Genomic DNA, 144,179 nt, shown 5'->3' on the forward strand with positions numbered 1-144,179 from the left:
GCTTCCCAGGGAGGTTGTGGCATCTCCTTCTCTGGAGACATTCAAAACCCACCTGGATGAGTTCCTCTGTCACCTACTCTAGGTGGCCCTGCCTTGGCAGGCCAGCTGGACTGGATGATCTCCAGAGGTTCCTTCAACCCCTAAAAATTCTATGATTCTGTGAGTTTCTTAGCCAGTGATTGCAATATTGACTGTAGCTCTTCCTTTGACACATTACTCATGATCTCCAAACATTTTAAAACAAATTATGCATGTTTCAGTGGGCTATTTTGTTTCATTCCACTCTATTGGGAAAACTGAGATATCAAGTCTGAGCCAGCTGAAACTCTGAATGTCACTGAGAACATTATACTTGCATTTCATTAGCCATATAAAGATTTTGTGTCTTATAATTTGCAGAGGGCAATGCATCTCTTCTCCATCAGCCTGACTCTGTGAAGCACTGTCCTTCTTCTAACTCTACGCAGGTTCCTTACAGGATCTATCTGTTTGTGTCATAATGGCATAAATTAAGGCCTGTTGTCCACACATGAATCTTCTCTATGCTCACAGACGCCTTTTATTAGCATAGGCTATCCAGCACCGATTTCTATTGTGAAGAACCGCATCACCCAATTAAACTGACGACCTTCACATGACTGGTGAATGTTCATATATAACCACAAAAATAGCAAACAATGAATCCGCAGGCAGAACCAATAAACTAAGTCTCTTTCCAAGCAGAATCCAAGTACTCCCAGTGATTTTAATGAGATTACATTCTGTAAACACAAATAATGTCGAATTGTTTCATAATGGTAAAAGTCACGAACAGCAACAGAGGAGTATTTATTTCTGATTGATGTAATTTAACTGAAACACTTAGAACTCACATTACAAGAAAAGAAAATGAAAAAACAAACAACTTTTTTCAACAATATTTCAAATCAATTCTTGCCACACAAATTTATAGCTTGCTAACTTCAGCTGCTTAAGCCACTTGCAGGCCAAAAGTGAAAATTTACGTCAAACATTACTGGTTTATTTTCACTGAGTTATAGGACAACTATTTAGTCATTACACATTGCCAGGAATATTGTCCAAATCAGATCTTGAAGAAGTTCAACATGTTCTTTTGTGTGCAGCTTCAAAAGTAAGGAAAAATTACAGGATAAAAATGACAGAAAAAGGCTTGAGCACAGACAAAACAGTGAAAAAAAAATATACTTCAATTTCTAGAAATGCAAAGCAGGGGAAACTGAGCTTTTCAAGACTGTTGTCAGGGAGCAAGATTACTAACATTTATCAGCAGCTAAATGCTCTGAAGTGTCACTCTCTGATGCCTAACATTTTGTCCTGGGTGCTGAGCAGACTAATCCAAAAGCCCATACAACATCCATTTGCATGTCAAGTGGAACATTTTGAGTCAAAATATGTCTTACCTAGATGGATAGTTAAAACAACTGATAAAATACATTGTGTAGTATCATAAGCTCACTGAAAGAAACCTGTTTTTCACATTGGAAAAGTGGGTCATGGATGCAAGTACAAATCAATAATAGGTGAATGGATGCATGAGAAGTAGCAACTTTTTATAATTCTTTTTCAGCAACAGAAAAGGTGTTAGGAAAAAAAATTATTTAATTTTGCACTTGACAGCACCTTGTCAGGTTAGCTTAATTATTTATTATTTCCAATTAGGTGCTCTCTTTCCTGTCTTTATTCAGTGAGTCTCTGAACACAGAATCATACAGGGTGGAAGAAGCCTCCAGAGATCTTAAGTCAAACCTCCTTTGTGAAGCAGGCCCAGCTGGAGTAGGTTGCTCAGGATCCTGCCCAGATATGTTCTTAATGTTTGTTGTTTTGATTATCTATTTTGAATATTCGTTTGATGCAGCAAAAATAGGTCCAGGTTATAAAACCAGAGAATTGGCAGCAAACCTGAGTGGCGCATCCAATACCTGTATCAGCTGGAACTTTACAAAATAAGTAAGCATATGTCTAGACTTCCAGCTGTCCTTGGCCATTTTGCCTGAACAAACTGTAAAAAATTCTATTCTCAGGGGAGATTTCCTAGAACAAGAACTTACATTATTTTTTTTCAGTGTGGAGCAAAACACTCATTTCTCTTTTCCAGCCAAGTAAATTTCTTGCAAGAATATTGTGTTTTTTCATGTTTTATAAGAGTACAGAAAACCAGATGTTATAGTTGAATGTAATTGTGTTTCGTCCTAGAACAATAGCTTGAAAAATGTAACTGCCATTCATAAAAGTGATTGTGAGCTCCACTTCTGGTAAGAGGTATAGCACAAATATTGTTAAAGTCTCAGCTAGGAATTCTCTAGTTTAAAATTCCTGTTGGAGTACAGCCAGGCTTGTCACTTCCCCCCCTTAGCCCCCCCCCCCAAATTGCTTTTTTAGGCTGAGTGTACTTAAACGGACATTATCTTTTCAGATGTCCTGGCGATATTGAAACTGACCCTAGTGACTAAATTCCCTTCAGTTCAACACAGGCAAGATTTCAGCATATATGTTTATAAAACATTTCTTCACAGTACACTCAAAAAATTCCAACCTTTTCCACCTGCCTCTTGAGCCTACCATAATTTATTACTGTACAACTAATCCTTCATGACACACCTTATAAACCTTCACAGCCACATTCAAAAGCCTTTCAGGATTATTAAAACTTTTTGTTAGTTCCCTAGGAAAACAAGGTTTATACAGCCATGCTGCCTGTTCTTCTGTGTGCTCATCCCATTGTCTTTGAACACGTTTTTCAGTTTCAGCCAAATCTGATGGAAACTACAGTTCTCACAGGCATTGCATCCACTCGAGGTAATACCCTTGAAGTACAAACACACAGTCCAGTGCTGCTTCCCCCTGGGGCTTTAAACTTAATGGTTCTCTTCATGTGGCTTGACAATCTTGTACTCGGACTGAAAAAAGGCACGGTGTGTTCTGTGCCTTACAAGGGTAGTTAAATGGCATGTGACAGGGTGGCACTCTGGGCGTCGTACCTGGGCACAGATGATTTGGGGAAGAGCTGCTGTAGGTTCCACGGACTCTGTTTCTGACAAGGTGGCAGCTTGCTATGACAAGAAAAGAATTGTGTTGATGACAGGTGTTTTGGGGCTGTCTGTGCACTCCCACACAGGAACAAAACGTCCCTGTGGAGCTTAAGGGGCTGAGGAGTTCCACACAGCGTGGATCTCGAGGATGTGACTCAAGGATGAGCGCTGGCCACACTTGTCGGTGCGGAAACACCATGGCTCTAAAACCTTCCAGTGTGGGATTTCAGCCACAGGGTTTCCAGCTTTGAAGCTCCTGCAGAGCCGTGTGGGAAGTGCAGCCAGGAGCTGGCCACAGGCAACCAGGGACAGGACGAGAGGACAGAGCCTCAAGCTGCACCAGGGGAGATTTCGGTTGGACACCAGGAGGAATTTCTCCACAGAAAGGATGACTAGACTTTGGAATGGGCTGCCCAGGTAGGTGGTGGAGTCAAGACCCCTGAAGGTGTTTAAGGAGCTGGACGTGGCAGTTAGTGCCATGTTCTAGTTGACAAGGTGGTGCTCGGTCACAGGTTGGACTCGGTGATCCCAGAGGTCTTTTCCAACCCAACTGATTCTGTGATTCCGTGGGTTCACGCTGCCCTCTCTGCGAGAGGAGCGGAGCGGAGCCGTTTGGCCCGGCCGGGCCGCCGTCGGGGGCGGGCCCGCGCCGCAGTCATGGCGGCGCCCGTGGTGCCGGAGAGCGACAGGTACCGGCGCTGCGGTTCCCCCGGGCCGCGCTGTGGTTCCCCTGGGCCGCGCTGTCCCGGGCCGGGCGGGACAGGGCGGGGTAGGGCAGGGCAGGGCAGGGCAGGGCGGGGCAGGTCCCGCCGCGGTGCCGGGGCGCGCCGGGGACAGGGCCCCTCTGACCGCCCCCTGTCCTTCCGCGCAGCATCCGCAGGGCCGTGTCGCTGCTCAACGCCGTGGACTCCGGCCGATTCCCGCGGCTGCTCTCCCGCCTTCTCCAGAAGCTGCACCTGAAGGTTGGCGGGGCGCAGGGGGCCTGCGGGGCCGTGTCCCGCCGGGAGGGGCGGGAGCGGGGCCGGGCCCGGCGGCGCTGGGGCCGCGCGGCTGCGGGCGGAGCCTGATATTTCCTCGATTAGAGGATTTTAGGTCTTGATTTCATTCATCACTAATTTTTCAGAGCTATTTCAGATGGATTAAGTAAGAGCCGGTAACTACTGGCAGAAGGTGAATGGCGTGAGGGCGAGTGGTGCTCGTTAATAACCCGAGGCCTCCTGGCGCCGGTGCCTCAGGGCGCTGTCAGGACACGCGAATTCCTTGGCCTTTGGCACAAACCACGCTCCTGCCCTCGCGAGTGTTGTCCACAAAAATCGGATTCGTTACCGAGTATGCAGCAAGCCAACAATTGCACACTCGAGAGAGACATTGATTGTTTATTTCAGAGTTGTGCAAGGCTGGGTGCCTGGTGGAATTTCACAAATCAAGCACACCAACTACCAAAACTTTATTACTATTTATACATTTTAGCAAACAAAGGAATTAGTGTTCCTTTGCTGCAAGTTACATAGTAGTCTTATTACTTCGTATGGTGTCTTCTATTGGTTAATGATTCCATCGTTTCTCATGCTAATTAGTCCACATGCTCAGTTTCTCTCTTTTGGAGCGGTGGGTCACTTGGGTCTGTGGCTGTGAGTCCGTGGTTGCGCTCTCCCGTTGCCAGAATTACCTTTTACCCAGTTGAGTGGATTCAGCACAGTTGCTGAGTTGGCTTTGTTAGTTTCCTCCTTATCTTTGGAGTTCTGCCAAATGTCCTTGTGGACCCTAAATTCTGCATTCTTTGTTCTTTCCAAGCTTCCCAAGCTTTGTTAACCTCCCCCTAGGTCTGAGATCCCTGAAGCATTTGAACCCTAAACCTTAAAAACGCAAGTAATTTGTTTTTCTAACACCTGGACATCACTTAGAGCTTGTTAGCTGCTCTCTGTTTTGCGGATTAAATCTTCTTTCTTAATGTTTAGGCTTCAAAATATACGAAGATCAAACATCAAAGAACATCCTTTCTAAGGAAAATTTTACATATACCACATTGTATATCACGAGGGAAACACTAAATGCATATTTTTGTTTATTTTTCTACATTTCTGTATATCCGTCAACCAAAGCCACCTGTGAAACTGAGGTTAAAAATAAAGCCCAGAACTTTTAGTGAATATTTTTGTCACCTTTACAGAAGATATTTGTAATTGCACAATAAATAAAAAAATAATAAAATAAATCAGTAGTAAGTTTCATTGTACAGTGCCAAAATGTCAAATGGAGACTAGGTCTAAACTTTGCACTAAATATTGCAGGAGAAACTGTAAGATAAATCTTACACCAGAAATATATTTTGTCAGTTTTGTTGTCTTTCAGTGTTAGATTTTGTTTATTCCCTTGTTTTGTGTCCAGAAAAAGTAGAATAAGAAATATAGAATTTGTTTTCTGTACACATGCTGCAAACTAAATGTTAAAATATTACAGGTTAGGAGCAACATGGAAAAAAATGTGAATGTATTAAAGGTTATAATTCTGAGGCTATAAGGATTCATTTGATTCAATTGCTGAGGTTTTTTTCCTATCAAAATTACTAGCTTGGATGTTGCTGTTATTGCAGAGTTTTATCGGTTGTTTTGCATGGATACTAACTCATCGGTAACTGCGAACTGCCACTAACTTCTTTTTTTTTGTTTTGATTGGTTTGTTCTTTTTTACTACTCCATAGCATTTTAGTAGCTCTTCACAGTTTTAATCAACATTTACATGAGAGACGTGGTCTTTGTAATTTAAGCAACTCAATCTCCTGAGTAGTTCAGCTGACCTTTCTAAAGTATTGAAGTATTTAGAGCCGGTTAAATTGCTGGAAACTTTAAATGAACTCACTTTCCTTAACAAAGCAGACACTGTGTTTCCCTCGAACAGCTAATGATTCAAATAATGTATCCATTGTGATACTCTTGTTATGTATGTTGCAATCATTGAAATTTGTAATTGCCTCATTTTTTTATTCTGACAGCTGAATTGATTTTCTTGTTTTCTTTGCAGTTTTGCATTACTAAGCGATCTAAATATGGTGTTTTGTTGTCTCTATTATAGATTTGTTAGTAATTACATTTTAAAAGAAGGCAATATCTGCATTTAAATTACTGTTTAATTTTATCTCGTATAATAAGTACAACTGCTGTATTTTAAAAGTACAGTACATTCTTAATAGTCTCCAGTAATAGAGTAGTTTGTAGACTCAAATCTGACTTAAAAAATAAATATGCATTAGGCCTTTCTTTCCTTTATAACAGCATGGGTGGTTTGTAGAAGGATATCTAGAGTGGAAGAAACATACACAACTAACTTCATTGCAGTTTTGCCTTCTGTTTTCTCTGGGGTCTGACTTAGGTAATGGACTTAGTACTTGTCTTATTTTTATTTATGAAAGGTGGTTGAATCTGATAATTGAAAGAAAAATATTTCTTTAGTGTCTCTCAGGTGCAAAGAGAAAGCATTTTCTTCTGCTATATTTCAAGTAATCCTGTGGTACTGTTGGCTTTTAATTTTGATTTTCAGTGAGAGGAATCGCTTGTATGTTTCTGTTGGAAAAGAACTTTACTTTGCTATTTCCATTTAGAAACAACTGGACAGCCACTATGTTTTTATTTAAACAAGTAAGTTCTTGGTCCTAAAATGAAATATTGTGACTAAACGTTTTTGTGCTTCAGGCTGAAAGTACCTTCAGTGAAGAGGAGGAAGAAAAACTTCAAATAGCTTTTTCATTGGAAAAGCAGGATCTTCATCTGGTTCTTGAAACTATATCCTTCATTTTAGAACAGGTATTTGGTTTTCATCCTTGTGCATTGATAAATGTATTTTTCTATCCCACAATAGATTTTGAAAATATAAAAGTCAAGTTAAAAATTAATTAGTGGAAACATATACCTGTAGTATATTATATATGTGTTGGGTTCATGATTTTACTGCTTTTGTTTTCATGCTGTCCTGATTTGGATGGGACTAATTGCCTTTGTGGATTGATTTTCCAGCTAATGTAGATGTTATTGGTAGAAGGGAGGTCTTGCATGACTCCAAGAGAAGTGATGGTAATTATGAGATATAGTTTTCCCTCTTATTCACTGTAAATAAGTCAGCCATTTTCTTGTAAGGAAAATACTACATAACATTACTGATCACTGCTTAAGTTGCCTTAAGATTCAGTTATGGAAAACTTTGATGCCCAGAAGCAGGCCAGTACTGAGGTGAACAGGCACACCTCATGCAGCTCGAGCGTTTGGAGGAGTGGATGACTGCATGATGTAGGGCTAAATACCTTGTAAACAGGGAAGGTTTTCTAATTCTGCAGTCTACCTCTACTAAGGTTGGGAAGCCATTGTATTATGTGATAAATATGTTAACTGTCTTAAAAATTGTCACACCCATGATGTTTTCCATCCATTTCCTGTAATTATAGAAACTATAGTCTGTGCCAGGGGAGCACATAGGGATGGTCTGTTGTGGGATTTGAATCTGGTCCTTTCTTACACATGTCAGTTTATGATCACTACACTTAGTTGACACATTCCACTGCTTTAGAAGGAAAGCAAACAGTCCTCCCTATGGCTCCTACTGACTAAAAAAGTGAAAATGAAACCTGAGATCACCTCCAGACTAAAATTTTGAATTTTCGTCTCAGCCAAACATCAGACTTGTCTGTTTATTGCCTAGTCATTATTTCATCAGACTGCTTAATTTATATTATAATCATTGAAGATGAACAGAAAAAGCAGTTATTCTCCTCTAGGACTTGCTTCTTTTTCATTTAAAAAAAAAAGGAGTCCCAGATGGACTGCATGTATGCGAACATATGTATGTGTTCTTGCTGATAGCTGTGCTTTTAGAGCTACTTGTTCTGTCAGGGCATAACTTTTTTAGCAGCCCTTTGGTCTATGGACACATTAGAGATAAAAGGACTTCTGTATGGTCTTTGCCACATGTGTTGTTTCTTTTTTTTCCCTGACCTGGTGGTGACAGAGTCCTGTTTTGAAAGGGGAGACCAGCATACTATGCACCGTGCGAAACACAAAAAAATGATGCTAATAGAGAGGTAATATCTGACTCCTTCAGTTTTGGCGAACTCTTCTTATCTTTTCGTAGTTCAGGCTTACTTGAATAGTGTGAATTTGGAAAAGTTATCCTTTTTTCTTGGTCACAATTGGCTTCAAAGCCCAGGTTTTTTTCAGTGATCACTGCTTTGGTATTATGCACAGTAGAAATCTGTACAAATACTCAGATTTTGCTTGTATGTGTGTTTTTTCATAGTTTGTCTGTCTTGAGAAGAGTTATTTGTAATGTTGCATTTTAAGATAGTTATGCTTTTCTGCCTTCTCAGTTAGAGGGTTAAGAACAACAGGATGCTTGTAGTCCCCCAGTAGAGTTGCTGGTAAAAATCTTGTGTGAACATGGTGGCCATCCATGGTAGAACATATCTGGAGTGACTTGTAGACCAGTGCTCAACAACAGCAGTTATTTTTCCTCTTAACAGGCAGTCTATCATAATTTGAAGCCTGCGTCATTGCAACAGCAGCTACAGAGCATTCACCTGGATCAAGACAAAGCTGAAGCATTTGCTACTGCATGGGCGGCGGCAGGTCAAGATACGATTGAAAAGTTCAGGCAGAGGGTTTTGACCCCTCAGAAGGTAATGTTTTTGTTTGTTTGTTTTGGTGGTGTGTTTTTTTTTTGTTTGTTTTGTTTTGTTTGTTTTTCCTGAGAGAGAATAAAATTGTATTGGTTTGGTTTTAAGCAAGGAGTTTAAACTAAGATACAAAGTTTGTGAGAAGCCAGCATACTTATTAGCAATGCAAAGTAGTGCAACCAACTCACCCTTTGGAGGTGTTTGTGAACAGGCCTTCAATAGGGCAAGGGTAAAATGCAGTCATGAACACTTGTGGTGGTTTAGCTCATCAGCCTGTTGATTCTCATTACTTGCATCTGAGCACCCGCCATCTTTAATTTTGTGAGCTTGTTGGATGGTGAATTTTGTGAGATACTTCTTACAATTTTGAGATACTTTTCTATGGTGGCATGATAATCTTGCTTCCTGTGTGCCTATTACCAGTTAAAACTTGCTACATGCTATGAAGTCTCATTGTATCTTTAGCATAGATGTCTACATCTATGAGAGGGTATAATAACATCCTTTTGTTGATTCATAATAAGCCTTCAAATGCATAAGGAATTGTGTATAGAACACATAAGTGGCAGCCAAGATCAAATATTTGGAAAGAATTGTGGAACACTGACTCGCTTTTTCTTTATTTATTTTTATCATTGCTATATATGTTGTTGGGATAAGATTAATTTTGTTAGTTTATGATTTTGTTAGTAACATAGAAAAGGAATAGTTGTTCAATCATCTTGCCAAAGACTGAGGTGAGGCTGACTGACCTTTAGTTCCTGGGGTCTTACTTCTTACCCTTGAAGGTAGGAATGACATTTGCTTTCCTTAGGAAACTTGAAGATTGATGCGTGGTAGGGATGTTTGAATTTCTTTTACTTGTTTGCATGGTTTTTTTAAGACTGATTTATTCATGCTCTGTGGATGGTTGATATTGGATTCATAATGAGGCTTTTTTTGGTCAAATGTACCTTGTAGTTTGGTATGTGATTCAGATTCCAGGAATATGGGAGTTATGGAACTGGATCAGAAAATCTATTTGATGGATGCCCTGTCTTCAGCACCTTAGATGAAAGCATAGGGGTGGAATCCTCCAGTTAACCTCTTTGATGGAAATTTATGCCTCACATTATGACTTAGAAGCTGTCTTGCACCCTCAAAGATGATTGTTTCTCAGCCTTACTTACTGAACCTGGAGGTTTCAGTCCATGTACTTGCCTGATTTCTGATTTTCTACCAGTTGAGGGAAAACTGATGTTTTTTAAAACCGGTATATCCATTATCTTTTGATTTTAATGTGTATCTCTTTTGTCATTGTGAGAAATACTAAACAAGAGTGTGTTTTTTATTTCAAACAACATAGTGTGAGATTTCTCACTCTCATTCCATGGAAGTTCCCTCCTTCTAATCCTTCACGTTATCTGTCTCTGACGTACTTCTGCTGTATTTTGGAAGAAAATAATGTGAATAGGGTATGAAATAGACTTATTGGAATATTAATACTTTTTGTGGTGACTTCATAATAAACGTCTCCTTCAGAGAGAGGGACCAACATGACTTAAGGTCATGTTGAGACTAGTGAGACTGTGTCACTGGCCACAGTACTGTGGATCACATCAAGTTAAATGGTGAAGTTGGTAAGGTAGAGGGAAGGGGTGTCATCCAAAGGGACCTTGAGAAGCTTGAGGGGAGGGCCCGTGTAAACTTCATGAGGTTCTTAATGCCAAGTGCAAGGTCCTGCTCCCGGGTCAGAGCATCCCCTGGTATCAACACAGACTGGGGAGATGAATGTATTGAGAGCAGCCCTGCAGAAAAACAACTTGGAGGTGCTGGTGGATGAAAATTCTGATGTGAGCCAACTATGTGGACTTGCAGCCCAGAAATCCAACTGTATCCTGGGCTGTATAAAAAGAAATGTGGCCAGCAGGTTGAGGGAGGTGATTCTGCCTCTCTGCTCCTCTCACCTGGAGTGTTAAATCCAGCTGTGGGGCCTCCAGCAGAAGATAGAGATGGACATCTTGGAACAGGTCCACAGGAGGGCCATTAAAGTCATACAAGGGCAGGAACACCTTTGCTATGAAGACAGACTGAGAGAGTTGGGATTGTTCAGCTTGGAGAAGAGAAGGCTCCAGAGAGACATTATTGTAGCCATTCAGTACTCTAAAGGGGCTACAAGAATCAAAAGGGGGCTTACAGGAGAGATGGAGAGAGACTTTTTACTGGGGCATGTAGTGACAGGACAAGGGGCAGCAGTTTTAAACTGAAGGAGGATGGATTTAGACTGGATATAAGGAAGGGGGTGATGGGGGTGAGACAATGGAGCAGGCTGCTCAGAGAGGTTGCCCCATCATTGGAAGTGTTCAAAGTCAGGTTGGATGGAGCATTGATCAATGTGGTCTACTAAAAGATGTTCCAGCCCATGACAGGGAAGTTGGACTAGATACATTTCAAAGGTCCTTTCTAATCCAAACCATTCTACGAGTCTATGAATACTGGTTGTTGGGGTTTTTTTCACTTTCATATTCTTTTAAAAATACATACAGGCTTTCTGGTTATCACTAGCATATTTGGTAGGGACTTTTACTGACCTGTTCAGGTGGTGCGGAGAACTACATATGAATTTAGAACTCAGTTTATGTGATTCTTTGGTACTTTCTCTTACCATGTGCTTCTCTGTACACTTAGCAACTATGAATTTTCTTTTAAGCAGCTTTAATGGATGTGTCCATGGGATTGCTCATGTGGGTCCAAGTGTAGAATAAAGGTCATGATTAGTGTTACTGAGGTCTTCATAGTTCTGTTCCAACATGTGAGGATGTGCAGGGAAACTGTGTACAAGACAGAGCTTATGAAGTAACTAAGAAAGATCTTGGAATTTTCTCATGTGGCAAAATAAAATCCATGTGGCAAAATAATCCTGAGTCTCTTCTGACACCTGGTACTTACAAGTTGTCCATTTTGAAAGTATTGAAATGCTGGCACTAAGCCTATTTTCTGTAGTGTACAGAAGAAGGACCAGGCAGTAACCTTTCTGTTTTAAGATAATAAAAAATGGCAGACAGTTTTTTTTTTATCAGGGGTATGGTTTACACACTGAGCAAACATTGGAACCTGTGCTCAGGTTTGGACTCAAGACCACTAGTTATTATGAGAAGTGATTTCTTACAGATAATTTGCCTGTATGGATATGTTATTTCTCTTAAACCAGATTCTTTTTTTGCCTATATAGTAAAGGTTGTTAAAAACCAGTATTCTGAGTTCGGGGTATGTCAGTTCTGTGCAAGGGATGTAGGTGGTAATGTGCTGGTTGATCCCTTCATTAGGATGGCAAATCAAATTGAGTTTGTTGGACCAACAGAACAGGTATTTCCTAGAGTCCTGATTAGTTGAAGTTTTCTGTGGCATGTTGGACACTAATTGTTTGAGAAAAACTGTTCTTTTTTGAATGTAGGTCTTTTTTGTGCACACTGCTTAATAAATAGGGATATTTTTTACTCGAAGATTGAATAAAAACTGTAGAGTTAACCAAAAATTCAACAGTTTAATACTATTAGTTTTCTCACTTCATCTTTTCATTTTTCTTCACTGAGCTATTGGCAGTCTTCAGCTGCACAGGGTTATTAATTATGTATATTCTGCTGTGTTAATTGGTTCATTGAATCCTTATTCATATGGCAGTCCCTGTATGATATTATTTCTACTGTATAATGCAGTGCCAGTCAATCAGAATGACGGAATTTTTATTATTTTTTTCCTTTGAACACGTTCTTAATTTGGCCTCTATAATGACAGGCAAGTGATAATAGTCCAATATCAATCTGATTGAGTTTTTAAGTAATATATCAGTTTAGAAATGAGAACACATTGATCAGATTGCAATGTATTTTCTCCTCTCTGCATAGAAGAGATTGACTTTTAGTAGGGTTCACTCTGAATTCTTACGGCAATTTTTCATCAATTCTGTTGTTTTTCTCCACTTCCCCCTCCCCTTATATTATGTTCTCTGTATGTTTTTTTTGTATTCTGTGCAAATCTCTGTTTTAAAGGCAAATCCAACTAAATGCCTCATACCTTTCTTGTTTTGGGAAACTATTCAGGGTATCCTTAAAATATGTGTCATGAAAAAGATGAAAGTCTTATGTTGCCAAGCAGGAGAAGCTTTTAATAGCTTTCAGACAGCATTTCTTAATATAATGATGCGTGGGAATGCAACTAGTGAAATTATGTACCTAAAATTCTTGACAGAGCTGTCAATTCTGTATCTTGAGTGCCTGTTTGAAGCCATATGGGAAAAACTCTGAAAGTGGTTTTCTCAGAAACTGGCCTTCTTGCTAATGGGTGTATATGTAATGTTAATATGCTAAATTCCCTTTGGTAAAGGCTGGCAAATCTACAGAAATAGTCTGAAACACTTGCATACTGTGGTGGTTATAACAAAGAGAACTGATGTATTCTGTGTGTGCATGTTGTGGCAGAAAATGCTTTCAGATATCAGAATAATGCAAAATAGGAGGAATACAGCTCAAACAGAAAGAATCTTGGTTTCCTTGTTGTGTCTGATCAACACTGTCATTCTTACAGTGACAAGCAGAGGTCACAAATAGTGTTGTACCTATGGGCGTTGTCACAATGAATTGTGAACCCACTTACATTATATGATGCCATCACAAAGACAATGCAAATGATGAAATATGTACTAAAGACACAGCTTTGTACCTGCTAAGATTTATTTTAGTAGCCAGCTACAGCACAACTGAGTCTTATTCTTTCACTCAGCTTTGTAAGTAGGAATTTTAATTGTTTACAGTTTTTAGGTACTACTTGAGGAATTTTTAATGAGTTTCTTCCTCTCCTTGCCCTTTTCTGTCTTTTGAAAAAGGCTGAAATAAGTTTTTGAGAATGTTTTAAAACATCTGAAACTTTTGTTCTGTTCCTACATGCAAAATAGCATCTTTGAAAGTTGCAAAAGAGTACCATGCTTGTCTTGTGTAACTTTCTGTGTAATATAAAGCATAATTTTACCTCAGTATGTAAAAGAGCTTTTGGAACAGGGGTCTGGTTGTGATTTCAAGGCTTGAAATGACAGGTAATTTCTGGGATCTTTTTTATGTTTGATGAAAATGTCTGCCTTATCTCTAATTGAAATCTGTCTAACCTTCCCACCTTGCTATATATTCTTCTGCTATGACTTGATTAAAGTGGTCATAGTGTGCATTTTTACCGCAGCTCTGTGCCAACACATTTCCCAGAGACGGAGTGCACCACCACATTTACCTTTCCACAAAGGGAATCCTGAAATACTGGGGTTGAGGAAACTTGAAGGCTGTTTGTAATGTTTGTTATACAGTCTCTTTCTACTTGCTTTCAAAGTAGCTGCTTATCAGTAAAAATCCATTTAAGATGAAAACTTGCAGTAACTTCACTGAGGGAAAATTCTTTTGAAGTTGCTGTGTAGCACTAGTCTTGCTCTACCAATTTCATGTCATATTATTTCTTTTGTTTCCTCCCTTTTGAAGTACATTGGTACTTTTTGGTGTCTGTCTTTTTCTTTTTTTAAACCCAAAGATTAAGAGATGAGTGGTTTTGCTTTGAATATTGAGCAAAGATGTCTGAAAATATCACTTTTCTTGGCATAAGTGCTAAGTAAGGTTTGCTCAAGGGAAAAGGATTTTATCCTTGAAGACAAAAATGGGAATTCAGAGGAAATTACCCCTCCAGGAGAGAGGTGATCTTGGATGAAGCATCTAGTTGGCTTTACGTATTCATCAATTAAGGTGGATTTAGGTACCTAATTAGTGCATGTTTTCCTTGTAGATTAAAATCTCACTCTTTTTTTTAATTATTTTTAATATGCTCTTAATATCTTCTCTGAGAGGTAACTGTGGTACTTGCTCTTTGGCTTGCTCCTGTTGCCTTTTCTAGCACTAAGTGTAAGCTGAAAATCCCAGTTTACAAAGTTAAAATGCTTACTGCTCTTAATTTTAATTTTTTATTTCCTGCCTCCTAAAATTACTGATATCACTAGGAAAAGTTGTGCTGAGAAATCCGAGGGTTTCACAGCAAACATAATGTGTATCTTCACATTAGTGAAGATTTCTTCACATTCAGTGCCTCTATCCCTATTACTTGGTTTAATCACTCAATTAAGTCTTTGGCCCAACCTACCTTCAGTCCCTTGATCTTAACAGTGCTTCTTTTGAGGCTGAGATGCAAAGCTACATCAATAGTTCTTTTTTCTTTTTCTTTTTTTTTTTAAACTTTCAGATTTTATTTTTTCCCCCCTTGGGAATTATGTTCTATTTGATCAGTGTTTTTACAGGATTCTGTAAATTCACTGTCTGTCTGCCTAACCCAATCCAACCCTTTCCTTGCCTTTATGTTACAACTTGCTCTATTTCTAGTTATTCTTGTTTACTGGTGAAAAATATAGTTCTCAGTTGCTTTTTTGTTTTGTTTGCCTGTTTGCTGATGGTCTTGCAGTATCTGCAAGATTAGTGCAGAACCTGATTTGACACTGCATTCCAATAGTTTGTTCAGATAGATAAGATCCATCCAGTGATAAGATCCATCCAGGGATTCTTATTTTCTTATGACTATCATTAAAATTTCAAAGTCCAGTCTTAAAATGTAGTAGGAGTCACTGTAGCTGAAACTTGGCTGCGCGTGTTTTCTGACTGTCTTTAACTACAGACTTGTAGTTAAAAACCCCAGTCTGTTATCCTGAATTTGTTCTATGAATGAGTGGTTGTGTGTAAGGTTTTATTGATAGTTACATACCATTTTTGTGGTGCCTGCTCCAAGTAATTTGAAGATTTGCCTACTATTTTCAGCTGAAGATGCTGGTCCTTCAATTTGTGATTCATATCTACAGATAAGATATGAGTCTTATGAGGATTTTAAACGTACCATTGAAAAGTACTTTTCACTGAAACTACAAAATGTCTTGGTAATCCATTATGAAAAGGGGATACTGAATTGTATTGAAGTTGAATATGTTTGTGCAGTAGAGGAGCAGATTTTTAACTGCTGTATACCATCACGTTTTTCAATTGCTAATAAGAAAACGGTAAAGGACTGTAGTCAGAGATTTTATGCAACCAATGTGAAAATCCAGCTGTTTTTCTGCAGACCTCCTCACCCATGGATCAGTTGTTACAGTGAGACCTACTAGAAAGAAGCTACAACATCCAGAACTTCCTTCAAAGATATTCAGACTGCCTTAGTTCAACTGAATTTGGTAGCAACAACAGAGAATAGGAATCAATGTGTTTATGCAGTCATCTCCCATGTCCTCAGTGCTTGAGTTTCCCATGGTGTTTGATCTGGGGCTTATTTTAAAGGAAACATTCTTCTTCTGATTACAGATTATTTCTGTGGTGAAGACCCTAGCTGTGATGATTGGCAAATTGTGCCTGTCAATCATTGCTGTCTCTTAAAAATTTGCCCCTTTTTTTCTGTTTTAATATTTATTTTCTATATTGAGTACACTTTTGGCTTCATCCTGCTGCTGTGTCCTCTGAGAAATGTTCTTTTTTTAAGTAACTGGGGAGAGTTTTTGAAGGAGTTCAAATCCAGGAATGTTTTGTCATCCATCTTAAATTATTCCTAAATTATTTTCATTATCACAGCAGGCAAAATTGACATTTTCATATCTAATTTTGATTTTTGATTCTGGAGTGCTGAGTGTGCTGATAAAAAGCAGAAATGGCATCTTTGGCTGAAAATTTTAGAAAGCAGAGTTAATAGTTTCCTCTAGTTTTATGCTGGCGTGATAACACAGGTGTGAAGTTAGAGTAGTGCATTGTAGGCTAGTTTTTTTTTAAAGTATAATGCACATTTAGTCCTTTCCCATTCATACAAAACTGACAGTTAATATTTTAAAAGCAAATATACATGTTGCAATACTTTCTTTAAATGAAAAGTATTCACGTATTCAACTTCAGCTTAGTACATTTTGTCTAATTAATTATTGAAAGATGGAGAAGATCCCCAAACTTCAAATGTGAGTATTCTGATCTTCTTTTTCTACAATGAATTGAGGAATACTTTGCCTTCAGTGGAGGAACTATGGCAGTTACTCTTTCAAGAATTAAACTGAGTGAAAGGGTGTCCATACTAATTTTCCTCTATGTTATTTGTTAGAAAACTGAAATAAATGTATTGTAAGTGAAAGAGCTGCACTAGAAAATTTCTTATGTTATAGATTATTCATTTCCTCCAAATATTTTGTTGGTTGGAAAACATTCTTAAATGTTTTGTGTCAGTGTGTTATATACTACTCCAGTAATATGAGACAAAGATTTCCTGAAGATGTCTTTCATATACTCTTATCTCCTACTTCACTGTTCATAACAGTTTCAATGATGATAGTATGGATGTCTTAAATTACATAAACAGCTCTTTCAATTATTACAGTAAATATTTAATCTTTATAAAGTTGAACTATCCCTCTCAAATTAGAGGGAAAAATAACTGAAATTAATTGAGTTAATATCCCAGATAAAAAGACAAAATTCTGATTTCATTTGTTAGAATTGGATTTAATTTCTCTCTGTAATTGTCTTTGGGGACACCAAAGGTATCTTGCTTAAGTACATATGGGCAGAGACACTGAATTGTTAAGTTTCCCCATTACTGCAAGCAGGTACCTCATAGAGTGCCCTTTTTGAGTTTGTCAGGCTTCATTTTTAAAGCATCTGATAGTTTTGGCTCACACTGGAGCTATTAAAGTGTAGTTCCTTATTCCTCCAGCAATCATAAATCTACTTCTTCAAGAATGGACTGAAGGCTGGGTTTTCATCCCTCTGTTATGCAGTCTCCCACTGTGTTAGTTACTCAGTCTTCACACTAAAATAGTAGTTTAGACTTTGCAATCTTAAATTGTCAATATTGACTTCAGACCGTGAATTAAAGTGGCCTTTTAATTAGGGAGCACTCCAGCACTGATGTAGTCGTGAAGCTGAATTTAATTCCATGAGTAGTGGCTGTGTGTAAGCTGATCCATGCTCTTACAAATACACCATATTTGGTAGAAATAGATAGAAAAAGCTTTATTGATAAGCATGTCAGTTTTTTTCAGGCTATGAAAAGCATAATCTCATGTGCATATAATGTGATAACATTGAAGTTATAACAAATATCAGATAATTTTGAAATAAATGGCCTCTCAAAATAAGGATTAAATTATTTGAAAATCAAATGGGTGGCTCTATATACCAGTGGAGCATGAAACTAATTTCTGTATTGCTGTAACTGTCCTACTTTATCTGAAATAGTTTATTAGGCTTCTGCCTAATGGAAGACTGTTTTCTGTGGTACCTGTAAAAAATGAGTCAGTAAGAAGTTATTGGCGATCTGTTTCCTTTATGCAGTTTTTAAAAATCTCACAAAATTTAAGTCAATTACACTGCTTCAGTGTGTCCTTAAATTAATCAAACTGTTTGGGAAGGAAAGTAACTATAGATGCACTTAAATTACCCTGGAGTGAGTCTTTGAGTGTGGACCTAAAGTCAGGAGACCTGGATGTCAGTTCTTAGCTATGCAAGTCTAAACCAGCATTCTGTGCCATAGGAAGCTACTGACAATCAAGAACAGGGGTGTCCATGTTAATCAAGTCCTTCAGCACCACCAGTACCAGGAGGGGTCCACCCCATAAGGGGTCTGCCTACAAGAGAGCTGGAGAACTTTTTACAAGGACACGTAGTGATAGAACAAAGGGTAGTGACTTTAAACAGAGTAGGTTTAGATTAGATATTATGTAGAAATTCTTTATTTTGAGGGTGGTGAGGCACTGAAACAGTTTGCCCAGAGAAGCTGTGGATGCCTCATGCCTGGAAGTGTTCAAGGCCTGGCCAGATTGTGGCTCTGAGTTACCTGGTCTAGTGAAAGGTATCAATACCCATGGCAGGGGCGTTGAAACTGGACGATCTTTAAGGTTCCTTCCAACCCAAACCATTTTATGATTAGAAGCACTCTATTTTGTACCAAGATTTGAATTTTCAGAAGGGATTTTAGGATTTATTTTCAGTTGTGCTCACATTAGTGATGTCACTGGAGTCTGATTTGACTGAACTGATGCGAGTGTTATGAACTAGATGAATAAGATTTAGTATCATACCATACTTTTATAAGCACACGGTCGTCTTCTCAATATTCACAACATGTGACCTAGTTATTCTAAAGATTACTGTTACTGGCTTTTAGTTCTGTGGGCCACAAGTTCAGTTTGCTTTAAAATTCTCCTCAGTCATGTTGGAAAACTTCAGCAGCCCCTTAGCAACTTCAGAGTAATGAAAATATTTTGCTACTTAAAAAGGCACATGTTGGAGAGTTTTGTTGCTTTAAAAAAAAAGTCCAAACAGACAAATTAAACTATAGCCCATTGACAAATACCCAATTGAAATAATACTGTTGAAAATCTGTATTATTGTATTGCTGATTTTCAAATATTAACAAATATATAGTAATGTTACCACTTTTATTTACCAATTATGTTTTGGCAATACTGAAAACATTTTTTGTTGTAGTAGTAGTAGACTTCTACAAATTGGATATGTTAGTTTGCTTATGCTATGTGTTCCTTTCCAATCCAGAGGTTTCATAAGTTTTTTTTCTCTCATAAGCATAAAACTACAGAAAACACTGCTGCCAGTTTAGAATTGCTTCTGCATTCTCTGCCCATCAGGCTTGTTAATAAGTTCAGCCCAGTAGTGTGCTTTTCTTACTTTTTGGACTTCAAGATGAAACTCTAGTTTTGAGATTTTTTTTCTTTCTGTTTGCTAAATGTTAATCAGCATTTATATTTCTCCCTGTACAAATGCTAACGGTAATTTCCTTTTCAGAGAGGCTAATAATGGATATGCCAGGGTCTTCATAATCTTTTCTGTTGCCAGTTTGTCTGTAGTGGCTTGTTAAGTAGTATTTAACCCATAATGCTGGTTAGTTGCCCACATTTTCTGAAGCATATATGTTTTCTGAATATAATGTCATTATTCTCACATTAACTGAAGACTATGATTTTATGGTTTAGGATTACACAGACCTGAAGTATACAATATTTTGTTCTATTTAGTGAAAGATGTGTGTTCTGAAAGCAGAAAATTTTGCCAAGAGAATGGAGTGCAGGAACCTGAACTGAGTAATTAGATCTTCATAATGAGTTAAATTAGAACTATAAAGTAATTGGCTGTTTCATAACTGTGTAAATGTCTGGTGGTTATAAAAACTGCAGTCATGTTGATTTTATGTGTCCAAGCAGTATTTCTGTACCATAATTCTTGCAGGTTCAGTGCTTTGTTTACTCATTGTTGCTCCTGCTTTCTCTGAGCTAATACTTAAAGCACTTTCTAAAGGGTAAATAGGTGCCAAATCACAGATTAGCTGTGGGGGGGAAATTTGCATGGTATTATGGCACCATGCTTGCATTGTGGTAAGAAGTAAGCTGTGCTGTATCAATCAGTTCTGAGAGCTGTAATACTAGTCTTCTCTAGTTTCCATAATGATTTGTTAAGACATTAGATGACCTTCTGAAAGCTCCACCTTCTGGAAGCAGGTAATTTGTAGGAAAACTCCAGTTTTCTAGTGTTCCTAGGTATAGCAATAGACAGGAGGTGTGATCTCATTATATCAAACAAGACCAAAACTAAAAAATATCCCCTTTCCCTGCTCCGGTACTGACTGAGCATTTAAACCTTTTTCTCCTGTCTTCCTTTAGAAGTACTGCACCCTGCTCCAGATATTTTGAATGGCTGAAATTGGAAGTATTAGGGAAGACATTTTAGGTGCTTGCATATTTTCTGAAATTCTGTTCCCACTCTTAGTTTTCCATATTTCACAATATTTCCACTTATTTTCTTTCCTCAAATTGGGTTCTTACCAACATCTTTTTCAATGTGAGCTTCTCAGTCACTTTAGCTCTGTTCTTGGTCCTTCCAACTTGAAGGATGACTGTTCTGGACGTTCAGTCTACTTTACTTCTCAAAGTCGTAGTCCTTTATTTCTGAGTCTGATAGCCTGGTTCTTATATAGTTAAGATGATTGTGTTTAGCCTGAATTTCTTTGCCAAAGAACATTTATTGGATTTCTCATTAATGAGTATATATTTATGTAGTTAAGAGAACTTTTTTTTTTTTGACAACTAATATAGAAACTTGTTATGTTTATCAGATTCCTTGAATTTCTTCCCAGTTTGGGTTTAATTTTTAGTAAAGTTTATGGGCAGATTAAAAGTGAAAGTAAGTAACTATGGTAAAAATATGCCAGCAAGAGACAAGAGAATATATAAAAACATAATGGGCCGTAAATGATGAGGGAAATGGTGGATTCTGTGGATGTTAATTTTGGCTATGTGAAATCCTTGATTTGTTTGGGGATCATGCTTGAAGTTTATATTAGATAAGCTGTGAAAGCTGTCTTGACATTTAGTGCACATGGGCTTTTTGCAGAGACTGACTTTGACCCAGGTGTTTTACCATAGTTATGCTAGATTGCTGGTGATCCTGTCTTATTATGTAAAATACTACATTCTGCTATCTAGCATGGAAAATAGTGTGGTGGACAGGACAGTGGGCATGAGTTGGAAGATCCCATGTTTTACACTGGAGGAAAATGACTGTGGCTATCATAGAGTTCATAATAGAACAGAGATGATATATTTATGTACCTGTAAAGGTGCCGCTCATCTACAGTTGAAGGGTCAGATCCTCTTTTAATAGGAGAACTAACTGCTTTCTAATGTGGATCTGACCTGGGACAGTTGTGGGTGGTCACTGAGAAGCACTGTGTCTGTAGGTACACAACTGGTTTAGCAGGTATAACGCCTTATCTCTTCTACAGCTAGTACTGAGTGAGTGCTGGAAGGGGGAAGTGTGTAAGTTCTTCCATCTCAGTCCTGGGTGTCATGACATCCTCTTCGGAAGCCTGAGTGAAACAAAATGGACACAGGAACTGAGGATTTACAGGGGTTGTCAAAAACTTCTGTGTAACTTTGTTGCCATGAATCATTTGCCACGGGGTTCATGGAGCAGATCTGAAGCATTTTTGTACATGTTTACTACTATTGGTTTTATTTAGTATCTATAGTTTTTTCCTTGTTTTCCAGCTTGCACCTGTTGTTTTTCGTTTTCTAAACATAACCCTGAGGTTAAGTAAGTGCCAGAGATACCAGTGAGAAGTTACAGCACTAAATAGTACATTTCCCACAGTGCTTATTGTTGCAGTAACAAGGTAGCCAGCACATTTCTAAACTGCTGATAAGAAATTGTAAAAAGAAGCTAAAGGTCTATAGTAGCTAAAAACATGGCTTTGTTTTCATGCTAGTTATGGAGAAATACTTCTGCCCCTCCCCAGTAAATGCTTTTCAGTTAATATGTCACAGATTCTGGCACCATATAGTTTCTTCCATCATTCTGTTTTCACTTCTGTTATAAGACTTCTTGTAGAAAATAATTTTGTAGTCCTTTCATATTTGAAAAAAAATTGGCTCTAAAATGTATGCCACTTTGTGGCTAACAAATACTGTGCCTTGACACAAATGCCATGCAAAGACATGTCACCACTCTCAAAAGGTTAATTGACATTTCAGGCTGTTGAATGTCTTCTAAGTAAACATAACCATAACCAAATACGTGTGACATTTTTCTTTCAAGAAAATAGACCATTTTTAAGCCTTAGGCAGTATGTAATTTATTAATCAAAACTTGTCCTCATACAACTGTGTTTAAAACAGAAAAGAGACATGAATTGTACAGGAAAACAAGTAATTTTAAAGTAAAGCAATATAAAACAAGAGCTATGGCTGCTGTTCAGCTATAAACTCAGGCCGCTGTGCTGCCATGTAGATTGTATTTGTTCTGAGCCCTCTATGATGTTCTGGGATAGATGTGTATTAAAAGTGAAAAAGAAGACACAAATTTTTATTTATTTATTTTTGATGGTTTGTTCTTCATGCTACAACATTAAGAACATGCTACATAGAGTACACTATTTAACAACTTCAGAAAAGTCTTAGAAGTCAGACTTTCTGGGATATTTTTTTTGTCTCTAGTGGCATTGTTTTATAATGCAGAAAAAGCTGCTAACCTGTCTAAGGCTTGGTTTCCATACTGCTGTAATGAACTGTTGAAGCAGCTGATAGGAAGTCCTTTCTAAATAGAGGAGCACAGGGCTGGAACTTGAGAGACTGCAGGACTAAGAGCCTGAGCTTGCTTGCTGTCCCTGTGTTTGACCCTACTGCCCAGGTGTTCTATCAATAGGTGGTACTGTTCCTGGTTGCCTGCTTTGGGCTGCTCCCATCATAAGTCAGGACTTGAGTCCTTTTCTGTTGACTGTTACCAATTTCTTTAACTGAACTAAACTTTTTCTCTCGATAAAAAAACGAGAGTAAGGTAGTATCTTCATGCTCCTGAGAGAACCGGAGTTAATTTCTTTACTAAATTTTATTGAAGTTTGTGGAGAGAAAGATGTTTCTAGCTGTATCATTCTGGTATAATTATCTGGAAAATATTGACCAGCACAGGGGCTTAGCAGAGTTGTCCATTAGTGTCATTGACTTGAACATGTACACAGAATCTACTTTGTAGTGTTTTTTACTTTTGCGTGAGAAGGGCAATGTGCTGGTATTTTTACCAACCAAGATGTAATCAAGTTAGAGGAAATCAAAGCAGAATTATGATTAAAAATTCATCTGCTTTTATAATTTATAAAACTTTTCTTTAAAGCCTCTAATTCATAGGCTGTGGGCATACTGTTACTAAAGCTATGCCTACCACAAAATGAGCTAGACCAGACTTAACGCATCTTCACCAAGTCTCTTTGTGTTGTCTGCATGCTTTCATTGATTTGATTAAAATGTAAACTTACTTATTTTTATCACAGATTGAAGCCCTAATCGATTGCAGAGCAGCTGACATACTGCAGGCTGACCTGCTGAAGTTCTTCCTACTGTCCTGTTTCTGTACTTAAAGTCAGTCTGACACTGCCTCTTTCCCTTAACTTTGGCCTTGGCTAAACTCCATAGCCCTCTTGGACTGGCAGTGTCATGATAATTTTCCTTTTGTTTTGCTTAGTCATGTGGCTTTCAGTGTTTGTTACATAGTTATGATGACATAGTTATAGTATTGATGTAGCATACAAAGAAATGTAATATAACACACATTAATGTGTAAATGTAAATGGTATAGCTGCAATAAATTTTGGATGTTCTGTCTTGAAGCCGTGCCCATGGAAGATGTTTTTGCCACCCTTTGTTATCTTTCATCTAGAGATTACTGTCACTGTAGGATCCAGGGCAGGTATTGCTGTTCACAGTACAGGGCCTTTGGCATGGCTTTATTCTGTTAGTGATTTTATCTGGACTGGTGTGAGATTAACTGAGATGTGCCACATTTCTGCTTTTACCAAGTCAGCCACAATATTTACTAGTGGATGGGAGACTCTAGATTAAAAAGAACTTGTGTGTACATTATCTTTCCAGATGGTAAATCTTTGTATTTTCACTTCTCTTTACTCAGGAAGGCCAGATAGGCCATTTAGTGAAAGTCTTGTAGTTCTGTTCTTGTGTGCTCCATTTATGTGTGAGGTATATCTTGATAATGTTTGAATATAATTTTTTATTGATGATTAAAAAGCAATTTAAAATGTGGTTTTCTATAACTTTCTATTAAAAATTCTGTTGCTCACATGCTTAGCTGGTTTTTGGCATTTCAGCAGTAGTGATTCAAAAAGCAGAACAGAATTATTTTTGTCATTAACATCTGTATATGGTACAACACACATGAGTAGATTTGTTGATTAAGAAATTACCATTTTTAACTGGTTTACTATTTATTGGTTATTTTTTTCTTTTTCCTAAAAGAAAAATAAATATGAAACTAAATTAAATCTGCAACTTCTCTGATAAACTTCCACAAGGGGAGGAAACGACCTTATTCTGGATCCTTAGTTGTGTTCTATGAATTGGTTCCATCAGATCTGAGGCATAGGAGAGTGCTTTATATCGAGTAGTCATAGGCAGTTTGAATGGTAACTTTGACAAGAAAGAAGCAAATCTGTCTTGGAGCCCAGGAGAATCTGTGGAATATGCATAGTATACAAGTACTTAACATTTGTAAAGCCTGACACAGTGTTCACTGACACATACCACTGGCAGTGTTGCAAATTGACTTCAGTGCTTCTGTGCCATTTGATTGTAGTCTAAATTTTTGTTTTATAGCTTGAGACAATTGGATGGCAGCTTAATCTTCAAATGGCAGAGTCCAAGCAAGCAAAGCTGAAGTCTCCTCAAGCTGTGCTAGAGCTGGGAGTGAGCAATGAAGATTCAAAGGTAAGAAATACCTTGGACAGAGGTGGAATGAGTTGTGGTGATGGCTTTATGTTAAAGTTCTGAAGCATCTGTTGGAACTCTTGATTGTTATTAGTTTTGCTGATGTTTTCAGTTTTACATTTCATGAAGGTTATAGTAAACACTTGAAATTGTGAAGTACTGGTATAATAGCATACATATTCAGCAGACTGAGAGCCATGTTACCAGCACCTTGGGCTGTAACAGGAGAAATACCATGGAATATGGTTATTTTAGGTCTTTACAATATCTTTGTAGATAATTTATTTTTATCACATAGCATGTGATTGGTACTTCTTGCTTTTAATACCTAGCAGCTTGCAGCCTTCTGCCATGTGTGTAGTTATGTAAGACATTACTCATCACTTGCAACCTTTCTGTGCTAATTATGTATTATATGAATGATTACTTTGTATGTGAGGCCACAGAAGGCCAGTATTTGGTGGTTTTAAGGTAGAGTCTTAAGTTCAAGAATTTTAGCAGCTGGAGGTGTTTCAGTGCCAAACTCTTTAATAATTTTTTATTCACAAAGTTGGTTTCATTTGTTAGCCAGAATGTTTCAAATTAGACACGGTTTGCTTTTAACCGTATCTTGCTAATGGAAATTGGAGTCTTTTCTTCCGTAGTGTCTGTCAGAATGCTTATCTATGGAAAATTCAGCACAAGAAGTTTGAGGGGAGAAATCAGAACTCAGTTCTGCTTTCCGATTTGTGGTGAAATAGAAGGAGAATACACAGCTTATGTTTGTGCTTCTCAACAAGACTTGCAACAGTTGTATTTTTTTTCAGCATTTGCAATCTGTATTTTTGAAATGTGCATACAGGAACCAGACAAAGTTTACGCCCAAGCTGCATTGGGCAGCATCGCATACAGATTCGGTTCTTGTGGCAGAACAATTAAAAAAAATAAAAAGGAAAAAATGTCACTTTTATATGACACAGAAAGTTCTTCTGTTTCCTGTACAAGAAGAATTCAGAAAGTGGATTTTTTTGATTGTTTCTTCTCTTTTTCTCTTTGTGGGTATGTTTAGATTTCAAGATCGGAATTACTTTGCAATAATTACAAGCCTGGAATAGATTTGTGACTGGCATTTAGGTAGAACGGTGCAATAAGAAAACAGTATAGACACTAAAATTTAAAAATCTGATGTGAAGATAACTACAGGGTTTTTTCTGAATAATTATATCCTAGTAAATAAGATTGACTAATATCTATTTATATACTAACAGAAGTGTGGGAACATAATTTTTCTGTTGTACATTGCATCTTCATGATCTCTTGGTGCGCTAAGTATTGTTACCTGAAAATCATCACTGCTAGGTACTTTTTTTTTCTCCTCAAAATTATGGTGTACCTTTTGCACAGAGATGTGATGTGAATTTAATTTATATGTTCTTAATGGCTGTCTTAATTTGTTGCTTTTTTTTTTTCATAACTCATGGACATAATGAAGTTATCTTAGGAAAGACAAAAAATGCTGTTACAGAGGAGCTTTTGTGGGCTGGCTCATTAGGGGGCAGTAGTGCTCTTTATCACGCTGGTTCTTTGCCTTTTTGAGATAATAATCAATTCTGAAGTCAGTCGTTGTGGGAAGTGTTAAGTGTTTACATTTCTAATCTGTATATGACAATAGAAGTTTCTCTTGCTCATCTACAAAACTAAAGCCTATTAATAAAAAAACATACTGAGCACGGTAAATGAAATCAGCCATTATTTTCACTTTTACTAACTAAATTTAATTATGCATTAATGTTTACTACAACTCACACCACTTAAAGAACATTTAAATGGCTCTTATTCAGAAGCTGACATTTAAAATTAGTATTTAAATTATCTTTCCAGGAGATGTAATCAGAAAATCTTTGGCTATATGGATATTATTTGTACTTTGTGAAATAAAAAGAAATCTGCTATATGCTAAATAAATATTTATAGAGTATATTTTGTCAGCTTAGATGAAATGCAGAGTCCCAGAGGTATAAGTCCATCGAAGCTCAGAAATAAGGTGTTCTTTGGTTCTTTTAGGTGATTCAAGCTGCTAGTGACATTTGCATTACCCAGAGAATATGCTGCTTGTGGCTAAGTAATAATTATGATCAGATCCCATGATTTTTGAGTTTTGCTGGTTTTTGTCACAGATTTGATGTTTGCTTATACTCAGACCTTGAATTATGCTGGAGTTAGCTTCGTGTGGGGGTGGATCGGGTGGGCTGCCAGACCCTGCCTTACAGCCCAACTTGTCCTGTGATCGAGGCTGCTTTGCAGCTTGCTTGCTTCTGATGTTTTGTATGAGGAAGAGAAAAAAGGAGCTTTCAATAAAAAATCCAATTAACAGTGGTTTCTTACAATGATTCATAATTTGAAATGTTTAATTGCACTTCTAATTCCGAGGGAAGTGAAATGTCTGTGAACTGGGCGCACAAACAAGCTGGTATAATAGGAAACATATTTTTAAACTGCAAAGTCCTTTTGCTTCTGTTATGACATTTTGATGAGTTTAGGTGACATTTAGAATTAATGTCTGCTGTGTATGAGGTTTGTTTTTAATAATATAATTTGGTTTCAGATTTTTGGACTGTTGATTTGCAACACAACAATCTGGAGATTTTGAACAAACTATCATTATTTTTATGGTTATAGGGTCAATTAACTAGTAGAGGGAGCAGAAATTAATAATCCTGATAATCTGTGCTGCTAATTATGATTTTGATTCGCAAACAAAGACTGTTCACAAAAAGTACTGTGTTTATTTAATATCTGTTTTCTTCAGTAATTCCTTTGATAGCTATCTACATAGACACACATTCTCATATTCCTTCCCACTGTTAATAGCAGTAATTCCTTAGATCACCTAGTCCAGACCTTTTTAAACAACTGTGATAATTTTGTATAACCATAGGAGCCATATAAATGAATAAATAAATTTTAGTAAAGAGGGTAGAAAAGGTCAGAGGGCTTCAGAAATGTCGCATCATTGGCGCTGAATATCTTCACAGCGGAATGTGAGGAGCAGGAGTGTGCTCTTGGAGAGTTGCTGCTGTACCTCATCATTGGGAGGATCCAGTAAGGCACATTACTATATGAGATATTTATTATTGCGTATTTTCACATGCATAGTAACCATTTATGCTTGAAAATCATTAGGATAAATAAATTATTCTTGCCAAGTATTGTCTTTTGATGGTTTTCCAATTTTTTTCTGTAAATTCATTCTATAGATTTCATTCGATTCACTTATCTAATTGCAGTGGAACAAGCTCCACAGAGAAGTGGTCACAGCACTAAGCCTGTCAGAGCTCATGAAGGTTTGGACAACACTCTCAGGCACATGGTGTTTTTCTTGGGGCTTCTTCAAGCTCAGGATATTCTGTGATTCTATGGAAATCAAAATGGGGTCTGATTACATATGTAACTGAGGTAGTACACATTCATCATTCTACAGAGTAAATAGAAGTCTGGAAATCTGAAATTATTATCTTTCACTTGTTAAAATAACAGGACATGGTTTTCTTTTTTTTCCTCCTAGTTTTTATAGACTTTCTATAAATTTCTGGACTGTGAACAAAATCTAAGCCTTTTTGCTCTGTTTACTTCAATAAGTATGCAATTCTGCTTTTTAGGTTTGCCATTGTGATTACTTTTCTCATCTTTAACATCATAGCAAAGTAGATGAGAAACAAGTCTTCTAGCAGAGATAGATCTTAATTCAGGCTGTAGATTCTGTTCGGCCTGTATGCCATGCAGGCAGGACCTGCACTTGGATTGGTATATAAGGAAATACAGTGGTGCTTCCCCTTCCACCTCAGTTTAGCCCTTTGTTTCTCTTTGAAAAGAATTTGTGTTTGTTGAGTGGGATAACAAAGAGAGTTGGTGGATGCTAGTGATATGATCCCACTTCTGGGAGGTAGGAGGTGGCAGAAATGAGCATGTACTTCTTTCATTTGCCTTCTCAGTCCTCAGCTTTTGGGATGATGCATTTAGTTGCCTTGAGAGTAATTTGTATCTGTAGGGCCTTGGAAAAAAAGTACACTTAACAGTAATGATGCTGAAAGAACTGTGATGAAGTCCAAGCAACCGTGAATTATGTCTCACGTTCCTCAGCTACCTCTTAACCACTCTCTTTTCTGATGAGGACATCACCCTTTTCTTTCTCAGAACACAAATAAGCTTGGTTGTACACCTATGAACTGAGTTTAGTTTTCTCATCAAGCTTATTTCTAAGTCTCTAGCAATTGCAAAAGAAAAGTAGGACAGGCCTTAGATGAATGCAAAATGTTTAAGGATGAGATTGAGAGAAGTCCTATTTGGAGGACTTAATAGGAGGCCTGGATAGCATCAAGCATCAGAGACCTGACTCAAGGTTTTTCTGTACTTCTGAATAAGCAAGGTTCCTGCTTTTGACAAGGCACATCATGAAATTAGTTTTGTTGTGAGAATTAAAATCTCATAACTGCTGCTGCTAAGAAAGCAGAAACTTCCCTAAGAGCAGGTTTCAGAATATTGAGAAAGCTCATCATATTTGTAGGAGCTGTAGTAAGAATGTATAATCTTGAATGTGTGGAACAACTCAGAAAAATGAGCCTGAAATTTATAACTTGCTTACAGCAGTCACATTGCTACAGAAAGATGACAGAAATTTAATTGCTCTGCCATGAGAGCCAGAAATTCTGGACTTACAGTGCACAGCAATTCTTGCATTAGACTGTTTGGTTTTGATCTATCATAGCTATTACCTCTGATTAAATCCATTTAATTAGAGGAAAAAATGAAGCTGCAGTCCAGAATTTTTAAGATGCTGAGAGGGCTTTTTTTGTTCTCTTACCAACGTAGAAAGGGATCGCAGAGTAACCCATGTTCTGTAAGCTGTGAGTAGTTTGACATTTTACTTAGGAACCATTTACCAGATGGCGTGTCTCCAGGAGTATGCACTCACCTCTGGCAATTCTGCTGCAGGGTGTACTTAATTATCTGACTCCATTTGTGATTTTACATTATTTAATTATCCAGCTTATAGTGAGGATCTTTTTACAGTGTACTTACATTTCACCTGGCTATATGCTCAGTTTATGAATACAGTCTATATCACATAAATTTACAAACCCTGTAACTGGTTACAGCCTCTGCATATGCTCTGTTCCTACAGAAACATTCTTAGGACTTTGTGTTTTTGTGTCATGGAACTAAAGAAGAAAATGGTCCTAGTTGACTGTGTTCAGTTGGTTGCAGCCTTGGGCTACTTTAGCTTACAGTTAGTAATGAAACTCTTGTACGGGAGTAAACTGAATTGTCTCTAATGTGTGACTGTACCATTGTCAGTCCAAATAAACAGCAGAACAGAAGCTGAAATACTTAACTTTCAAGTTTAAACTTGGTGACCCATTTCACTGCTAGGCAGAGTTAAACTTTAAAGCCTCGAGGGAATTTGAAAAACAGAAAGATCTGGTGAGTTTTTCTCATTTAATGCAGTTGTTCATGCCATATTTTTTCTTAGAAAATTTGTTTCCTGTTCACCTGAAGCTGGTTTTATAGGCCAGGTCCTTCAGTCTTTTCAGAGAAAGAAAACACATTCATGGGATTCATTGCAAATTCTCATAACTGTGCAGCTATAATTGTACAGTGCCATGAGTACTCTTGTGAGTATGAAGTTTAACAAGGGTGAGATTCAACTTCAGAATGAGCACCTGACAGTATTTTACTTTCAGACTTCCTTTGTAAAGCTTTCAAGAGTAGGGCTAACCACAGAAACCAAAAATGAACTTTTTGAAACGTTTGCACACAGTGTCTTTTTTGTAATACTAAAAAGTGAGGACATTGCATGTGAAGCTGCTTAATTTGGGTTAAAAAATTACAGAATCTATTTAATGTGCAGCCCAAAAGAGAGAAACTGATTCAAGTCAGAGAAATACATCTTGCCAGAGTCAGGTCCCACAGCTTATTTTGGGACCATTTCAGGGCTGTGCATGCTGCACCCAGTCACATTTCCTTCCCTCCCCATTTTCTTTATCCACAATGTGTCATGTGTCTTGTGGAAAGACATGTGCATACCTTTTCTTTCTAACAGTGTCAACACTTTTATCAGAAGAGGCTGTTTTAGGGGTGAAAGAGTTGCAAGGAGCAGCTGCCAGACCAATTCACATACCTTGCTTTTGGCTCATGTACCTTTAGAAAACATTATGGTGAGAAGAATCGTATCCAATTACTCTGTTGGTTCATAACTTGCCAGCAGTTCTGTATTGCTTAGACTATTACAAACTAATTACGTGTTTAATGTGACAAGCATGTCACCAGGTGTGCTCATAGTGCAGGAGTCCGCACTTTTTCATTTGCATTCAGTTCACATTTGTGTTCATCATTATGATTCTCCCCTGTTCTCTACTTTTCCTTTGTCAGTTCTTTAAATTCACTGTTTTGTGACTTTGGGTACAAAATGGTACTGTCAAGGAAAAGTAATCTTCTTATGATTAGGAGTTTCCAACCAAGCATCTTTGTGGATTAATAGCATGGTTTTGAATTAAAAGCAATGGGATTGTCCACATTACAGAATTACTGGACTTGTTTTCCTGGTACTTTTGCTAATTTTTTTGTCAGTTTGCAAGTAATGTCATTGCCAGATCTGACTTACTGGAGAAGTAGAATGTGTGTTCTTAAAAGAGTAGAAAGTTAGCATCTCCCACATCACTAACATCTGTCCTGCTTGAGGCAATAAATACACAGTACATGCTGTCAAACAATATCAGCATTGAACATTTGACATTGTACAGGTGTCTAACAGTGCTGTGACATCCTTTCTAGTCCCTCCTCAGGTGGAAGAAGGTAGGTCATCACCTCAATTATATGCAGAGGAGGCAGTTTTCACTCATCCTGTTTCCTGTTGTTTACAAATGACAGGAGTCTGGTATCTGGAACTGTGTGATATCTCAATTTGTGCCATTTGGTTTTGTCTGAGTATTTAGCAAACTTTAAAAGCTGCTATGACAAGTGACCTTTTTTACTGGTTAAAATACATGAAATATGACCTCTTTCACAGGAAAACCACAACCCACAGCATGGCCTCTGAGCAAATCTTGTTCAGTATGATGGTATAAAATCACTACTAGTGAAATAACAAATTCATATTTCTAGGGCTGTGTGCTCACTGGCAAGGCAGTAATAGAAAGAAATTTCAAGGGGAAAAGGAAAAAACCCTTTTTTCCTTATCAAGACAGATTCTGTTACTAAAAATACATTTTGAAGCTTTGGAATAATGAGAGGGCAGTACAAAACCCAGAAGAGAACCAAAGCTAATGAAAATGCTTGTCTCTCTTTTTCAGTAATGCCTGATTTGAGGCTTTTTGGATTTCTTCTCGTGCATACAGTCAGGCAGCAGAGTTTTAAGAATGCTAAAAATGCTAGATTATTTCTCTATCCTCCTTTGGAATGTCTACAGAAACAAGGAGCTGGGAGATGCTTATGCTTGGGAATAAGTTATGTTATGAGTCTGGAAATTCTACAGCAAAACAAGTTGCCAAGGGCCAGATTTGTAGGCAGCTCTGGTTGGTGTATATTTCTTTGATTAGGTACTTCAGTACTTAAGGGTGCACTTGTCTCCTTCATGAGTTGGAGAAACGTATTGTAAGGTTGGAAAAGACCTTCAAGATCATTGAGTCCAACTTTTAACACTACTGTGTTCAGCACTGAACCATATCCCTAAGTGCCACATCCACATGCTGTTTGAATGCCTCCGGGGATGACGATTCCACCATTTCCCTGGGCAGCCTATTCCAGTGCCTGAGCACCCTTTCAGTAAAGAAATTTTGTCTGATATCTAATCTAAACCACAGTGTCAGCATAAGAGAACCGCAGGCTTAAGATTTCTGGAGAAGGAATGACCTCTATGAGGCTACCTGCTCGTGACTTAGGTGTGCTGTCATACTTGGTAGTCCTGGAGGGTTTGCAGCCTGGACCTGAGTATAGGATTCAGTAACTGTACAGAGGAGTTCAAATTCGTGTTGTCTTTACTCCTCTATTCAGAATCCTAAATAAAGGAATTTCAAAATCTAACCATACACACTTGAAAACAAATACCTCTCTTTGTTCAAGAAGAAGTGCATGAATATTACGAACACTGCCTGAAAATACCTGAAGTCATTACTAGAAAGGAAGTGCCTTTTAGTAGGAAATCTTAAGAATGCTCATGAGGAGAAGGTTCATTTGAAGGTGCAGTTTAGAGGCAGGAAGGAAGTTATCTGTAGATTCATGGAAAATCCTTGTTACAGCAGAGAAACAAAATTCCTGAGCTGGCTTTTTTCTTGTTGTCATTTCAAGATCACTTTGCCTCTTCATGTTCCCATTCCTTCTTCCTTTCTTTCATGTCATCTTCATAGGAACAGGTATATTGTACTTCTATCAAAGGAATTCAAGATTCCAAAATATCTTTGAAATTCCTCAAAAATCAGAGTTGCCACTGAAGTGGGACAGAATTCCTGAGGATACTGCTATGTCTAAGAAGTTCTGATGCAAGCTTTCAAGTGCTGCTACTATAACTAGCAACTTCTTTTTTTTTTATTGGTTGTTTCTGTTTATTTTCTTTTTGAATAATAGTTGATTAAGTAATAGATCACTACAATACTTTATTAGGTGGGTTTCCTTTATTGTTCAGGCCTTAAAGCCCTTCTTGTGCTGTAGGGTATCTTCTGTTCCCAAGGAATGTGAAGCACAGTGTTTAGGCAGGTTTTGGACAGTTTCAGAGTTCCTGGGTGGCAGTATATTCCTATCTATACTTTTGAATGCTAAAATATAACAAGTTCTTAAATGAGCATTTTAGTTTTCTCTTTCAGAATTTGTATCACATTTAGTGAAAATGAAAGTCCTTCAGGTGAGGACCAAAATAGGTTGTAGATAATATCGATGTGATGAAGAATAACCAGTTTCAGGTATTGAAATTGGAATTATTTGATTTCTTACCAAATGCAGATGTGTTGGAGACAACATACCAGAGGAAATGTTTTAGTGGTAAACCTTTTCAGGAGAACTACTTTGCTGCAGCAGCAAGGAGCTGCTCAGTTGGAATGCATTAATTTGCCAAGGGTACTGTAGCCAGGCAGACTCCGGTAAGCTGGCACAGAGATGTTTGAAAATGGTGTAAGACAGAGCAGAAATGCATGAAAGAGATATGAGGAAGTAGAGGCAGTAAGGGCAATGAACAACACAGAGAAGCGAGGAATTGTTGTTTATTGAGAGCTGCCTGAAGTTGAGTTGAACCTGTAAAAGTTTTTTTGGGTAAAAATGAGAATGATTATCATACAGGGAAATGATGCACTGTAAGAAGGGTTATGTCACATGATACAGTGCTTTGTTCTCAACCTGGTATCTGAAAAGTCATTCTGAAAAGCTCTTGAAAATTCAAGTGTATCATAATTTGAATTCATTTTTTTAGTGGAGTTGCTTTAAAATTCATATTACCGTTTCAAACTGCAATTGTATGCTTCTGTGGCCTTGAGAGAGTCACAAAGCACTTGGAGCCATCCTTGACTTTGACATTGAGGCCTGCGGTGCTTATCTAGGACAGAGTATACCTGCTGTGTCTACTGCTTTCTGAAAAGCAGAACCTGACATTTTATTTAGGTTTATCAGGGTGTGCCTTCCAAGGGTGATCCACAGACCAATAGCAGATCTTGCAAAGATGTGTGGGAATAGTAAGGCAGAGGAAGGATATAACAACAAAAAACTTCAAAATCCAAAAAAAATTACTCCCAGAAGGCATCTAGTACATCTTTTCTTTATAGACAGACAGATGAAACATATTTTTCAGCACGGAGCATGTGAGGTGCAGTGCTGTAAGTTAAGCACCGCGCTGAGACATTAGGTTGTGGGTATTTGTTCAAAACCCCTTTCTTCCCTTCTTGGCAATAAACCAAGAAGAATGTTGTTTTCAAAACATTCCAATCCAACATAAGCCAGCTTTGAATTTATTTGAAGTAACTTGAATGTTTTTGTTAATGTGAGTATTTTTAAAATGCTCAAAACTTGTAAACTTGAGAGACTACTGGCTTTTTATGCCAATGTGGTTTCAGACATTGGAAAAAAATTGGTATTCTGCTCTTCCCACTGTTTTATGAAACCCTTCAGTAATGTGCTTTCAGCATTAGCCTATTTCTTTTTCCTATCTTTTTTTTTTTAACTAAAAAAGGAAATAAAAATTCTGGACCAAACATGAGTCAGCCTATGAAACTTCAGAAAGAACTTTGCAGCTCAACCCCCAAATCCTATTATTTTAATATGTGTCTTTTTACGAAGATAAGCGCTTCCCATTTTCAGTGTTATAGGGAATTGGCATGTGTTTAATTTTGTCACAAGAAAGCTGCAGGGGTAGGGAGAGTGTGAATGCTATGAAGACTGCAGGTTATCATTGCCGCTGGAAACAACATCCAGTACTGTGTTGTGCTACGTACAGGTCTGGAACAGGTGCAAAAGTAATCTGCAATTATGTATGTACAACATGTGTTAATATCTTCATATTACCTCAGAGCTTGAAAAATTAAATTATTCTTTGGCTTTGTGGAAATAAAGTTCTTTTAAAAACGTATCTAGTTACATGAAATCACTTTCCTTATTTGCATCTAATTCTGAAACTTCCAGTAAAATACTCTTTTCAGGGGTGACTTTTTAATTTTTTTTCTTTTCTCTTAAAGAATACTATCATCTTTACTAAATGCAAAAGAGTTTGCAATATGTTGAGAAGAAAGGCTTTGGGGCTAGAAAAGTGCCTTGTAGTTTGTCCCACAAAATCTCTTTCAAGTTTAATTGACTTAAATTGTGTAAAAATTACTATTTCATTTTTGCTGATTGTTTCTCTTAGAAGTCCTTGATCTTTGCCCAAACACTAATTGATTATGAGCATTCTGATTTAAGGTCAGGCTCTGCTATCATTAAACACCAAGCAGGTAACACTCTTGGGCACTCTGGAGTGTGTAGTCTGGGTGCTGAAGTAATGGACCCTGGAGAAGGAGAGAGCTTGGCTGGGCTTCCTTCCTGCCTTGAATCAGGGAATCAGCTGTGTTTTCTCCACTTTCTGAAGGTGGCATATAAAATTATGTAGGAGATGGTGACTGATCTTCCCACAGGTAGATGAATACTCTACAGAAAATAAAAGCCCCCCAACATTTCCAGAGAGTATGAAATAGAACACACTCATTTACTAGCAAAAAGATGGATGAGGTGACCAAAAGGATTTTCCTCATAATTGTTTTTGGTTGCTATAAACAATATCTTAATAAAATGTAATATGTATATAAATAGTAAGGGACTGCAGATGTGCAGTAAAATGACAGTGAAAGTGACAGTAAAATCTGCTTTGCTTTCAATTCCCCTACTCTGTCTATAGTCTGCATGCAGCCTGGAAACCAGTTTGAAATGGGGCAGGAGATCCTTGACCAAGGAGGAGAAGATTATCACTGAAACCAGCATCAAGTGGAATAGCCCAACATGGGATTCAGTGTCCTTGGCAATTCTTGTTAGAACATTGGACATGTTTTTAATCCTTAACATTGCTTAACTTAAGTGGGATTTTTTTGCATGTGAAAGTAGATACCTTTGTCAACAGTTGTCAGGTATACTTCAAGGCAAGCACAAAGCAGTAGAACAAACTGTGACTGTAGATAGGAACCTTGGAAATAAAAACAAACCAAACCCTGTTCTCCTGCTGGCAGTTGAGAAGTGTGTTGATTCCCCCTCTAAATACATTGAAACCCAAAGTGTGTGTTTTCTTATGTAGAAGGTGAAGGAGAGGCTGGTGAATGAAGTTCACCAGTCTCAGAGTTGTACCTCTATGTTTGTAACACTGAACTGCAAAATGGAGCCCTGAAATGAATTAGAAAATGAAAGAAAACCAGTGTCCTGGAGGTTTCTGGACATCATGAGTCCTCATGCTTCCGGTGGGATCTACAAAATAATTGTACTGATGCAGAAGGAAATGGACTGTGATTTGTAGGTGATTGTGAGTTGTTAACATGGGTAAAGGTGTGACATAGCAACGAAAATGTGACTTTAAGCCATACCCTGTTTTTAACTGTTAACACTTCTTTTTCATGGTTGCTGGAATCATGCTTTCAAAAATAGTAGTCATCTACTAGTCCCAGATTTTAGCAGACATCTTAAGACTAGCATTCTGTTTTACAGATGTAGATAAAAGTGAGACTGTTCAATCTGTCATCATCATCATGGCTGGGCTTCGCGAACGAAGATTTGGGAAGGGCTCTACCCACGTTTGTTACAAGCACGTTGGTGGCTAAAAAGGCCAATACGAGACAGACATGTCTGATTGCAAAAGGCACAGCAGAAAGACTCCTTAGGAGGTATATTCTGCAAGGCATGATTCTTTCTGCATTGTCTTTTCTCCTCAAGGGTGATCCTGCGTGCTTTCTCTAAAGCATCAGCAGCGTTATAGATGGTGTGTCTCCAGACCTCCAGATTGGAGGCCAGAGTAGACCAGTTATGTTGATCAGTATGGCCAAGGCTGAGATGTTGTTTCAGGGAGTCCTTGTATCTTCTCTTCAGGGCTCCTCTGTTGCCTATGTTTGTGCCTTTAGTATTACTACTAATCGTGCTTGTAACAAATGTGGATAGAGCCTTCCTAAATCTTCATTCGTGAAGCCTAGCCATGATTACTACTAATACAAAGATCAGGATGATTTTTGGTAAGCTTGTAAAACTTAATGGTTTCAGAGGCAGGAAAGAGAAATTACTTGCATGGAATTTATTAAGGTTGCTACATTTACATCTCTTTTTAATGAAATCAGTGAGATGGAGAGACAAGTAAATATTTTAAAAATTCCTACAAATTCAAAAAGCATTTTATGGTGTGGGGTTTTTTTTGGTTTTTTTGTAATCATGTTTGTACTTGTTTGTCTGAAGTGCTATTTGATTCGATTATTTTTCAGTTATAAGTAGTGTCATAATTACATAATTACATAATTTTTACCCAAAGCAATTCACAGTTTCAAAGTATTGTGTGTATAAGGTTCATATATAAAGTTTTAGAGATAGTGAGCCTATCTTATGCTACTATGGCTGTTTTAAAATAATTTTCCATATTGTCCAAACATAAACCAAAGAATACAAGAAGAATTTGATATGTAAGTGAAGTACATATAACTAAGAGGTACAGGTATGAAATAGCAATGATAAGAAAGTTACGTGGTTGTAATCAGCATGTATTATGAAAGAGGAGGGGCAGAAGAGTGGGAATTATGGAAATGTCAGCATGGAACACGTTTAGAGTAGATACTGGGCACATAAGTAATAGATAAGATAAATTGCCAAAATAGTTTTGGTGGAGGGATCAAGACTGACATGGAATGTATGGAATTAATTGAGGCAGGAAATGAATGACTGAGAATCAAAACCCTCTTTGAGCTGCAGGAGTTAGCCTACCACTTTGTTTTCTCAACTAATAATTGATGTGTAGCTAGCTAAGGAAATCGCAGAAGTAAAGGATGTTGCTTGTAGTGTGTGCAGGGATAAAAATAGTAAATAAAAAATTATAAAAGTGTTAAAGAAAAGATAAAGAGAGTACAGTGACTGGGGCATTTAATCTGCTCTGTTTTCTTTGAACAAGAAAAGTGAGCAAGAGTGACTGGTTTCCAGAGAAGGTCAAAAATGAGAACACCCTTTTAGAGGAGGAAAGCAACGGGGACATTAAAAGCACAAATCAAAGAGTCTCTGTCCTGGTCAGAATTGAACTTAGCTTTTGTGAAAGGTTCCTAATTTGTTTTGACTCTTTCTAAAAACCCTACTGTACTAGTCAGTTTGTCACATTTTCTGTTTTGAGTATTATGTTAAGATGTCCAACTGAATTTCCATTAGAAATGCTGCTTAATGGGATATGTACAAAAAACCTGTAGCATTGCAGATGAATTCTTCAGTGAAATTGATTCTTATTAAAAATCACTAAGTCTTTACTAGATGGTGGAAAATAACAAGTAACTCATAACCTGGTAGAGGTGGAATCTATGTCAAACATTAATCAGTGTTACTACAGTTAATATAGTCCAGCATTATATTAATTATGTGAAACATGCACGATAAGGGGCTGTTTCAACAGGAATGAAAGCATCAAAATGAGGTAAAAGCAATTTACAGGATTAAGAACTGAAGGCAATAGTTGTTCTGTGCCTGGAGTGCAAATTTTGAGGTATTCCATATTTAATGTTATATAAAAATAGCATTTGGGTATATATTTGTGGTTGCAGTTACTGTGGGCAGAGCTCATAGTTCAGGAAACAAACAGTCTGAGACCTGTATTCTGATCTCTTGCCACTCTTTATGATTATTGTCTTAGTTTATTTTTACTGGAGTAATACTGTAACAAACGTCGGTAGAGCCCTTCCCCAAATCTTCGTTTGTGAAGCCCGGCCATGATGATGATGATGGAATACTAATGATTTAAGCCTGTTTAGTACCAATAAGCAGAGTAGCATTTCAGGGAAACTTTTTTCTATTTCTGTTTCTTTTATGACTGACATCAAATTTTCAATATTATTTCTATTTGTAAATTGTTAAAAGCTTTACAACAATAACAGCAGCAAAACTTGAATTCTTTAATCTGAAATAGACTAATGCTCACAGAGGTAAAATATTAGCAAAAGGTCATGGTGTGCCTTTGTGGTAAGTTCAGGAATAGATCCCAAACACTGTCTACTGGGAAGCAGGATGTCTTAATTCTGGTTCTTGTGAATAGAGGGGAACAAGGATATTTTGATATGTATGTTGTGACAGTTAATGCACTCTCAGCTATTCTTACACTGTCAGATACTCTGAAGTAGTAAGTATGTCTGAGATACAGCTGCTCAAAATAAGAAATCCACATATTCTTTTATTGTCCTTAAGTTTATGCTGTAACCATTGTGCAGGTCTGGACTGTATTATTTCACCTTCCTCCTTTGTGTTTTACTTCTGTCAATGCAAATATGGCACGAGGAGCAGACTGGTGGCTGAGTGGGTTTTGACAATGATGGTGTTTATGGCATAGTTAGAAACAGTATAAATGAAACTTTAGATTTGCATCTCCGTGGGGCTATATTTTGTAAAATAAGGTTTTTAAGAAGTAGAGAATCTGAAGAAGAGAGGGAAAAAGTGGATAGAGGATGGAACTGGACTAGTCCTAAAATCCCTGGGATGTGCTTTTCTTGCTTTCTCTAAGAACTGCTTTCACAGAAGCCATTTGTGCCCACACCAGTGCAGGGCTTCTGGTTTTAGAGCTTCTGGTGGCCTGGGAGTTTTGGTGCCTTCTGATAGAAATGAAAACGGGGCATAATTTTTAGACTAGATTTAACTAAATATATAGTCCTGTCTTTCAGGTCTTTGGATCACAGACATTCATTATTATTTCAGTAATTTATTATAGACACTCTCATCAGGATATGTTCTGTATTATTCTAGTAATTCTTTTAACATCACAATCTGATAGATAGCTTGCTTGTTGGAGGCAAAAAGCTTGTGTATGTTATTTAGTTTTTCTTGATTAAATTTTTTTATGAGGAAGGGACTAATTAATTCCTTGTGCTTTATCAACCAAACTGGTCTGGTTTATTAAATCATGTCGATGATACCCATGACCTTGGAGAAGCCATAAAAATTTCAAATGACCTCTCCTGTTCTCCCATGTCACTTTAAAGGACGATCCTAATAGACTAAATGGTAGCAAGCAGAAAGAAATACGATACATGGGAAATTAATACTTTTTTCTCTTTCTTGTTTCTATGTTAAGTTTGGAAGACTTAATTTGTATTTTGAGAAGCCAGGTTTTGTAATTCAAATAACCTTAGTAATCTGAATTCTGTGTGGAAGATTGGTTTTAATAGTTGACGTTTATATTCATTTCTGGACAGCATTTGGGCCCTTTTGCAGAAATCAGAGAACCAAGGCTTCCCAGTGCAACGTTACGATGACTGTGGTGCAAAATCTAAATATGTTTGTGGAGGTGTTGTAATAGCTATCTGTTAAGGAATACTGTTTTACTTTGTCCTGAAAGATACTTTTTAATTGCTGTTTAGAAGGAGTAAGGCCTTGTTTCATAACTGTGAATATTTGGAAATAGGACATTGTGATTTAGAGAAACTGTGAATAAAATGGCAGATAGTTAGTTAAATTCTGGTGAATTTAGCAGGTTTTCTTGGCCTAAAGGACTTTCTAAAATACAGTTTGATTATCAGTGAGTCATAAAACATGGCTGGAACTTACAGTAGAATTGTTGTGCACTATGGACACACCAAATATAACTTTACTTCCCTCCAAAATCACAGGAGTAGTCCATTGAGCAGGATAATCGTGTGCAGCACTGGCTCAAAAGAAAACAGTTGTCTCTTATTTATCCTCTTGCTGTGGCCTCTTTTTTTTTCAGTCGCAATTAGAGAATGTGTTAAAATTCAAGTGAAGTGCATTACTGTAGGGCACATGTGGAGACTTTCTTTCCTTAATCAAATACTACAGCTTAACAACAAAAGGCTGCATGAAAGATTGTATCGTGATACTGTTTCAGACTTACCAGACTCCTCACCTTGATGTTTGGGTTTGTTTTCTTTTTTTTTTTTGTAATGGTGGTAATATAAAAGATTAAGGAACATTTTCACCTAGAACTGTGTGTTTCTGACGAACTCCCATGTTCCCATAGCAATTTTAGTAACCACATGCTGTTTAACTGGAAGAGTGACTTGAGGATATTGCCTGATTTCTTTCTACCTCCCATGGTAAACCTTCTGTTTGTTTTGTGAATTTAGTAGTCAGAGGTGCATGGATAAAACTTGCCATCTTCTACTTAATGACACTTCACAGCCAGTAAGATTGCCAAAGTGCTATACAACTTTCCTTTTTACTTCATTAAGCAACACAGAGGAACAGATCACAACAGTTATTTCCTAGCCTAATGCCTCATATTGACTGAAACATTTAAGTCTTAAAAATAGAGAAGTACCATAAAATAAAAGACTTGAGTGGGGGATGGACATCTTCAGAACTCCAAATAGGTCTGAAGGCAAGAAAAAATGCAAAAACCTGAGTCAAAAAAATGGAGCTTTTTCAAATGAACGAAGCATGAGTTGGAGATGGGGGAGAAAAGGTTAACCTATGCTTATCGTAGTACATTATATTAGAAATAAAATTTAAGGTTTTTTTCCAGCAAAACCACACTGAAGGAACAAAATGGATCTAAGTGTTTCTGCTTTCTCTAGTGGCAACACTTGAACTGCAGTGACACTTAAAATAATCTGTGTGCTATTTGGCAGAGAACATGACTGTCTCAAAAGTTCTTTAATAGCTGTCTGACTGACCTGCATCTTTGATGCTTAAGGGTAGGGCAGCAGTAGTCTGACACTCCTCCTCACATACCAAAATGACCTCCAATATAAATCGTTTCCTTGTGGTTATGGAGTTTGTGATTTCCCCTGTGTTTTTTTGTTTTCAAGAGTTGTAAATACAAAAAAGAAAACATATTTCCTCCTTTCTCTCTGCCTTCTCTACAACAACAAAAAAATTGGAAAAAAAAGCCCTGCTCATCTATAATAGTGGTTTGGCACATGGTATTTTGTTTTTTAAAAGGCTAATAGACTCAGTGTTTGTGTTACCCTAGCTTCAGGGGTTTTTTTCTGCAAGCAGCAGGTCAAACAAAATTTTCAAGATGAGGACGTGAAGGATGGACAGTGAAAGAGAAAATGTGCTCTGTGTGGAAACGATTGTATCCGTGGAAAACACTTTTGTGGCCTTGAGAGAAGCCTGCAAGTCAGTAAGAATAAAATTTGATCTCCACAGTGTGTGGTAGCAAATCTTTAGTACATATAGGGGTTTGACAAGTGTGGTTTTTTCTGTTATGGGTGGGCATAGACCACAGTTAATAGCTAAAGACTGTGGTGTTGGTGGTGTTAACTGAGCCTGTGTCTTAATGCAACTTATTTCACTTGTGAATTCAGATTTCACTGGAAATTCAGCAATTGGAGAACACATTTGGAGAAAGAAGTTGCCACTTCAGTAGGTTTCCAGCGTGACAAACAATGGACAGGGCTTGGGGAGGGTATGGGAGATCACATGCTATTGTTTTTACTGTTTTTACATTGCATTGAGGATAGATAGGTTGTTAGAGCAGAGGATAAATATGTAATGACCTTTTTTTTTCCTTGTCCTATAAGGAGAGTAAGTTCTGTAGCTTTGTGCTTAGACTTTTTCATTGGTAGAAGACCCATGTTACTTACTTAGTATGAAACCTCCACCCAGCCGCATTCAGAGTAAAATGAGTAGAATCCATATATATATAACACTGCCTGAAAATACTCCATAACATGCTGCTGTGGGGTAGAACACACTGAACTAATTTGCAGTTGAAACTTAGAGCTCTACAATTCTGGTTATTTCTGTCCTTCAGGCAAAGTGAGACAAAGACAATATAGGAGAGCTGACTCTTACAGAAAGTAATTTGAATTGTTGTCCTGAATTTTTACTATTTCTTTATTTGTGTTTATGTTATTTTAACCTGCTTATCAGTTTAAATTTTGGTGTTGATTTCTAAAGTGATGTCTAGGCTGTCAGATTCTGTTACGGCCTTTTGATAAAATGATGTTAGCTTTGAAAATTTGACATTTTCTTGTCTGAGATTCACTCCCTTGTTCTGGCTTCATAAATCTTGCTCTGAATGTCTGGCCATTTCAACTTATTTTTCCAACGCAAATTTGAAATATTGAAAATACTGAAATATTTGAATTGGAAATGTTGAAATTGGGCTTTGTATAGCAAGCTGAGCCATGACTTGATCCCTAGTTCTCCCTTGAATTAGTCTAGAAGGAAACCACTGGGAATTCTCTTCTGCTGTATTTTAGGATTTTCCCTACATGATTTCCTGTAAAGATCCACAGAGGTCACTTCAGTGGGCAATTGGTTAATGTAATTAGTTGAGCAGGCATGAATTCGCTTTCTCCATTTGAACTAATGAAACTGCAAAGAGGCTGATCGTGTTGTCCTGCTGCAGCAAGAAAATACAGGAGATTTTTTTCTTGTGATCTTGAAGAAAATGTTATGTAAGTGCAAAAAGTCATTACTGTTACCTTAATGAAGGCATTACAGAAGCTGACACCTTGTTAGAATGATAGTCCATAAAACATGAATGTCTGTAATGTGTGCTGACTGACCAGTGATTATTTGGAGTATTCATGCAGCGTCCCAGTGCTGCAGTAGATAGCGCAGAAGAGGACAAAAACAAAGAAGTGGGTGAAGTAGAACAGGACAAAGTGTAGGGCAAAAGGGAGAAAGATTTTTGAACAGAAGATGACTCACAAGGTTTCTCCTGTTAAAAGTCTGGATGATATTTGTGTAGTGTGTGACTTAGTCCACTGCCAAATACTCAGTCAAGTTTCTGAAGAAAACTGAAAGACATCAAACCAGAACCAAACCTACCACTGAAGTTCTGGATTATTTTTATTTTCTCACTTCAGGAGGTTGAAAAAAAAATCAGCTACTCGCACTTCTACACCACGAAAGGAATCTATATAAACAAATATGTAGGGAGCCAATAATAAGGGTTGGCAGTGCAGTCTGTTAATTGACTTGAGATATCAGACTGAAAATGTTAAGCTTTTTAAATAGAACTTTTATTATCCCATTAACTTGTTTCTTAATTAGGCTCTAAATCAGGACTTGTTTTAATTACCACTAGAGGTTTAAAAAAAATATATATATATATATATATAAGCTGATACCTTACTAGTGTTACTGTGGCAGTCTGCAGGTCTGGTAGCACCAAGGCTGAGTTGTAGAACTCCATTCATTATTGAAGACAAACTTTTTAGGTCATAGGACATTATAAATACTCTACCACTTTCCTTTGCCATAAAGTTCAAGTGTATCCATTGTGCATGTTTTGGAGGTATCTTGGCTTTGATTAACTCAGCCTGTAGGTGGAAAGAGCTGTAAGGTAAGAGAAACAAGTATACAAGTGGTTCCTCACAGTTGCCAAATTGTTCTCTAAAACTTGTTTTTGTATAAACTCACAGAATTAAATAATTATGAACAAAGCTTAAAAATGAAGGCAGAAAGTTTGTCTTCATGTTCGGCTATGATTGACTTCGTCTTTCTTATGAATTTGTTATGCTGAGCTTGAAGTACTTTGTGTTTTTACAAGATAAGTGGTTGGGTTTTTTTCACAGTTGCTGGAATATTGTACCACTGAAGTACCTTTTTTAAAAAGAAACAGCCCTCTGAAGGGTAACTGAACATTGAGGTCTAAGGTCTAAGGCGTTAAGTGCTTATAGTGCTGCCTTGGTGTTTTAACATGAATTTTTCAATTTGCCTTTTCTCCCAGGTTTCATGTGAGAATCTTAGGTTTCATTTCTTCTGAAGAGGGGTGATCTCTTTTTGAACTGAAACTTAAGTGCATTTTCTTGTTGTCCAAAAGGACAGTCTTGCCAGGATTGCCAGATATAAATAGGAGAAACTGTGTACTTTTTTGCAGTGTTTCTTTTGAATGTCAATATCCACATTGCTATAACTGGATTACTCATAAGGAGTAATCCTTTGTTGGAAAATAGAGAATCCTTTCTTTTATGAAGAGCTTTAAAAAAAAATTGCAACTTTCAGATCAGAGATTTTGCATGTTATCTCTGGTTTTCTTCAAGAAAGAAAGAAAGAATGTGTTTATAACGTATGTTAATAAATGTTCAATCAATTGAGCTTTTTAATGTCTGGAGGTTGGATAAAATATTTACTGAAACATAACTGGACAGCTACTCAAACATTCTTTTGTGCAGGTCCAGCACAGGTTAATATAACTATCTTTATTTTTTTATTTACAATTTGAAGTGATGATATTTTAAAGTGCAAATAATCTACACATAAAAATCTGTTCTTGTGGAATAATGCGGTCTTTTTTTTTAAAGAAACTTTTACAGTAATGGTCAAGACAGTATTGAAAAAATAGTTCCTGGCCCCCTTCCTTAAAAAATAAACTAATCACTCAGTATTGGCGTTTTTTAAGAAGTGAAAACAAACAAAAGCTTAAAAAATGCAGATGTTCATGTCAAAGTAGGAATTCATGGTGCATCTAGCCTTCATAATCCAACCAACATCCATGGTCTGGTTTCTTAGGCTTAATGTTGTTAATGTAAAGCTGGTTTAGGTGTGAGGGACTTCTTACTTACTGTGAGTTTGAACTGTACGTGGGAAATACTTGAACAATACATAGAGAAAACTACATGTTATTAGTAAAACCATTTACTTTAGTGTGTCTAATTATTTGCAGATACAGAGGGCAATTTTAGTCTGGAGAACTGGTATTTACACTTCACCTTTGTGCAGCAGAGAACAGTCTGCTGTTTCAGTAATGCCTGTTTCAGACAGACATTTGTTCTCCTTGTTTTAGCCATTATTGTCACTACCCTACAGGTGGTAGAGCAGTAGCAAATGAACTTTTATCATCTAGAGCCACTAAATATAGAAAAGACAGAGGATGATGCATTTAAAATGCTCCTCTTTAAAGTATGTAAAGCACATTTAAAAGTTGGTTTTTAATCAAAGTGTAAGACTTCTGCGCCTGAACTGACTCCAGAAATAAAGCAATGGAGAAATATGAAGCAAAGCCACTTGCAGGCAGGTTTAACAACACACAGTTAAGCTTCTTATCTTGGTTTCTACCTTTCACAAATGCATACAGTTGTGGCCTACTTAATTCTTCCAATTATTTTAACAATTTTCTAAATGCCCGTAAGCAGTGGTTCCTATGTGGAAAAAAATATTCTCCCACAGTGTCCCCAGTTGAAATGCAGTTATAGGTTCATCAGCTTTTTCCTGTTGTAGCATCTTTTACAGTATAATTAGTTTCAGGACTATCTGAAAGAACACAGCTATATTTCATGTCCGTTGAAGCTTTCACATTTCTTTGAAGTTTTCACAGTGTCTAAAGAGTGGGAGAGGAAATGCTTAATGAAGTTTTGCAGTGAAAATACTTTATAAGCTCAGTAATGAGTGAAGAAAGGATGTTTTTTCTGGTTTCCTTTGGTGTACCTTTTAGGATTATACCTTTGACTTCCACAATGCTGTTATTAACAGTGTTATTAAGAGTGAATAATAAATAATAGAATGGATTTCTGAAATATAGCAAGGACATCCACTGTTCAATACAATACTGATTTTAATTTTAGTTTTATATTGTTCTTATAATCAGTCTTATTCTAGCTCAGGTTCTTATTAATGATGTAGTTGTTGGAATTTAATTCCATGCCACATATTATGTAGGAAAGATACTTTTGAGTTTAGGCCTTTTTTGATTTGTTTGGTTGTAATTTCTCTCTTTAAGGAACTGCTTGGTGATCCTAGTCAAATTTCATGGCTTCCAAGTTAAATTTCGTATTAAGTGGAGGGAGGAAAGATCATTGTGGTCTTTATGTTTTCAAAAAGAAGAATTCTAGGAGGGAAGCCTTTCTTACTAGTGTTCAGGGAGCTGGGGGTATTGAATGCATTTGTTTTGTATTGTGCCATATATTTTTGTGCTGAGGTATTTGCTATTAAACAGAGGTAATCTCCATCAAGGGTTATGATTTAAGATTACTGGTCTGGACGCTGTTTGCAACATATTGTTCATTTCCCCTCTCTGCTATCTCAGAGAAGTGTCAAACCAGTCTTTACATCAGACGGATAGTCCTGATCAAGATGCTTCATGCTGTCCAGTCCACTGCCTCCTCCTAGTGAGGGTGTTGTACTGGTGCTGCTTGTGGTTTCAGGTGGTGCCCTGAGGGCTTCCTCTGCCTGATTGTTTTCTGTGCTTTGAGCCAGTGCTGTTTGTAGCAGCCTTCCTACCTCTGGAGTGAATTCCCTTCCTTTTATGTTCCAGTTTGAGAAGAAGGAGTATTACAGAGGAAGAGGAGAATTAATATATGTTTTACTTCAGGCTAAATATTAAATCGTGATCTTTGTAGTAATTGAGAGTTAAGCTTTACCACAGGTAGTCATGTTGGTATTGCAGGAAAAGGACATTACAATTTTTTCTGGTCATGTGCTGTGCTAAGTTATTGAATGATTGCTTTGTGTAGAAGAGCAGTAGAGCATGCTGTGTGTTTCTTCTGCTTGTACCAATTGTCATATTATTTGTGCTATAACTTCATCTGAAAATAATTTATTTTATTTAAGCTCAGTGTTGAAGTGGGATGCATAAGGTATCCCACAACATCATCACATATTTACCCTGAGGCAAACACTGAAACTTGAAAACTGCAGTGAAAATGTAGACAGTTTCTCAGAACTTTTTGCTGGAGTGCTTCAAATCTGAGTTTTGGATAGAAAAATTTCACCTAGAAAAGAGAATGGAAAAAGGGAGTCTATTGGAAGGCTGTCATCTTAGAGTGCAGATACAAATTTTATTTTTAGGGAGTTAATCTGAGATTGTCCTATATGTAGCCACCAGTAGCTGGTGGATATTAATAACTTGGATACTTCTAACAGTCACTGTGATCAGATAAGGCTGTCCTGTGGTTGTGTTGCACACTTTTCACTTCACTGAGAAATTGAGGCACATGGAAGAAACCTCCTGATACTCTACAGATCCATACTTTGATTTAAATCATTATAAATGCCTAGTAGAATTTCCGTAGGGCAGAGCACCCATATAGCCTATGTTTTTAACCTTGTGGTTCTTCATCTTGTGTAAATACTAATTTTTTTAAAATGTATTGTCATGGTTTGAGCCGCCTCTCTGGGGAGGGGGCTGGAAGTGGTTGGTCCTAGGAGAGTTTCCACTGAGGGACCAGTCGGAACTGGTTTTTTTTTTCGCCCCTGTGAAATGAGATATTACAAGAGCCAGAAGTTGTTGGTAGAGTGGGAGTGTGTGTGGGTGTGAGTGTGAGACCATGAGGTGAGAGGAGAGAGGCCTGCTGGCCCCCTTGCAGGGGGGGGCAGGCCCTCTTTCCACCCAGCCAGGCTGCGGGGAGCTCGGGACTGTATGTTAACTGGACCGGGTGCCTGTGGGCAAGGCTAGGGGACTCTTTCCCCCCAGTGCCCAGGAGAGGCGGTGGTGTGGACTTCAGGCTTGGCATTGGAGCTGAGCCAGGAGATGAGCTAGGGGTGGTCTGGAGCCTGGAGAAGCAGCTGTGATGTGCAGAACTGGAAGAACTCCAGGCAGAGGAGGGAGACCAAAGCAGTCTTGCTGCTCCCTCTTCCTCCCCCCCCCCATAATGGCAGGGGAGAGGGTAGCAACCTTGAGTGAGGCTGAAGAAATGGGAGATAGGCCAAGGGGCTTGGAGGAGGCTCTATGCGAGGTTTGGGCGGGAGCAGCCGAAAACCGAAGGAGGAACGCGAGGGGAGGAATGTCTCTTGTGACAAGTGGAAGCTGAAGCTGCAGCAACTAAAACAGAGAGAAGCCAAACCAGCAGGCTTTTTCTGGATAAGGACTTTTGGTGAAAACTATTTGGGGTGGAAAGACTGAGCAAGACCCAGAAACCTGCAACCTGGAGAGGGAGAGTGAATGTCTTACTCTCCGGGAAGGAACGATCACGAACCAGGGAGAAAGAACTCACAAGCTGACTCCCTGGACTTTCGTGATGAAGACCTGATGACGCAAGTGTTCCCTTACACCAGACCTTGGCAAGAGCTGAGGGCTGGTGGGGGTGCAAGAAGACCCCTTCCCTGATACCCCAATGAGAGAGAGACTTTTAACTATCGCCCTGAAAACTTCTCATGAACTGATGTGGGAGGGTCCAGGGGTGGTAGGAATTATATTAATAATGTGTGTTTATTTGCTCTTTAGTTTCTATAGTATTTAGTGTGGTAGTAATAAATTTTGATATAATTCCCCCATGCTGAGTTGTGCTTGTCTGAAAACTTCTCTTCCATGTTGAGGTAAATTGTGGGGGGAGCTTGGAGATTGGATTTTTGGGATCAAACCCTCACATGTACTCTCTTGTATTAGTATTTTTATGTTTTTCTATCTGTGAGAAACAGAAACCCAATCGGGCAATTTCCAATCAGAATTTATTATATGATAAAAGCAAAATCAGCGCTGGGTGATCAGGGAGGGGGTTCAACAACTCCCAACGCCTGTCACACCCAAAGAAGACAGTTGTTCTACATTTATTTCCAGCTACTACATGAATATTCATTATACATAAGTATAAACATTACACATTGTTAGGTACATGAGTATAAACATTATTTCTTAACAAGAATGTTATCTATAAGCATAATATTGTTAAATCAGACATTCAGCAGATGTTTGCTTGTTATCTATAAATTTTAAGAAAGGTGCTATTATCTAGCTAACTAAACAAAATTCTCTCACTATAAATCCTACACAAGGTAAAAGGGAGGTAACTTGTTTTACCTCTTTGTAGGGGCCCAATTAAGTTTTACAATTTGTTTTTCTTTTCTCTCTCCAGGTCATATTGACCTTACACTGTTTTCTCTTAATTAGCTCGAATCATTTTCTCAGTTTCTCACAATCCCTCCTCTCTTTCTATAAAATTATTGATTCGAGTTTTTTGCTCTAATCTGGACAATATTAATTTGACATTTTCTTCATCTTGGGAAGGTGGAGTTCTGGTGACTAACAGTACCTTGGCACTTTGAGCCGTCTTTGGATCTGTCGGCATTGTTGATATTTGCATTCTTTGTACTACAGAAACTATCAATCTAATGAAACAAGGGATTAAACATGGTAAAAATAGTATACTGGCCAACGCGCATAATAGAAAGAATCCTACTTTCTTCCACCAAGCTGTTCCTAACAAGTTATCCCACCACTGGCTGTCGAGCATAGAGTTCCATTTTTGTACAGGTACATGAGTCAGTTTTCTGATATCCTTTGCAATATCCATAACTGCCTGTCTATTATCATCAATTTGTAGACAACAATCTGAAGTGTTGAATTTACCACACACCCCCCCTTCCTCGGCTAGCAGATAATGTAAGGCAAGCCGATTCTGATACACAGCTGCTCGAGTTTTTGATTGCTGACTTGTGATTAGATCCAGAGTTTGAATTGTCTTACTGGCTACTATTTCCATGACTGCTTGAAGGTGGATAATTCTACTTAGTATGTACATGGGGGTTCGATAACCCCAGGTCCCATCTTGGGCCCAAGTAGCTGGTCCGTAAGTAGCAATGATTCGTTCAGGAGGCCATTCATCATCGTACCACTTTTGGGTTCCTCCAATGTCATCCCTTTTTTCTCGGCGTATGGTTCCATAATCATCATACAAAGGTACACCTAAACTCATACCTTTTTTGGGGGGCAGTAAAAAGAACCTCGGTTGGATTATACCTAGTGTACAGACTCCTCTCCAGTCTTTAGGGAGCTGTGTATATGCTCGCTTTCCACATATCCAGAATAATCCTTCCAGAGCTACCCATTCTAAATCGGTACTACCTGCTTGGTTCCAATATGTTTTTAATTCTCTCATGCTCTTCAAAAGGGTTTTTTTAAATTTGTTTCATTACACCACCAGCTTTCAGCTTCATCATGCCAGGTACAGTCTGCAGTCATATTGTTAGTCCAATACCCTAATGGTTCTTTTGGCCACCAGTATTCTCCTGTGGTATTGATTATTTTCACTGATAGGCATGGGGACTCTCCTACTTTGGTTTTATATATTTCCCTACCTCTCCGTTCAATGCATTCTTGCCCAACCACATCAGAAATTAAAATCCAACCTTGGGGCCTAGATTCTGATGCTTTCTGGGAGTGATTCCATTTTAAAATTTCCCATGGGGTGAGACCAGTACCTTTCCAGGGCCACTCTTCTGTCATCAAAGGTCCACTACAAATCCAGCACTTGGATAAATTTAAGGTTTGAATAATATGTTCCATTAGATCAATATATAGGTTAGTTCCATAACCCGGGAGTTGCCAATCTTCTCCTAGTTTGTCTTTCAATTTCTGGTATAAGTCACCTGTGTTGGAAGGCTTTCCCTGTGTTCTTTCTTTTAATGTAGTTTGCACCCTCTTTTTTATTATTTCCTCCCTTTTCAAGTCCTGCATTCCACCACCGTCAGAAATGTCCCAATGGCCTTCTTGAGTGAAACAAATCCATTCCTCTCCCTTAGGACAACTAAGTCCCAGCCTGGTTCCCCCTTTTCCTAAATTTTGTGCTACCCATAGTTGCCGAGAACCCGTGTTGCAAGTGTTCAGTTGTCTATAGTCATAGCAGACTTTGTTGACAAATGAGTGATAGCTTAAGCTTTGAATCATACGGCCTTTATATCATGTAGTTTAGTAGCATTTTGTACACTTGTCAGACAGGACGTGAGCCCAAAAGCAGCAGAGTATCCAAAAGGGTCCAGCATAACTTAAGCCTCCACGGCCCATGCCCGAACGGGGTTGCATCCCGTGGCTGGCTGTCAGTGGCAGGTTCAGAGGTTAACCTGGTCTTGCCCCTTTTAGGTTTTCTAATTTAATTAAGGCCCAGTTTTTCGTTTCCAGGTGAAGGTTCACTTTATCTCACAACAACGGATTCTGTCAACAGAATTATTATTCCCACTAATTAATCAATATATAAATTGTTAGCCATTGTGACATTCTTTACATGGGGTCTATAAAGTTAAAGTCATCCAGCGGGCAGTCAATTTGGGCTGTTTCTCCAGAAAATTTCATCATACTGTACCTTAATGCTGCATACCAGTCAGTTTCAAATATTTCCCAATTTACTGGTAATAACAATTCCCACCCACAAAACAGCTTATTTATCTGTACTGACTCTAATTGGGGTGGATCTCCCTGCGTGTCACGACACTCAGGGCAATGTATATGTCTTCTTTTTCAAGGTCACAAGCTAACACAAGGATGGGGTTAACTAAGCGATTAGTAAAATATGCACCTGACCCCCCACTCTGCCAGGGTATGGCTCCTTCTTTCCAGGAAACAAACCGCTGTCTCCTAAGAATTTGTCCTGGGACTAACTGAAACCAAGATCTTTGGCTAGGTTTTATACAGAAACTTTCAGGAAATACCTCTCGGGCCTTTAAGTCTCTTTGTTCTGGGGATAACTCATTCCAGCCTTCGATATGTCTTCTCCATTCAGGTGATGAATTCATAAAGGTCTTTTCTGGAGTTTAAGTCGTAGGTCCCCAGGCGTTGATGACACAGTCCACTCTTTCAGGGGTGGTGAAGCAACAGGTCCTTTCACTCTGGTCGTGTGTGCTCACCCTCGTTCTGCTGTATGCACTGCGGTCTCTGTCGTGAGCAGTACCTGGAAGGGATCTTCCCAAAATGGGGTTAAAGAAGTTTCTTTCCATCTCTTTATTAGGACCCAATCCCCAGGGTTTATTTTATGTATCTTGAAATCTAATGGTGCTGTTTTTCATTTGCAGTTGAGACATTTGTCTACTTCTGCATAAAAGTTGTTCTCATGACTTCTCAGCTTGAATTTTAGTGGTACAGCTTCAGGTCTGGTTGCTGGAACAAACTGTCTGTGAACAGCTAACTTCTGACACATTGTTAGTCTATATTTAAGACAAATCAGTATTCCCCCCTTACTGAGTTAGGGTAGAAATGTTCTTTCACAGGTTGTGAGCCTGTGGCAGTTTTAAAAGACAGAGGATGCAAGGGTTAGTAGGTAGTTTCTTTTCCCTTAGACTTAGCTCCCACAGTTTTCAAAGCATCACCTTATCATCTTATGGCACATTTTGCACCGGCGGGTTTTAGTTTTTGTGTTCGCCGGGAATTTACACTGATTTTGTTTTCCCCTCCCCCCTTTCGGCCTGATGGGAGGGCACGGATTATGCAGGTTTGGGGGGGCTGGAGTGGAAGCAACAACTCCGTCTTCGCCCCCAGTGGCGCAGCCAGAGGGTCCTGTGTTAGGTTGGGCTGGGACTCCAGCCACAGACACCATTCTAGGCTCTCTTGCAGCCTCTGCACCCCAGCCGATCTCTTGCTCGCAGCCGCTAAGGTGTTATGAGTTGCTCCGCTCGTGCTGGCCACAGCCAGGAAATAATTTGCCTTTGCCCCCGCTGCGGCCCCCGCTCTGTCTGCAAAGGCGGCAGCAGCTCCTGTATCAAACCCAGATTTTGCCTGTCCCGCAGTTGGACCCATTCTTTCTGTGCGCGTGGTTAACGCTGCCCCGGCACTCGCATCTGCTGTCTCTGCCTGGACCACACTAGCAGGAACTAAAACTTCTTCACTAGTCAGAGCAACAACTAGGACTAGCTTTTCCTGTCTCCGCTTTATTGTGCTCGCCACAGTTTTAAACTTTGGGATCGCTCTCTGCTCTAATTTCGCTTTCTCTGTCCCCGGATCTTTTCCTGTCACACGCATTCTCACTGTATCACACACAGGTAACACTTTTTTCTTCACGGCGCCAGCCAGTTCCGTCGCCGTGGTAACGGCCATTCCAGAAGCCTCCCCTGCTCTCTGAGCCGGGAGTTCCGTTGCCGCGGCAATGGCTGTTCCTATAAGCGCCTCTCCGCCCACCGTACTAGCTTTCTGCTCTCTGTTCTGATATACTGCCCAAGCTATCTCTAATAATTTCCTCTTTATATCGTTTGTGGGCTGTCCCACAAACAGGTATACCAGGTGTCTCTTTCCCAAGTCTGATTCTAAATCAATATCAATATATTTTCTAACAACATCTTTCAATCTGTTCGAAAAGTCTGGGCAACTCATTTGCTTTTTGCCTGGTTTCACACATTTTGACCCAACTCATTTCTCTTGTCTTTGTTTCTACAACAGCACAGTCCGCCGTAAACTTTAGGGTCTGTCTTGCACTCGGGGCATGCAACTCCGTTCTTACAACTCTCGTATTGCTATCGCCACCGATTAAATCAACTGCCTGAGCACCCATCTGTGGTGCTGGGCTACTCGCTCTCACAAACACCTCTACATTTGGGGCCGTCACCCCCCCTGGGGCCGACGCCTTCGCTTCACTGTCACTGTCTAGATCAGCGACTCCTACGCCTTCTGCGTTTGCACTGGCCAATTCTGGCGGTGCTTTCGCTGTGACTTCTAAAATTTCTCTTGTTTCTACAACAGATGCCGCATCTATAATAACTTTCTCTGATGTTACTACATCAAAAGCAATCTTTCTAAAAGCTGAATTTTCAGCCTTCACTACTCCGTTACCGATACAACTATCAACTTCAGCTGTTACTTGTTCCTCTACTCCCGAGCTCACTTCTGCTGTTGCTATGACAACTTTATCTGCCCCGGCAAAGCTACTAGCTGCTGCAGAGCTACAGACTGCTTCCCCGCTCACTGGAACAGGCAGGGCAGCTTCCGCAACCATTGCCCCTGTGGGGCCAGAAGTTTCTCCTGCTATTACTCCTGTTGCAACTAAACTAGATGTTATCTCTGGGCTAGCCAGCTCCGCCGCATCTGCATAACTCTCGCTCTGCTCTGCCGCGCTGCAAGCAGCTTCAACAAAAGCTGATTTCACCTGCACCTCTGTGCATACTCCAGCCAAAACGACAGGACTTGCTCCCGCTGGACCCGAGCTAACTTCTCCAGAGGCCTTAATTTGCCTAATCCCTCCCGGTGCAGCCATATCCACACCAGGGGGTCCGCCAATGGCTCCTGCCGGCTCAGCAGGAGCCGGTCCCGGGGCCGCTCCTCCTGCAGCTCCCGGGCTATTTTCTCTCCCATCCGGTGATATTAACACATTTACATCACCATTCTCCATGTTTTTAAATAAAACTCGTGAGACGGGGGTAGTTTTAACTCGATCTTTTCCCTCTTTTTCTAATTCTACTTCTGATCTTTCTGCCCTTTCTGAGCTCTCGTTTCTCTTATCTTCCACCCCCAATCCAGGGCGTGTTAATAGGAATAAAAACAACTCTGCGTATCAAATTTCCCGCCACCTCTGTTCTACATGTAAAAGCGAGATTAATTGAAACACTGCGTTCAGTTCAAACGGTCCAAATTCTGGCCATGCTACTCCTCTCATTTGTCCAAACAACGGCCAGGTATTTATAGAGAGCCTACACAGTTCTTCCTTCTTTAAAGTTGTTTCAGAACCAGTTAAAGTCTTCCAATGTTTTAAAACCAGACTTAGGGGGGATTCTTCAGGGATCTTAAATTTTGAATCCACACAACCCATGCTTGCAAAACAAAAACAAACCACTGTCACACAACTGAGATTCGAATTTGTTACCTTGGGGTTACGACGCTGTTAACGTAACCTCTCAGCTATTTACCGAGTCACACTGACTCCAGAGCCCCACCGGCTCTTCCACAGTGTCAGAGCACCGGAGGGCGTCCCCTCCAAACCAAACAGCCCTAGGCTGACTGGTTCTGACCTGGGATGGCGAACTACCCGTTCGCCTCCTGAAAAGTGACTTTCCGACTATTCCGAGGGCCCAAGTCTTTTAAGCAAACTTTTCAGGAACCCGTGTTCCCTATCTCCCGGAACACAAAACACAAAACTTTCCCGCAGCTGCTAACTAACCCAATAGGTACCACCCCTAGAGGACTGTCTCAGGGTATATCCGGCAATGCCTGCTTGCTCCTTTCCTTCCTGGGGCAACTGAATTTACTAATTCCCTGCCCCATATTCCTGAGGTCCCTTCTAAAGTTTCCTACCTTCCCACCGATCCTCTGGGATCCCTTTTAGGATTTTTCACTGACTCAGCGGTCCTTCCTGAAAAACTCTCACCGACCCCAGAGGTCCCCTCATCAATTCTTCCGCTTCATCCCTTCACCCGCTGCTCTCCTCGCGGCGAGACAGAAACGAGGTTAGAAGGACTCCACTCTTGATTCACAGCTACGCTGCGTCTCATTCACTCATTCACTCCGACCTCTTTATCCGCCCCCCCGAAGTGATACTCACAGTCCGTTTTTCTCACTCGGGTCTTCGTGCACAAGAATTATGGGCTTTTTGCTGCAGCACTCCAGGAGCTTTTTAATTCCTTGCTTTTATCATATGCATGCGTTACCCTTGGCCCTTGTTGAAATATTAGGCCTGTGAATAGGCCGCTGAAAAACAGCGGGCGCGCTCCTATCTCAGGCGCTAAGTATCTCCCAGAACACAAAGGGTATCACGTCGGGCGAAGTCACCAAGTTTTGTGAGAAACAGAAACCCAATCGGGCAATTTCCAATCAGAATTTATTATATGATAAAAGCAAAATCAGCGCTGGGTGATCAGGGAGGGGGTTCAACAACTCCCAACGCCTGTCACACCCAAAGAAGACAGTTGTTCTACATTTATTTCCAGCTACTACATGAATATTCATTATACATAAGTATAAACATTACACATTGTTAGGTACATGAGTATAAACATTATTTCTTAACAAGAATGTTATCTATAAGCATAATATTGTTAAATCAGACATTCAGCAGATGTTTGCTTGTTATCTATAAATTTTAAGAAAGGTGCTATTATCTAGCTAACTAAACAAAATTCTCTCACTATAAATCCTACACAAGGTAAAAGGGAGGTAACTTGTTTTACCTCTTTGTAGGGGCCCAATTAAGTTTTACAATTTGTTTTTCTTTTCTCTCTCCAGGTCATATTGACCTTACACTGTTTTCTCTTAATTAGCTCGAATCATTTTCTCAGTTTCTCACACTATCCACAAATGCCCGATATTCTCTTGGAATTTAAGGAAAGAGCTGCACAAAGAATTATTGTATTTTTAATGTCACATTAGATTTAGAAGTTTGCTGTATTGTTTTAGCCATTTTCCTCAATCATCATATCTTTCAAAGACTGCCATTAAAATAAAAACCCTCTTCTTTATCTGTTTCAAAACTGATGAACAAACCATACAATAGGAAGATAACATGGTGTCTTTTTGTAGCTCTTACACTTATAGGAACATCTTCCCCAGGTCAGCAGCAGGAGGAAAAATGACAGTGAAACAGAAAATTAGTGGTGTGGTTATATTTTAAAGGTAATTTTAAAGTGACAATTCTTAGGAAAAACATTTTGATTTAAATTATTGTTATAATATCTTCTTCATTTGTTGTCACAGAATCCTTCATAATGTGAATTAATGAATTGAGTAACTTCAGTAATCATGTATTTCTTGTCAAATGAGTGACTTTCAGAGAACCAGCAGAAATATTGTTGTCTACTGAGATTATTGTATACTTTCAAAGCAGACTAAATATATTTAAGCAGAGAATGCTGTTTAGCCTGTAAGGACAAATTACACAGTGAAAGGTCATTGCCAAAGATACCTAATATTCCTGCTATAGGTGAAGGGCTGCATGCTGGCAGAGTTGAAAAGGAATCCAGCACGTATGCTGCTCTATCTAATTATAACATTACAGATGGCCATTACATAAGGAATGCTTCCAAATCAATATCATCCATGCAGAGAGACTTCTAAGTGTATACCTGATCCTGAAAGAGCAGCAGCTTGCTATTTCTCTCCACGAATGTAGCTCTTGAAGCAGCAAGGAGCGCCTTCCCTTCCAAGCTACCTTCTTACTGATACCAGCTTGGTATTTACGTTCGATTTTCTCTCCCTGATCACCATGCCACTCTCCTTAGTATGAGGGGTTTTTTTACTGTGTGCATGCATCAGGCTGGGCCGCATATTAGATGGATGCAGTTCTGCTTTATTAAAAATGAATGACATATACCCTGGATAGGATTTTTTCATTAGAAGTAAGAGTATGGTGACACAGAGACTGAATTTAGCTGAAAGGGAGTAAACCGAGCTAGCAAGGGAATAACATGTGCTGGATGCGCATTCATAATCTAGCCAGACTGATGTAAATACCTAACATGCTAGATGAGTCAAGGTCATATCTGAGGAAGACCATTGCTGCTTTGGATTTCTGGCTGTGGATCTTTTATAACATATGGCTTTTCATAGCATGATGCTCTTCATTAGGATAATGTGCAACTTTTGGGTAGGACAAGCAGTGTTTTCACAGTCTGCAGCCCCCATGTTTGAAAATAATAGCTGCCCTGCTAGGTTGCTAAGTGTGGGTTCATATATGTATTACAGGGCTAGTATATAGACTAAAATGAACTTATTTAGGCATGATACAGATTGCAACAACACATACCAAGCTTTTGCAGGTCTTTGTAGTTGTTGAGTTGCATGATCTTGTCTGGGAAAAGTTACTACACAAATTGTAGACTACTAACTCTTTTGAGGTGTTACAACTTTTATGCACCCTTATTTATTTACCTTTAAATTGGAACATTATTTTTTAAATGTCTTTTTTTAGCGTTTAAATACTGAAATTTATTATCAGTATGGTGCAGTTTTTATATGTAATGACATGTTGCATGACAAAGTTATGTGTCTCTCAAAAGATGGAAATCCTTACATAAGATGCCTACCATGCCAGGAGCTTGCTTATGTTAAATAGTGTGGTTAGAGTGGTTGGGTAGTGGTTTAATTTGTTCTGCAATGCAACATGGAACAACTGCCAGTTTATTTCCAGCTTTCTGTGGGATTACAATATAAGGATGTGGAGAAAAAGCTGGAAATCTAGACTGGTTAATTGTGCAGAACAGCATGATCTCTGCTGTCTGGTGCTGCTGCATTGGGATGTATCGCAGACAGTAAAAATACTCTGAGTTCTTGTTTAAGGGAGAACCTGACAAAACCACTTCTGTACCTTTAGGTGCACTAGTGGTTATGTCAGAAAAGACAGCTAGAGTCCCTGAGCTGAAGAACACCTTGAAGTGAGGAGTTTTTGTAGGGAAATGCATGCAAATGTTCTTGTGCTTCTGCACTGTATGTAAGAAAAGAGAAAATGTGAAAGGAATGATAGTCAAAAGAGTGGTGACTGAGCTTGGAATATGAGTAAGGCACAGGCCTGTACAACAGTAATACTGTGTATAACTAAATAAAAATGCCTCTTGCTCCTGTGACATTCCTTGCCCCTATTACTGCTGACAAAATCCATTCAGTATACTGTTCACCTGATGATGGGGGCCTCCAGTTCCCAGCACTGCTTGTTAATATCCACTTGCTGTGTGCCAATGTTGCCTACAGCTTAGGAGTTTCTGTCCTTCCCTTTTCTTACATCTCTGATTTGTTTCTATAGAGCACTCATTGCCTCTCAGCTTGTATTTTGCTGGGCTAATTAAGCAAGCCTCTGTTGGTATCCTCTTCATACTGTCCTCTCCATACTTCCCTGGTTATTCTCATAGCTTTTCCCTGCACATGCTTGAGCTTAAATCATAAATTTTCTAAGACAGGTGACCACAAATATTCACAGAGTTCCAGATGAGATCTTATCAGTTTCTTGTAAAATGGCTTTAATACATCCTCATCTCTACAGAAAATCCTTCCCTTGATACAGACAGATTGCCTTTTTCACAGCTATATCTCTTTGACAGTTTATATTCACCTCGATTGATTAATTCATCTAAGTCATTCTCCTCCTCTGTTGTTTTGAGTTGATGATTCTCTAGTAGAATTACAGTAGAAATTCTTCTTGTTCCCAGAGTGCTTGACCTTGACTTTGTGCTATTGTATTTTGTTGTTACTGTCACTTTGGTCCTCAAAGGCTATTCAGTTCTTGCAATGTGATATTCTGATCTTACTCTGTATTGATACTAGTTCCACTTATATTCTTTTTTTAACCATCATCAAGTGTCATTATTATGATCCTTTTTTTTTGTTTATTTTTGCCTCAAGGTCATCTCTCTAAATGATTTGGAAGGAACTCCAATCTTAATCTCATTTTTATTTCAAAAGTTTCCTTCTGCATTGTAGCCTCACTTTTTTTAGTAAAACCTGTGCTGTTTTGCATTCAATAAGTCTTTTTATTTCTTATTTACTGTTGTCCCTACAGTTTGATATTGTAAGACCTAGTGAAGTACCTATTTTTGTAAGACATTAATTTCAGTCATCTAAAATATTAGTTGCCTCCACAGTATAGGAAGTTACCTTAGACTGTCTTCTTCTGAATGGGAACATATCTAAATCCAGTGCTTTTTTGTTTGGATGAGAATCTGTCCATTAAAATGCAACATGACTTGATGAAAATGCCAAATGAAGAAAATGAGGTTCTTCAGTGTCAAGAGAACAATTAGTGATTCCTAGCAGTCTCTCTGAATTTCTTATGAACTTTTCTGAATGTAAAACATGCTTATTTGTAAGCTTGTCTAGGCCTTTTTATAAGACTGTCTAGGCATACTTTTCAAAAATGTATTAGAGAAGTAATTGGGAACCCTGGTGACACTTCATCTTCGGATTCTAAAAATTAATGTGTAGGCTCAGAACTGCATTGAGTTCCTGCCTCCTTCATGCTATGAGAAAGAGGCAGAGGATTTTACAAAGGTTTTTGAAAGATACTAAGTTTTCTTTTTTATGATGAAAAAGAATATTGAACATATTACAAAAAATTCCAGTAACATTCCAGTAGTAGGCCAGCCACAGTAATTACAGAATATCTTAATAAAATACAGTATTCAAGCCTGTTTTGCTTGCACAGAAACATACTATGCAAATCTGCTGGAAAAGGCCTATAGTGGTATGTGCTTTTCTTAACCAACATGATTGTTAGACATAAATCCTACCTGTGTCAATCTTGCTAGCCTTCATCTTGATAGCACCTGAGTGTCTGCCTTTGTATTTAAAAATAGAAATGACAATCTCTCTCTGTCTGCCTTTTTAGCTTGATTAGTTCACAGCTAAAATGTGAGACACTTGAGGGAAAAGCTAAATTGAGGGGTTGAGGCTCCCATCCTGAATGTGGTTAAGATCCATTGTTCTTCTTTCAGGAGCGATCACTGCCATCTTGTCTTTTGTCAAAGTCACATGAAAGTCTTCATTTCAGTGCTTTTTACTGTTTGTCAGTTGTGCTGGTGTAGAATATTGTGGCTGTTGTGCTGATGGAGTAGTGAACGTGGATGGAAATGACCTTTCCAGCATCCGGTGCCATAGGAAATGCTGGGTACTGGGAGGTGCTTAGGGCTGAGCTCAGAACACTGCAAAACCTACCCCAGAGCAATGGGTGCTGACCTTCCTGTCATTTAGGCTTTCTAGGCTCAGTTAATTGTGAACTGGATTTCTGTTAATGTGCTCACATTGTTTTTTCACCACAATGGTTTAATAATGCAAGGTGGAGGTCAGTTGTGTGTGTGATACAGTTTGTTTTTTCTCTATCATGGGTAATGATGGAGTGAAAGGTTGCTGGCTATAGATGACTGTGAGTAATTTTCTCCTGTTTTTATTGTAGTGTTTAGTGGTACTGACACCATCAACAGTGTCCGATGCTAAGTAGCAGCAAAAAACCCCTTTGCTTTGGATACTGTAGATGCATCTATGAAAAAGCCATTTCAGTGATGATTCAACAGAAATTGATGGGATAGGAGTTGTGCTAGGTAACAACACACAGTATTAGGACTGAATACTATTTAGGGGGAAAAGGAGTAGGACTTTTTAGGGGTGTGAAAATACCTCTTCTCTTTCCATTTACTGTATTGATCCTGTCCAAAGAAAACAAAGTGTGTTCTTTGTTCTTTCTCATGGTTCCTCACTATTATTTTTTAAACACTGGCAATAACCCTTGTAACTACTCTCTGTCTGCTCCAGTCAAGATTATTGTAATTACTTGATGTAATTAATGTCTTTTATTATTCCATAAATTTTTTTTGCAGAAAAGAGTGCTATATTTAACATCATAATATAGTATTTAACATCACAATATTAGCAGCAGCTTATGACCAAAGAGAAGAAACAGATAGATGGTTGATAAACTTACAGCCAAACCTCTTTAATATGTTTTGAATTCCCTAGATTGCAAAAATGTAATGTAGGGTTTTGTGATTTTAGTAACTAAGGCTATTTAAACAGATATATTTTCATCCTGATACCATCAGACGAGTGCAAATGCAGTATGGTGAGCCTGGGGTCTTTGTGGAGCTTGGGGGGCATGGGAAGCAGTGATTAAAAACAAGACAGTTCTGAGAAGGAAACACTAAAAATGTATGTATCACTTCAACCTATGTATATAAATACAATCTATGGATGTTCATCCCCTCCCTCAATCAAATATGCTTTTTTCTTTTGCCATCAGAGGGGCTTTTAAGTAGCTGTATATTGCCACATCTCTGCATTGAGAATTATTGTACTCAGGGGCAGGTTGTGATCCTTCAGTGCTCTGTTAGCAATTATAAAACACAGTCCAAAGAGAGAGAAGATTAAAGAAGAGAACTTGGTACATTTTCTCATGGGAGATAGGACCCAGAGCACAATGGAGGAGACATTACAGTGATGCCAAACAAACTTCTGGGGCATTCAAGCTAAATTTAATCTCCACTAGTAACACTGCTTTTGTGAAAAATCTCCCAAGTGTAGCAGGGAGGGAGCCTGGCCAACCATCTCTTCAGACAAGTTTGGTTTAGCCACTGGAATTGAATGTTAATAGATTAATTTGGAAATCTACTCAACCTGAAATTTCATTTAATAGAAAAAATACAGAACTTAATATGACTAAAAATATTTATTCTGATAAACTTTTGCAGATGCTACACCTTAATAATCCTCTCAAAGTGGTGTATTTAACCCCTGTATATCTAGGTTTCAGACTGTCATAGACATTTAAGTAATAAGGAGGTCCTGGACTACAGAAATATCCCTGTGTTTTCAGAAATATGAGATAAAAAAGGGAATTTCTTGAAGCCATATTATCAGTGAATTGCCTCTGTCTTGTATAGGCCCAGAGGCCTTTTTTTTCAGTATTTCAGAAAGTGTAGGAAGTTGATGCACAAAGATGTAAATATGGCATTCTTTTTGTTTGTTAATTTATTTTGGGTTTGGGATTTTTTAAGGTGTGCAATTTGATGTCTGTCTCTTTTTTTTTCCTCACCTGAAAAGACAGTAATCTTTGACCTAATTGCTAACAGATCTCTTACATTAGGAGATTCTTTCCTTTTTGTTGTGATGTGCTCGAAGTCAATTAATTGTATTATTAATAATATCTGTGTTGTTATGCTTGACTAACAAGAGCTTAGTTCATCCCAGTTACCACTGTTTGCAGTTAAAACCATTAGTGACTGTATATCCCTCTTTAATACAGCAGCATTTTGAATCCTTCTGAGTTACACCTAGATCATAAAAGTAAACTCAGGAGAATCATGGGTAATGAAGAAAAAAAAGACAGCTCAGGAATTAAGAGATGGGTGCATAGCTCTCTCATGAGTAGGAGGGAAATACTCTGCCAGAACTCCAGGATTTACGTCTACTCAAACCCTATGTGCTTTGGAAGAAACTAACTCAAGATGGGTAGCCTGCAAAATTCAGGGATTTAGCATGGACATCTAAGAAATTTGAAAGGTGTTTTAGTTTCTGTCATGACCCGTACGGGAAAAGGGTTCAACCACTTCGGAGCGAGAGGTGAAATGGTCCTTTATTGAGGGGAGCATCGGGATTAAATAGGGTCCGGAGGGAAGATACTGGAAAAAGGGGAGGAGTTAGGGAGGACCATGCAAATACAGACCAATGGGGGAAAAATAAGGGGGGAGATATTCAAACAAGTGATTACTAATAAATTAGATACTGCAATGCAGTAATTCTGCGCCAATCACAAACAAGGGCGTGAATAAGGGTAATAAACTCTGAGGGAGACCGACAATCCAGGAGATATTATAAGGCACTAACACTTCAAACATACAACATTAACATTATCAATAAATAATTAACATTACTAATAAATATAAAGTGCATCAACATTTTAACTCCTCAAACATAGGTAAAGTGCGCTCTTCCACAGTGCCAAGGAACTCCTCGCAGATTTCCATGTTCGCTTTCCACTGTTCATGGATGCAGTCCTCCACCATGCATTTTTCTGGGTTTCCTAAAAGTTTCCCTGAAAGCTTGCTGTTGTAGAATACAATTAACATACTAGAGTTGGTGTTGCGAGTCTGTTGCAGCTCAGAAGAGCCAGCTGTGTTTTTCTGTGAGGTGAAGGACAGATTAGAAACTCTTCAATGTTGTCACTCTTCATATAGCTACGAAAGATTGAATTATGTTTCTGTCTAACCTTAGATATGTATCAGAGCACAGCATTTAAAATATTGACAGTCATAACTGTATTCATAAAATGCACCTAAAAAAGCAGTACAGCATGTACTTAACAGTTTTATTCCTCCTTTGGCACGTCCCAGCACAGTATTGTCCTCGGTCTTATTGTCCAATCATCCTTGCAGTTGACATTTAGTATATTCTTTACAGAAATATTTGGTAAATAGAAATACATTTTAGTGAAATTGCTGAAATACAGCATTTAGAGTTAAGAGATGTACAAACAGGTTATTATTGGAGGTTTGTTGGTTTTGGATTAATCTAAATTAATTTATTGTAAATCTAACGTGAAGATAAAAGAAGTCCTTACTTATACAAAGGAGTTAGTCTAGAAGCAATGTATTTATTCTTAGATAAGTATTATAGGTATATGCATTCTAGGCTGACCGTATGCCTCAAGTATTCATTAGTACTTTATTTATTTAAAAACTTGGCACTTGTAGGCACTGTTAAACTTTCTGATATAAACATCCTCCTTGTAAATGTAGATGGAAAAAAAAAATTCTAGCTTCCAAGTTGCTCACTAAATTATTGACATTAATCTAGTTATGTGCAACTTGCTGATCCTGTATTGTCCTGAAAAGTTCATGTCATGATTACTGCCTGCCATTCTGTTGCTGCTGCTGACAGTGATGTAATTTCATCTTTGTCATGGAATAACATGCAACTACTTATTTTAATTGAGGATTTTTTTTTTTGCTCAGTATAGCTGAAAAGAGCTCCTAGTTTGATTGCAGGAAAATACCTACTTTCTGAGGCTTTATTTTAATTCATTAATTTGAAAAGTTTAAGTATTAGTTGCTTGAGTTATCATGAGTTTGACCACAGTGGTGTGGTATATTTTTTCATGCAGCAATTAGAAGCTTGTGTCATCTAACCCATGATTTGCAGAAGATACAAATACTGCTCCAGTCTTATTGCTTCCTTGCTTTTGTATTTTTTTTAAGTATTCATTTAAAAAAATCCACCTGACACATTTGCTTTAAACTTTCAAGACTTTAAAAACTGCTTCCAAGTTTTAAAAATTCTTGCTGTGATATTCATGAATTACACAAGTAACTTTGTGCATTGCCTGTATGTGACACTGGAAGAAAAGAAACAGTGTTTTTTTTATGACTATCACTTTTTTAAAATCTTTTTTTCACTTCTGAGTATAAAAATATTGATAACCTATCTTTTGGAGAGCACCAGCAGCTTTTTAGTTTTAATTACATCTCTAGATAAATAGATTTACAGTCAAAACAGAGTCGAGGTTCAAGGATAGTAGACTGATTATCAGTAGAAGGTGTGAGTGGCCTAAAAGTGAGAGAGACTTACCATTTTTAAGTGAATGAGTGTAAACTAATTTGTCCTGTATTTTGTGGTTTAGTCTGTGACATTTGTCTCAACACTATGTATATTTATTATAGCATGTTAAAAAATGTTTCAGTAACCTGATCTGTGATGTGGCTTCCCTGCTGTCAGTTTCTGGTCCAGAAAAAAAGACTTTCTGTTTTATGGTATTGGCTTTCTTTGCTACCTTCCCTTCAGCCATAACACAAATACAGAAGTAAAGCTTCATCTATTATAATCCAGATTCATCATTATTTGCAAACCAGTAGGAGTCAAAATCACTTGTGAAACTCAAGGTCCTTTTTCACCATGATAATTTGATCTTCTGTAAAAGTCAGCAAAACGAAAGAGAAAGTAAAATGTCACGTGCAAGATGCTCATTTGTGAAAAACTGCTGTAGATAACACTATCTGCAGTTTTTTCACCGTAGATGCTCAACCTCATGCGTTTGCTCAAAGTGTTGCTGTAGTGAGAAGGAAGATTGAGCTGTCATTTCACTGAATATCTAATTGTGGATTGATGGGAGAGAGGTCTATAGAATTGATGCAAGTTTAATAAATAGTCCTGAGTAAATTACTTGTATTAGCATTATTGAGCTTAAGACTACAAATTCAAACACAGAAGGTAGAGACTACGTCTGCTTAACATTCTTTGACTACAGGACAATGTGCTGTTTTGTCATAGCATTTCTCTGTTTTGTAGAAGCTGTATAGTGACTGAGGCAAAAGGCATCAGGAAGAGAAATAACAGTCTTGAGACAAAGAAATTGGGGTATTCTTTGAGAATTCTTGGGAAAAGATAAATCAATTTTTGCCAAAAATTAATTAAATGAATTTAAAAGCAAATTCTGAGGCAGACAACTCCATGGAAAATTTTGGCCCAAGTATTGTTTTTTTGGCAATGTTGCCAAAAGTCTTAAAAAGACCCCCAACACTCTATGTATATTCTTATGAAAACTGGAGTTGGATGAAGTGATGGATTCATGAGGTATAGATAGCTTAGATGTATACCATATAGTCTTACAGAGAGTTGACATATTTATTTCAAAGGTCAGATCTAAAGTCATTTTTAACAAATTCCTAATACCTTGGAATTTTATTTGAAGTTGTCTGGCAGACTTTAAAGCTTAATTAAAAAGAAATTGTGTTGCATGCTGGTCCATTTCTCTTTAATTTTATCTGTATATGTTACTCTGACCATTTTTGTGTTAGTTAATATCTTAGTGCACCTACTGTAGGAATTATCTTTACATAGACGGCAGTAAGTGGTTACTCATAACTTTTGAAAAACAAACTTCTCTCTCTTTCCCTCTATCTAAAATATAGACTAAAATATTCTGACTATTCATCTAAAATATTCTGACTTTTAAGTACAACTCTGTCTTTTTGGAAACTATCCTTTTTTATTGTTTTTTTGTTTACACCTTTTTCAAAATTCACCCACAAAATAAAATCTATAAACTAACTATAAACATCCTTTCTAGACAATAATTACATTTATTGAATCACTAAACCCTAGGGACAAAGATAGAGAAATATGAAAAATGCAAACTCAGAAAGCATCCTGAATGTTAACTGTTACTCATTTGAACCTTGTATACACCACAAAGAGCAAATGTTCTGGAAGAACTTTTTGGATACTTCTCTAAGGCTTAATGTGATTTGACAAAATATGCAGTTTAGAGAGAGAAGCTGTTATGTGTTGGGGACAAAGCATCATGTTCTGCTGAGATTTAGTGCTTTGTATCTAGTGACTAAATTTATGACCCTTCTAAAAAGATTCACAAAAAGTTTCAGAAATATTTACATCCTGGATTTACTACTTGAAACATGTTTTTCTTAAAAAAAAGCACAACACTCTTAGTTTTAATTTGAGATCATGTTTTATTTTATCTTACTTTTAGAACAACAGGATTTTAAAAAAATCTAATTGGAAAATTAATTTTTTTGCCTATACAAAAATAGTGCTAAGAACTAAATAGAGTCTTAGGTTTTAGGAATTTGATTTAGTAGACAAGAGCTTTTAGTTTGTATTGTGATTTGTGATATCTAGGATTTTAATGTGGTAGTTGTGGACTGTGTATTTTAAATAAAAGTCTAGAGTAGATTTGAAGTTGATAGTGATAAAATATTGCCTGGTTATTAAAACACTTCTTAATAGATATACACCTATAAATATAGTTGCCTTTAATTTTTATTTCAGAACTATTGTATCATTCATTTTTATTACCTTTATGGGACAATAAATAACAAAAAGTTTATTGCTGAAGTGAGATCTTCCTCTAAAATTCTCTCTGCACATTTTAAAATAATTTAATCTTAGTTCTTGTCCTTTTTACTCTTTTTTTTTTTTTGCAATCCTTGTTTTGACTGCACCATTTGTTACATTGTTTTGAAAAATACCAAATTTAATAAATAGTCTGTCCTTACACAATTGAAACCCACAATAAATTATGGATAATGTGTTATGTAGAACAGAACTAGTGATTCCTTTATAATCTGTGCTCTGGCATTTTCAGCTGCCATGTTTTAATTTTGGATATGAGACCAGTGCTTAGCCTTAAATTGTATGACATTACTTATTATAATTTTGCAATTAGATTTCACAGATAGAGGTACCTTGAATATAGGTTGGCTAATCAAATATAATACAAGTTTATGTTGTCAGACAAAAATAATAGGCTTTCTTAAATATCTAGTGGAACTTATAGTGATACCTGACTGCAGTGGTCTTACTGGTGTGACCATAGAGGTCTTACATGTCTAGAGGCACTGTTTGGATATTTGAATCACTTACAACAGAACGCGTAAAGTGGATGGTAATTTAGACTAAAAATTTCATAATGACAACATTTAGATAGCAGGATGTAGAAGGATAGGAGAGGGAGGAAAATAAAAGGGGATGTCCCTGTGTAGCAGAGTATTACAGGAAGCAAAAAATAGAAGCTGAGTAAATGAAGAGGCAGCTCAGCTGTATTACAAATTGTGTGGTGATTTTGTAGAAATCCAAGCTATGTTTTTGATCTCTAAGTTCTGGTTGATGCAGTCTATTGTGGTTTCAATACCTTGGTCCTGAGTAGATTTACAAAACATCATGTTTAGACTTCCTTCATTTTTCACTTGTAACCAGTTCTTGCAAAATCAAGATTTTTCTTTCGAGGAGCAGAGACTACTCTGTTTAGGACAAGATGCTGTGTGTCAGAAAGATACAACACTTTCTACACAAGGAATATTGAAAGTGCAAGCCAGCTCTTTTACTTTCACTCCGTTACAAGTAGAAAAGCATTTAGTATTTTTTTTTTCTTTATGCTATACTAATTTCTGTGGTTTGTGTACCATGTGTGGTGAATATGACCATGAACAAATGCCTAGTTAACACTTATTTTATGATCAGCTCATACATTGCACCTTCTTGTACTTGCAAAATGGGCTGCATAAGCTTAGGTGGTTATTATGGTATTGTAATGATCTTGATGTTGAAAAAGAGTTTGTGAAGAGGACTGTTTGTAGTGCTGCTTTTTCACTACATTTTGTTGGCATATAGAAGGAATTTATTGTTTAATTGTTTTCTTTTACTACGTAGTCGCAACAGTGTGGTTTGTTTTTTCTCTTCTAGCTGTTGGCCATTCATTTAATCAAATATAGCCTGAAATTATGGTATATATGAAAATGTATATTGACTTGGGGAAAAGAAAAATATTTCTCATAATTACTTATTTCTCCATGAGGTGTGTTAGTAAATAATTTCTAATTTTTTAACCAAATCCTTCATTTATTCAGCAAATTTTTGTTTACTGTTCCTTGATGGCAGATCTAGACCTTCATTTAAAACAGGCTGGGAGCGAGCAAACTTGTTGAACATGGAGAACCCCTCTCTGGATCTGTGAAGGCTTGTTGTATTGCCTACTTGGATGAAAAAACATAAGGAAGGGCATGCAAAATGGGATCCTGCACAGTACTGCTGGATTTGCATTAATTTTGCATTATTGCAGGAAGTTTGCTGATGATTGTTTCTCTAGGTAAAATGGCTGCGCGTGTTTTAGGTGCAACGTGTATTGGTCTGGCCTGAAGTGGTGCAAAGATCCTACAAGCAGCAAGGTAGAGGCTTTGGGCCGCTTGTAAAAACACCTCTGGTAACTGTTCTAGTTGTTCTGGAAGCTGTCTCTGGTACATGGGCATACTTCTCAGTGAAAGAGAGAAGGTGGCAAGGAGGAAGGAGTCACTGGTCTCACTCCCTGTGTTTGTCCTTTTGAATTTGCAGTGGAAATGGTGGGGTGGAAGGCAAAAGCAAGTTGATGCAAAAATGTGTTTTGCTTAAACCCTCATCAGGAGATAATTCATAACTGTTCTTTACATTTCCCAGTGGCAGAGATTCTTTAGGTTTCTTCTAGGCTTTCTAATGGCGTGAATTTTCTTTCCTGCTATATGGATATTAACACTAAATCTCCCTAACTGCAAATTGGTCTGTGTAATAGCTTTACCATGTGAATTGGCCATGGAGCACGAGTCTCTCTTACAGTCTTCTGAATGTATCAAGTTGTTAAGTATATGCCCTTGATCAGCTCTTTTACTTGAAGCAGATTATTTTTCCAGTGTTTTAGTTTGTGTTCCCTAAATGTTACTTCATGCTGCTGCTTTTCCCTGAATTCATTTCAGTTTGTCTGCATTTGAAGTAAAGTAACTGCAGTTGGACACAACTGATGCCTCACTTCTACCAAAAAAAACCCCCAAAACACAAAACATCTGTGTGTCTTGTATACAGCACTCCTGTTAATGTACTAGAGAGGGCAGCATCATCCCACTGTTGATTCAATTTGTGGTCTGCAGTAGTTTCAGAATTCTTTTCTACAGATTGTAAGGGATGACCTCTGAACATTTTAGGATTAAATTTCTTTCAGTACTGGTGGCATGGTTATTTTTTTGGCAGTGGCTTTGTTTTTTGTTTCCTCAAAATCTGGAACCATTTTTCATCCTGTATCAAAAGAAATTGAGGGGAGAACTATCTGCATTTGAAACGCTTGATATCAGAGTTCTGAGAGGTTGATTGTTTTCTTTGTTTTTCTTCCTGTTTCCTCTCTTCTCCATCCCCCTCACCCCTCTCTCGCAAAATCTGTGACACTGAAAAAGAGATTAAACAACAGCATTAAAAGAGTCTGACTGCAGAGGTCACTCTTCTATAGAGAAAAAAAATTCTAAGACTTTTTTTTTTCCAAGGAGAAAATGAAAAAGTTTCAGGAAAGAGTGCCATAATGCAAATCTTTCCATTGGAAAGTCTCTGAAAAGAACAAAAGCCGGCTTAGGAAGATAGGAGAATTCTTCATTCATTTTTATGGGAGCGGAGATGGCTCTTTAGTCTCGGGGCCAGAGCTTACGGAAGAGAATACAGTGGCCTTTTTTTTTTTTTTTTCCCTCTAGGAGCATTAGAATTTATTCTTTGGGTTCTGTTTCAGATCATGTTTCCCGAAGAAATATATGAAAAAGAATGAATACATCAACATGTAAATCTAGCATTCTTGTGAAAAATTGTCATTAAAAATAATAAGCAGAGGCAGCTTAACAGTTTCCAGAGCATCTAGTATTTTCTGCATCTTGTGCAGATTTTATCTACTGTGAATAAATGATGCTGTGTGGCAGAAAACTTGGAAGAATAAAAGTGATTAAATATTTATGGGTTGTATGGATACTGCATGAGAGAGTGAAAAAGCAGAGAGGGTGGAAATTACTAGTGTAAGTATCTTGTCTGGATTGCACTTCAAATATGTTTTAAGTCTAAAGTAAAAGCATTGATACAGATTTGTTAGGTCCAGCAAAAGTCATATGCAATTGACTTCACCTGTGTGCATCATTGTGTTAACTTTCCAAGATGTTTTTCTGTGGAGAACTGATATTCATGAAACAGTGGTTACAAAGCACATGTCATTTTTAGCCACTCATATGAGTTTGAGCCAAATGTCAGTGTAAGTATTTTTCTATCTGAGTCCTCGGCAGCAGGTTGTTGAAAAAGGTCACTTTATCTCCCCATGTGGGTGAATAAGGCACACTGTTAAGTACTGGTTAACTTAGTCTGGATAGAAATAATATGCAATTGTGTTTGGAGTTTTCATTAAAATTACAATAAGATGGTACACCTCCTATAACATGCTGCCATATTGCCTTGTCTGTGGACATGAGCACAGGATTGTGTGATGATATAAAATTGCTCTTTCTTTACATGGAAAAGGTTTCTGAATACAGTCCTTTTACTGAAAAACCTTGTAGCCTTATTTTTGTTTCCCTGTTACAAACTCTCTGAATTTGCTATCCTTTAAATCTTGTTATCTAGCTATAATCACTTTAGAGACTAGTGTTGAGGGGAGGATAAAGAATCAATGACAGAGCTATTCTTATCTGAGTAAAATTGTGTTAAGAATTAAGATGGTATTTATTGCAAAAATAAACTCAGTTACAGGAAATTCCCTCTGTCCCTCCCACAACCCTGCTTTTTGCCGACATGGAGAACAGATTTAAAATAAGTAAATAAATTAAAATGTAAAGCAAACAAACAAACTGACATATGCCTCTGGCACATTTTTAGTTTCAGATGAGTTCTGAAATTTGAGCTTGAATACACGTTCTTTCTCAGAAAATATCTAGGTATGCTGGTTTATAACTCATAACTTATCATTAGTAACAGCTGCCAGGTTCTGAATTTTCATAATGCCCTGAAAGGTGCAATTCAGGTTTTTTGAAGGTTAATAAGAGGCATTTTTCTCTTCAATCTTCATGTTCTTTCATTAAAGGCTATGAAAACACTAGCCTAAAAGATCATATGAAACATTTAAAACAATGGTGAACAGACTCTTCCTCATTCTACTATTCTGCATTTTTAATTTGCAGAATGGAGTCTCTGTAGTCTGTCTCTCAGAGCAGTATCTGTTTTAGAAGTCAGATCTTTGTCTTTTTATTTCTTTGCTTTCTTTGGTGACACATTGCAGTTGGATATCCCATCGTGATGGACTTAAATGCTTTCCCTATAAAGCTGGAGACAAATATTATCTTTCTTTACCTAAGTATATTTGGTGGAGAATATTTATGGACCCATCTTGTTCAGCAGGGTAGGCTAATTCTGAAGCAGACTGAAATTTTCACTTTTGAGGTAAGCAGTTGCTCCATTTTTTTCTGTTTTCTATGATTCTTTGGATTCTGCGTATTTATCATCGAAATAACTTGTCTGAAGAACAGCAACGTCCTTAATTCCTCTCTTTCAACTTGAATCAATTGTCAGATCTTGACCTGCGAGTCCTATCACAAGAGCTTCTATTGCTATTTCTGAAACACAGAGTTCTTTTAGCAAATCAGTAATGTACAGCCTGGTGCCTCCGGAGGGGCTGTAGCACCTGGTACTGCTGCCCTGCAGGCAGGGGAGTTACCATGACCTTGCTGGATACAGTACCAGAGCCAGCCAGCTGAACGCTGCTGCTGGACAGGGAGCTGGCTGCTGCTGGCAAGCAGGATTGCTTGCTCTCATCTACAGAAGTTGCTGTCACAGTCCCTTGCATTACTTCCAGTAGCAGCATGTAGGTTAAGTACTCTACCAGTAATAAACTCACACAAAATAGAGAAGCTGCATGCATTTCAGTCATTAGTAATTGTGTTGCAAAGATTTTTTACCTCTTTCAGAAGCAAGTTGAAATAAGCTCTTTTTTAGGATTTACTCAATATTACAATTCAGCACGTGTGATAGTCCTGATAATGGAATGATTCAGATGACAACTCAAACCCCTGGTTTTGAAAATTATTTTCATTCCCAGCTACTGTGCACATAAGTGTGAGAAAAAGAGTAACACCATTGTTACAGAGCAGGGAAATATATACAGGAATTGGAGAAACAGGAGTGCCTAAGAGGGCTCACAAGGTTATTATCCAAATCTTGGCCTTGAAAGTTTGTATTTCTTCACAGAAATTGACAGCAAAGAGATTTCATATGGATTTCTATTATGACAGCTGCTACACTTGTGGTTTCATTTTGTGAAGCCTTGCCATTTAGAACAATAGCTTATTTTTTGGTTCTCAAAGTTTTACTCAACAGTGAATATTTAGACAGTTGTTGAGCTTTTCGTAAGAACTGTGCCATTCCCAGAGGAAAAGTGTTGGCTGGTATATTAACACCATATGTATTACTCCTGCTGATTCATTAGATCTAAAATAGTTCAGATGTTGGAGTAGCACGTCTCATTGCTAATGAGTGTATGTTCCAGAACTTAGTCTGAAAGGGAATCATTTGGAAACTTAGGTATGTATTTTGGGGGTTGCTTAGTAGATCTCTTTAACCTTTTCCCATTCTCTGTGTTTAAAAACCAAGCCACACACCTTTTAAAATTCATTAGCAAAGTCAGATTTCTCCCCCCTGCACCCTGTTATTCAAGACCTGTTATTTTTGTTAGTGTTATTCTGGTTTTGTAATCAGATTCAAAAATTACTAATTCATGTATTGAAATAAGTTCTTTTCATCTTGGGGGCTACTGGCATAGCATTTAATTATTTTCAGAGCAGAATAATAAAATGTAGCAACTAAGGCCATGGTACTTTGTGATATTTATGCTGCAACTGTTATGGCTACATATTTGAATGTTCATGCTAATTAAGTACCTAAAGGGGGTCTATAAAAAAGCTGTAGAGGGACTTTGTAAAAAGGCATGTAGGGGAAGGACAAGGGGAATGGCTTTAAACTGAAAGAGGGTAGGTTTTTATTGGATATTATGGAGAAATTCTTTACTGTGAGGGTGATGAGGCGCTGGCACAGAGAGATGCCACATCCCTGGAAGTGTTCAGTGTCAAGTTGGATAGGACTTTGAGCAACCTGGTCTAATGAAAGGTGTTCCTGCCCATGACAGGGGAGCTGGAACTAGATAATCTTTAGGCTCCCTTCCAAACCATACCATTGTATGATTCTATATTGAAAACAAAGTGTCATGTAAGGGAAAAATTAAGAGGTGTAGAATGAAACTGAAAGATATCTTGAGCTGTGTAGTTGTTATATGCATCTTTACTGTAGTTAGATGCTTTACTTTTGCTGTTGCTACTAGATTTTTGACTAGAATCTGTGATCTGACGACAATGAACCTTTCAATATTTGGTCTCTTTTCAAAGTCTACCCTCCTTATTTTTGTGTGTGTAAGAGTTATCTTTCATCCTGAGAGTTTTTTTATAATGCTTCCTCTGACATTTTAAGAGCAATCTTATTCCCTAGTTGTCATTGTATTGCAATCCTTATGTAAGCCAAGCTACTTTTGTTGCTAATAAAAATAAGTTTTCCATTCCCAGAAATTCCTAGCATCCTTTTCCTGTTCTTCTGCCAACTTGAATCATATTTCTTGCAAATGGATCACCGGATTTGCATGTGTCAGTTCTGATGAGATCTTACTGGTACCCAGTGCTGTGGCATCCAAAGTGTTCCAGCAATTTAATAGCTGGGTTCCTGCTCTTATCCTGATGAGTGTTTTTCTACGTAGTAAACCTTGCATGATCTATGTAGTCAGTGTTTGTCTTCTTGTCCCCTAGCAATCTGAACCTATTATTTGTTTACTTCTAAGTTTGGAAAAAAGAGGAAGATATCAAAGGTGATTTCTTTCCTGCTAATCTTGAGAGCAGGATGGAGAGCGTTCTGTAAATCCTCAACTAAATGAAAAGCTGCAGACTGAGCTCACATACTATCTGACAAAGAGAGTCCATGTAAGGAGGAGAAGTCATGCCTCAGTCTTACCTGGGCCACATAAATGTGTGCATACAAGTGCACAACCCATTATGAACCATATTTAATAATTATCAGTTCATTAGTTTTTCAAGTTTTTTTTTTTTGCTTCTCCAAGAAAATGACATATTCACTCAACATCATGAACAATCTGTTTACCTCCTTTGATTGCCATACAAGTTCCAAATACTTTGTTTTCCTCATATGTCTTAAAGAAATGTCAAGCTCTTGCCATTCAAGTCCTGAACTATTCAGTAAGATTTCATTGGTTTTGTTCTACATGTTATGTGTGGGACCTCTAGTCCAACAGCCCATTTATGTGTGCTTAAAGTTGTACCTGTGATACTTATGTTGCCTTTCATGGGACTGCTCAGGTATTTAAAAGTGATTGGATTTGTATACTCTGTTGGATTGGAGCAACCAGGGTCAGAAGATAAAAATTATTGCGTCTGCCTCAAAATTGCATGGGGGATTTATGTTCACATTTTGCATTTTCCTGAACAGACAAAAGTTCCTCCATTGAGCACTTTGGTGGAGTAATGAGAAAAAAGACTTATACTTTCTGCATTGTTTTGTTTTGCTTGTTGTTTTGTTTTGGTTTATTGCTTGGCTTTGGTTTTTGTGCTCGTTGGTACCACTTGGCCGGTAAGATGGCAAGATTACTTCTTTACCTGAAAGCAAGGGAGACTTGGATGCTAAATGCTTATGCTTCAAAGCAGTCTAGGGCCACCTGAATTGTTAGTTTAAACAAATTACAATATTAAACAGATACATATTTTGATAAAAAGAGTTTACTAGCTGTTCTGTTAGAAGTGATGGAATGTTAAAATCTCTAGTTAACATACAATAGTATTACAGCAACAGAAACAGCCTCTGTTGAGTCCTTGCGCATTCTGTGACCTCTTAAGATGATCTTCTGAAAGTACACTAAGGATTTGCTTTATTTTCAGAAAAATTTGTCTTTGAATGACATCTCTCTTGACAAAATTTCAGATGTGTGTGAGGCTGTATATATTCATCAATCCTACAGAGACTCACTTTTTCCCTCAGAAATGTCTGAATGAATGAACAATAATAGGTGACTCTCGTTTGGTTTTTTTTTTCATCTTTAATAAATGGATCAGTACGTAAAGTCCACTTGAGATACACTGAAAAAGCAGTCTAAATAAAGAACCCAAGCGCTCTTACTGAAATGTGATTGAAACTGTTTCCTTCAAGTATAGACAAAAGAAGTTATTTTTGGACTTAGGAAAAACAGGCTGTGTGAGGCTGGCAATTTTACAGAAGTGACGTTTGTGAACAATAGTGTTACAAGAACTCCTCTTATAAGATAAACAGAAAGACATGGTAGCGCATATGTATTTCATGGATGTCATAATGCTTAGGGAATGTTTGAGCATAAGTGTACAATCAGTGTTTCAGATTTGCCCTACTGTCTTACTGAGGGGAAGGTGGACTACAAGTATGGCTCACTTACTTTAAAGATATATACAATGTCCTCTAAATGAGTTTCTTTTTTATTCTTAACGTTTCTTTGTTTTCTTTATTCTTGGCATTTGGTATATCTAATGATATTATAGATACTGAAAGCTGGATTGTTAAGAAACACAAATTTACTGTTACAAAGCTCTTATGTTCAGAAATAAAACCTTTCTTTAATATCCATACAACTCTAGATCACTTTTCTCCTAGTTTATAATACTTAAATTGGCTTTCACTCTGCTCTTCAGTGTATTGTAGGTCTTGTGGTTCTCATGAGATATTTTATTTTATTTAAATCTGAACTGAGGCTAAGAGGCAAAACTATAACTTAACATTATTGGGTGATGTTAAAAAAGCTGAAGCAGACTGAATAGGTGAAGTACTATTGCTACCTGTTCCTGAAAAGGGTACCTCTTTGGTTCTGAAGATAAAAGATACAATGGGGTGCAAATCCAAAGAGGTTCACCTGTCTGGAATGAATGATTGGTGTCTGTTGGAATGAATGATTGATGTCTGTTATAATTTAGCTTTTCCTTGGACACTGACCATCTTTCTAAGAATGTTTTATGAGAAGGGCTGTAAGTGATGTGATTAACAAAATGGAAATGTAGAGCCAAGAACTCCTACTAAAAGTTTCCCTTGCCCAAGTGTGAATAAACTTTCTGAATTCCTTTGGAATCCCCATTGTGGTTCCCCAAAGCAGCTGGAGAGGTGTGTGGCTGATGGCAGCAGCCTCTGGCTGCAATCTGGCTGCCTAGGAAAGCGTCCAAGTTCATGGGATAAAGCAGTAGGAGCAGTATATCATAAATACAATGCTGTTCCTGCCTCAGCAAGCCTGAGTGTCCCCTTCTGTGTGATTCTTTACTCTTCCTTGCTCTCAAGCCTCCAGAAGTAAATGCAGGCACTGGGATTTTCATCTTCCTCCAAGCCACGTGGTGTGTTGCTATAATGGAGTAATAAATGATGAATCAAATCCTTTCGATAGAAGCTTTTTTAGTAAAAGTGAATTTTAGCCGATGACTATCATGCAGAAATGCAGTGACCAAATCTCCTGAGGATCAGGAAAGACTGAATGATACAGAAATGCAGACAGGACCTTAGGGATGTCCCTAAAAAGACAACTTTACTTATATCTTAGGCAACTGGTGTCATGAAGTAAAAGAGAAATACTCTGGGAGCAGAAAACTGTCGCCAAATTGGATGAAATAGTAAAGGAGTGAGAAAAATAATCAACATTTCTTTAGTTAATTGCATTTTGATGAGGATTTTTGCATTTTTACAGCATGTCTCGTGACTTACAAAAGTACAGTAATCTCCATAGGAGATGATGTTCAGTAGGTGGCATTATGTTTAATTTTCTTCTAGAATTGTGCCCCCTGTGCTGACCAAGTGGAATACTGCTTATCCTAATGCCATTTTATAATGTCAATTATAAAAGTTTTCTGGAAACTCTATGAAAGTTACAGTTTGGATGAAAGTGCCATTTTTTACAGGAATAATTCTTTCTTAACTATTCTCATTTGAAGTTCAAGAATTCTGCATCCTGCTGAGCCATTGGGTGTTTCTATTTTCGGTACTTTGTGTGCTGCTTGAGTCATATTGATTTCCAAATACTTTTATAGTGTACAAAACAGGAAGAATGTAATGGCCTCATACAGAAGCTGAGATGTTGCTGTTTTTTTTCCCTAATTAAAGCATTTATTAAAATTGCAAAAGGAATTGCTCAATGTAATAAGAAGCTGCATTTTCTCTGTTTGCAATCCAGGCTACTGTTTGAACTGATTCCAGTGGTTTCTTATAATTGAGTGTAAGCTTTATCTGCTGTGGAAAAAAAGTAAGGGATAAACTTTCTTGTAATGTCTTCTCTAAAGGTAGGAACACACAATTTGTGCAGGGCAGAAGAGGTGAAATCTAACAATACCAAATTATTGAAGAAGGAATAATTTTCTTTTTGTCTGTGTTATCATTGTTTGGTCTATTTATTTGAATGCTGTTGTAATAATTAATATTTTGGAGCACCAGCTTCCTATAATTAAAGTACTTTTTCTTTCAGTTACCCTGAATGTTCTAAAACACAGAACTTGGATAGAATTTTGGTTGTGAAATAATGTTAGTGGTTCACATTTACGTGTGGTTTTGGTTTTTTAGAGTGAGGATGCCTGCAATATTTTTACTTCTAAAGTAAATTGAGAAATGTGGCCAATAGTATTTTCTGGTTCTAGTATATATGGGTACCGCAATACTTCCCCTTTTCTTAGGCAAAAAAATTCCTAGAGTACCTGTTTGGTTCCTCTCAGAAGGTTTTAAGTTCTGAGAATTGATAGTTCCATGTAGCTGGTCACGTCCTAAGACTAATCAACAGTCTGCCAGATTTCCTGCACAGACATTAACTAGTCTAGTAGAAATCATCTGTTAGGATTTATTTTTGTGCTCCTAGGAGGTTTTATTAATTTCTTCCCCTCATACATGCCTGTGCCTTTCTCTGAAGGACAGGGACAAATATCAGAGATGGAAGCCATCACCATCAGTGTGCACCTCCTTCCTGTAACGCAGAAAGCTTACCTCCTGCTTGTTGCACCATCTCCATACGGGGCGGAAGATCTGGGCTTGCATGTGGCACCCTGCATTTTGGCTAAGAGCATTTTACAAACATGCACTCAGCCTCTGGTTTGCATGTACAGCTCGTGCACTGAGTAACGTGTGGTTTGGCAGACTGTCTGGATGCGAAGAAGAGCACCTGAAGTCATTGGCCATTAGCAGCTTATGCCCCACAGACGTATCCTCTATTATTACTGGTGACATTTTTGGTTTAAAGAGGGAAGATATCAGTGATAAGGTTATATTTTTCAGTATAATAGCTTTCTGAATCTGGGGAGTACAGGATAATTTGGACCTTCTCCAAGCCCTGCTAAGGTAGCCAGGTTATTTTTGTACTTCCTTGTGAACTTCAACAGTAGTTGCTTATATATAGGCAAATCATAGTATAACTTCAGGCATGGGTAAGTGTTAAGTATTTTGCCCCAAATTGCATAATAAACTTGTAAGAGCAGAATATGAAGTCAGAATTTCCTAAGGTGTAAGTCCTGCTTCTATCCATCTTCCTCTTGTATTGCTGGTCCCTGCCCTTTCACAACCTTTTAAATACAGCCTTTTTGCAAACCTGTCCTTTGCTATTCTTGCATCCTCTGCTCTTCAGTTCCCCATACCTTTACTGAAGTCTGCTTTTCTGGGAAGATACCTCAAGAGTGTGAGCCAGGCTGTGCTGAATAGCAGGGAAATGGGAGGATGATGTAAGGGCAGTGAAAGGGGTAATTAGAGCGTTCTGCATTCAGAAGTATCTCGTCAAAGAATTCACACAAATGGATAGAAGGATTAGGCATTGTGAATTAAGGGCCTGCCAGGAAATTTGTTGCTTTGAACACTAAGGAAATAAATGAATAAGAGCTTCACCAACATGGGGTTAAGGTTATTCATTGGTGCTCTGTAGTTTTTGAGGATGTAGAGAATAGCTAATACAAAAACTCCAGAAAGCAGAAAGTGCATGATTTAATGTGTTCGGCTTCCACTGCAGGATTTTAATTCTGCTTTTCTGGAATGATGCCTTGCTGTATCTTCACATGCTCTACACAGCCTCTGCAGGTGCTCCAACTGTTCTGGGCACAGAACACCTAGGCCCTGTGGAGCAAAGCTCTAACATGTTGTGCTTTGCCTGGCAAAATTTGGATTTTTAAATAGGTATGGTAAGTAGGGGCTTTTCCCAGCACTGAGATTACTCTTCACAAATTACACCAGACTTGCCTGGGGTTTCATTCTGAGATGTTCCTTTCATTTACCCATCACTATACTTTCAGGATTCATTGTCATATACGCCAGTAGGCTATTAGTAATTCCATGACATGAAGGCATTTTTGTTCATCTCTAGGGAACTTTTGTAGCTGAATCATTCCCACACAATCAATTCAGTTCAGCCCTGAAAGGAAGCATTCTTGATTCCTTGGGATAAATATATACTCTTTTCAAATCACAAGATGCAGCTCTTCCAGGCTGCTCTCACTAACAACTCCACTGGTTGCCACACTGAGCATTAACATAGTGAATGCAGCTGGAGTGTTTGCAAATATGTGCTGGAATGTAAATGTGTGAATACAGCATAAACAATAATGCATTGTTCTAGTTCATTCACATATCTATTCATGTATCTTGTAGCAATTTTCAGGCCCCTGAGAACCATCATTTAGTCTGGCCTCTTGGCTGTCTTTCCTGTATGGGTTTCTCAGACAGTAGCTTTCTTCAGGAGTTCATCTTTGAGTTCCAAAGAAATCAAAAGATGGACAACCTCTACTAATTGCAGAGGTTTTTCCTATCCATGAACCCTTGTCACTCAACCATTCCCGGGGACTGTTGGCAGCTCCCTGACTTCATAGTCAAAGTCCCATTGCAGAGGTGATAAGTACATTGTTTTTCATTGCTTAAAGCATAATCTAAAAGCATCTGAGACACCACTGGCACACTTGAACTGCACTAACTACGCTTTGGGAAAATTCAAAACATATAGATTTAAAGAGTGTTTTTTTCTCATTATTTTCCATCTTCACTTCTCATAGGAAAACCTGGAAGAAGGCACTAATACAGAAAAATTTCAAATAACGTTTTTAGGTCCAGGTGTAAATTGCTGAAGTACTCTTGCTTCATTCCTGTGTGCATGGCTCAGCAAGTCCATACAGGGTGTAATTCAGACAGAGACGAGTTAGTACATGTAGTACCTTAAGGGGAGGGAGGTCTTAAGAGGAGCCAACTGAGGAAGAATACTTTTGTTGAACTTGAGTTTTGAGTACTCACTAATACCAAAACATAACAAGGAATTGAATATTAACTTCCGGACTGTGGTTTTTTGGTCTCAGTTATGCCCTTCCTCTGTTCATTTTCTATATGTGATTGAGCTGTGTTCTGGGAGAGCCATAGTCTCTAAAGTCTTAATATTTTGTATTACTTTATCCGTGGTACTTTACTGGCTTATTATGAGAACAACGCTTGCCAATGCTCTCTATTAACTTTCATAGTTATCCTTGCAAACAGTAATTGATCTTTTCATGAATTTAAATATCCTTCTTCAGAGGCATGCTGGGAGATTTTTTCCTGTGGCTGAGTGATAATCTTTATTCTATTTACAACTTTTAACAAAGCTCTGGTTTCTCAGCTAATTAAATTATGCAGGGTTTCTTTCTTTTTTCTTTTGATAGAAGCACTTTCATCTTTAGTGCTTTTTCACCTCTTGAGATATTTTTAAAATTAAAATGATAATATGAAAAAGCCACAAGACATATGTTATCCAGTCTTGGTTTAGACATCCGTAATGGATTCTTGAGCCTCAAGTGAGAATACATCAAGAAAAGTTTAATTCACTTAACCAGGATGACGAAGGAAGTTTGTTCAGCATTATACTTCATTTTGACACAATTCTAATCAGATTTTAATAGAATTAACTCATGATCTATGTACCCATGAGTTAAGATTGTATTAATTTCCACTTCTTTATTCCATTTGCTGCATTTCAAATACAACATTTTAAAAGTAGCTGTTGAGGGGTGCTGCGTCAAGCTCCTATTCTTTTATACTCCCCGAGTGCTGCAGTATAGATTACATTAGTAGAACTTACTTTATTTGAAATAGCATCTGAATATATGTAGTAGCATAAATGGGCTTCACAACACTTATTTATATTTTATATATGTATATGTATATATGTACATTCTTTTAAATCATTGCAATGTTCACTACTGTCAAACCAGGTTAAGTCAGTAGAAGTTTTTTCAGACTTGTTCTGGGATCCACAAAGAAATACATGCATATTTTTTTCTTGAGCAGATACTTTTTTTTTCTTTTGTAAATATAAAAAAACCCCAAAGTGCACAGGAAACACTGTTTTGCTTAGTGCAAATGTGAGTACTTTCTCACTATCTTTAATATTCTTATAATGATCTGTTTTACATTCAGCAATCTGAAGGCTTTCTTCAGCAAAATGAGTCAAGGTGTTTTAATTAATAACCTTTAGGACCCTTTCAGTATTCTACTTTCGAAGTTGTGAAGGGGAAGGTTTTTGTTGGGGTTTTTTAATTAGGAAAATTAATTTTTTCTTAATCTGACAACGTATTTTGCCCATGACATACTACGAAATGCCATTCTGTTCTGTTGATAAATTAAGTATTCTGGAAATTTGTTATTTGGAGTCATTTGGCTTTGTTAAGCTAAAGACTTTGAACATGTCTGTATGCTCTCTGTTCAGCTTGATGTTCAATATTTTGAGGAGAGGTACAGCAATCAAGGCATCTGTGGGCCGTGGGCTTCACAAAGTAGAGACAGGTTTTTCAGGTATTTCCCAGGTTGGGCAGGGCATGAAGATTTTGGTTCAAGTATGTGGAATGCTTGAATTTTAAAGGTTGAATTTTGGGGTTTTTTTATGAATTACTAAAAGAGCTGGGTAAACAGTAAAAGGATGATGGTATTTCCTTTCTGGAAGCTGCATTTGAGAAATTTAGGGGAAAGATAGGAGCTTTACAAATTGGATCCAAGTTGGCTTTTGTTGAGACTGTGGGAATAAGATTTTTTTGATGAGCTGCATTACTGAGGGGTAGCAAAAAGTTACGTCATATTAAAGGCGGGGTGGCAGAAATTGGAGTTTTTTGTGTTTGGGTAAAAGCACATTAGTGAGGGTTAAACTATGATAGAAAAGAAAGAACCCAATATTGAAATGTTTGAGATAGGTTACTCTTTACCATTGAGTTCCAGGTAAGCATTCTTGCTAAGGACAATAATCCCTATGGTATAAATAAGAGTATGTTGTAATTAGAGAGGCAGGAGGGTTGTTTGTGATGGTCCTTAACTGTACAGTTCACAGGAATAAATATGCTATTCCTGATCATAGGACAGTGATAAGGTGCAAAAGGTTTTCACACCACTTACAGAGTGAGTTCTTTTACAACTACCCAGAATTTATTGTTCTTCTGCAGCATTGGACAGGGCTCTGAGCAATCTTATCTTGTTGGAGATCTCCCTGCTCATTTCCGGGGGATTGAACTAGATGATGCTTAAAGGTCCCTTCAAACCCAAACCATTCTATGATTCTATTGCTTCTGTCCAGTAAGACTAGAATTGAAAATATTCAAATGTCAAACCCCAAAAGAAGTCAGTCTGAATACAGCCTCCGAATTCCATCCAAAAGGAGTCTGGAAATTCCTTTTCAGTGTCTGTAGAGTGTAGTGTGGAACAAGGAGTGAAGAGACCACTTGGGTTTTTTAGTTTGTTTTTTTTTTTGTTCTGGGTGGTTAGTACATGAAGACTATATTATGATACAGGCTGTGCGTAGGCTGCTAAGAGCAGGAGGCTGTATGACTTGTGGGATGAGCAAGTGTACCTGAGCCTCAGGCAGATTGTACTTTGTAGTGTGTGTAGAAATCTACTGGTGAAGAGCATGCTGTCTCAATGTAAATTTACATGATGCTTTAGTAGTTGTATTTTTTGTTTCTTTTTTTTTCCTCAGAGAAAGAAGAAAGCTTGTTTCCATTTTTACAGTCTTTATTTAGGAATATTTTTGGGAAAAATAAAGTCTGTGATCGGCTGTCCCCTAGGCAGCATACTGGAATGTTCTCATTGATTTTATGGATTTAGAAGAGAAGGAACTGAAACTGAGGAAGACTTTGAGTTTTAACACAGCAAAAATATTCAGCAGGTTTTAGCCAGCATGCTCTTTTGAGCTGCTTTACTTGATTTGATAAATTATTCACAGATGACTGCAAATTCTAGCCAAATTGCTTATTTAAATGGATCATTACTGGACACCTCACCAGCTTCTCATTCATTTTCAGCACAGTGTACTTCTACTTCATTTCAAAACTTATATTGCTTAAGAAACCACTCTATTCTGAGCACTGTCTGTGCTCAGAAGATGATTATTTTACTCCTCTTTTTAAGCAGTTATGTGTTGCTCACATTGCAACGGATACAATGCTTGACTGTTAGGCTTTTTTTTAATACTTATTTGGTCCATTTTGTATGATAATGCCAAAAGTAATCTATTATTCAATGAATAGTTGTTTATTCATGAATTCTTAGATTTTACCCTTCAGATTTGGTTGGTAGGTACTTCATACAGAATGGGTCGGGATTTCTGGATACAACATGTCATAGTATATATAATGTCTTTTTCTGTTAGAATGTTTTAACTGCGGTGTAAGTAAAAACAGTCAGAATTTTGTGTCCAAACCCAAATTTTTAAGTGGCAGACTGGTTCTCTTGGTTGATAACACGACTGTGGTTCAATTTGCAGCATTACAGATGTGGAATCAAGTCCCAGTACAGACAGAGGCAGGGGGAGAGAAGAGATCTTACCAGGTACTTGCCATGCTTTGTCCTTTGCAACAAAAGGCAGTTGTCTTCATCAAGCAGGCTGAGCACTGTAATAACTACAAAGCCCTGTTTGGGTCTAACAGTAGGTGTGGGAAAATCACATAAAGATAGATATCTTGGCTTTTTGCAAAGGAACTTATCAGACTCATAACCTGGATGACTTTACACCCTACGGTGTATGACTGACTAGCAGGTGTTTGGCCAGCTGCCATCCCAAAGCACTGGTAGCCTTGATGATCTGGCTTGGCCACCAGAAAGCTTCTTGGCAGGATCTTGGAAGCCAAAGCTTCCAGCAGGCTCTGATGGTGCTGCTTATAGGCCCAGAGCTCAGAAATCCCAATATCTTCATTGTTCACAAGCCAGGGGTGGCACCGGTTTGGAAATCCCAAGCTGTTTGTGTCTTGTTACTTTTGCTCTGCAGCAGCCATCTGGATTGGTAGAAAATGTGGGAACTTCATTGGCCTTGTGTCCTTGACAGTCTTCAGGCCCCAGGAAGGGGCTCCCAGAGGAGCTACCAGAAGAGCAAACAGGCTTCTAGCTCAGCTTTAGTGAGAATTAAAATTTTCTGCAGGGACATGTCAAATTCAGCATTTTCTAGCAAAAAGTGGCTATACTGGAACATTCTTGACCAGTCGTATTAAAAGCTTAAATTCTTTCATCCTGAAGAAGAAAAAAAATTTAGGAGATTGGAGGTTGGCATCTGTATTGTTACAATACTGTTTCTGAAGTCCGGCCAGAAAACCAGAATATCCAGAAGAAATAAGGATTTGTGTCTTTGACTTCCAAGAAGAAGCTTGAAAAAGTATAAAATGTTTTGCAGTTCATTTAGAAATTTTTTGAAAATTTGAGGGAGAAGAAAGATATTGTGTATAAGAAAGAAGTTGTGCATAATTTCTAATTCTCCTCACATTTTAATCCTGATTTACCCTGTGGCAGATCACAATCAACAGTTTGCGAGGTGGTATACCATCCAAGGTGTTCTCATATTTTCAATAGTTGAAGTCTCAAACATTTTCATGCTTACATTTCTATTCCTGAATAGAATAGAAACTTCTAAGCTCCTAATTTAAAGTTTTTTTAAAACTACAGAGTTTCATAGCAAAAACTTTATCTCAATTAATTATTTTTATTTAAATTACTAGCGTACCAGAGAAGGGGAGAACAGTTTGTCCTGTTTCCAAATACATTGTAAAGCTTGATGAAACCTACTTGCAATCAAAGCATGATCACTGTGCATGTTATTGACTAAATTTTTGCAAGGATTACCTTGAGCACAGTTGTTATCTTTATGTAATATTAATTAAACAATATATCCCAAAGCACATCAAGAGTGAACAAATAAAAAACCCAAGTGGATTGCTACTCTCATTAGATTATCTCCCCTTCTTTCTCCTCCCCTATCTGCCTGGAATTGATATTTCTATTTGGAAATGTCAGATCTTGAAGTGCCTGTTATGAAAAGTTATTACTGAAATGTGATAGAACAGATTCATCATTCAGAGAAGGAAAGATAGCCAAGGAGGAGGCAGGAAAAGCAGGTGGCCAGGAGCAGAGGCTCCCTTCCTGTTCTGCTTCATCCTTTTTTGTTTATCCCTATGCAAATCCAGTACTTTAGTTCTAAGTACATATTGGAGTCTAATACCACACAATTCATTGTCCTATGAGCTGTGGTGATCATGTAAATATCCACATCTAGGGATACAGTAAATTTTGATTTAAAATTAAGGACAATACTGAAATGTCATTTATATAAAAGTAGTAGTAGTAGTAGAATATTGAAATTATATTATATAATAGTAGTAGTAGTAGTAGTAGTAGTAGTAGTAGTAGTAGTAGTGGTAGTAATAATAATAATATCTTGTAGATCTTTCACCAGCAACTGCTTGTGAAGAGAATTAGTCATTCTGACCATTTCAAGACATGTTCAGATTTTTTAAACTTTAAATTGTGCTCACGTGCTGGTACTGTTCCTTTCTTCTGTGTCAAATTTATAATGTATATTTTACACATTTTGCCTCTTTTCCATCTGTTGTTCCCAACAGAGAGATCCTTGTAAGTAGCATGTGAAGATAGGCATTTTGTTTACTGGTTTAATATAGTGTTAGCTCTCAACCCGTGCTGAGGAACACTGACCTTTTCTAAATATTTTTGAAAGCACAATGTCCCTTTTAATTTTCACCATTTAAAATAAATTAATCAGACATGATCCGTGGCTTCCATGAACCGCTTAGCTTGAATTTACACAGTGTCTTCTTTAATTTGCGCAGCGTCAGCCTCTCTGATATGTGAAGTTACTACTTCCTCCATATTCGTTCATACAGACATGCACCTGACAAAGAATTCGCAGGAATGAACTTTGTCATTGTTTTGTTTATAGCTCCTCTTTCTTCTAAATAAAAAACCCTAAGGATGCCAAAGCTACTACTACACATCACTTTTTTACAGATCTTCTTTTTAGAAATCAGAATGTGCCTCACTCAGGTCCTCAGTTTTCAAAGCATTTTTTGAGGAATGTGAAACTTTTCTTACTATTTGAGGAAACTTTCATGAAAAACAATGACACTTGTTTTCATGCAAGTGCAGATTGTTTAGTTATGTGCAATTACTGAAGTGTGACAGGATCCTTCTACAAAGTCTCCTAAATTCAGCAAAACAGTTTAAATGTTCTTTTTATATCCATTAACAGAATGAAAGCACAAAAAGAAAACTAAAATTAGTTTCTGTTTTGTATCTGAAAAAAAAGCATCAGAAGACTGCATTTAAAGAAAAATTTGAATAAAGAAAGGTGCAGAAGCAATAGGCTGTAGGAGATGAGATGGAAACAGATAGGAAATTGGAGATTTTCAATTTGGACAAGAGCTGACTGAGAATGTTTTCTCTCTGTCATGTAAAAGTCAGTCCTATGATGGTAGCAAAATTAAATATTCTGCCAGTGTTCATTTAGCTGCAGATTGGCCCTTTTGGGACTCGTCTCAAATGCAGGAATAAAACAAACTGCTTCTCAGAGTTTTGAAGCAGTTCTCTTTCCTCTGCATCCAAGAGAATTAAAGGGAAAAAAAGTAAAATATGGATCAATGAACTCCTTTTTCAGTTATTTTACAAAACAATACAGATTGCAGGGAATGAATCACCTAATGATATGTCACTTCTCAAAAATTTAATGAAAGAGATTATTCTCTGAAGTAACCTGCTGTGCCTGTTTCACAGTGACAATACACAATATTCCCTTAAGCTATTTCTGACATCACTTAGTCTAACATGGTTTAGAATGTTTGATGGAAAATTAGGTGTGGGAAAGATGCTGGCTAGCGTAACCAATAATCATGGGGATACTATACTAAACTGAGAGTCTGGGCAGAGGGGATATTTGACTTATGAGCTGTCACATATACTAAAGCAAAAGAAACAAATTAACTGTGTGACAATCTGATACACTATTCTATCACTTCACAATAGTACAAAGCTGCTTTGGAGATTTTGCAGGTGTTATAAAGTTGAGGTACATGTTGCTATTGATGATGAATGTAGATGTAGAACTGAAAGCTTTATGTCATATTGGGTCTATTAGCAACAGCGTTGTAGGCAATAGGCAGAGAGCAAGGTATGGCTGATTGTTTGTAAAGTCTTGAGCTCCATGATTTTAAGATTCAAGGGAAGTTTGTGGCACTAGCTGACCTTAGCTGCCAATATCCAGTGGATTTTGGGCTTAATTTTAATGTGCCTTAACATTTAGAATGTTTTGAGAAACTAATATTTTATAATGCTTCTGAAAGTTGCTTTATTCTAATATATCTAGTGATACGGCACTCAGAAATGACTTCTGATTTTGAGTGCATCATTCTTTGAATGAGAATTTGAGAATCTGGAACTAAAAATGAAACCTGTGCTATGACTTCCTTGCTTTCAGTAGATTGCTCTGTCATATAGCACCTTCATAAATTCTCTGATCTTCATTATAAAATTGGTTCAGAATTTTGGCCCCATTACTTTGATGGCATGACTTTTCCAGGCTTGAATTTGAGCTGAATATTTATGTCCATTTGTTTTCATTCCAATGTTCTTTTACTCTGACATCTTTCTCTCTCAATAGTATTTAAGCTTCTGTTCTATTAATGCTCTATAATAACCTTAAGGAATCCTGCAGTGTGAAAGAGTTTGGGGAAGCTAAGGCAAACCATCTGCAAGAACCTCAATAATTAATTACTTTTGATATTCTTCCTGCCTTTATACTGCCACTCTTCTCTACATTTAGATGTATAGGATTATAGCAGTAACATAGTGCTAAATATGAAGTGTTCAGTATTCCTTAGGATCAATATTCCCTTTCTCATTTTAGATGCCCTGCACGCTTCATGCTTGATGATGTAGGAGACTAAGTATAGTATTTTTGTGCATATATGTGCATATTTGCAAAGACCATTCATGAAGATTGAACTTTCTAAATGTCCAAACTAGCTATTGCAATGTAATTCTGACATGATATTAGATGCAGCATTCAGTTTTCTAACTAAGCTTAAGTCCATGTCATCAGCACAGATTGCTGTTTGTTCAGTTCCTTTTATTTGGATGAACCTCAGAAAAGTATATGTTCTGTGTGAATTCTGCTGATGTACTATTAAGTTGTAAGCTGTCCAAACGTTTAGCTGGTTTTTGTTACACAAATACCAGTAAATTTGCAGTTATCAAATACTAAACTACTTCTGTACACAAGGACTAAGGCAATAATGCACATTCAACAAGTTCTTTGTTTTCTTTGCTGCAAAGACAAAAGGAAAAAACCCAAAGCTGTCAGGGAAGAAAAGTTTGCTAAACGAAGAACAAAGATTTTCTCTGCAGCCTGTATTTGAGATTGTTGCATAGGCAGCTGAGGAGACACAGCAAGATCTTCAGCTAGAACTGTGCTGCTGTTGTGTTGAATTTTATAAGCATAACAGGCTTGAGCCAGAATAAATTTAGAGAACCGTTATGGTAATATTAACAATTATGTAAGTATAGATACTGTTCCTGAAAAGTGCTGTGACAGATACTCAGAGAGAGAAAATCACTTTCAGTATCTTTAAATATTTCCCTATATGTAGAATATATGTCTTGCAGACTTTTTTCCTCTTTTCTGTCTCTTTTGTCTGCTTTTCTGCAGAATGTTAAACATTGAGTGTTATGTTATGACTCCTCAAGTCATCAGAATAAATTATGGTTTTATAGTGTTGTGTTTGGGTTTTTTTTTCATATTAGGAAAATATTAAGCTTGCCTATTGTTTATTTTTATCAAAAAAGCAGTGAACATAGGTCTGTGTAAGTCTGTGTGTTTATTAAAAACCTCAGTGTTACTTGATACAGTTGCAGGCAAAAAATCACAGAATTCTGATAAAGGTGATGAAAATATTTCTTTGTTCCTAATTAGAAGTTTTACATGATAAACAGAAGCCTTGATGAAACACATCATGTTGCTTTCAGTGGGAAAAAAGATATAACCTTAGAAAGTAAATAAATTGAATTTAAATGTTAATATATGTGAATGTTCCAATGTTACTCTTATCTATTTTACCATAAATTCCAAATAAGATTAAAAAATGTGAATAGTCTACTGATATGTCTTGAGATAAAATTTTAATTGCTTAGGTCCAGAAACAAATAAACAAACCCCTGACAAAAACCAAAACAATTCAACAGTATTTTGTCTGCTATAAACAGTATTTTGAATTAAAAACTTTTATTTTTCTTTCAAGAAATAGGAATTTCTTTTACTTACTAAATTCAGACAAATTGTTGCTTCATTATTGAAGAAAAGCTCTTTCTGAAATTTTGGTAGAAGATAGAAAATCTGCTGTCCCCTTCAATTTTGGGCTGGCTTGGTAATGGTACTTCCTACCATGTGGTTGCATATCAAGTTTGCAATGGTTTGAAGAGGCTGAGCTGTTATGAGCCATTTACATTCTGCCTGAAAGTCTTTGTGGATTTGAGAAGTTGCCTCACCTTACTCAGTTTACTCTCTGTGGGTAAAAGTATGTCAGCTGAACTCTTCTATATTGTACAGCTTTAACCAGTTGCAAAGCCAATAGAAATGAGCTGTTATTTAACATAAGCTGTTAAACAGTTGGCAACTATTGCAAGTCATTACCAGCTTTGTCTGGATGGAAATTTTTTTTACAATAATCTAATATGCTGCCACCTAAAGGCACACGAACTCTTGAAGCGTATTTAGACACATTTAGGCATTGGAAGCAGTTTGCTGGCAATTTTCTACAGTATAGCAACAGACTGCATTTTTATGAAATAAATAGAGTAAGCAGATGAATTGAAGTGATAACCTTACAAAAGGGAGGAAGAATAATTTAGTATCTAAAGATGGAGTGGGCATTTTGGCAGCAGAAAAATAAATCAATTACATCCTTTTTGCAGTCTGATTATGATTTTTATTAGTATTTTAGTTCTGCTGCTACTTAAATTGATTTTTACTGTAAACTTAATAATAAAAAGTTTATTAATAGTTAACATATCCATTATTTGGTGAAAAGATAAATCATTGGGTCCTTTAATTTGCAAAGTGTAAGTGTAAAAGAAATAATATGTACTTACTCTGAAGAAACTGCAATTGAATCAATTATTGCACTTTGTATTTACTTATAGATAATATAATGGTCTGGAATTCCTAACTCTAAAGGACAAAAACTCTTTTATAAAAAAGGAGGTTTCAGCTTTAGGAATGGGAATGCAAAATTGAAGGAGTTATCCAGGTGTTGAAAAAATTAATTTAGAAAAGAATGCATGTTTGCTAGAGGGTTGATGATGACCATTAATCATTTCACTACCAGTGCAATTTCATAACAATCATAATAATAAAAAAATATTTTTTCAGAATGATTTTTTTTTCAGACTCAATGTAGATTCTTACTTTTAGTAATTTTGTATTGATAACAACTAAATGCAGGAAATCATGCTTTTCTCACATTCCAAAGTAATATTTTGCCCATTCCTGGAATTAAGGATCTTCTTTTTTTCTAAAAGGAACTGAAAGACTCGCAAACCATGAGTTCTGTGTGTAGAGAGAAAATTAGATTCTTCAGTAAAGAGAAACTGGACTGAAGATGGAAAAAAACCTGAACTGAGAGATAAGGTGCCTTGGGAGTTAAAGCAAATCCCTCATTATTGCATTATAAAATACACTTTCTAAAGCTGAGTGGATGAAATGTACTATAACCTTTAGGTAGCATCTTAATATTTTCCTCTCAATTTGACAATAGTATGACAATTAACAGATGGACGTAAAGCATTTACTGAGATTAGCAATAGAACTGTCATCAACTCACACTAACTTTATAAACCGAAATGATGTGTCAAGATGTGTTTTTAATTGAAGCTGAAGTATTGGTATGATCACTTGGAAAGGCTTGCCCAAAAAGTGGGTGCAAATGTTTTACATGAGTTTAAGGAAAGATGGCACAAGGTTATGAATAGGGGTCTGTTGAGGATAATTAGAAAAATAAACCCACATGAGACTCAAGAAATCCAGCTGGGATCTGGAAGGGTATCTGATGGGGAGGCTCGTTCTCCACCTTTAAAGTTGTTGGTTTCAGAATGTTCACAGTGAAACAGAAGAAATTGGAAAATGTGTATTTTTTTAATCTGGAAAGCTAATTATCTTTTTAGGGAAGCTGTGCCTACTCATATCCTCTACCTTTGTCATTCCAAATCTTTGTTCCATAATTGCTGACATTTTGATCCGTGGTGTGACTTGCTTGAGAATTCATCACATTTTGTGTTCTAAGGTAGAATGAAACTGAAGAGCCAGTTGGGCCTATTCCTGTAACGCTAAACAAACATTGTAATGACAAAGAGTATATTTCAAAGTTTATTTTGTCAGTTAGACAGACATGCATGCAAGGGTTCTTTCAGAACTGTAGTTAGAGTTTTGAAAAATACTCTAATGGTTGATGACTTCTGAAGGCCAGACACCCTGTTTCAAGACGCAGTTTCAGGTACCTTTGACAGCAATCCCAAAGTGTTTGAAATACTTACCTACAAACACATGAAGGGAGAAGAGACAGTCTGAAAAAAGTGTACCGATAGAAGTTGGTTGAATATAAATGGAGTTGAAGTTATGGTTAGCAGAGCATGACAAAAGGTGTTTTTTTCTGAACTGTTGAGGTGATTTCAAGTTTGAGAAGTAAGTGTTTAAAGGGCTTTGGGACCAGGGCTTTGGGATCTCCTTGGATTAGGAATAGAGTCAAACTTTAAATATGTCTGTGGTTTTCTGGTATTGCAACAGAAAATCCTTCTGTTACACTTTCCATCTCTGGAAGTGTTCAAGGCCAGGTTTGATGGGATCCTGAGCAACCTGATCTAGTGAGTGGTGTCTTTGCCCCCTAGCACAGGGGTTGAAACTAGATGATCTTTAAGGTCTCTTCCAACACAAGCCAGTCTGTGATTCTGTGATGAAAATACTGATTTATTTTCTCCTGACAGTATAAAATACATGTGTCACAATTGCCATGGAAGTATTTTGGGACAAAAGGTTTGCATATTGAGAAAATTCATATTGTCAGTCCACTTGCTGTACAGACACGTGACCTACTCATGTTAAGACAGGCATTCTGACTCCATACTAATAGCCTCATTGTTATTAATATATGCTGCCTGCTTCTGATCTACTTTGCTTAGAATGCATGTTGGTTTTTAGTCTGTGTGACATTTACGGGTTATGGATTAAAAAATTAAATTTTACAAAATAAAAAATATCTCATACATTTTTAATAGAGTTTACAAAAGAGCTATTCTACATTTTCCCTCTAGCAAGATGGTACAGTATTGAATTAAGTGTCTATACTTCTTTGGCCTTGTAAGATTTAATGTTCTGGGCAAGGATATTAATTGTCTTTTGGAATGGACAGATGGATTTGCCTAAAACCTGCTTCTTAATTAATTGGATTTTTTGAAGAGCAAGTAATTTGCAAATGAGGTTTCAGTCTTAATTTTTTATAGAAATTTTCTCATATTGTAGGCATAGGGCTTTTTTTAAGAATTATATAAAGGGCCACAAGAAAATTTGTGATTTAACATTTCTATTGGAGTGTGAAAGTAGAACCTAGGTAGTATAGAAATTCAAACCATCTCTCATGCAAAACATGTCCAAGCCTGGACTGAAAATAAATAGAAATATCTGAAGAGTCAAGCTGTTATGGCTGTTCACTACAACATGAGGAAACTGAATTTACCACTCATTTGTACAAATTTGCACTTTACTCCCAATAAAAAATGTAAACTGCCAGTAGGAAAATGTGTATGAGACAAGTTACCACTCTTACAGTCTCCCAAGCTTTTTAGAAGTGCCACTTAAAAAACTTCAGCTGTTACTTTTGAGGATCAAGAGGAAAATGAAGTCAGCAGAAGCATTTGCAAGTCATTTCATCTTTCTGTGAAAGGGAGAACTGAACATCAGAGCCATGGCTAGGTAAACTTATCAAGAAAGCATTAGGCTGTATAGCCAGTCTAATCTCATGCTGGGCTGTAGATGACACACAAACCTGCGAACAAATGTAGTATATTGCTGTAAATTCCCAGGGATGCTGGAAAACTCATATACATGCATTTTTATACGGTTGCATTTACCATTGTAGATCTTTTAGTCTACACTGGTGTAGTCTTGATTCAGTACATGCACTAAAATCTCGCACTTTTGCCCTGTTCCATTCCCTTTATTTTGTCCACTGAAATATATCTTAACCATAATAAAATTATTTCATGTTGAGCATTTACATAAAGTGTGGAGTACCATGAGCACATTTAATTTTTGTTTAAAATTATCTCTAAAATTAGTTTACTTATTTCAGATACCCTTTTCCTCCTTGTTATTCAAAAAAGCTTAAATTTAAAGAAATGTTTTAAAGAACAGAATACAAGAATTTCAATCATGAATTCTGCATATATTTATCCACAGTTTTTAGGACAACTTCTTTTCCTTTGATACTAGATAACAGTAGTACAGAAGGAACCATTTCTGATAGAACATGGATAGGCTTCCTGATTGGGGACCCAAAAAAAAAGAAGATTAAAAAGCCCAGATAACAAGTTCACTGAAGAGCAGCTACAAAAAACCCTCAAATAATAAAACATTCACAGCAGTTCACTGAAAAGTAGGTATAATGGCAAAAATACTGGGCATACTTTGAGACCCTAACATTAAGTGAATGAGAGATTCTTAAAATTTGTTTACTTAGTTGAAAGCATTAAATAAATTTATTACACTGATGGAGCAGAAAGTTTTTGTCACTGCGAAACCTAACGTTTCTACTTAACTTTTTTTTAAAATATCATTAAAAAAAATTTCTCTATGGTACTAGTGAAGCACTCCAGTCAAATCCTTATTCAATAGGAATAAGCTGATGGTAGGTATATTTTTTTGATATATGGACTTTATGCTGGTCTATCACCTTAGTCCATCAGCATTCCTTTTCACTGGTAGAAAAAAATCGGATAATGGTATCTGCCATTGTCAGTCCCTTTCAGTAAAAAAAGCAACAAACATTTCTTGCTGTAAGAATGGTTGGTCTCTGTTCCACCATTCCTGTATTATACATTGTTATTTTCTAATACATAAGAAAGCTACCCTTCTTTTCATGCCCAGCTCTTCAAACACTCCTATGGAAGAACAGTGTTTACTTCCTGTACTATCTTGGCTTCTTCTTTGTATGAGAGTCGTGGTTTCACCTCAGCCAACACCAAGCCCCATGCAGCCACTCACTCAGTCCCCCACCAGCAGAATTGGAGAGAGAATCAGAAGGGTGAAAGCCAGAAAACTTATAGGTTGAGATAAAGACATTTTAATAGGGAAAGGAAAGGCTACACACACAAAGCAAAACAAATTAGTTCACTACTTCCCGCAAGCAGGCAGGTGTTCAGCCTCTCCAGCAGAGCAGAGCCCCATCACACATAACAGTGACTTGGAAAGACAAATGCCATCACTCTAAACGTCCCCCCTTCCTCTTTCTTCCCCCCACTTTATATACTGAACACAGTGTCATATGGTCTGGAATGTCCCTTTGGTCATTTTGAGTCACCTGTCCCGGCTGTGTCTCCTCCCAACCTCCCGTGCACCCCCAGTTTCCTCGCCAGCCTGGCAGTATGAAAAGCAGAAAAGGCCTTGTCTCTGTATAAGCACTGCTCAACAATAACAAAAACACCTCTTCCTGTATTATCAACCCTATATTCAGCACCAGTCCAAAACACAGCCCCATACCAGCCACTGTGAAGAAAATTAACTACCCCAGCTAAACCCAGCACAGTGAGTATTTTATTTCTCCCTGATTAAGTGTTCAGATCAATAAAACATGTGAACTTCAATTGCTTTTTTTTTGCTTGCTGTGGGTTGTGACTGAGACTCCCTACCTCATTTTGCACAGCTGCCAACATGGTAGTTTAGAAATACAGAGACAGACTGTTATCAAAGTGCAGGTATCATCTAATTGGGAATTACAGGGATGGTGAAAGAAGGACTGTCTTTTCCTTCTGGCTCTAAGAGTACAGAGTGATGTCAGGGCTGGACAGCAGCCACTGTTGCTGGCTCTTGATCCTAAGATCTATCTAAGGTCTATGATGATTTCTAGATTGATCTGCATGAACTAATTACTTTCTTTGCAATCCCCAGTCACAATTCATTTCACACATTTTCTTGGCTATGAAGCCATTACATATTTAAACCACCATAGTCAGGTTGGAAGACAGGATTTGGGACAAAGTAATATTTTGTTTTAAAATTCTTGCATTATTTTGTACTTTCAACTGTTGTCATTCAATTAGAAAAAATTTTGGAGCTTTTTCTAGAAGCAGTGAGGTGCTGAGATTTTATGAAGTAACTAAAGTTAATTGCCTTAAAATGTTAGCTCACGTAGTTTTTGAATGTAAATCTCTGTCAGTGTTTAGTGTTTCTTGGTTTCCATAAAATAGTGTTAGTAAAATTATTATACAGGAAAATACAATATTCTAGAGATGATGCCATGCTGTATAAAAGAGTAGTGCAGAAAATACAGGATTTTCTAGTAACCATTGTTATTATTATCCTGTGAATAATGCCACATGAGATTCCTTTTGTTATGGCTTCAGAGTAGTGAAATATTTCAGGCAGTTTTGGGGTAAGGGCTTTTCAGCAAGGTAATTTACAGCCCCATTTTGATATTTATTTTCACCTCTTCAGTCTCTTGTTTGCTTGGAAATATTGCTGCATACTGGCCTGTAAATAGCATTTTCAGTTCAATTCACAACCAGTCAGTACCTGACTGTGAAATAAATTAAGTCTAATGCCATGGTTTCACAATTAAGTTTATGCCATGGAGTAGAGGCACAATTTTGCAATCATTAATACTATGTCTCTGCACTACTGGATTGCTCACAGATTAATTGTAATATTGGGTACATGATAGCCATTCAGGCACATTATTTAACATATATGCAACTAATGCAGAGTTTATGCCAGCCTTGTGTTTTTATGCTGTCTTAGATTCTGAGAGAATGGGCTATGCAACCACTAATGCAAAATTAATGTATTGACTTTCTATTAAACATATTTTAACTGCTGAAGCTAATCTAGCGCCTTGTATTATCTGACAATAGCACTATGGTTCTGCACCAAGAGCCCTATGGCTGCATGATGCTCTGAATGATGGTGTCTGGAGGTGTAACTGACTGATAAGTGGCAATTTTTTATCCAAGATCTCCTGACCCTTTGGGTATTCAGTTCTATACTTGATCTTTATGGATGTTTTATATTCTTTTTAAAGTGTCAGAGCTATTGAAATTTGTGCTGGCATTAGCATTGTTTAAAAGTATTTAATGAAACTCCAGTTGCAGCACTTTTAAACTCATGTTGATAAACAAGATGCCAGCAAGTCTTCAGATCCCAAGACTGACCATTCAATAGCCTTGTCACTTGTGAACTTTACTGGCCTGCTAGCAAGTTATCTAGATCATCTTTCTGGCTACTCTCACTGCTCTTCAGTCAGTAGCTATTGAAATTACTTGTGCATCCAGATCTAGGTCTTCTAAGAGTAAAGAAGAGTGGCCATCTAAAAGGTGTGGCCAACTTCTAGGAATTTCACATGGGTCAACTCCCTGTGAGAATCATTTGGAGAAATTGAATGCACATGGATGGATTGAAACTGTATTCCTTGTCAATTCTTCAGCAAAGAGATTGTTATTATTTGTTGGCAAACATTATTCTTTGTTATAAGGTGAACTCCCTAAAGAGATAAGATCTATAGTATTTAATAAGATAAACTAAAAACACCTGTCAGAAAGATACATTTTAATTTCTAAAATTATTACATATAGGACTGCAGTTAGATACCCCATTCTCAACCCTGTTCCAAACTAAGCAAACCAACTTCTAGTGTCTCTTCACATATGATGCATGCAGATGATACCTATCCAGATGATGCTGAACTCCCCTCAGTTTCTGAACAACTGTTCTGTACTGGGGTTATGGAGGACTGGATGCAGTCTCTCAGATGAAGCCTCGTGAGTGCTGAGTAGAGGAGAATCACTGCACTGTGGCTGATGGCTGTGGTTTTGTTAGTGAAGGTAAATGCTCTCTTCCTCTTATGATGTAATATGTTTTAAGAGAAGTCTCTTGTCTTGCATGTATGAATATGGAAGGGTGTGTTCCAGAAGGGAAACTTTTTATTCCCAAAACAAATAGGAATGGAAAGTCTTTCTGGATTTCCAGCGTTCTGGATCTTCATTCATTGTTGTACTAAGGATAGGTATTGAATGGCTTGCAGCTTTTGACCTCCCATGTGTTTATTTTCACATTTCAATATTTTCAGCACACAGAAAATATGAACAACTAGTGGAGAAACTTTTAGTTCAAATACAAAAACTCAATTTGAATATTTATTAAAGTTCTTACTGACACAGAGATGCAGTTTATTCAGTTGGTCCTTCCTCTAAGGCTGGGTTCTAGCATACTAGATTTTAATATCTAGTCTTCAGCTTTAGCACAATCAATGCCACAAAAACCCAATGTCCTAGTTAGAACAGCTGGGCCCAGTTCATCACTGGATGGGTGTAACCCAAAACTGTGTATTCTATAGCCTTCCATGCCATTTTCCAGAAACTGTTGTCAATAGACTATTTGCACCCTCTGCCCAGAGCAACCTGACTCATCAGTCTGCAAACTAGGTGCTAAGAGGCCTGCGAGAGGTAGAAGGGTGTTTTTGTCCTCCAGGAACTCCCCGCCCTGAGGGAAGTTCTGAGCATTCCTGCCTGAACTGGAGAATATATACTCTTGGAGTCTTGGGACTTTTTTAACCCCTCGTGGGATCCAGAGGAGGACTGCAGATCACCACTCTCACACCGAACTGCAGATCACCAGTCTTGTCTGGACTGCAACCACCACTTTTCAACCAGAGTGCAACCATCACTCTTGACTGGACTGCAATCACCACTCTTGACCAGACTACAACAGCACTCTCACCAACAGGTTTTCCCTTTTCCCTTTACTTTGGACTCAGGGGGCCCAAAGAACACCACTCTGTTCATGCCCCAGGGTGCTGGGTTATACATTTGGGCTTTGTGGGTTAAAACCAACTGTTTGTCTGTATAATCATACTTACTGTATTATTTTATTAAATTGTTATTCTGATTTATAATCTCTCTTTTGAGTTGAGTTCATTTCCCCTGCTGGTTTACCTTTAAACCAGCACACCCGAGTACTGTGTTTATCAGTTTGAGAGCTGGATTGCCACCTATCAAATCTACATATTCTTTGACAGCCTCTGTTCCCATACTGCCTTTGCCTGACCATAGAATTCTAGCTAGTTTATGGTTGCAAACAAGTCAATCTGTTTATCTCCAAGATAGGCAAAACAATCCAAACCGAGTTGATTCTCTTACCCAATAGTGCTTTAATCCTTTTAAAATAATGGTCCCAAGCACAGTAAACTATTTGTTCTCATTAAAACAACTGGTTTGCAATTTGAGTAATTCATTCTTCTGTGCAGGGTTTTGGAATTACTTTCTTCAACAGACACAAAACTTTTCTCATGCCTGGAATCTAATGGCATCTCCCTTTAGTGTGTGTTCAACTGATAATTCTGTCACTCACCAGTGTGACAGAATAAGAGTTGTGTCATAATAAGTGTTGACTGTGTCATAATAAGTGGTTTTTTCCACATTCCTCTTAATTTTGTGGTGTTATGAGAAAAGACCGCACAATCTTTATTTAATCTTTGTAAAAAGGAAAAGCTTTTTTGTCTCATTTGTGAAACTTTGTTTTTAATGACCTCCTCCAGTTTTGCACTGTGCCATGTTGCCTGAGAAATGCTGATGTTTACTTGTGTCAGGGTGGTGATACAATGTAATTTTGTTCACACTCCAACATCGGTGTTTCCTTGATCCAAACAGGTTGCCCTGGTTCAAGGCTTTGCTGGGTTGCCTTAGGCCAGGAAGGGATACCACCACTTATTTGTAAAATGTGAGCATTTTAGCAAAAACTGTAGATATATTCCAGCTGTTAGAGTACAGTAAAAATACTAGGTCACTTCCTAATAATAAATAAATAAAAAGAATAAAATATACATTACTTTACAAACAACCTTATTCTCTAAGAGCTCTGTCTTTGATCCTGCCTGGGACTAGACTGCTAGTTAACATCCCTCCTTCCGGAGTGGCTTTCCAGTCTTTCAGGAGCTGAGATTTGTGTGCAAGACCCCAGTTGCTAGCTGCTGGAATTATTTGCCCAGTGGAGATCAGAGATATACTTACTGACAGCCACTAACACCCTTTTAGCACAGAAAAAAAAAAACAACAACGTTTTATCTATGCTTGTCTGCCTAACAAAGTCCAAATTGATGATACTCTGAGTGACCCATCTGAAGCAAAAAGAACTAATTTACATATTATCTAATCTTGACATTTGGTAAATATTTAAGCAGATTTTTTGAAAGGGTGTTTTCACATCAGTTACGTGTATTTCATGTGGATCTGCACTTCCTTAGATCTTTCCTCTCACTGCTGGCATCTTTTTTCCAGCCTCTTTTTTTGTACCTCAGTGGAAACAATAGATATTTTCAGATATTCCAGTGGTGAAGAAAGGCCTTTTGTGGTAAAACAATGGGTTATTGCAGTATCTTATTGAACTGAGCAGGTAGGCTCAGAAACTAATAATGCAAAAAGATGCCAGCTTCCTCCATCCTTAAGTGGAGAAATAAATCCTTCTTAAAATATTACTCATCTGCTTGACTACACCATACAAAATTCCTGTCAGATCTGTAGCTCTAAATGTGGATGCAGATGACAACAACCCAGGTTTCTTCTTCAGACAAAGGAGGTTTTATCTGGCTTTTAGATGAGACCAAAGGGGTGGCTTCCTGAGCAATTTGGATCACAGTTTAAGCTTCCTCTGAATCCAGCTTATTTCAGACCCAACATAAGATGTGTAACTGATTTGAACATAAAGGATTTGCAACTCCATGTTAATTATATCAATTGCAAGCAAACTGTGAGGAGCTCTCTAAAACACTCTGAGCCTGGTGTTACTAGAGGAGGTTTTGACCATTGTGTGTTGAGGCACAAATACATCTCAGTCTGCTTTCAGTGCTATAGGCTGAGCTTCCCTGTTCTAAGACACACACCCAAGTTGCAATGTTTGCCATTTAAGCCCATAATCTTAAATTTTGGATGCCAATACTAGGCTAATGTTGCACTTACTATTTATATTCAGTTCTGTTAGTTTCCTAGAATTTGATTACTTTCTGAGTGCAAGAATGAAACTGTTTCACAGCTGTAACTATGTGACATCTTTTTCACGTGTACTTCATAAAAATGAATGTAGCTGTGACCAAATCTGCTGAACACGTGAAGTCTGAAAAGCTTGAAAGCATTTCTGGTACCAGCATACTTACTTGCTCGGCTGTTTCTTCAGCAGACATTATCTATGAGTACAGGCATAAGAACAAAAGTGAATTCCTTATCATTCAAGGTGAATGTAAGACTACTGTGGCAGTCTTGATGTGAGCTATCTTTAGAATGGAAGTGTGAACTCACATGCTAGCCCCAGTAGAAAGAAATGAAACAGAATTGCAACTCCCTAGTTTCCTTTGCAGTGTTCCTGAACTTAATTTTTGAAATATCCTAAGTTCTGTGCCAAATAAGGTGTACCAAAATGTGAAAGACAAGAATTTAATTTCTTCTGAGGAATAAAATTAGTCGTCACAGTATAGTTCTGGTATAGTTGTAAAGAACAAACTTGTATTCTGATAGTTACAGACAATATACTGGATAAGCAATATGCAATAAATACGGTGTATATGCTTTCCCACAGACTTTTTTTCAAACTTGATACCAGGAAATTTAATAGGAAGAAAGAGTGTATTTGTTAAAAATTTTTAATGAGGTTACTTTTTCAGAGAGCTTTCTACAGTATTGGGAGTACAGTAGAATTTGCAAAACTAGGTGAGAGGTGAAACATGAAAATTTTATTTTCGTTTGATTAATCATTCTTAGTGATTGTGTGGCAGCCTATTAGTGAATGAAACTTACAATTTTTAAATGCTTTTTCTTGGTTATACTGTATTTGGAAATTATACCTGCATGTTTTGCTATTGAATACCAAAAATACAATGACACATTTGTGTGGATAGGTGCTTTATGCTGTTAATGACTGAATCCATATGGAGTCTAGCAAGGAATCAATAATGAACTTGTGCTGTGTATATCGTTGTCTTCAAAGAAGGGAAGGGCATGTGAAGGTATATACAAAATACAGAATAGGCTTAGAAGCCTTTCAATAGATCTTCTCTGAACCATTTTCTGTACATGCAACATACAGGGAAGTATCAATACAAAAGACAGGCTTTTAAATATATCTTGTGACAGGCATGCACTGATACACATTTACCACCCATTTCTCCAGAAAGCATGTTTGTCCACTGGTGTTTTTTTAAAAGTGTATTTAACATAATCTTTATGACAACTGTCATCTCTAGATTTCTGGTTTTGAGAGGTTTTCAATGCAAAAGTATCATTAAAAGGCCAACCAACCTAATGATGTTATTAATAGGAATGTAAATTCCTAGACACTGAAGGCAAAGGAACCATTTACCTGCATACAGCTGTTGGGAAAAAAACCCCTGCCTTTCTGTCTCTCTTTTGTTTAGCAAAATGATATTTACTCTGACTAGGTGTACTGAGGTGCAAACTGTAGTTTTATTTTTTTCCCAGATAATTCTCTCAGTTTTAAAAGCATTTTTCTTACCTGCTATGAAGAAAGGGACCTGTCTGCCTCTAATGCTATGTCGTGTTCCCAGCCTACGTGGTCTTCTTAGTAGTTACATCCTATTTCTTGTCTGTAGTTTTGCACCAGTTCAGCCAGGCAGTAATGGATATTTTCATGAGAGCAGAGGGGAACAGGAGGAATGAAAATGGTAATGACTGACAGTTCATGTTGCTGTTTGGAAGTATGTCAGGTCTTCTGTAGGTCTTGAAATGCCTGCAGAGTCTGTCGGCTTACTACGAGACTGGGCAATAAATTCATTCTCACCACTTTCCATGAAAACATGCTTAAATAATCCTGTATCTGCTAGAGCGAGATTAAAAATTATCTGTATGTATCTCCAAACCATCAATTTCCAGTAACACATTGATTAGATCTCAGAAATTAACACAGAGCTTTGGTTAGGGAACTTACAAGTAGATTGCAAGGGGAGTGAAAGACATCCTTAGTATGCTGCAGATTTTTATCTCCCTAAATCCACAGGGAATTTGAAATTCTTAAGCTTATATGAAAAAGAAATTCAACTTTTAAAGGTATACAGCAGTATATATACAAACTAAATGTTAATGTATCAACAGGAAAAGAGGGAATTAGAATGAAAGATATTTTCTTTTATAACAGTTGCACACTGACACTTGAAAACCGTGTAATTCAGTCATAAGACATGATTTTTTTTCTCTACAAAAGTAATTATTTGGTATTGCAAATAGAAATAAGTTTGGAAAAAGAATGAAATTTGAAGCTCACTTTTTTGATGATGTGAAAGAAGTTTAATTAGGAATATATAAGTCTGTATTAAAGTCTCTGTGTTTTGCTGAATCCCTGAGCTCAATTACATCCATGAACAGCTGTAAGAATATGAAGAAATTTTAACTGCTGTCTCTTAGTTGCAGAGAGTTAAGGAACAGGTGTGCTTTTATGAGATACTGGTCTCTTTTAATGCATATGCTCCTCTTACAGTTCATTTACTGACCAAGCACCTCAAACTTTCTGATAAGTTCTGTAAGATACAAAAGGAAAAAGAGTTGTAAGTCCTAAGGGAATGCACGGTTCTCCAGGGTCTAAGGAAATTTAAAGGAAGTCTGAATTGATATAGCACAGAAACTGGTAGTTCCAGAAGGAAATGTAGACTACTAAGAATCTACAGGGGGATCTATTTATGAATATATCTTAATTTGTCCGTAAATTGATTAGATTAATTATTCACATCATCCCATTGTATCCAAGATTTTAAGGATATCTAATAGCAACAAATTGGAGAATAGATAGGCAATGTGAAAATATTTTCTCAAACCTAATTGAGATGTGTCTCAAGATAGTATTCAAGGTTATATTACAATATGAAGATTGGGATATGTGTTACTTCACTTAGTTATTATTAACAAACTTCTCTGAATATACTGTGATTTTTTACATGTCCTCAGTCATAGAACATTATCATTATCAATAGATATTTAGATATACAAGCCACCCTGTCCCTCCACCTGTTTGCTTCAGGATACTTGGCATTTATTTTGCAACATCATTGAAGTAGTTACAGCTTTGCAGTTGAAAACTATTAGAGCGATATCAGTTTTTCATATTCAAGTTAGCTTTAAACCCAGAAGTTTACCTTTTATTTATAACTTCTAGGGCATTGCTTTATCCTTATGCTTCGATTGGGGGAGTTAAATGGTGGAATACAGCTGTGTAGTATGCAAGGTTGCAAAACTCCGTCATTAGTAATGAAGCTTTTTGCAGTAGTATGTGAAAATAGAAACATCTAGAGCATTGTATTAAAAAAAAAAGGAGAAACAACCAACAAACAAACAAATATCCCCACCACAAAATAAAACAAAACAAAAATAAGCAAACAAAGCCCCAAAAGCAATACTGAATCCTTTGTTTATATCCAGGAATTTGCCCCTGCTTTCTGAAATATTTTGAGGAGACATTTTTTGTTTCCACAGAAACATTTTGCAGCAAGAAGATATTCATATTTGAAATAGTTAGCTGAGGCAATGGGAAATTGGAGACTCTTATGCAGCTTGTATACTTGCATCTTGATCATTTTATGCTGATGATCATGTTCAGCTAGCAATTTGCCTAATTGTTTGTTGGTGGTTGTAAGCTAAGTGTATATTAAATGACTGTGGCTATTTTGTAGAATTAACCGTACATTCAGAATGGCTATTTTTGATAGGATAGCATATTAATATTGACTGGGAACACAAAGGTTTTATCTTCATTTTCCTTTCATTTCTCCCTGCTCTTCGCTACCCCCCTCCCACATCCCAAAGGAAATTTCGTTTTAGAGACTGATGAAGATGTTATGTTTTTAAAATGATACCAAACAGCAAGTGAGAAGATAGTTAAGGGGAGAAAAGAACCCTAATCAGTTAAACTTATTAGAATTTCACAGCTCTCAGGAGGCTGTAAATTGTAAATTGATACAGCCCTGGGGTGAGAGAAGAGGTGGGATGAAATCAGATTTCATCTAGATGTATAAAGGCAAAATGGCACTAAAATTTAATGTTAATACTTAAAATGCATTCACTAGTGATCCATGTGATGGCCAAATATGTTAAACCATACATTTCAGAAAACTTATTACCGTATTCCTTGCAATCGATTCAGAGTGATGTAAAGATTTGTCTTGGATGACACCTGCAATTCACACAGACCTTTCCAGTAGTGAATGCAATGCTTTGTCATGTTTTACAGAAGATGAACACATTGAACTGAACAGCAGCTTTATTTAGCTGAAGATGTTGCACATACTCTTTAGCTGTGCTCACTGAGCGTATCGCTCCAGTGCAGTCCCTGCCACTGTTCACGGGTATTGTATTAGACAAAAAACCTGTCTCCGTGTTTTCAAAGCAGCCCAAAGAATGGACATTTGGTACTTTAGAGATTTCTTTGTTTTCATAAGAATAACAGCTTCAGCTGTGTTTCTCTGACACTATGAAGCTGTCATCCTCAAGGCTAAAACTCTTAAAAGTAGGAGCTAGGATTTACATTGCCACAGTGACAGAATTTGGGATGTAATTAGCAAAAGCATTGGAGTTACAGAGTGTGACAGTGGGAATGAATTCAGTTTAGTTTTCTGGTTACTCGATCTGGTTTTCTTTCACATGAAGATGATGACAGCAAAGAGAAAATGAGATGCCAGAAATGAGAGAAAGAGTAGTGTGAAGGTGAAGAATGGGAAGAAATTTATCAGGAAAAAGGAAAAGAGAATGATACACTTGATAAAAAGAAGAAAGAAGTTAGACATGGAGCAAATTGCTGTTTTCTTATTTATGTCTGAGAAGCGCATACTAGGTCAGAGGCAACATCTGAAAACCTGTATGTGCAGATAAAAGAAGTCAGCTTAGCTGCATTTTTCATAAATAGGTCGAGACTCTGTCTGCATACAGTGACATTTAATTAAGTAAGTAAGCTGAAAGTGATTTTTTTTCTATCCTATGTTTTGGTTGCAGTTGAAATATTATTGGGGTTTGTAATTTTGTATACTTATCTGAGTAAGATTCCATCAAGTAAATTAGGAATTTGCCTGCTTGGAAGTCTTTAGCAATATTCTATCTATACAGTAGTTTTTAAGACTATTTTACTGAGTAATTAAAGAACTGGATGGTAACCTAGTCCTGCGGCACACAGTTTTAATTACAGTTGTTTATGTTCACACAGAATAAAGCAAGTAATTGAATAATGGATATCTCAGCTGAAAATGGGGGGCTGTCACCCTGCTGAGACATAGCTTTTTCTTGTAGGGAGCTAGTTATGATGTTTTTCTAGTCTATATAGGACTTCTGATCACATACCAATGATAATTTGTCACATTGCTTAAGGGACTCATGCTAGTGAGAAATGTAATATTTTAAATATAACATTTTTAATTGATGCCACACTTCTGCATGGGGTTTTTTTTGTGACACTGCTGTCTGCTGAATTGACATAGTAGGTGTACCAGGTTTTTCCACATAAAACCAATTGTGTTTTAGCAGATGATTAAGTGCAGATAGCCAACAGATTTTGTACAAGATTCTTATATCCTCTCTCCCATTGATACTTCCCTTCCCACCCCGGGTTAGAAACATAGCCTGGCATGTCATGCTTTCTTTTAGCTCTCCACAGACATTTGCCTGCCGGAATACAACACAGATTTTGTCTTAGTTATCAGACTACAATTATTAAATAATAATGGGAAAAGAGATCTCATCCTATTCATAAAACATAGTGATTTTTTTTTTAGCACAAAGAATCTGAATTTAAATGCCCACACTTTTTTTTGTTTGCATACCCTATCTTTTAACTAACAGTAATCAATGTAGTTAGAAGAAAATATGACCGACAAGCTTTTCGATTTCTTTTGTGTGTGTGAGAGAGCGAGAGAAGTTGATTGTGCTTCCTGATCAAAAGTAGTACCAGAAGATGCCTGTCTTGAATGAAACAAAGAGCTCAGAGAAATATCTGGTAGTCAGAGGTCTTCCTCTGCCCCTCTCTGGAGGCGTTGCTAAACTGTCAGATCAAAATCCAGCAGACTCTTCTACCAGAAAGCATGCAAGAGATGACCCGATTAATTGTGACTGATAAGCTTTTAAGATGTATATCTGCCTTTTGTTCTGAACCGACTCTCTGCAGTTTTGCTTCCTTCCATTCAAGCACCAAACCCCTTCTAGAAAGGCAAATGCCAAACAAACATCCTGGCTGAAATGGTAGATCCCTTTGCTATTAGTGTATCTTCCTTCTTTCCTCTACCCACTTTCTTTCCTGAAGAAACCCCTTGTTTGCTTTCTTTTTGTTTCTTAGCTGTTAGAAAGCCTTTAAAAATGCTTTTACTTCCCTGTCACGGCATTATGCTCTTTGGAGGGAGGACCAGCTGGAGTCATGGCAAAGAGAACTGCTGTCCTGGTAGTTTTATTTTGTATTCACCGTGCGATTCACAGAATTGCATTGTTCCTTCCCAGAGGGAAAAGATTGGTCTCTCATGCAAATCACTGGTGCTTTTCTAGGCTTTTGTACCCTTCCCGAAATTGTTGGAAGGGATCCTTCTTTCTGCAGAGCAAGAAGGAGGAATTGCACCAGACAGGCTGGCCCCAGTCATTTTATCCCTTTCCTGTGTCTCTTACAGCTCCTTTTGAGGAGCAGACACCAGGCAGTACCTATACTGTGTTCCCAGGGCTTCTGTGGGTCTTGTGCATTTGGTGCGCCAAATTCAGTGACATTGTTTGGCATAACTTGAGACTTGCATTGCTATGAGTATACAGAAACTGGCCTTGTCTGTATGTGAAAGTATCCTTGCTCATTTAAGCTGAATTGATAAACAAGCGTTTTTGCACTGACCTGAGTGGTATGTGAAGTTGGTACCAGTTAAGCCAAAGTAGTGTGTGTACATTATTTCAGCTGGTAGTATTTTGTGAGTAGGGGTGTCCACAGACTCAGCTTTCCCAGAGCCTTGTTAGCGTTCATGGAAGTGCAGCTGTTATGTTCAGGAATGCCTCCAAGCCTTGAAAAGTCTAGCAACAACAAAGAGAATGTGCGGAAATAGAAATTTATTTTTAAAGGAATAAAGTCACAAAGTGAAGTACAAGGAATAAAGCTAGAAACTGTCTGGATACATCTGCACTGTGATTGAAGGTAGCAGGCATTAAACTTCCTGTTACTACCAGCAAGTTAAGCAGGACGGAAGTTATAATTTAACCTCCATCTCCACAAACATCAGCATATGCGTGCAGAGGATTATTACCACATCTGTTTTATCCACATATTCATCAGTTGTGTTATTTTGTGAGTTTTTTTAGTGTTTAAGCACTGCTTTGAAGCTGTTGTCTTAATTGTTAACCTGGGCTGAATCTGTGCAGAGATGCCTAAACAGTATCAGCATGCTCGGATGGGAACTGTTAGATTAATGAATAGAAGTATCAGCTCTGTGCTGGTGCAGTACATTAATAGCTGTGCCAGTTCAATCAAATACACTACTAACTTTGTCACTGTGTAATGGTATTTACCAAGTCTTAGATGGACTACTAAGAAACACAAATGTAATATTTCATTTTTGTTTGACTTAAAAGTAAGGTAACTAAATCCTTTTCACAGATTACTTTATTACTATTCTTCACAGGATGTACCGAGAGACTTGAATTCTTCACTGAAATGGAATATACATGTATGAGGGACATCATATTGAATGGAAAGCTAACTTGCAAACATCATTCATGTAGCTTAATCTCATACTCTGATTTACTGGAATTAATGCAAAAAAAATGAAAAAATATGCTTATTCCTTCCTTCTTTTTTCATTACAGAACCTGAAGAAAGTGTTTGTAGAATTTAGCCATCAGGAGCTGTTTGAGTTCTATAACAAGGTCTGTAGATTTTACAATACTATAGTTTCTTTGTAAACACCTTATGCTGCTCAGCAGGAAGTGTTGCCTGTATGAATTAAATCTAATAAAACTAGAAAAAAATGGATCCATCTTAAATTAAGGCTGTTGGATTTGTTTGATCACATAAAGCATTTTCGAAAAGAGCCTGCGCATTCAGATTTGGAATAGACAGGGCTTGGGTTGTTGTAAGCATACCTTGCAGTTAGATCAGGAGGAGTAGCTGATGATTAACAATGGGGATCTCTCTGGAAACAGCATCTTTGTGTTACATCTTCAGTTGAAATGCCAGGCTCGTAATCCAGTCAAAATGAACTCTATTATTTTTTTACCTTGTTATTATGCATTGGAAATTCACAGCAAAACAGCTGTGCATGTAAAAGAGGCAGTATTTAGACAACTGTTTCTTTTAAAATTTGAATATTTAAACTGCAGCAATGAATTGTAATAGCTTCATGTAAAAACAAATATTCATGAGTACAGAGTTTTTATATTGCTATGCAAATAGATTTGGTATGCGTAGTTGAAGATACTGGAATGTGGTTTTATTTCTGTTTGCATGTTTCTAAACAACATTTTATGAGTGGAGTTTTTTTCCTCTCTTTTTGTTCCTTTAAATAGCTGGAAACTATACAAGCACAGCTGGATTCCCTTACGTGATGTTTTTGAAGACTTATTTCTCCATCACACTCCTGCCACCTCATTATTTTGAATTGAAGATAGATTGCCAAGCTGTGTTTGCTGAAGGATTCAGTGGGTTGCTTCTTGTAAAATTATATGGCTTATCTACTTTTTAGACCAGTACTGTTAGCCAAGAGTCTTTGTTAACAGTCTGAAGATTCTAATGGACTTTCTCTTGTTTGCTGAGCAATTGTGAAAAATGGCTTTACCTGCAGTGGAAAAAACAAAACAAAACAAAAACCAGCAAACCCAAACCAAAACAGAATACTATATGCTTCAGAAATTTAATTTTTTCTTCCATCCTTTTCTATGGGTTACTTAATTCTGATAGAAATTTGCATACTAGTGAGGCACCAGGAGTAAAATCTATTTTTTAGACATAAAAGAAATATAGAAGCTGTAAGAAAATACACCGCTAATAAAATATCTAAAATCGCTATTCTTTTTAAATGTTATTCACACAATTGATGATGCTTGCTGCAGATTTGTCAAAATAAATTCAAAATGTAAAAATTAATTGGTTTATTTTGGGCTGTTGTAACTTCATTTCATTATTTTTGTTATTTTTCAGTTTGATGGGTTTTTTTCCTTTGAAATAATCAACAGTGTCTCTGATTTCAGGGTTTACTCTTGGCACTGAGAATAAATATATCTTCTTAGAACTGCATGCGCACTAATGAATCTAAGTAGTGTGGTGTATAACTGAGGAGGGAAATCTCAGAGTGGGTAACAACACTAAATAGTCTTGCAGTCAGATTTCAGAAAGCTCTATGTTGATCCTTCCTCGTGCTGTTTTTACCAATGTTTTTACTTTGAACAGGAAAAAATGAAGTACAGTAATTAAAGGCCATATTTTCTTTCATTGTTTCGGGATGATTCATGAGCAGCATGAGAAGGGTAAAAGTTGTCTTAATTCTTGTTTGTTGGCATTTGTTGACAGGCAACTTCATTGCTGCACCTTGATAATGGGCACAGTATACAGCTCTGGGCTCTGGGCTAATAGAAGGTGAGAGGAAGTAAAAAACTTTGACATTAGGCTTGCCTTTTTTTTTTCCTTAAGGGATTCCCTGAACAAGACTTTTTTCTTCCTCATGCCTATAACAGTGATGGTTGATACCCAGCCAGCCAGTTTCCTTGTTAGGTTTGTTTGCTCGTGACAGTAGCTGTAAGTATAACCAAAATGTATGTTTTGAATACCTGGTGTTTAGGTCCTCCTGTGCCAGATTTCTAGTTTTTTTGCTTTTGGAGGGTCATTTTGTGCCTTTTTGTTGCTTTGTTAGGGATTGTGCTATCACCTCTAGAATACTGTGATGTTTGCACACATTGTCTAAGCTGAGAGTTAATAGATTTAGAAGGTAAGGTCTTTAACAGCCTGTGTGTGAGGAAAGGGCACTGAAGACAAAACCCACACTTATCATGGTTCTTAACTGAAATGCCAAATGGTATTCTACCCCTCTGGTATGGTAACACTATTACCCTGATGGAAAGAAGAAATGAGTCACTGTTGCACAGCAGAATATTATCTGCCAAAATCACGTCTTGTCTTAAGCCACCGGCAAATGAGCCGTATCTTCTGGAGATACAATGCTCCCACCTACAGACATCACATCCTCAATCTGCCTATTCAACAACAGCTTGCCAGCTCGTTCATCTCATGCTGCATAGACTGGTGTGGGTCTGCAAGTGAGCACATCCCCACCATTCTCTCTACCTGCAAACATTAGCAGTGTTTTGTAGTTAGGACAGTTAGGAAAGTCCCTTTCTTCGTGGTACAAAAGTTATGGCTTCTCTACTGGTCCTGTGGGACAATATGGCTTGTGCTAGGACACTGCTCTAGAGCCTTTTCTCTGAGTTTCCAGAGCTTACGTTCTGGAATTCAAGTCTGAAGTGAGTTGTAGACTTTCATTTGTGAATACAGGACATCCTAAGGCGTTATATGATGTGAGAGAGGGGTTTAAGTTACATTTGTAAGTATAGGCAGTGACTGATAAATCCCGGAGCAGGACCTGGACCATTCTGGAGTGCAGAAGGCATTGGACAAATCAGCAGGCACAGAAGTCAAAAGAAGTCAAAGACAGAGTAGGAAGAAATGGGGTGCAGGAAAAAGGAAAGAGAGGACAGAGAAATAGATATTCCCAAGAATGGAATTTGGGAGTTGGAAAACTATGAGGAAGAAAGGAGGAACACTGGAAAAGATGACAAAAGTATATATACAAGGAAAACATTAAGCAAAGTGAGAGAAAGACGTTAAAGACTGGAAGAGTGGGAAGAAAACAGGGGAAACAAAGTAAACCAGAGTTAACTATGGAAATGAACCAGTTATATAACTACATCTAGTATTTCAAACTAACCCATAAGTGTCAACCTTGGTGCAAAGTTGGTCAAGATCAAAGCCAAGTGTGGGATAACAAAAGAAACAGATTTTAATACTAGCTTTAGTATTTGAAAATGATAAAATAATGTTGAAAGGAAAGAAAAAGCCTAAGATTGCAAGAATTCTGTAAAAATTATTTAGTGTTTTTCCTTGTTTGCAGATGGCTGAAGAGATTTATGATTTCTTTAGCAATGGTTGCCTTTTCTTTTTTTACTAGCTATACTGAATTTGTATTGTCAAAAGCCTCCTGATAAGAAGTACAGTTGTTATCTTGTCAAGGACCACTGAGAAATAAACATTTAGTTTAGAGAGATTTTCTTTATGTAATGGGAAGCTTTGGGGTTGTACATTATTATGTAGCAAGGACATAACTTGTACCTTGTTAGAGAAAGCATTGTCACTTAAGTGGTCCCGAATAAGGAGAGAAAATTGACCAACTGTGAAAGAGAGAAGTATTTAGGAGTTTTCTGTTAGTTCTTGCAGAAAAGAAGGTTTTTATTCTGGTTACTGCTTTCTCGGCCTCAGTGGACCTGGAGAGGGGAAGTTTAGTCTTCCCCTTAGAGAAGCTGTCCCCGCTTAGTTTGTATAAAGTCCTGGTGACCCAGAAGTGTCAGGGAACAAGAGGAAAAACAAGGACTGCCACAATCTGGATGATGCCTGGGGAAGTAGGGATATCTGCCTGCATCAGGGACTAGATCCAATGCTGTACCTTAGAGGTGGCAGAAAGAAAAACAGGCCCTGGGAGGAAGAAGGCATGTAGCCTATACAGAACTAAATACACCAGGTTGATGTGGGAGCCTAGACAGGTACATGCATGCTGAAGGTGTTCAAGCTTTGCTTATGTGTTCTGGTAAAACATAGTCTGTAGAGTGAGTCTTGTAGCTATTTTGGAGATTTTATTGCAATAAAGGAAAGGAACACATCCCAGGCTCTTTTCAGTTGAGGGTCATAGCAAAGTATTGGTCTGTAATATCTCTTGGACATGATCCAGAATTGAAATTATCAAGGCTTCAGATAGTGTTGAAGGAAGATATTTGCAGAGATTTATTGAGCTTTAAAACTGGAAATTGGAATGAGTAAGAATTACTAAATCTTCTTTCAGATCTTTCAGTGCATTTTAAAAACATTTGATTCATCTTTGTTCAGACATCGAAGACAGTATTTTCCGTGACTGTACTTCTCTCAAAGCTATAATGTCAAAATCTACCTCAAATGGACTATTGGCAAAGGAAGGAAATCTTTTGGTTTGAGTATAACAAGCATCAGTATTGTTTTGACATGAAGACTTGGAGTTCTGGGCCTAAGTGAAAGCCAGTGTGAGAACTGCCTCCAAAATACCAAATTACTGATGAAGAGCAACCATTTGTACATCACTGAGCAAAACCAACACTAATAGCACATTAATACTGGTTGAGTACAAATGCATTACATTATCTTTTCTCAGTTCAGATTTAGACATGTAATTCCTGTTTCTCAACCAAGTATGAAATGTCTGTAAGTTTTTTCCTGGATTTACTGACACATCAGTTTTGAGTAAAGACTTCCGGCTTACTTTCCTGCAGTCTGATTTTAAGGACTCTGAAATCTTGTTCTTTCAAGGTATAAAGAATTTACTGACACGCTAATTCTTATGTTGGTCAAAGGAAGAAAAGTGGTTATTGTTATAAAATGCTATAACCTCCCCTTTACACTTGTTCATCTCATGTTCTCTGGTTTACAACAGCATCAGTAACATTTTGTTGTTTGGCTGTATTGGCATATCATGTCTTCAAAGACTAGGAATTCACTCACATTATGGTAAAATAATGACAGAGCTTAATAATGCCTGCTGACCAGTGAATAAGTATCATACCATTTTGTGACCCTTTTATGGCTTATTTGACTGATGAAAATGAGCTGTGTTTTGAGCCACTGTGTAAGTTCCTTTTCTGTGGAGCAGATAAACTGGCCGTCTGAGTAACAGTGATTTTGTGTAGGTGGATGAACCACAGTGCTGCTGTCTGATATGCTGTTGATGGTTTCTCAGTAAGATAAACTAATAAGATGCTTTTATCTGCAACGCTCACATAAATTGATTTCTAATTTTCACAGTAATTAATCAGTTTTGTCGGACCTTCCCTTGGCCTTCATAATTGTGTTGATCAGACCAAATTATATGCTGCGATTTTAACTAAAGTGAAGTGTTTGGATGTTCCCTTCATTCCTTCATTATTTTGTTTCTCAAGAGATAAAAAGAGTTAAAAAATATTGGTCTCTTACAAATCAGATGCTGTTCAGCTGTGTTCAGCTATGTATCAGGAAACACTTGTCCCTCTCACTGACAAGATTAGTTCCTTCTCTGTTGAGGTTAAAATATCTTTCATGGTTATCCAAGGTTTTCTCTAATTATTGAAATCATAGGAAGGCAGTTCGGAGACCTACACATCTTGGAAGTGTAACTGTCTTGACCAGCTGTTCTGACAAGATGATCACCTTTTTAGGGCACTTTTAACTTTTTGTCTTGACTGTCAAACGTTAATTGCCCCTCTGTGATAATGTAAAGCATACATTCAATAAAATGTGGACGAATGTAGTACCTGTCTCTGGCTGTGCAGATCCACAGAGTCCAGCTGACCTCTTCTGTAGTGTTAAAAACTAGTTAGGGGATTGTACACACTGGAGCAGCAGATTTTTTGGGAATAAACCCTCTGTCCCTCAGGAAAAATGAAGAGAGGAAGAAGCAGCACTCCTTGGTCAGTGCTAACAAGATTCCTCGCATCTGCACTGTGTTGGAAGGTTCATACCGTGAAGGTTAATGTGAAGAGCTCTGCCTACAGGTGATCTGACTTTGTTTGTTTTTGTTCCCCTTCATAGTTTCAACAGTAGGGCAACTTTACTAAATTGCATTTCATGGGCAGCATGAGAATGCTGCACTTTTTCCATCACACTTTTGTTTGTTTTTCTGCTTCCAGAATGTTAAGCTATGCTGCTTTGCATATCTCCTGTTCCATGAGCTCCTCCTGTTGAGCACTGGGTAGGGTATGAGACAATTTGAACCTCAGACTGCCAGTTAGCTAAACTCTACCTCTTTCCTGAACAACAGTACTTCAGAAAAAGATCAGAAACGCTGACTGCGTTGAAAAAATGTAGCCCAGACTAAGTGTTGTTAGTTTAGCTCTTCACTCTGGAAGGAGTGAGAATATTCATGACAAGCAGTGCTTCTGCTCATATCTCCTTCATGTAAGGAATGAGATCCTGCCACTTCTAGCTCATTCACAGCCCTGAGAGAGGCATCACAGACCTCAAGAACAAAAAGGGACCTTTCTCCTCTCCTGTTTCATCTCTGCTCCCAAGACGACCCCTTCTCCTCTCTTAGGCCAGCGGTCAGTACAGTTCTAGGTAGGGTAAAGCTTTTGTTGAGGTTTTCCTATCACCCCAGGTTTGAAACTCTCTTTGAGAAAGGGTCAGAAGAGATCTATATGAGAAGAGAGGTAGTACAAGACCAGCCTTTCAGGACATTCTCTTTCATGAGAATTATTAACTATTTGGCCATTTCTGTAGCAAACTCTGAATTCAACCTATGAATGATACAATATCTTCTTCACAGCCAAACTGCCTACATGAATAAAATTATCGCTGGTTCCCCACATCATTCTTACGGATTGCAGCAAGCTGAAATATCCTCAGAATGTGATTTAGGGCAACAGAAGTGAAGTACATCAGATAAATGTAGAGAAAACCAAGCCTATAAGTGTGAGCTGATACCTTTGGAGCTGTACTCAGTCACTGTCTCTGAAAGGGTGAATGGCAGTGGTCCCAGTTTCTCTGATAATCTGATACTAAAATATAATGTTAAAAAAAAAACCTAATAAAAAAAGTTATAAACAGCCAAAAAAGAAACAAATAAGCAGAGTCTCCTTTAAACAAGAGAGCACGGCGTGTCACTGAGGATGCTTCCAGTATGGAGTTTTCTCAGTTCTTACTTGGGCAGCACAGACTGTATGCAGTCACTGTCGCAACACCCTGTAAGTGACTTGGAGTCCTTTTAATGTCCTTCTGCAACTGGACTGCATCTCCCCATACTCGTAGGTGTCACTCCTGCACCTACCCATCTAAAATCTGGTAGCCTACTGATTGATACCTTTGTGTCTGTAGTCAGAAGGAGTGCCTTGAAGCCCTTCTGTATGTCAGGACAGAGGATACAAGGTCCTGAATGACCTCAAGCACTGCTGGGCAGTGCTGCTCTTACCTGCCACAGCAAACAGCACCTAATTGGGAAGACAAAGCACCTCAGGTAATTTAAGTGCCTTTCTGGCTGAACAGGGTGTATTTGTTAGGGTTGACAGACCAGGTTTTGCATTGGTGAGTGTCTCTTTCTCAGCAGTAAAGTTGGTAAGTTTGGAGTTCCATCTTCTGTCTGGGAACAGAGAAGTTTTAAATTAATATTTAGTTGAAATACTCAATATGAAAGAGAAACCAAAGGTGGAGCTTACTTTGGTGCCTGGAGCAAAGTTCATGATTTAACTACTATGTTAAATGAATAAAATCCACCCCTGAGTTCCTACCAGGCAGGCCTGGATATGAATGTGTAAAAGTATCTGAGCAAGAGGTCATATCCCTGTGGTATAATGATTCCAGCATGTTGGAAGAAAGGAAATCTCCTATTAATCAACCTTATTCCAGGGTGCAGGGTCACAAAGCATGAACTTGGAACCTCATTCTGCATTTCATAGCCTTGCCTAAATCAAACCCAGGCTGCAGACATGACTGCACTTTTTGTTTACCAGAGTAGCCCCTTTGTCATAACTATCCTCAGTCAAGTGACTTCAGGGATTTCAAATCAGATAGAGCCTTTAACTGCCATGTTAGCCCACTTCTGCATCCAAAGTATTAGTTCCTCCCTTGAAAATCCAGCCTTTGAGAGCTCTGTCAGCCTACATATAAAGCAACCATATCTCATGTGTTGAGATACAAGGGATCTTCATATCACTTGTATGAAGATCTACTCTACCTCTTGACTGTCAATATATATATTCAATGAACACTTTATACTGGCTGTGGTTAAAAGCATTCTTTGGTTTGACAGAATCTTTCTGATGACTTGGTGACCAGTTGAAGATGCTACAGATTTCTTTTCTCCTTGTTTCTTCCTTTCTCCTTATATTTTTCTGACATTTCAAAGCTGATTCTTTACCCAGTCTGGGAACACAGTGCTGCAGTAATCCTCTGGTATGGACATGACAATAAGAAAGAATAGGAAAACACAACTGCTGCATCCTGTAACAAAACTTGGCCTTCAAAGAAGAGTCTGCTTGGAGAAAAAAACAATTAGAAGTTGATTTCCAAAGATTTAGATGAGCTGATTAGAAGTGGAATGGCTGTCCTTGCCACTACCCAGGTGCAGCTTGACTGAAATCCTGTGGTTGTGAATCACACTAACAACACATCATCTGAAAAATGCAGATATCTATCCTTAGTCTCTAATCTTTAATCCATCAGATTTTATGAACGTGATCCCTGAGGATAGTTATAAGACCCAGCAATAAGGATGATACATCCCTCTAAATCATGAATAGTGTTCTAGTTCTCCCTTGGATTTCATGAAAGCCTTCCTCCAAACTCGCTAATTTCTTCTTTGATCTCTTTGCTGACAGGTTCTGTCTTTTACTGTTTTTGCCTTAGCTCACTGTGCATCCTGAGCTAACTGTTTTGCTCACAATTTTCCCTACGCTCTTTAAGCTGGAGTGAATGTTTTGCCATGTCCTTTCCTTATTTGCAACATATGTCCTCTGTCCACTTTTCAAAAGAAGGGTCAGGAGTTGCCATTTTTCTGTCAAGAGTCCTCTGTTGCTGTGCACTTTTGAAGGACTGAGTACAAACCTTAAAGTCAGTTAAAACCCATTCACCAATGGATTATACTGTGTAAAATTTCACTATTCATCATGATGACATCCAAGGTCAGTACTGGTGGTATGGGAAAGTGGCTAAATAAACCAGTGAAACAACAGAGAACAGTAAGAGACAGAAAAGAGAGAAGAAGGGGAGGGGAGAGGAGGTGAGAGGAGGGGAGGAAAACATCTGTGGATCTCTGGACAAATAAAGTACTTTTCTAACCCACCTCTATTAGATGATCAGTCCTGCTGTGAAACAAATGTTTCCCTTGCTGGTTTAAGAGATCATGTAGACTTTTTCTCTGTAGATGTTTTGCTGCATTAGCAAGATCTCTCTGTTATCTGTAAATACAGTCTGTTTATTTGAATGTTAGTACTCAGTGGTTTTCAGTCACTTAAGCAAATAGGTCTGGGAATATCCTAGGCAATAGGGAATAGCCTTATAGATTAATTTTACTAGCCATAAGGAATGACACAGGAACATCATGTACAAAAGAACATAAGGTTGAAAACATTGATGCTTCAGAAGCACCTATATTAGAAAAATCAGAACAAAAAGGCTAGCATGAGAAACAGCATAGCAAAACCCACTCCAAGTCTTGTCTGCAAGTCTGATGAGATTTATGATCCATGGTCCTGGCCCAGGCATTTTTGCAATGCTGAAAAAGCAAACACAAGGTAATGGAAAACAATTATGAGTCATTCCTTTACTTCAGAGGTGATTAATGTGACGCGGTCAAGTTAAATCCTCCAAAGAGACATCAGCAGCGTTTTTCTCTGATGGGTTTTGTAAGCATGGGTTTGATACTCTTCCACAAGGGATTTTAATTTCCTGCTAAAAGATATGGTTTATGATCAAAACAAAAGTATACATAAATACTAGCTGCTGAGCTTATAAGACTGATGCTTTTCTTATCAGCTAGTGATAAGAACATAGAACATCTTTAGTTTTATGATACAAATAACTCTGAATTACCAAAACCATGCAGAACTGAATTAAAATATTCTCATGAACTGTGCTGCAAAGGATCTAACAGCATCGCTTCAGACTACCATATTCCAGAAGGTCTGTGTGTACTCTCAATTTAAAAACTGAAAATATTTGCTACTTTAAATGAAAGAAAGAATGGGACTCAGAAACACCGGCTACAACAAAGGTGAGCTCAAAAATACAGAGATTCTTGGAAATACTGCTGATAAAACTGTCCAAACCCCAAATCTGTGCACCTGGATTGCCACTTTGTCACCATGCTGGCATTACTGAACCCTCATCTGGCTCCGTGCTTATTTACCTACTTACTGGTGTGACTGCAGAGGGACAGAGTTACATTTAGTCCCTCACTAGTTTCTCTTGATGCGTGTCACTTAAGATGCTAATCCCAGAGCTCAAGATTGTTTCATCCAGTTAATCTCTAATTTCTAGTGGGAAGCGTGTCCTAGTTTCTGCAGAGGAATACTTTGCCATCACTTCAGTCCTAAAACTCCTCCATCCAGATCTTTGATTCCAGTTTTATGTGTGCTAAGTTAGTCCAGCTCCTTTATTGCCTTTCTCATTTTGAACAAGTAATTGGTTGGGGTGGCGTCTCCTTAGGATGGGAGCTGAGCCCAGAGGTTCCCTCCAGTGTTCCTCAGCCTAGTTTTGTGTGTGTGGTGAAGTGTTATAAGGAGCTATAATAAGGAGTTATTTCAAACTTTTTCTTCTCTTACCTGTCATCAGGATGTCAACTTTCAATTTACTTGTATTTCATTTCCTTGCTCAGAAGGGGAGAATATTGGTTGTATGAAACTCATTTTTTATTTATTGAGTGCAGTTATATTCTTCTAAGGTCACAAAATCTGGTAGTGTTTTACTGTCCTACCACTCAAAGCTTGAAGTGGATGTTTTCCCTGGGACACAAATGTCACTCAACCTGAGTCTGTTCACTCCTTATCTCCCTGCATTTCACTAATACCAGGGAAAGGTGAACTCAGGGCTCTGTACATCAACATACACAGATGCGTCCTGGTCCTTCATCCTTCTCCAGTGGAATGCATCTGTATTGAATTAACCATTTACAGAAGTATTTAACACATTTATGGTCAGTTTGTTACTAGGGAAATACTAGAAAAGCTCAGTGATCTCAGTGTTTACCTGACACTTAATGAACAGGTTTTTTGGACACAGTCATTCTGGCATTTGGAAATGGATGACTCATTTAATAACAAATTTTTAAGAGCACTTCAGCAGCTTGTTCCCAACCCGGTCAGCTCTGACTTTTTCATTCTTTCCATCTTTGCCCACTCCACTTTTCACAGTCATTTCCATCTTTTTTTTTCCCAGACTTCAGCCATAGCTACCTGTATCCATATTCACCATATAGATATGTGTAACAGAGGAAGTGTAACTTGAGTTTCAAAGGGTCTATGCTGTTCCATTCTGTGCAGTGGATGAGCTTTTGGTGGTACTTTAGGAGCTGGATTTAGAGTCTGGCTGCCTTGGAAAGGAGAGAGCTGAGCAAGCAGGTGGGGTTTGACTCCTTCCAGCATCATTTTGTTGTGTGAATTGGAGTACTTTGGCTCCTGCTTCAACCCCGGGCTAAAAGCCTTTGTTTACCTGGTAGGTAAATTCCTTTTCCAAGTCACTGTTTCTCAGAGTGCTCTCTGATACTTGCTTGTTCCTCAACACCATTGAGAGATGCTGACACTAAATTTCTCTCAGTCAAGGCATATAATTTAGAACAGGAGTTTAGTCTGTCTTCACCTTGTCTTCTTCTCATATTACTCATTTACAGAGATAGTTCTTATTTTGTATCAGAATTATTTTTCAGGAACACATAGTGTGAGAGATTTCTGAGGATAAAAATCCTAGATAGTCTTCCAAGATTTCCTGGTTACCCAGTTCTGTGTTGTAAAAAAGCACCAACATGCTAATCGGAACTTTCTTCAGATCCACATTTATCTCAGCTCTTGGGCAATGATTTATTTCTTTGTTGGGAGAGGAGAGCATGAGGTGGGTGAATATGTCCTCCTTTATTCACCCACCTGTTTCTCTTATTTGTTGTTTTTAGCATCCAGATAGCATAACTGGAGTTTTTTTCTATCTTCATTTCTCTTTGTTTTGTTTTGTGGTTTGGATTTTTGTTTGTTTGTGTGGCTTTTGGTTGGTTGGTTGGTTGATTGGGTTTTGTTTGTTTGTTTTACTAGCTTTCAGTGTTAGTATGTATACAACCTTTATTCTTAACTTTGATCTGATTGTTAGGAAGTTCGCTCTATTTTTGCAGGATCCCAAATATCAGAGGTTAGACTGCAGTTATTTCTCTAGTACCACTCTGTTATACTGAAGGTCCATAAAACAATTGCTTTAAATGTGCTGCCCACTAAAGATAAGGATAGCTCTTAATTCACTTTTTTCCCAAGAGACATCTTCAGGCTGTGAAAACTTTTACAAGGATATAAAGTGATAGGGAGTTTCTTGTAAAAGAGAGGCCAAAGGCTGCTTGAACTAAAGCTAAGCTGCATCAAATTTCAGTCCAAAAGATTTTTGCCTCCGTTTGCAAACACCTGAAACAAAATCAAAGATGAAGCTGAATCTTGAATGTATAGCCCCATGGTTACTCACAACTTGCAGACAGAGCTACAGGAGATGCCCTCATTGATGAAGTTTGAAGATACCCAAGAAGCATCCATCTGATTGGTTGTCCAAGTTGGACAGCTTTTAAGGCCTTTGTATTGAAGAGTGTTGGAAAGTACTCTGGGGCAGACCTAAGTTTCCGTCTGTTTTCAAAGGGCAGATAGTTTCTTGTGCTCACTTAAATTGGTTTTTTATTTCTTTTCAAATTGATATTAGTTCATAACCTTAGTCTTTGGGGTCTGTTACTGACTTGGAGTTGGGCGTGGGGTCAGAGGTGGAAGGATAGAGAATTTTTATTTGAGGGAAGTTCACCACAGGGTGCTATAAAATTATTTATCAAGTGTCACATATATAAAGTGAAAAGAACTGTAGAGTTTCAGAAATCTGGCAATATCTAAGAGGGTGACAGAAAGCTATTAAATTGGACAGGGAATTAAACTATTACAGGATCTTGTCTACTACCTCTGTTAAGAACTATTTAAAAGGTATTACATCAGCTTAAATATAGGTAGTGCTTGCTCAGATCCCCTGTTGGATACAGAAAGTCAAATGGTCAGCAGAGGCAGGAAGCAGATGAAAAATTATTTCCTACTTTGAATTCCATCAAGCTTCATCTATGGACCTGTCTTAACCCATTTTAAAAACCTTAAAAGTCAGTATGTGACAGTGGTGTTGAGTAATATAAGTAAAAAATAACAAGAGGAACTATTCCCTGACAGTAATAAAATCCATGCATCTTTGATCCAAAAAGCCATACATTCAAAGTACAGCTTCAGTGCCTGTCTCATTAGACAAAATGGAGCCTAAATTGAAGGGAAACGGAATGTTTGTTTGCTTTGGTACATTTTTTTAAAGTAAATAATCTTTTCAAGGGAAATTGACCAAGCAGGTTGGCTTCTTGGAGAAGTGGACTTCATGTCTGAAAGGAATACTACTCACTTCCTAAGACTTCTGTTTTAAAACCATACATCTCCTTGAATACTATAAATGTAGCTAAGGATGATAATAAAAATAAATAATCATGTGGAAGAGTTTACATTGTTACAGTATGTAGCACAAGATTAAATTCGCTTAGATTCAGTAGAGGTCCAGATTTGTTACATAGAGCTCATTAATGCAGATGGATCTATTTTTCTACTGTTTATTATGTCTTTTGAGTCCAATTTTGTCCTAATTAGGCAATCTGGGGTGCTACCACGTAGGGTTTGTTGAGGAAAGGATGCCCAGTATGTGGTTCCACAGCAAATGAAAATGAAAAATGGAAACAGATGCAGGTCCGAGCAGTGGTATTTAGAGATATCTGGGCTAGGTAGTAGCCACAAAAGAGTAGCCCACTACCCAGGCTAATGTATTTTGCTTTTCAGCACAGTTATTCTTAGCAGATTGAAAAACATGGAACCACTACAGAGGCAGGTGAAGGTAGCTCTGCATAGCCCTGCAGTAGGCCATGAAGATGTTTTTCCTTATTGCAACCTAATAAGACCCTTTTGTGAAATTGCTTCCTGTTCTGTGCTCATGTAGGGTTCACTTAGTCTTGGCAGACTGGAAGATGTTGAAACAAGAATATTGTTTTAGCTAAAATAATGGTTTAAGATTTCCAGTTTTTGGAGACCAGTGGTGAAAAATGGTTCATCATTTAAAACTTTGGAAAAATTATTTGTATTCTCCTCCATTCTACCTACTGGCCTCATCTTCTAGTACTTTTAAAATAATTTTAGAATAATTTCCTTTCTCTCTTCTTATAAAACTGGTCACTCTCACAGGATTCAGTGTACTGTGTGGAGCAGTTTTTATTTGCACTTAATTTTATCAGTCTTGTAGTCTTTTTATACTCTTTTTAACTTTCAGGATAGGATTGCTTGCACCATGACAGAGTAAGGCAGTCCTGATTCTGAAAAGGGCCTGTGGGTACTACTATTTTGTGAACAGTGCTGAAATAATTCTGTTTTGCACTGAGACTGCTTACTTATTTGTCAAGCTTCCAGGAGGGAAGTGGCAGAAGTGCATGCTCTGGCTGCTAAACTTCAGCTGAGTGCCATTCATCAGGGTAATGTCATGCTAAGAACTGCCACAAAGCTCACTCTTAAGGGGAGTCCTATACCCATTATTTCCAAAACTAGCACTGTCATCATTCCTGTCTGGACCCTACACACATAGCAAAGAAAAACTAAGGTGTGTGTTGGCTGCCAGAGGACTCTTAACTATATCTCTGAGGTGTACTTAAAGAAAAAGGCTTTCAGATATTTCAGACTTACACTGTCTGAGTTTGTATATCTGCATGCTTGATTTTGTCCACACTTAGACAGTGACTTAAAACCACCTATCTGAAGCCTGTAAGACCATAGAGAAGTCTCCAACAGAAGTGATTTAAGCCCCCAGCAGGCTTCATTTCCAGATGCCTGGACTGACAGAGAATGCTCTTCCTTAGAGGGAATCTGAAAGGCAGTTACCTGTTTTATAGACCATTATAAGGTAAGTCTGCAATGTTCAGCAGATGTGGTGTTTGGAAGTAAAGACTCCATGCTGTGATGTCTAGTTAGTCACTGTACATTTAACCAGCAATCTGTAGGGTGCTCTCATAACTACTTATGCTTATCTTAAATAGGAGGAATAACAGCTCCATTTCTTCTCACTCTTATCTGACTGTTAGCTCTGTGTAAACCTACAGGCTATTGGAAAGAAGCTAAGTTAGGAATGCAGATTAAAAAGTGCCGTTCTTCCAAAGTGCCTTTTTTTACCTCTCAATCTATTTTTTTAAAAACTCTTTTGTCCTGGAGAGGGGCTAATGTGCATTGTCAGTAAAATTGCACCTCTCAGCATTGAACAGGAACAATGGAGAAGGCTCATCTGTCATGTCCCTCACACATCACAGTGAAAAGATGATGTACAGTTGCCTTGGCCATCAAGGGGAAGGGATGCTTTTCATGCTGTGTGACTCACGGCCAGCTGACAAGGTTAAAAACATGGTTTCAAATCTGCCAGGTTAGATTACAGATTCAGTAGTCACTTTTAACTTTTAATCCAGAGTTTTAAGGGAACTTTCTTCAGGAACTTTGCTGTGAACATCCTTCAGACTTGTTACATAGTCTGGCAGCTTGAGTGAGACATTACCCTGTTGCTTGAGGTAATGAGTACATTGGGCAAAGGAATGCAGTGAAGGAGTAAATATATTTTTTTTGGTCTATATTTACTCTGTTGAGATATTTGCATTCTGTTCCATAAGCACTCTTTTGATCCAGTCTCAGCTGCATTTTCTTATATAATATTAAGATCAGAAAGCTGACTCGTACTTGGATTCTTTCTTGGAACAGATTACCCAGGTTGTTTCAGAATTTCCAGAAATTAGACGCATTCCATTTGTGGGTTTTTTGTTGTTGTTGTTGGTGGTGGTGGTGGTTTTTTTGTTGTTTTTTGGTTGTTTTTTTTTCCCCAGAACAGATGGTGGAGTAGAATTTGAATCAGTGACGTGATAGTGGGAGAGAAGTTAGTGGGGAAAAAAAAAGGGAACTGAAGTGAAACTTTTCACACTTTCCTTTTTTTTTTGCTGATTCCCAGCTTTTGTTTTTATATGAAGAGTTTAATAGATCCAGCTTTCAGATTTGTCTCCATTATTCAGAAATCTATAAAATCACATGGATAAAATCTATAATATTCTGCACTTTTACTAGATATTTAATGAATACTCATAAAACATTAGACTTTCACCTCCTGATCTGAGTTCAAATCTATTTGAATGGTCTGGTTCTTTCTTCGTGCACATTCCCTGAAGTGACAGAGCTAAAATAAGGATTAATTTTCCCACTCTTTAAAATGAGATGGATGTATGAATTTAGCATGGTGTCTGAAGAAGGCACATCAAAACCTCCATCACTGGCAAAATTGAAGCCCTGAGTGTGAACTCAGTCTATTTCTAGATCATTCCTTTAAATTATTTCTGTGGAGATATTTTTTATTTATGCTACTGTATTGTCTGCAGTTGCAGAATCACAGACCAGGCTAACCCAAGAAAATAACTGGCACAGGGCAGTCATGAAAACAGAGGACTGTACTCCTGCTACCAGGGGAAAAGGCAAAACTGAACCCTAAGATGCTCTCTGCTAGGCTTGATTTCTTTTTAAGGGTGGCTCTTGTACTTGGCACAGAGTGTCCTGAAACAATAGAGGGATATGAATTAGTGTACCTTGAGCATCTGTGCCTGCACAAAAAGCCAGAAATGCATTCTTACAGATTAGGTGAATGAAAGATTCCCCCGGTCCCAATGCCATAAACTACTAAATGTAGCAGGGTTTTTGTTGGCTTCTATCATTTCTGCTGTACTGAATTGTACCTCTTAAGGTACCATGCACAGAGCTGCAGAAGGCTGAGCACAGAGCTTATGTCCCCCTATGCAGGTTAGAAGCTCATTCATTCTGCATCTCTACAGGCTTCCTTCAAACTGTTGGAGGTGGGCTCTGCAAGCTGGCCCGACATTCACTCCATGCTTATTGTTTTCTTCCTTTTTTTGTTTTCATGTCTTAGTGTGCTCTCTGTGCTCAATGTGCCAAATCCCTCAGGCTTCTACTGAATATCACCTCACCTCTGCAAGGGTCTTGTGGAAGGTGTATCTTTTCTCAAGAGGGCACTTGATACAAGGTTATCTGAATTTCACACTATTGGAGTTTATCTCTTTCTTCACTTGATCTGTCTTGCCTTCCCTCTGTGCTTTAAACTGTGCTCCTTGGTCACTTAAGTGGTGGTGGGATTGTTATTAAACTTTGGCAAACTGTTGCATGAGGTAAGAGGTTGTAGTGGTTTGGACTTTGTTTTCCCCCAGAGGCTAAGGAAGTGGTAGCCCCCAAGGGGTGGAAACCCCTTGAAGTTTTGAAATTCTGCCCAATAGGCGCTCCTGCAAAAATGTAAACATATCACAACCAGACCGGAAGAGTTGTAGTTTTGGTTGTTGGAAGAAGTAGCCATGTTGTAGAGCCACGAGGAAGGGGCTCTGAGCCCCTCGGGGCCTCTGCCCCCCCCCCCCCAACCCTGGTTGGGGGCTACAGGGACGTGGAACAGTGTTAAGCTGGACTATGTGTCTGTAGCTATGAACTGGGGAATGGTTCTTCAATGTGAGCAGAGACAGCAGCAGCAGACGCAGTGTCCGGAGACTCTGGCTAAGAGCCAGGACAGATAAGAACTGAACCGGAGAAGCAGCAGAAGCCAGCAGCTGAGTTCTACAGAGTTCTTGGGGGTAAGAACTGATACCAGACCCCCCAAAACTCCTTTGAGACCTCCGAGAAGGAGGAATAGATGGACTCCTATTTGAGAGGAGCCTTGAAGTACATGCAGCAGCGGAGAGAGAGAGGAGCTGAGAAGCTCAGAGCGTCCTGAGAGCTGAGCCAGGATGGTGTGGGAGGTTGGCCTTGGGGGCCCTCCCTTGCTGCAAGCTACAAAGAAGCTCGCAGCCTGAGACAGGGCACAGAGGCCCTGCAAGGTGCTTGAATCTCCTGGAGATACCAGACCATCACGAAGACCCCCTGTGCTTCGTGATATGACGTGGTGAAGCGACCTTTGTCTGGGGTGACGAAGCCCACGGAAGACCCCTTTACCTGCGTCAAGGGGCCGAGGGAGCTTCCATACCTCCCTCGTGAGTGCTGGCAGAGATCCAGCAACAGCTGCATGCATGAGATGAGGAGAACCTGCTGCCTTAGAAGATGCTGCTGCTTAGTGACTGGAGGGGATCTGTCCTTCTTTCCCTCCTGGACTTTTATTTGGAGGGGAGAAGAGGTCTGATCCATTGTAAATACTATATGTCATGGTAGAGATAGTTGTGATCGTGTGTATAATGTATTATGATATTTATTTGTACAGTCATTGTAATATATTCCCTTTCCCCCACTTTGAGTCTGGTGTGTTTTGTCTGGAAAAACCCATCTCACATTGGGTTGAGATGTGGGAGGGGGAATGGAGCTAGGGAATTGGATTTTGGGGCTATCTCAAACCATGACAGAGGTCTAAACATGGTTTAAAAAAAAAAAAAAAAAAAAAATCAAAAAAATCAATCTGTGCCTCCCAGGGACAGATTCAGAAAAGTACTTACAGAAAATGCCTAATTGGAGAGATGTGAATAGCCCTACAGATTTCAGTGCGATTGTGGATGCAATTAAAATTATACCTGTGATAAAATACTTGGCTGCACTGAAGTCTAGTTAGGAGACTGTCGAAGCTTCACCTGGCTTTATGCAGCCCAAAGCCCTGGGTGGTTTCCAGAGGCTCATCTGCAGCCCAAGTGTGGTGCAAACACTAACAGCCATGCTGTGCCACCAGCCTCTCCAGCAGCCAGATTTCCTTTCAGAAACCACAGATCTAGGCTGTGAAGCAAACAAAGGTGAGAGCATGGCTTTGCTTGTGTCTCTTCTATTTTTCTGGTGGATGAGCAGCACTGCCAGGCTTGCTGGCTGTGTGACCCGTGATGCACTGGCAGATGCAGCCTCAGGGCTTCAGATCTGAGTCAGACACGCTTGTCCCTTGCCACTCTTCCCAGTGATTTTCTGGCAGGGAAGAAAAGTGAGTTAGATTGGTAAACTTTTAGGCAGCATCCACCATAGCTTCAGGAAACATGGCCATGGTCAGTTTTATCCCAGTGCCATCTGGTGCATGAAATGGCATAAAGAAAGGAGGGGAAAATGGATTTGGGAAAAAACATGGAATGGTAAGAGGAAAATGTAGTAACACAAAAAATGGCAGAACTCAGAGAAGGACATTGATATGAACATAAAAATAAAGGTTTCACAATTCATACCTGTGAGGGCAAAAAGATCACATTATTTAGTTTAACCTGTTACATCCTGCTCACGTGATTTTCCACCTCTCAGATGCTCCAGATTGCTTTCCAGTCTCTTTTTAAGTACTTCTGTTGTTAAAAGATCAATCACAACGCTGTTGTCACATTGCCCTTACTGTTAAACTTTCTTACTGTATTATCAAAGTGCTTCAGTGTGCCACTGTCACCTAAAATACCCGTGGTGCATTAAACTGTAGGTGTTTGTGGGATCCTGTAAATGTCTCTGCAAATGTAAGCTTAAACAGCTTTCTGTTGATTCCCTAATTTAGCTAGCAGAAACCCCTGCCTCCGCCTCCTCCCATCTCTGGTCTGTCTGATTCCACGCAGCCTCATTAGCTACCAACCTTTAAATGCTGCCCTCACCCCTCCAGGTGAGACCACTCTCCACTGAAAGAGACAGAGCACGAAATTGGAAGCTTTTTGCGAGAGATGAAATTATACCTTCAACTCCCCTAGGTTTCATTTCCACTTAAAAAAAACCCCAACAGCCCAAAGACACTGAAGTCACCAGGGATCTTACTGTGAGCTGTGGTGGCGTCTTAGGTGCCTGTGGATGGACTGCTAATGGCACTTCCAGTTGGTCATTTAGGAGCCCCAGGCCTTGGCTTTTCCGCTGAACAACATGGTGCTTGTGCTTTCTGTCTGCTCCTCTGTTCAGAGCCACGAATCATCTCTGAGGAGGCTGATCTGAGAGCCCTACTTCACAGGCATTTCCTCATCATCTAAGGCAAGGACTTAGTCCTACTTGATATTTTTTAAATCTATATTTCATTAAGCAATGCTTTTGTGGCATTTCAGTATTCATCTAAAATAATTAATATAAGCCTTTTATCTGTGTAAATCAAAACACTTTGGGAAAGTTGGAGAGCATAAAAACTCCGTTTTAAAGATGAAGAAATATGAGTCATGCAGAGGGATTATGCACTCTGCCCAATTGCCCAACCAATTAACAGATTAATTCTTAATCCAGTTCCATATTCACAGGGCCACACTGCCAGATTTTATCTCTTAAATGTAAAATATTCTACATCTGAAAATACTAATCAAGTTAATGACACAGGCACTTTGCAAAATGAAGTAATGCTCTGTTTTTAATGAACTTAACAAAAAAAAAAGTGTTTGATTAGGGTGTTTTTCTGAAATTTCTGTATTTCAACCCAGTGTAAGATTTTCAGTTAATGACATGTTTAACACTCAGCTGTTTGGCAAGATGTTTAATTTTCCCTATTTTAATGTTTCACTATGGTTGTCTGCACATACAACTGGGAGAGAAGTCTGTGTCGCAGACAAGTATTTATTTCTAAAGTGTTTCATCACCAAGACTTAAATGAAGAATACAAGTAGAAAACAGTGTTTACACAAACTTAATATTCTCTGATTTCCCTGTGCTTTTTTTTCCAAGGGCTTAGCAGCTTTCTATTTCACAGCAGGAAACCAACCAAACCAAAGGGACCTCACCTACACAAATGCATTTAGTGAGATAATTATTCGACTGACATTACGGAGCTTAAAAACACTCAGACTTCATGGTCTCTGAAGATGGAATTCATTATATCTTAAACAAGACAGGATTCTCCTCTGGGAATTTTCTGTCTGTCTGTTTTTCTTTTACATGTAGTTCACCTGCTTAGGAATGAGGTAAGGAGAATAGATCAGCTCTGCTGCATTGATACTTATGACTTTTTTTTTTCTTTGTAAAAAAAGAAAGTGAAAAAGAAAAGTCTCTTGCTATTACAAACATAACCTACTTCTCCCTGTGTAGGCAGACACATGCTTCTCTCCTCAGCTGAGACACGAGGCCCTATTCTTAGCTCCACTTTCATTTATGTTGTGCCTTGAGGCAAGATGCAGAGGATATAACAGCTCTGTAGTTATGACTGGTTTAAACTATGCAAAATTAGAGCTCCCTCTAACATTACAGGCTGTTTTAGAGATATGTGAAAGGATGTTAAAAACCTTTTATAGAAACCCTATCCAAGGATATGTAACTCTGACAAACCAGAAAGGAACATTAAAAATATTTGGAAATACTTGGATGCAGTCACTAAGAGGGGTATAGAACCAGCCTGCTGTTTTGTCCTCTTGGCAGCTGAGAATTAGGAAATGTCTGCAGTAAAGGGTCAGTTCCCCAGTGGATGGAGCTTACTTGGGTTTACTGATGTTGATTTGCACAAATTGACAAACTAGCCTCTCAGAGCATCCACCTGTGATGGATGCACTCAACTCCGTAACCAGGTAAAGACCTGGGCTATAGCCAACGCAAAATGTCCCACAGGGAACCCACAAAGGGGCAGAGTGACCCAGTGAGCATTGATGCACATGAACTTGGAACACTGATCATGCCATTAGCATGGGAGTAGCCCATGTTTTTTCCAAGACCATTTGTCAAGAAACAGAAACTCCATGACATCCAGAACAAGTGGTGGATCAGTCTAGCTGAAAAAACACAATTATGCACAGATATGGGTGATCACAAAGGATTCTATGAAGCCCTGAAAACTGCTTACGGGCCTACATATCAGGTCCAAAGCCCTCTACTCAGTGCTGATGGTCAAACACTTCTGACAGATAAAACCTCCATTCTGAATTGATGGTCTGAACACTTTCAGAATCTTTTCAGTACCAACCGTGTAGTCCAAGACTCAGCTATTCAGTCCGTCCCACAACAACCGGTGAAGTATGAACTGGATACTCCCCCCACTTTAGGAGAAACCCTCAAGGCCATACAGCAGGTGAAAATTGGCAAGGCAGCTGGGGTTGATGGAATTCTACCTGAAGTCTGGAAACAGGGGGGCCAAGCACTCCATGCTAAATTTCACGAGTTTGTGGTGCGCTGTTGGGAACTAGGCGAACTCCCATCAGACCTTTGTGATGCAGTCATCATCACCTTGTATAAGAAGAAAGGAATTAAATCAGACTGTTCAAATTACTGTGGTATTACTCTGCTCTCCATTGCTGGCAAAACCCTGGCAAGAATACTCTTGAACAGACTAATACCCACTATAGCAGAAGGAATTCTACCTGAAAGCCAATGTGGTTTCAGAGCCAACAGGAGCACCATAGACATGGTGTTTGTTCTCAGACAACTGCAAGAGAAGTGTAGAGAACAGAACAAAGGTCTCTATGTAACCTTTGTTGACCTCACCAAGGCTTTTGATACTGTGAGCAGGAAAGGTCTGTGGCCCATTTTGGAACATTTAGGTTGTCCCCCCAAGTTCCTCAAAATGATCATCTCACTCCATGAGGATCAACATGGCCAAGTCAGGTACAGCGATGCACTTTCTGAGCCCTTTCTAATAACCAGTGGTGTGAAACAAAGCTGCGTTCTCGCTCCTACCCTATTCACAATCTTTTAGAGATCAGAAAAACTAAAGAACCCTGTGCTAACATAAGTGCAGAGTAAATGTTTAGGATATCAGGTGAGCTGGTCTCCATGTATCTCATGGCATTTTTTTAGGTTGGTGGTTCCAGAGTCTGTTTTGGATAGCTGTGCTGCTGCAAAAATGCAGTCTTCAGAAAGTAGTTTTATAAAACATTAGAGTGCCTCTGCTCTGAAAAATAACCCAGAAAAAATTGTGGTGCCTGTGCTTATGGGTTTTTATAATTTCTTGGGATCCATATGTGAGCCTGTGTCTTCTGCATCATTTTGCACTGTCCCTGGTAAAGGAAATGTGAAAGCTGATGAAATAGAAAAACAGTCCACCTTTTTCTCTTGCTCTTGCTCTCAATGGTGTCAGTTTTATGCAACTAATAAGCAGAAGGTAGTAAGAATCTATTTCAGTCACCTGAAATCAGCAGAAGTGACAGTTCACAGAGCAAGCAGGTTGGCTGTGTGAGAAGGTGCCGCATTTGCAGTCAGTTTTCGATGCGGAATTTCACCATAATTTCTCACTCTCAGGAATAGATGACTGTTTGGAGGAAAGACACGCCTTTTCTCCCCCAGGAGTAACAGCTGTCCAGACACAGGAAGATAACTGCCAAGGACCTGACTCCTAGTCTCTGGGTGTTTTTAGGTAAGGACCATTTACGTCTTGCTAACCCCCCCAAACTGGAATTCAGTCCCTAGATTTGGCTGGGCAGACATTGTCTCTGGTATGAGCATTCCTTGAAAGCTGCAAGTGATATGCCACAGGAACACTGCAACTTCTTCACCATCATGATGTATCCCTGCATGTCCCTAATCAGGAAGATCATGCATCTTCCTTGCATGTCTCAAAAAAGAACTTGTTCAAAGAGGGAAACCCCAGGACAGTTCTTATGAATTTGAGGCAGCTCAAAGGAGTGGAAGGGGCCTGTCTTGTGTAAGAGCAGATGTAATCAGCCTGAATCACAAGTTGAAACAAAGCTGGACTCATTCCCTTTGTCTAAATAGTATGGTCATGCTGACAGGTCCCACCTGGACAGTGTGCCCACTGAAGAACAGTGATTGATGTTAAAAGATTATTGCAGTGACTTCTGCAGTGCACAGGGAGGATGTTTTATTGCTGTCATTTGCACTGTGTGTTCTGTTAAGGCAATCAGCTCTTCTTACCAGTTGCTACTATTTCTTCACATGCCAGTAGCATTTTGCTCTGCTCTGGTAATGCTTCAACTCCTTGCAGTCCCTCTCCCTTGGGCAACCCCCATGATGAATTGAATCGCTCAGGATGGAAGTTATGAGAAGCAAGGAATTCATTAGCACTGTCAGGCAAAAACTAGCTATCACAGGCTGTTTGCACCTGCCTGAGCCCTGCTTCTGGTGTGCCTCCTACCAGACTTTCCCCCCACTGGTGCCTGGCAGCACACGCTGCTCACCATGCAGCAGGAGTGTGCATAGCACCAACATGATTAGAAGAAACCTCAGTGTGATTTGGGGGCAGTGGGGTTGGCCATAGGGAGCTCCTGCTCTTACCTTGGGTGACCAAATATGAATATGGCTTGAAAAGAATTGCAAGAGGTGGGTGAGCAGGGCCTCCAAAGTGCACCTGATCTACAGGCAGAGGTAGAGGTGTGATGGAAGCACTGGGTTAGCTCTGTCTGTTCTCTGACCCACCAGCATTCACCAGTGGTATCCAGCTCAGTCCTCAGAGACCAGATCCCAGCCTGGACTGCAGCAATGTGGGCTCCTTCCTCTCACTTACAGATGAGGTCTAATTTTCCCTGCTCACATCCGTTCTCCAACAGTTGCAATCACTGGGGAGGCTATCACAAATGTGTCATTGCTTCCATAGTGCCATGGGATGCTCCAAGAAAAAAGAAATCATAGGCTGGTGCCCTGGGAAAAATTTCCAAATTAGGCTTCAAAGCTGGATTGAGCAGGGCTGCTGGTAATAATAACTGGGGAAAAAAAAAAAAGGCATGTTCTGCTTCCCTATATGTCATGTAGTTCAAAGTGCTGCCTCTTGGACAGTAATGATACTTACCCAGGTTATTTTACTATTCCTTAGGAAAAAAATATTAAAATTCCTTAAAAATATATTTTTTGTGTTAATCTGGTAGTGTGACTTTCTTGAAAAAAGGCAGATAGCTCCAACTTCTATTCAGCAATGAGTTGTAAAACAGTTGTGTAAAATAGGCCTCTGATCATCATTGTGACTCTCTTCTGGACTTGCTCCAACAGTTCCATGTCCTTCTCAAGTTGGGGGCACCGGAAGTGTATGCAGTACTCCAGGTGGAGTATCACCAGAGCAGAGGGGTAGAATCACCTGCCTTGACCTGCTGGCCACACTGCTTTTGATGCAGCCCAGGATACAATTGGCTTTCTGGGCTACAAGTGTACATTGCCAGCTCATGTCCAGCCTCTCATCCACTAGCACCCACAAGTCCTTCTCGTCAGGACTGCTCTCAATCACTTCTCCACGCAATCTGTAGGTGTGCCTGGAATTGATAGATGCTGTTACACCTCAATTACAAGCCTGGTTGGAAAGCCTGGTGAATATGAGATAAACAGGTCATGTATATATTGTCAAGACTGATGCTGAGAAATAGCTCATTAGACTTTTTCTCTTTTGCTGAAAAAATGCTGTAAATCTGTTGCTTTATCCTGAGCAATGGTTGGTATTCCTCCTAAAAACAGTGCCAGCTAAACTCAGTATGCTATTTGTTAGTGAAGAAATAGAGTACAGGAGTGTTTGAGAGGAGAACTAACAAAAACCGAAGCATTCTTCAGCTTGAAAGAAAAGTGGAAGGCTGCACAATTTATACTGACCATGCTCCATTGCTGCTTCATTTGTAAATATCTATATTCTGTGTGTTTTTCAAGCAAAACCAAACTTTCACATGAGTGAGATCTCATTGGACTAGCAGCCAAATTAACTTCAGAGTTTTCAGACCAAAAATAAATACTTTTTGAAAGGAAGCTGAGGAAGATGTGCCACTTATTACCACTGAGCAGCTTGACACCACTTCAGTCCAGATTTCAAGCCGTCTATCTACTCAGCAGGAGATATATTTGTTTTAAATTAAACATGCCAGGAATCAGACTTCAAGGGGAACAAGGCGAGTTCATTGTTTCCACACTGGAAATCTCTATGTCTGCATCAGTGAGTTTTGGCTCCCTGTTTTTCCTACTTAAATTAATTGCTAACCATGCTAAACTAGAGCAATTAGGGTCTAAAAGCTCCAGTGCAGTGATTCTTGGTGAGGGAACTGGGGAGTGGGACAGTGGAGTGAAGGGTAACTAGCAGCAAACCAGCTTTTATCAGAGATGGAAAACTAACAGAGAGAGCTTGGGAAAATGAAGTCTGGTCTTTAAGTGAGCAGACTATTGGGCTCAGATACAAAAGTTTACTGTGTGCGAAAACCTGGGATGAGGGGGGCAAGCCTTGCCCCAGTACACTTCTCACAGCTGCAATGGATATTGTTGCTTGAGAGGTAACTGCCAGGATGGTATCTATCATCTCTCTGTTTACAACAGGATTAGGAACACCCATTTTAAAGGGTCTGCAAATCAACTGGAAAAATTGGCTCAGATCAGGAGTCTGGCTGACAAAGCTATGTACTTAAAACAACTGTAAAAAACCAGATCGTCTGCTTTTCAAATTGCAGCAGGAAAGCAAATAAATGGGCCTATTTTCTGGGTCTTTATTTTTTTTTTTTCCTAGTTGTGGTTTCATAACACAGGATATTTCTTATATTTTAAATTAAACCATTGGTTGTTGTTAATTAGAATTTGAGATGTGTGAGAAAGAAGTGTGAATGTATTAGTAAAAAAATAAACCGATTGATACTACAGCGAAGCTTTTATAAACATGGAGATGTATTTTGCTTGTTGTAGCCATATTGCAGTGTAGCATCAAGGTCAACATAATTTGAAAACATCCAAATAGATTTGGAGCAGGAATTAGTGGGTGAAGCAGTATTCCAGGGTATTTGGAAAATCACACTAGATAATAAGGATGGTCTCTCTGGCATCAAAATACACATTCTCTGAAGTTTCCCTTCCTTTGCAGAGAGCCCTGCAGCCCCAGAGGTCTGTCTGGATCTCAGGCAAGGCTGTACCATGCAGAGCATCTCCACTCTCCTCCTGCTGCCGTGATGGCTGGCCCACAGGGGATACATGAGGAGCATCCCTCTGCAGCCCTGATCCTCACCCAGGCCTGATGGCTCACTTTGTCTTCTCACCACCACCCTGCGAGGAACATGAGCCAGAGGAGATAGTGAGCCTGATGAAGCCAGTTCACAGCACCCCAGTGTGCTGGTGCCCTGGCCTGGGTTTGCAGCTGAACTGGTATCCTCCACCTTTGCTTTGACTGTGCTCTGTATGCCTAATATCCCTGGATCACCAAGGGGCTGGACATGCCCCTCAGGTGGTCTGGATCAATAATGTTGTCTTTCCCTGGGTGTGAGCTGGGCTGTGAGGTAGGAAGAGCAGTGAGTGCTACCCAGCTGGCACTACAGTTCCTGCTGCAGCTGCACCTGGGACAAACTCCCCTATGAATATGCACTTGTTTTTCCAGCACAAAAGGAATCTGTAATTGTGTTGGTTTTGAATGGGTAATCTCTTTGCTCATCTAAATTGTCTGTGTGAGACCTCAGGTGGTCTCTGGTGGGATGCCTGGATTCAAACAGTGTCAGGATACAGCTGAGTGCCTGCAGATGGATGTACTTGTGAGTGAAGTCTCCTGGGTGGGTAGCAGATCATGCAGGTTTTGGTTTGGTTTGGTTGCCTTTGGCAGACTGGAGGTCCAGGAGGCTGCAGCTTGTGGTATAGCAATAGTGAGAAAGTCTCAGAGGGCCACACATCTGTGAACTCAGCATAGCTCATGCCATTGCCAACAGGAGTGAAATCTGGGACCTTGAAACAAAGCCAGCTGTTTCTCCCCGTTGTTGGCTGAGGCCTGTATGTACAGGGAGAAGAATGGCAGCATCAAATTAGCAGAATTATTGAGGAAGAAAACATAGCAACAGCACAGCCTTGTCACTTAGTAACACGGCAGAATTATGATGAAGAAGGAGTGAACATATATAAATAAAATATTCAGGAATATACATATTCATTAAAATGCTACCCAGAAAACAGAAAGGAGAAGGGCAATAGCTGAGCATCTAAAAATGGTCTTTAATGAAAAAGAATTTTAAATATCTGTCTCCACTGTTCAGAGCTCTGTGATGGTATTACCTTCCCACATGAAGCTATGCTATTTCAGGTTCCCCTGGGTTCCTCCCCCCATCTCCTCACCTCGAGTACATGAGAAATCTGACAGATGAACTTGAAAGGGTTGCTTTTTGTTCCCAGACGTGTTGCTGGTTTATTATCCTTACCACGTCTATGTGAGTAATGTTCTTTATGTGTCACCATGCCCAGTGCTGATGAATACACAGTGATATATTTCAGCTCTAAACAGCATCCCGATTAATTTGCCTGCTACCATCTTTTGCCCTGGGACCAAGAGCATGTTCCTCATTGCTATGATTGCTTTCCTTACCCCCGGATCAAGTGAAGAGAAGAGAGAATGAAAAAACTATGCTAGTTACTAAATAAAACTCTTCCTGTCCTTTCCGCACCTCTACACTTAAATTTTTTCCTAAGATGCCAATAACCTGAAATTCAAACCACTTTCATGGAAGAAAGAGTAAGAGCTTGGAAGCAGTTGCAAAACAAGATTTTGCGTTATTAGATTTTATTCTCCTACCTTGAATATTTAATCAAATGCCCAAGTCTGTTCCCACATGAAGTGAAAGATTAATCATTTCACTTATAAATCATTCTCCTCATCTCCCTTTCATTTGCGCTGAAGGTGCTCTCTTCTCTTTCAGCTCTGCAGAAGCTGCTGCCCCTTATCTCCAGCTTCACTTTTTCTAAGAGCTTAAGTTGGGATTGTAAGTAAATGTTAAACAACCACCTTTATTGCTTATTTTATGTATGTCAAACTGATCACAGGGTTTTTCTCTTCAATCCACTGTTTTTAATAAATATTTTACCTTCCAATACTGAAACACTTGTTATGAATTTTCATGAGCAACTTAACATAAATCTTCTTAACAACTCTTCACATAAACAGGGGTTCAGAAGCACTATGCCTGCCTAGGCAAGGGTCATCCTATATTTTGTTTCTCTCTCTCCAGTCGAGTACTTTCAATGGGACATTTAACACAAAGAAAGGTGCTGTTCCAGGCTACATTCATCTCTGTCAATAACAAACGTTTGACATGACTGGAGGCCACATGATGTAATTATGTAGCAGTTAGTTTTGGTAGCTCCCTAAGATAGAAATTGCTCCTGTTTGGGAAATTCTCAAAAGAATTCACATTTGTGTTTGGATGTGTACCAAGATCACATTTGGTGTTTTCTATCTGAAATTTTCATAGTAAACTTAGCAGCATGTATTTGAAATATAGATGCATTTAAAGTTTATCTGATGGATAAATATTAATGTGATCAGTTTGTCTGTGCAACACCTGTCCACAGTTCATAGTGATGATGAGGGGCTACTGGAACCAATAAACGAACCCCATGTGAAAAGATCTACTTTGCTGTCTTGCCAGACACCAATGGCATTGTCATAAAGCTGAAAATGCAAATTCTTTGCATGCATTGGCATTCACTGTGATGGAGATGCCGTGAATAGGGAGGAAGTCTGAGGAGTCACCTCAAATGGAGGTGTTGGGAAAAGGCATGTTAGGACAAATTGATAAACTAAACATTAACAAATTCTCAGCACCAGATGGTGTTTACCCAGGAGTCCTGAAAAAACACACATGACAAATAAGAATTTTCTGAATTACTAACTGTGTGTAATCTGGCACTACTATCAGCTCTGGGTTTAGAGGGATGGAAGTGGGAACATGACACCAGGCTTTGAACGGCACTCCAGGAGTGACTCTGGGAACTAGTGGTCAGTCCAGGCTTTCATTTATAGTGGCCACAGATTTGGCTGGAGGTTTGAGAAGAAGCCCAGATGCTGAGAAGAAGGTCAGACCTGACAGCCACAAGAACTCTCAGAAGGATTTCATGAGCACACATACTGTATTTCATCAGGCTGTGTAGCTTTCTATACAGCCTTAGGGAGGCAAGAAAGACTCATAACAAATGACACTTATTATGGAACTGAAGAGGTTACCCTCTGGCTTAACCAGAGAGGTTACCTGTGGGGTAAACCCCAGAAAAAGGAGGATTGGAAGAAACAGGCTCCTCATACCTCAAGAGGAGGTCTTACAGACACTGGACCTGGGTCTGGTGTTCGGCATCTTCCTAAGTGGTCTGAAGAAGACGGTACAAGCAAATAGTGACAATGTTTACAACCAATGAAATGTTATTTAGGATAACCAAAACTACTGTTGACTGAAAAGATACTGAAATAGTTCATTGCACTAAAATGAAATTCTGTGTTGGGGCTGTCAGGAGAAAAGTGACTACATATACAAAATCATGATCTCAGCTCAGGAAAAAAGTGAAAGACAGCTCTCCACAGTCATTGTGGAGAGTTTGCTAAAAGCTCAGTGAGCAAGCTGGGAGAGTAGTGGATTTGCATCTGTTTGACATTTGAAATGTTTTGCCACTGGTTGATCTGCAGCTTTGTGCAGCATGATCCAGACTAAGAAAAGTCCATTTCAGTTCTAAGGAGAGGTGCAAGATTAAGAATCAAGCATCTCACTTCTGAAATTGCTTGTGATTGTTTTCTCCTCCACAAGTGTCTGCATAGCTAGCAATTAACTTTATCCAGAGATCAACAGCTAAATTGTCTCAGACAGGAATTGCTATATCAGAGCCTAGTGCTGCTTGTACTGTACTTTAGGCAATCAGGCAGTTCCACTGATCTGTCTTTGCTGAAGGTGAAACAGCAGGCTGGCCTTGCTCTGCAGCCAGAGACAACAGAAAGGGAAAGGACTGTATGCCGAGCTGGGGAGAAGCGCGAGTTTTATGGTGCAGGGATTGTAACACCACAGAAAAATTTTGCTGTTTCCTCTGAAGAGGGGGCTCCTCTAGACACGCAGACTGCAGCCATGGCATAAGTGCCATAGCTGCCTCCTGCATGGTGTGGGCATAAGTCCTGCACTGGTTCTGCTCTGGCACCTGGGGTTGGGCATCTCCTTGCAAGACAGGAGGTGACAGCTCCATCCACCCAGCTGGGGGAAAATGGGACCCAGCAGGGACAGAAGGCCTGAGCATGGCCCCCCTCATGCTGCAGGCTCAGGGAAGGAGAGGGCTCAGTGCCTAGGTGACTTTTTTGCTGTGATATGCAGGGAAGCTCCTGATGCCTTCGCCCTTAATTGCCATAATTAGTCCATTACCCTCCTCTAGGGGAATTTTCTACAAAAAGAGAAGATGTCATCCCTTGAAATGTTTGACTAATAGACCAGAAACTCCACTGTCAGCTTTTTTCTTTTATTTTTACTATATTCTAAATTGAGCTATTGTATTGACAATTTAGCATCTAATCCTATTGCTCTAATTCGATCATTTGCCTATGCATTAGGATAAGAATAATTTGCATAACAGCCTTCAGTCTTCTGTTTAGCAAAAAATATTTTGATATTTGCTTGTGTTAAGTGGGATCAAACTGCAAACAGGCTGGCAAGTAATCCCAGGGGATCTGCACTGACTCTGGCACTGTCAGAGAACCTGCGGCTGCTCCCCTTCCCTGTGAGCTCCCTCACAGGGGTTTAGGGCCTGCTGGTAAATGTCCCTTCTTGGGAAATTTGAAGAAAGAAGAGGAAAATGCCTTTCTTGCCCCAGTCAGGACTGGTTAGACTTCACTTGCCCGTATTTATCACTATCTGCACCACTGATAAGGATTGTATTAGCAAATCAGCCTTTACGCACAGTGTTTTCCTTCCTCAGAGCAGAGTAAGTTTGTAAACGAGTTGTAACCTTTCCATTGGACTATCAGGACTGATAGTTTTTTCTTTCATGGAGACAGTCCCCGAAGAGTCTGCTGCACCAGATTTTCCTGATGAGGGCTGGAAGTGTTTTTTCACTGTTCAAAAACTGGAGAACTCAGCATGGGCCAGAGTTGCTGCAGGCACCACTCCCCCCACCTCCCAGCCTGTTACTGAGCTATGGATGCCCCTGCCCCATTGTCCAAACAATCCTTCTTTCACATGCTTCACTAAGGAGTAAACTAAAGCACACCCCTCACTCCGTATTCCCTATACAAAGCTTTGAAGTTCCACAGATGTCATTCTCCCAAGTCACCCAATTTTTCAGTTTCTTCTACTAGGAATTTTTATTTTGTTTAGTAGCTAGATTTTACATATGGACCACCCTACATAAATATTACATTCTTTTCCTGTGGCTGGCAGATAACATTTTCCCAATTGATTAAGTATCCAGCTTCTTACAAAGGTAGAGCTGCATATATGACTAAGAACCTGCAAAGCTGTAACCCCCTGTGGCAGATCATTAACTTCAGATCAATAGGAAAATCACTTTTTCTCCTCCCTTTTTGTAATACCTTTTTTTTTCTGGTGTCCAGATGCTTCTCAGGGAGGAATTTTCAGAGAGCTGTCATTCCTATAACACAAACTTGCATTATCAAAGTATTTCTGCAGGTAGTACTATGAAAATGCTGAAAGGAAATGCAAATCTAGACATTAAAGACAGCTTCCTTAAAAACTGAGGTAGACTTGTTCAAGCTTTCCTTTTTTAAATTGTACTTCTTTTCCTAGGAAAGAATATGGAGATAAAGAGCCCGTTTTTACAAGCCTACCTCAACTTTGGTACATATCCTCCAGAGAAGGCTGGTGAGATCATACCATTTGCAGATGTCCACACAATGTTATGTTCTTCATTGTATTTTAACATATATCTTTTTATTAGGATTTGTTCTATATATTTAATTGAAATTAATAGTCAGTGAAGGAAAAAACCTCTGTGGATGTTTTAATTTGCCAGAGGCTGTCAATAGCCTGGGGTTTGCTTGTTGGAAGAATGTATTTCAGTGTTTTCTCCTCTCTCATGCTAAATTGTATGCAAACGCTCCTTCTGAAACTAAGTAAATTCCATTTTTCATTTAGAAGATAATGCTGGGATGTCCCTGTCTGATGTCATCCCTTCCATGAATTCCTCTGATGGTATTTTAGCATCTCCCTGTGCTGTGATGTGGAGGTAGTAACAGGAACAGCTGGCCTTTCAGAAAAGAGGTTGGCTCAGGGGCCCAGGGACTGCCCAGTCCTTGTGTAGTATAAGGGATTTGGAGCTTCACCCCACTGCTGGCTTCCTCAGTGCTCCTGAATGAGGGGAGGAACAGAGAAGGTGATGGGTCTCTTCTGAACCTCTGGGTCTTTCTGATGGATTTTGTAATGTTTAATACCACTGTTTTGCACTGCCTCTGGCACTTTCAGCCATGGGAACTGTCATGCCCAGAGAGTGGGGTAGCTTACCTGCAGCAGGCTTTGGGCAGTTACAGCACTGATCCTGCTCAGTGCACAGCCACCACCAAGGGCATGTATTAACCACCCCAGTGGGGCACAGACAGGTCCCCATCATGCCCCAAGCTCAGGCCTTGAGCTGAACTACATAAATTAATCCCTCTTAACGGATCATGTGGTTTTCTTCTGCACTACAACCTACTCAGAAACACTAAGTGGTCCCTCTGGTTCATAAAGGGTTAACATTTTCAGTCTCAGGCCCTTTATTTTATTTTCATGGCCTTAGTCAACACCATAAAGCCCCCAAGCCCCTGGCAGTCTTTACTACAGAGATAACCACACAATGAACCTATCTGTACATCACAAAAAGCCGACAGTAAATTTACAAGTACTCCATGGGACGTGGGGCCTCTTGCTGATAACCAGCTTTGGCATTAAATAGGAGCTGCACATTTATGCCTGCTTTGTTGTGTTACGGTTTTTTCCCTGAAGATAGCAGCTC

General features: G+C 38.4%; 1 protein-coding gene and 1 long non-coding RNA gene across 2 annotated transcripts; one reads left to right on the forward strand and one right to left on the reverse strand.

Annotated features, from left to right (window-relative positions):
• Window positions 1-3,674: 3,674 nt before the first annotated feature.
• Window positions 3,675-111,853, forward strand: COMMD10 (COMM domain containing 10). Its single transcript, XM_032676109.1, has 7 exons — window positions 3,675-3,739; window positions 3,922-4,012; window positions 6,740-6,850; window positions 8,557-8,712; window positions 24,902-25,012; window positions 110,457-110,516; window positions 111,156-111,853. Exons 1-7 carry the CDS (start codon window positions 3,708-3,710, stop codon window positions 111,192-111,194), a joined length of 600 nt encoding a protein of 199 aa, XP_032532000.1. The 5' UTR covers window positions 3,675-3,707; the 3' UTR covers window positions 111,195-111,853.
• LOC116780787 lies at window positions 35,106-54,891 on the reverse strand. The gene is made up of 3 exons (XR_004354622.1): window positions 54,743-54,891; window positions 51,304-51,305; window positions 35,106-35,116 (listed from the first exon to the last, which is right to left on the reverse strand). It is a non-coding gene; the product is annotated as an uncharacterized LOC116780787 (long non-coding RNA).
• Window positions 111,854-144,179: the final 32,326 nt, after the last annotated feature.

Source organism: Chiroxiphia lanceolata, chromosome Z (genome assembly GCF_009829145.1).
Source record: "Chiroxiphia lanceolata isolate bChiLan1 chromosome Z, bChiLan1.pri, whole genome shotgun sequence".
Taxonomy (NCBI): Eukaryota; Metazoa; Chordata; class Aves; order Passeriformes; family Pipridae; genus Chiroxiphia; species Chiroxiphia lanceolata.

Excerpts from the sequence above, each read along its gene's own strand:
- COMMD10 (XM_032676109.1), top strand. The coding sequence starts at position 3,708 with ATGGCGGCGCCCGTGGTGCCGGAGAGCGACAG. Across the intron at positions 3,740-3,921 it reads GTGGTGCCGGAGAGCGACAG|CATCCGCAGGGCCGTGTCGC; the intron begins GTACCGGCGCTG and ends CCTTCCGCGCAG. Across the intron at positions 25,013-110,456 it reads TGAGCAATGAAGATTCAAAG|AACCTGAAGAAAGTGTTTGT; the intron begins GTAAGAAATACC and ends TTTTCATTACAG.